A 144,179-nucleotide genomic window follows, 5' to 3' on the forward strand; every position below is an offset into this window, starting at 1 on the left:
CATTAATTTCAATGGTTCCACAAAAAAAAAAAAAAAAAAAAAAAAAAAAAAGGAACACATACAGAATGTACTCCATATGTCTGCCGTATCCAATCCGTTTTTGCTGATCTATTGAAAATGTAATGCCCAGACCAATTTTTTCAATGTAATTACTGTATATGCCATACAGAAAAACGGAACGGAACCAGAAACACTACTGAAAAGAAAAACGATCTGGAAAAAATGTCCCGCAAACACTGAAAAAGACATACGGTGGTGTAAACGAGCCCTAACAGAAAGGAACAGAAGTTGACGTCCTTTGGCCACATCCCACACTGAGGATCGCTTCATTTCGAACAATGCCCCGCGGAACTGGATGATGAATGCCACACAACTCCAGGGACATTTAAGGGAGGTGGGAGGCACCCAAGTGTCACATCAGACCATTCAAAACCGTTTACATCCGAGTAGCCTGCGCGCTAGGCAACCTGCTAGGGTACTTGACCACACCACCAGGCACAGGCGTCATAGTCTTGCATGGGCCAAGGAGCATCTATCCCAGACGAGGAACCAGTGGGCCTCAGTGTTGTTCACTGATTATTGTCGATTCATGCTGAGCAGAAATGATGGGCGCTAACAATTTTGGAGACGTCAAGGAGAGAGCTATGCATCAGCCACTGTTGTCACAGGACGATCTTTTGGTGGTGGTGTTACAGTGTGAGCATGTGTGTCTAGTCAGTACAGAACTGCCCTACACTTTGTGAATGGTCCAGTGACAAGCCCATACTACTTGAACATCATCATTATTCCAGTCATTGTGCCTCTGCATGAACAACACAGGCCTAATTTAATATTTATGGATGACAATGCACCAGATCATCGAGGTCGCATCATTAAGGAATGGCTGCTGGAGACTGGGGTACCTCAAATGGAATGGCCTGCACTTTCTCCAGACCTGAATCCCATTGAAAACCTATGGGATCAGCTGAGTCGCTGTGTAGAGGCTTTTAACTCTGTACCCCAGAACCTCAATAACCTGAGAGCCGCCCTTCAAGAAGAGTGGGATGCCATGCCTCAGCAGACAATAAGTTGACTTGTGAACAGCATGAGATGTCGTTGTCAAGCTGTAATTTATGCTCAAGGCCACACGACAAGTTATTGAGATATTGACATTTTGAGGGGGTATACTCACCACTGTTGTTGGCTTTTCTTTCCATAAATTGTTTGAGAAGAGGAAATCCCCATTGCATGCTTCTACTTAAATGCACTATTTTCATGATATAATATCACTGTAGCGTGAACTTTTTACGTCTTCCATTAATTGCAGGGAGGTCCACACAGTGGGGCCACGTTTCAGCCATCTGAAAGTAGCTTTAGGCCTCCTTCATACTTGCATATGTAAATAAAACATTTGCATAAGCATTTCTAAGCCACAGCCAGGAATAAGTCTGATAAAGAAGAGGTTTAGATCTTTCCATTATGGTTTTTCTCTATCTGTTGCACTCCTAGTTTTGGCTTACAAATACAGGCCAAAATAGGCAAGTGTGACTGAGCCGTAAACTGAATGTCTACTCTCCAACACCTTTTGTTTTTTAATATAAAGAGCACCAATATTCTGCGTCAATAACTTCCTCAATATAGAATACAGAAGTACTCTTTATTTCCATTATTTTTCTATAAAGATTTTAATAAATTTAGTTATCTTGTATCAACAATATCACTGCATTACATATATACACTACGGAGGCGAGAGCTGCTGTAGGTGCGGATACAGATCCTCCAAGCTCCAGATTATTAAAAATACTATGAATAGTACTTATTAGGCAACGTTTCCACACAACCCCTCTGGAGGCACCTGTGTGCCCTTCTACATCCATACAACCACTGAGGAGGTAGTGTTGGCTCAGACTAGCTGCTCCGGCATCACTTGTCCAGCTGTCTCTTTAACACGCTGATGAATGCATCTTTAGGCACTTCCACGTTGCCAATTTTCCTCATTTTTTTCTTGCCTTCAGCTTGTCTTTTCAGTAGTTTCATCTTCCTTGTGATATCACCACCATACTGTAAAACCATGACCAATACAAGTCAGTTGGAATTTCAACATTGTGTTCTAAGTACTATGGCAAAGGGCTATGTTCACATACAGTACATCAGGAAATGCTCCCAACACATGGGTTAAAACCGAGGCTGTGACCGATGCCTACCAGTGGTATCCATCACCCATAGGCTATAATGGATATGTCATGAGCTTTTCAACATCATTTCATTATACCCCATGGGTGACACATGCCACACATCCGGCACCCACAGGTTATACAGGTATCCGTTTAATGGATACGTCATGAAATACCATTGAAAAGCTTGTGATGTATAGGTTTAACTGATGTGACAAAGGTGCCATACAGTGGCATCCGTCACCTATTGGCTACCATGTTAAAAATATATATATATTTTACTGTACTTTGCTGGATGGAATAAAGTAGTCTTCTAGGCTATTCCATACCCATTTTTTGTAGTATATCGACGTATACTGGCTAGATGGAGGCCAATAGGACACTCTTTTGGCCTCCATCTGGCAATAGACTCCTATCGATCTGTTTGGAGCGTACATTTGTAGGTTTCCCAACAAACACGCTGAAATGAAACATTTTGTTAACGGGTCCTGAAAAGTGAATGAGCATCAGTTACAAGGAGGGAAAGTTCTTCATAGGTAGTTAAGCTGTGATGTAATGGAACTGAATGGGGTTGCAGTGTGACTCCCAAATTGTGAAAAAACAAAAAACAACCCCACTGTGATGGATTTTTTTTATTCTGGAGTTGCAGTAACTTGTCTGTTGCATTGCGACCCCATACAGTTTCATTATATTTTAAGGCTGCACATCTACACAGCCAACTGTGGCCTCACAATGCTTTTATGTATCTCCAGCCTAAGATCCTCGGTAAGATTTTATCCCCTGCCCTTGTGCTCCTAATGTTAGGGTTACTATTATTTTAGGTTTGCTCTAAGATCGTGGACTAAAGTATACTGATACAATCATGTCATTTCTTGCCCTTGCTTTTAAAACATAAGGGGTTCACACAAGACTGTACTTTTCGTCAGTGTGCTATTCATTATTTTTTTTTTCACCGACAACACACCGACTCGGGGCTCATGCACACGAGCGTAAGCGCTCAGTATCCGTATTGCGCACCGTAAACGGCTGGTCCACAATATATATATGGGACCGTCCGTGGTGCAGATGCAGACCCACTAACTTGAATGGGTGAGCATCCGCCAGGTACGACCGATGACAGGGGATGTCCTATCTTTTTGCAGTGTGGACGCACAGATCGGAAGTCCACAGAAGCACTACAAAAATAAGAACATGTCCTATTTTTTGCGGTGTGGACCGTCTGTTGCACATTGTGGACCGCACCCGCAAAGGATAGGACAGTCTGCTGCACAGGCACGGGGCATACCCATCCCATAATTGCAGATCAGAATAGCCCCTTCAATTGAGGGACGTGAGGAAAAAAATAAAAAAGGAATGCAAACAGAACAGAACAGTTTTTCATGGATCTGTTTTTTCTCGACCTAAACTTGAATGCGACTGTGGCCATGAGGCATAAAGGACTTGTCTTACTTCAGAAAATAGCATTTATCACGTAGAGAAAGTTAATACCAGCCACTTAGTAATGTATTGTGAAGGAAAAATGAATCCAGCCAGCAAAGGAAGCAATATGGACAATCACAATACATTAGTAACTGCCTGGTATTAACTTTCTCTACGTGATAAATGCTATTTTCTGAAGTAAGACAACCCCTTTAAGAGTGAAAAAACTACTAAAACTGAAAGATTACGCATTGAAAGAAAATGGTGTTTGATTTAGCCTATAGCAACCAATTCTGTCGAGGATGTGCCCATCACAGTTATCTTGGGCCGTGGTTTCAAACCTAATGAAATGTGCATGATCACAAAACATGCAACATGTTTACAGCCATACTGTGTAATTACTCCCTCTACTCCTCCTGTCTGCATACGTTAGTCATATAGCATCGCTTCCTGTCTGTGTCTACAGAGAGGAGTCCAGCCATGGTCACAGATAATCAGCGCCTGGAAGAGGACAGGGAGCCTCCACCGATGGAGCAGGTATGGCTGTTCGTGCTGGGCTAAGCTGGCAGGATATGTGCATAAACCAAGAACTGGAATGTGGAGAGATAAACAGGTGGTAACGTAGATGGAGCCAAGGGTTTACATAGGTTGGTAAAGGTAAGTTACTGTGGCAGGATGCAGTCTTAAAGGGATGCTCCCAGAGTTAAAGGGGTTGGCCACTTTCTTGTTATCGTGGACCAATGTGTATGCAAGATTATAAGACACTAATATAGTATTTGTTGAACTTATGTGCCATGTTCTATAGGACCCCTTGTTTACAAAGTCTTTTGTGCTGTCTGGTCAGAGGTCCTGTACAGAAGATGGCCGCTGATGGAGGATCATGTAACCAGGAAAATCACTTCCATGTGATATGTCCTCCACTCAAATACACTGCACCTGCCATGTGCACTTGTTCTATTGGGAGTTTTGTGCAGGTGCAGGGTGTCTGAGTGCAGGAGACATCACATGGAGGTGATTTGCTTGGTCACATGACCCTCCATCAGCAGCCATCTTATGGACAGGACCGGTGTGTGGACAGCACAAGAGCCTATGTAAACAAGGGAGCATACCTGATAAAATATAGAAAATGGTGCAGAATTTATTTATTTTTCTACACTTTACATACAGTACCCAATACCTTTTTGGCCGCACGAAGCAAGCACCAAATAGAAGGCTGCTTCATTGAAGCACAATAAAGAACAGGATGATGCTTTACATAAAATAAGGAATGTTATCTGAATAATTGTAACGTATAGTCTACCATTATAATCAGGGAATCAAAGGATTCTGCTCGACACTGTAACAAATCAAACCGTAATGCACTTTCTTTAACCATTTGAAACAAAAAAAAAACTCAATAAAACTCTTGAAACACAAAAGGTGCTAAATCTAAAAGTTTGTAGAGAAACTGACAAGTTAATGTATTCTACAATCCTGCCACACAAGGTTTTAATATTTTATGACTGCTTCTTCCTCAGACTGCTCTGTAAATTGGAGTGAAGACAGTCATCTTTGCATGGGTGTAAAAAAAATTAAAAAATAAAACATATACTTTATATGTATATTTAATATCAAAGCAGGAAAACACTGTATAAAAGAAAACTAAAAAAATACGTACACATTTTGCCAAGACATTCTTCCTGTAGGCTTTAATTCTGAAAAATAGGAGGCACAATATAAAAGCACACAGAAACTCGTACAGAGCAGCCCGAAGATTTAGGTTATGACCTGGAAAAATCAGCCCCAGAGTTGCAGTCTTGTGTGAAGATTTTTAATATTCAGCCGTATCTGAAAATAAGCTATGGGCACTGCAATAGGCAAGTACTTGCTCCCATCTCCTGTTCTCACCATTGCAGGACTAGGGGGCAGAAATGTTCTATTTTCGTCAGTTTTCTAGTGTGATTTGCACCTATTCTTTGTCTAAGGGTACTTTAGCCATTACTAATGACTTTTGCCATTTTGTCTTCTTGTTTCGCAATGCTTGACACACTTCTATTTTGACAAGTAATGTGGATATGGCTCCGATGGCAGAATAGTTTTCTAGCAAATTTATCATCCGAAACACTTTACAAATATGGCGCAAATTTTTGCTCAATGACACTACACCACAGAGGGGGTGAAAAATGTCACACAGGAATGAAGTAAGAGAAGCTCCACAACATAACAGGCAAGTAATGCAGGGAACCATTTTGAACTCCAGACTTCATTAAAGAAAACTGACATAGTACAGAAGGAGGAAGAGGAGGAAGTCTTGGCCTGATGGTGCCTATAATTAATGCTCGACACCCTTTGCATGGTATAAACAAACAGCAGCTGAGGAGAATCCAACCTCCAGTATTACGATCCTGAGGAGAGACATGTGCTGGAGCCAGACTGCAATCATATGGAGGGCCTGCAACATAAGGAGGCAATAAAAAGAAACCCCATGCACACAAATCTGTGCAAATTTGAGGTTGTGACCCATCTTTACAGTATTTATGTATTGCTGCTTGTAACCATGGCCTAGATGTGCGCAGAGGCCATTTGCTAGAGCTCTGCTATTCTGGCGTTTATGACCTCAGGAGTGCAGGGTGGACAGTAGCGCATGTCCCACTGGATGAGCCCCAATGCCTTTGCTTAACAAGCGATTATCATCACATTATGGCATAAAACTGATGATGCCCCCTGGGATAGTAGAACCCCACCTCAAATATCAGAAGTGGATCACATGAAAACAAGCCAATCCATAGGATGCGTCTTATCAGAGCACCCCTTTCTGGCGTATTGGTAGAACTCACAATTTTATTAGTAGTTGCATGCGGCAGATCGGTCCTGCAGCGCCACAGTCGCAGTTCTAAAAGGTGTCCCCGTTGAATACTACACTGTAGTCAACGGTGAAACCTGCTGCAAAACCAAAACCGTGGCATAAGGTGACCAATAGGGCAAGTTGTGGATCTGAAAAACTGCCACATGAACCAGGCAATTTTTTCAACTGCATTGCATGAATGGGAGGTCACAAGATCCTATTCACTACGTAACATTTGGGTGCTGCTTCTACTTCATTAAACATTTTTGTAATGAGAATGGCATACGGGCTTCCTTTTATTCACTATACTGCACACGTCATCTCGATCACTGTGTGTCCGTAATACTTACGTTTCTCGTGCTATTATCTTGCTACCGATGGAGGCTTGTACTGCGATCTCAAACAGCTGTCTTGGTATGGCGTCTCGTAACCGCTCACATATTGCTTTACCCACTGCATATGCCTTTTCCCTAAATTAAAGCATGGGCTCGTTAATCACTGGAAACACATCATTTCTTCTTAATTGGAGTTTGTCCGCTCCTGCACTTCATCCTCCAAGTTCTAATGAAGAACAATTCCTCCACGATCGACAGTAAATGAAGGCCCTTGAACAGTTCTCTTCCACCAAGCTTTTAGAAATTCTTCTTAGTTGCTTCCAATCAGTACAGACCCCTATCATTCCCCTACAGACACAGCTTTCCCAGACTCTGCTTGGCTGCACAATGATGTGGACATAGAGGAAGCACATAAATTGGCAGATTTACCTTTCAGGAGTATAGGAAAGCCTTTTTTCAACCAATGTATTGACAGAAAACAGCCCCCAGATAAAGTGGTTGTTGACCCACAGCCAGTGCCATAACTAGAACTGACTGGGCCCCACCGAAATTTTTTGAATGGCCCCTCTTTCCCTCCCCCCAGTAACCCCCTCCTCCTGCAGCTAGTCAAGATAGCTCTCTCAGACCAGGCCAGGCAGCTGCTCCGTCTGTATCCTACACGTACAGTATATGCGTGTAGGGGGCCCTGACAAAATCTTCCAGTCCTCCTGAGTTTGGGCCCTGTAGCAGCTGCTTCCACTATAGCTATGCCCCTGCCCACAGCTATTCTTTGCGACCCTCCCATACACATGCACATGCAGGCCTCGGCTCGCTCTAGTGGGTTTGTGTTCTCAATGAGGAGAGGGGAATAAGCCTGTATCAGACACCTCTAATAGTGGCTCATTTCCCTTGAGAACAAAGGAATCCGCCATGATGAAATCCAATGTGCACTACTCTTCTTTCCCCTGATATCTACCGTAGGGGGGGGGAGGGCGAGTCAGGACACCCTCATACACATCAGATGGTTAGCCCGTCCTGCTGAAGTCAGTGGGTTTGTCCAACGTTCGTCTAATGTGCATTGCTCCATCAGGATCCTTTAATCTCTCTGTTCTGGAGGTTGCGAAAAATTCATGAATTACATGAATTTTTGTGATCTTCCATTTTGGTTTAGATTATGCATTAACTTATGCCATCGGGTTTCGTGCAGCACAACACTTACTTATGCGCAATAGTCACCAATTCTTCCACTGGACGACCGTTCAATAAAATATCCAGTTTCACCAGATCAGCTGGCTGGTACCCCGCATCTTCATAGTCAAAGCTATGTAGTAACAATTCAATAAATTTATAATTAATTTCATAAATGTTCTTCTACAAATCAAATAATACAGTATACGAGCTGTAATGGTCAAGGTAGAGACAAGGTTCTAAAGAAACACCAAAGGATGGTGGAAAGAAAACTGATCCAAAAAGGTCAGATCAGAGTTAGGCTCCCTTCACACCTGCGTTGAGGTGTCCGCTCGTGAGCTCCGTTTGAAGGGGCTCACGAGCGGCCCTGAACGCAGCCGTCTGGCCCTAATGCATTCTCAGTGGAGGCGGATCCACTGAGAATGCATCCGTCTGCCAGCGCTCAGCCTCCGCTCCGCTCAGTGAGCGGACACCTGAACGCTGCAAGCAGCGTTCGGGTGTCCGCCTGGCCGTGCGGAGGCGAGCGGATCCGTTCCGACTTATAATGGAAGTCAATGGGGACGGATCCGCTTGAAGATGACACCATATGGCTCAATCTTCAAGCGGATCCGTCACCCATTGACTTTCAATGTAAAGTCTGAACGGATCCGCTCAGGCTACTTTCACACTTAGAAAATTTTTCTAAGTTATAATGCAGACGGATCCATTCTGAACGGATCAGCTCGAACGCTAGTGTGAAAGTAGCCTTAGAAAGAGATTTAAATAAAAGTTTACAACCATAGAGCAGACGTTTAGATGGGACATGCAGTAAGTCATGAAAATAAGTTCCCCTCTCCCTTTCAGATGCTTTCCCTGAAAAAAAAAAATGTGTTGAAATGTTAAAGGGAACCCATCAGAAAGCTAGAGCGCCATAATCTCGCGATGCGCGAGCTAGCGCATGCAGAGTTCGTTCCCTGAGGCGGATGCCAGCACAGGGAAGGGACACTATGCATGCGCTAGCTCGCTCGATTCTGAGGATGCAGGGCGGTGCTGGACTCCTTCACGCTGGACTCCTCTCAGGGACAGGACTCATCTCAGGTTAATTTGCATATGTATCAAATCGGGTTTTTTTACACAATAAAAGCACACAGAGCTATGGGGACTGGGTATTGCGGATGTGCTAGCGGCGATCTAGCAACCCATGTCCTCAGCTCTATACACAAAATCCTGGTGACAGGTTCCCTTTAAGTTCTACTGGAGCCCAGCCAGCATGTGAAAAGTCTGTGTAGGCCTTACCTTGCATATCCAGAAGATAACGATTTTAAATGATCATAAAAATCCACCACAACTTCATTCAAAGGAAACAAATACTTCATCATGATCCTGTGTTCATCTATGTAGAGAAAGCTCTTCTGCTCTGCTCGTCGGGTCTGTGGAAACAAACATTTTGGGTGATTGTACTGCGTCTCACTAAAACATTTTTTCAGGGTTTGGCCCCTTTTCATGTGGGCACCCTGGCTCCTTTCAGCAATCTTCTGGTCCCTCACTGCAATCAATGGCTGGTCTTATTGGTGATTTGTCCCCTAGAGGCACACTTCACCACTGAGGCCAATTATTGGTTGCAGCGTTGCATGTGATCCTGTCCGTACCCCGCTCATAACTAAACAAGCTAGTGATCGGAAGATCGTCAGGGAGCACGATTCTTCCCTTAGGCACCAGATGCTGGTGGGGCTTACTTAAAGAGGGACCAAATCCTGGAATCCCTTTAAGATTCTGTTCACAATAGCATCATTACTTCTGTTCATGGCTTTCCGTTCCAAGATAGATGAGAGGGACCGGTTTTCAAATGAATTGACTGGGAGAACAGCGCCGCAGACTACACTATTCTTGGTGTCAAAAAGGACAGGTGTGCCTGGTTACCATTCGGCTGGAGTTTTCATTCCTGGAAGCTGGATAAAAATGCAACTTCCAACGATTACAGCGAGATCTAAAAATATCCAGCACGCTCATCTCTTGAAGTGAACTTCTTTATTGGACTTCAGGCATATGAAAGAAATTATTTTCTAATGCACTCTTAGTCATGGGAGGCTACCCACGGTTAGTCATGCTATGACTAAGGGCTTGTTCACACGACCGCATGGCTTTTTCAGTATTTTGCGGGCAGTTTTTAACTGATCCGTTTTTCCGGTTTTTGTTTCAGTAGCGTTTTCGGTTCCATTCCGTTTTTCCGTATGGCATATACAGTAATTACATAGAAAAAATTGGGCTTGGCATAACATTTTCAATAGATGGTTCCGCAAAAATGGAACTGATACGGAAGACATACGGAGTACATTCCGTATGTGTTCAGTTTTTTTTACGGACCCATTGACTTGAATGGAGCCATGGAACGTGATTTGTGGGCAATAATAGGACATGTTCTATCTTTGAACGGAACAGAAAAACGGAAACTGAATACATACGGAGTGCATTCAGTTTTTTTTGCAGAACCATTGAAATTAATGGTTCCGTATACGGAACTCTAAAAATGTTTGTGTGAACGAGCCCTAAGTGTGCAGCAACTTGAAACAGGATGAGAGTGCTTGATGTTTGAAGTTCTAATGTGGCTCCAGAGGTCTTGTGGATGCACATGATGTTGGCATCTTGGGCATTAGACAGAGGGAGGAAGCTATCCTTGCCGTCTGATTGGAGCTCTCACGTGGAAATTGTGGGGTTCTGATCAGTTACTATGGCAGCTTACCCTTGTGAAGGCTCCCACTCCTGCCATCGTATACAAAAATCCCATAGACTGCAATAGTATTTTACTGCACTCTACCGTACAAGTGTCCCTAAGGGGACCAGAAATTGCATTTAAAAATAAAGTTTTAAAAGGGATTCTGTCACCTCCCCTAAGCCAAAAAACGATTTTAAAGCAGCCATGAAGCACAGCTTACCTGGATTAGGCTGTGCTCTTTTATCTTGCAATCCGTCCAGCAGTTACTGCAAAAAACGACTTTTATTCATATGTAAATGTGTCCTGAAGGTGCCCAGAGGGGCGTTTTGTTCTTCTTAGAGAGCCCAGTACCGCCCCTCTTACAGTGCCCAGCCCGCCTTCCTTGCACTGTCTAACCGCCCCCAGCCTGCCACAGCCTCTCCTCCCTCTCCCTCACGCCGAACGAACTTTCGCACAGGCGCAGTACCCACTGAGGGCTGCGCCTGTGCGATCAGCAGGAGACTGAGGGCAGGAGCTTCATCCTCGTCACTGGGCATGCGCCGAGCCCAGTGACGTCCGATGCTCGCTCTCCCCTGCTGACTGAGGGAAGAGCGAGCATCGGACGTCACTGGGCTCGGCGCATGCCCAGTGACGAGGATGAAGCTCCTGCCCTCAGTCTCCTGCTGATCGCACAGGCGCAGCCCTCAGTGGGTACTGCGCCTGTGCGAAAGTTCGTTCGGCGTGAGGGAGGGGGAGGAGAGGGAGGAGAGGCTGTGGCAGGCTGGGGGCGGTTAGACAGAGCAAGGAAGGCGGGCTGGGCACTGTAAGAGGGGCGGTACTGGGCTCACTAGGAAGAAAAAAACGCCCCTCTGGGCACCTTCAGGACACATTTGCATATGAATAAAAGTCGTTTTTTGCAGTAACTGCTGGACGGATTGCAAGATAAAAGAGCACAGCCTAATCCAGGTAAGCTGTGCTTCATGGCTGCTTTAAAATCGTTTTTTGGCTTAGGGGAGGTGACAGAATCCCTTTAACCCCTTAAGGACACAGGGCGTACAGGTACGCCCTTGTGCCCTGGTACTTAAGGACACAGGGCGTACATGTACGCCCTGTGCATTTTCGATCACTGCCGTGCGGCTGGCAGTGATCGGAACCCGGCGCCTGCTCAAATCATTGAGCAGGCACCTAGGCTAAATGAGCGGGGGGGTCCCGTGACCCCCCCATGTCGGTGATCGCGGCAAACCGCAGGTCAATTCAGACCTGCGGTTTGCTGCGATTTCTGCAGTTTCTGATCCCCGCGGTCCCTGACCGCGGGGATCAGAAACTTTAGGATTAAAAATGGTTTCCTGTATCCCTCCCCCCTGCACCCCTGAGTTGTTCGAGCACGGTGGGAGGTGCAGGGGGAGGGTTGCGGGCGGTGCGGGAGGTGCGGTAGGCAGGATCGCGATCCCCCGCCCGCCTCCCATTGCGTAATCGTTGGCGTCTAGTGGGTATACCAGGGTGCCAGCACATTGCTGGCACCCTGGTATAAACGGCTGACATCGGTGATGCGATGTCAGCCGTTTAACCCTTTCCATACAGCGGTCCGTACGGACCGCTGTATGGAAAAGGTTAACAGTAAGAGGGAGCTCCCTCCCTCTCCGATCGGGGGGCTGCTGTGCCTTTGCAGTCCCCCGAATGGAGAGGGAGAGAGCTTCCAGGCAGCCCCCCAAGCCCCGTCCTTACCCTTCCCCGTCTGCGCAGTTCTGGCCACTACTGAGCAGACGGGGAAGGTTCCCATGGCAACAGGACGCCTTCTCAGGCGTCCTGCTGTCCATGGTTCTTAACAGATCTGTGCTGAAAGCATAGATCTGTTCAGACAAAGTGTAAGTAAAATACAGTACAATATATATTGTACTGTACTGTATTATGCAGACATCAGACCCACTGGATCTTCAAGAACCAAGTGGGTCTGGGTCAAAAAAAAAGTGAAAAAAGTGAAAAATAAAGTAAAAATCAAAAAACACATTTATCACTGATTAAAAATGAAAAAAATAAAATTCCCTACACATGTTTGGTATCGCCGCGTCCGTAACGACCTGATCTATAAAACGGTAATGTTACTTTACCCGAACGGTGAACGCCATAAAAATAAAAAATTAAAAACTATGATGAAATTGGAATTTTGCCCACCTTACTTCCCAAAAAAGGTAATAAAAGTGATCAAAAAAGTCGCATCTACGCCAAAATTGTAACAATCAAACCGTTATCTCATCCCGCAAAAATCATACCCTACCCATGATAATCGCCCAAAAACTGAAAAAGTTATGGCTCTTAGACTATGGAAACACTAAAACATGATTTCTTTTGTTTCAAAAATGAAATCATTGTGTAAAACTTACCTAAATAAAAAAAATAAAAAGTATACATATTAGGTATCGCCGCGTCCGTATTGACCGGCTCTATAAAAATATCACATGACCTAACCCCTCAGATGACCATCGTAAAAAAATAAAAACGGTGTAAAAAAAGCCATTTTTTGTCATCTTCCGTCACAAAAAGTGTAATAGCAAGCAATCAAAAAGTCATGTGCACCCCAAAATAGTGCCAATCAAACCGTCATCTCATCCCACAAAAAAATATAAGACCCTACATAAGATAATCGCCCAAAAATTTAAAAAAACTATGGCTCTTAGACTATGGAGACACTAAAACATTTTTTTTGTTTTAAAAATGAAATTATTGTGTAAAACGTACATAAATAAAAAAAATCGTATACATATTGGGTATCACCGCGTCCGTGACAACCTGCTCTATAAAATTACCACATGATCTAACCTGTCAGATGAATGGTGTAAATAACAAAAAAAAAAAAAACGGTGCCAAAAAAGCAATTTCTTGTTACCTTGCTGCACAAAAAGTGTAATATAGAGCAACCAAAAATTATATGTACCCTAAACTTGTACCAACAAAACTGCCACCCTATCCCGTAGTTTCTAAAATGGGGTCACTTTTTTGGAGTTTCTACTCTAGGGGTGCATCAGGGGGTTTCAAATGGGACATGGTGTCAAAAAAACCAGTCCAGCAAAATCTGCCTTCCAAAAACCGTATGGCATTCCTTTCCTTCTGCGCCCTGCCGTGTGACCGTACAGCGGTTTATGACCACATATGGGGTGTTTCTGTAAACTACAGAATTAGGGCCATGAATAATGAGTTTTGTTTGGCTGTTAACCCTTGCTTTGTAACTGGAAAAAAAATATTAAAATGGAAAATCTGCCAAAAAAGTGAAATTTTGAAATTGTATCTCTATTTTCCATTAAATCTTGTGCAACACCTAAAGGGTTAACAAAGTTTGTAAAATCAGTTTTGTATACCTTGAGGGGTGGAGTTTCTTAGATGGGGTCACTTTTTTGGAGTTTCTACTCTAGGGGTGCATCAGGGGGCTTCAAATGGGACATGGTGTCAAAAAAACTGTCCAGCAAAACATGCCTTCCAAAAACCAAACGGCGCACCTTTCACTCTACGCCCCGCTGTGTGGCCGTACAGTAGTTTACGGCCACATATGGCATGTTTCTGTAAACGGCAGAGTCAGGGCAATAAAGATACAGTCTTGTTTGGCTGTTAACCCTTGCTTTGTTAGTGAAAAAAATGGGTTAAAATGGAAAATTAGGCAAAAAAATGAAATTCTCAAATTTCATCCCCATTTGCCAATAACTCTTGTGCAACACCTAAAAGGTTAACAAAGTTTGTAAAATCAGTTTTGAATACCTTGAGGGGTGTAGTTTATAGAATGGGGTCATTTTTGGGTGGTTTCTATTATGTAAGCCTCGCAAAGTGACTTCAGAGCTGTAGTGGTCCCTAAAAATTGGGTTTTTGTAAATTTCTGAAAAATTTCAAGATTTGCTTCTAAACTTCTAAGCCTTGTAACATCCCCAAAATAATTCAAACATGAAGTAGACATATGGGTAATGTAAAGTCATCACAATTTTTAAGGGTATTACTATGTATTACAGAAGTAGAGAAACTGAAACTTTGAAATTTGCTAATTTTTCCCAATTTTTGGTAAATTTGACATTTATTTATGCAAAAAAAAAAATTTTTTTTAACTATTTTTTACCAGTGTCATGAAGTACAATATGTGACGAAAAAACAATCTCAGAATGGCCTGGATAAGTCAAAGCGTTTTAAAGTTATCACTTAAAGTGACACTGGTCAGATTTTCAAAAAATGGCCTGGTCCTAAGGTGTAAAAAGACTGTGTCCCTAAGGGGTTAAAGAAAAAAAAACAAAAAAAATTAAATATTAACAATTCAAATCACCCTATTTCACAAATGGATACAGTATATAAAGAATAAAAAAAATAAACATAAGTATTGCAATGTCTGAAAATGTTAATTAAAAATAAAACTAGTTCTAATGTGCTTACTGCAACTTAATGGAAAAAACTAAATATAAAATGGCCAATTGCATTTTTTTTGTCACCTTGCCCCTCCAAAAACAAAATCAAATAAAAAGTTATCAAAAAGTCTTATGTACCCCAAAATGTTAATCAATAAAACCTACAACTCTCCCTGCAAAAAACAAGCCCTAACAGCTTTGTAGTTGGAAATATAAAGAAAAGTTATGGTTGTCAGAATATGGCGACATAAAATTATTTTCTAAAAAGCAGATCAGCAGATTTGTACCTATGACACTGGCTGACCTGTTACATGTGCACTTGGCAGCTGAAGACATCTGTGTTGGTCCCATGTTGATATGTGTCTGCATTGCTGATGGAAATGAGCCTCTAGGAGCAACGGGAACGTTGCTGTTACATCTAGATAAGGGATGGCCACCTTGCGGCTCTCCAGCTGTTGCAAAACTACAACTCCCAGCATGCCCAGACTGCTTACAGCTACCAGCCTACAGCAGGGCATAATGGAAATTGTAGTTTCACAACAGGTGGAGAGCCGCAGATTGGCCAGCCCTGATCTGGAGGCCCTGATCTCTCTTTAACTGCCACTCCCTCTCCACTTTGATTGGCAGGGCCAGGCAGTGCAAGCGTGATGACGCCTGCCTGACCCTGTCAATCAAAGTGCAGAGGGAGCGGCAGTGGCAGAGACTCTAGGTGTAACAGCAACACCCCGTCGCTCCCAGAGACTCATTTGCATATATTAAAACTCTCAGCAATGCGGGCACAAACACAGATGCCCTCAGCTGCCAAGTGCACATGTAACAGGTCAGCCAGTGTCATAGGGACAAATCTGCTGACAGATGCCCTTTAAACAGTTAGCATTTTTAAAAGTTGTAAAACAAACTATACAAATTTGTTATAACTATAATCATCTTGACCAGCAGAATAAGGTTGTCATGTCCTTTTTAGTGTACAGTGAATGGTGTCGAAATAAAACCGAAAAATTGCGGGAAAGAAAATAAACAAAAAAATGCAAAAAATTTGCCTGATTCATAGGTGGTTAATGGGTAAGTAAGGCTACTTTCACACTGGCGTTTTGGTTTCAGTTTTCGAGATCCGTTTAGGGCTCTCACAAGCGGTCCAAAACGGATCAGTTTTGCTCTTAATGCCTTCTGAATGGATAACGATCCGCTCAGAATGCATCAGTTTGACTCCGTTCCGCCTCCATTGCGCTTTGGAGGCGGACACCAAAACGCTGCTTGTCCGTCTGACTAAACTGAGCCAAACGGATCTATTCTGACACACAATGTAAGTCAATGGGGACGGATCCGTTTTCACCGACATAATATTGCACAATAGAAAACAGATCCGTCCCCCATTGACTTTCAATGGTGTTCAAGACTGATCCGTTTTGGCTATGTTAAAGGTAATACAAATGGATCCATTCTAAACGGATGCAGACAGTTTTATTATCTGAACAGAAGCGTTTGTAATTTGATCGCCGATTTCCTACCGTTTAAAGTCTTGGAGAACACATTTAATGTAGATGGAAATTCATCAGTAACAGATCATGCTATGTATTTATACAATTTTACTTTTATGATGTAATATCTCAATAGTCTGACACCATAAGATCAGTGTCAGACAGCGATTACTGACCTGGCACAGAGACATGATCTTCCCAAGATATTCATCTGGTGAAATAATTGTTCCCAATATCATAGGCTCAAGATATTCCTTTACTACGGATTTGTCAGGAAATTCTGAAGGATTTACAATGGTGATCTCCTGTTCTCCATACTCCTATGTAAATGATAGGGAAAACAGCAATAATTGTGTCAACATCTCAACCTCAAAATCATAGCACGCTACATCGGATTAGGTTTCTCCTAGAGGCACAGAAACAAAGGCCTGTGATATGGCATCCCATATGAAACTAAGCCACCCACCATAAGGCCCACCACATGGTCCCACCATATAGGCTGAAATACACAGCTCATGGGCATAAGGCCTTACTGAACCGACCACAAGCGATAATGTGAAAAAGACCACCCACACAAATTACCTTAATGAGCTTTGGAGAAGACAGCACGGCTTTGTACGGGACTGTAGGGGATGTCATTATGACAGATGCATTGTATTCCTGCTCCAGTCTCTGGTTAAACACCTCCATGTGTAAAAGCCCTAGAAAGCCCAACCTGTGCAGACATTATTATTGGTGACTTGATCACGTACAGCCAGAAAAATAACTATACTGAAACACACGGACATCATAAATAGAGATTAACATATCAGCATTATAGTGGAGACAAACATGGCTGAGCCCCATGCCGCTTGTTGAGACTTAGCCATACCACACTTCATAGATGGAACCAAAATGTCTCCGTAGTGACTACTGATAGACATGTCGGGACAGTGAGCCATGAAACCTATTGGTACTTCAGCTAGCTTAGTTGCCGAATCAGACTGTAAAACGAGGCATTAACTATAGGAAGCCAAAAACTTTTTAAAAGTATATATTTTTCAGTACTTGTTTAGTGGCATGTACTTCTGTACAGTGCACACAGTAGGACTTACTAATAATGTCTAAGTGCAAACTTATATTAGACAGCCTATAAATGCACCAGATTTATCACAGTGCCCGACCATGGATGATAAATCTGGTGCACTTTTAGCCCGTCTAGTCAACGTTTTTACCACCTAGTAGGTGGTTTACTTTATGCCAGAACTGTACACATTAAATATCAGGCGTATTTTTGTATTTTAATTTTTTCCTCCCCACGTTCCAATAGCCATAAACTTAAATTTTCCGTTCATATAGCCATAGGGTTTTTTTTTTTTTTAGGGCTAAAGTTGGATTTAAGGGCACCATTTAATTTACCATGTCTGTTATTGGAACGTGGGAAAAAATTCGTTGTGGGGTTAAATAAAAAAAATAAAATAAAAATTCTGCCAAGTTTTTTTTTTTCTTTTTAAATCAGAGAGTTAACTTTTTTTTCCGTTATGGCATTAATATTTTGATAGTTCAGACATTGTCGGACACAGCATTACTTGATAAATTTTCTGGTTTTCCTTTTTTTAAAAAAAATAAAAAAATTTTTTATTTACTTTTATAGTAATAACTTAACCACCTTTGGGGGCTAGAACCTGGGATCTTTTGATCCCTTGTCCAATTCACCCTAATAGAGATTCTCTTAGGGTGAATGGGATTTTGACGCTCTTCCTGCTGAGCTGTGCCTCATGCACAACTTAGCAGGGAGCTTACTATGGGCAGGTCTGGGAACCTTCAGAAGCATCCAAGCTGCCATGGTAACAATTGGAGCCCCAGCAGTGAAATTTCCGCATCCCTCTGCCTTACCTCACAGATGCTGTGATCAGTGTTGATCGCGGCATCTGAGGGGTTAAATTATGGGGTTCAACATAATCGCCGTTCCTCATCACTGCGGCCAGGTGTTTGCTGTATTATACAGCCAGCACCTGCTGCGTATGGAGTGGGCCACTGCAGCAGCCCACTCCATACATTACCCCAGCCACCGTGATGTTCTAGTACGTCACAGCAGCTGAAGGGGTTAATGTTGGCACATATTAAGCCACACCACTCCACTCTCCTTTCCCTCCCGTTATCGGCCTCTTTCTCAGACTGTTCTGTCTTTATGACCCTGTCAGTATCCTGCTAACTTGCTTTTACTTGGACTAAAGCGCTAGGAACCGATTCTCACACAGTGGCAGGCAGCAGCAAGATGATTGAAGATGGCTGCTCCTGCAGCAATGTTAAGAAGGTGGGTAACTGAGGAAAGCGGATGCTGACTGGCCTGGCTCTGTGTGCAGAAATCATCTAAGCCACCTGATACATCTATAATAAAATAGGGAAGTTTATTGCAAGGAGCTTTCCAAGACTTAAATACTGATGACTAGGGATGAGCAAATCAACTTCGGATGTGTTTTTTTCACAGTATAAATTAAATTTCTGAAGTTATTACTTGAAGTCTCGCGAGTCTTCGCGAAGTAATAACTTCGGCTCATCGTAGCCAATACATTCTAATACTGTACGGAGCTCCTGCTCCATACAGTATTGGAACGAAGTTTTATGCGAATCGACTTTGGATGAAATATCTGAAGTCGATTCACTCATCCCTAGTCATCAGTATTTAAAGAGAACCTGTCACCGGGATTTTGTGTATAGAGCTGAGGACATGGGTTGCTAGATGGCCGCTAGCACATCCGCAATACCCAGTCCCCATAGCTCTGTGTGCTTTTATTGTGTAAAAATAACAATTTGATACATATGCAAATTAACCTGAGATGAGTCCTGTATGTGAGATGAGTCAGACACAGGACTCATCTCAGGTTAATTTGCATATGTATCAAATCGTTTTTTTTTACACAATAAAAGCACACAGAGGTATGGGGACTGGGTATTGCGGATGTGCTAGCGGCCATCTAGCAACCCATGTCCTCAGCTCTATACCCAAAATCCAGGTGACAGGTTCCCTTTAAGTCTTGGAAAGCTCTGTGTAATAAAACTTCCCTTTTTTTTTTTTAGCAATGCTATTAAACCAGACATACTGCCTGGTAGGGTTGATCATGCTGGTTAAACCTATACCTTTCTTTTGTCTGTATGCTAAACAGTTAGGGCTGTTTCACACGAGCGGATGCCGTCTTTTGTTCCAAACAACTGGCACACGATATGCACTGAGAAATCTGCGCATTTTACAACTCAACCAAGTTGTGCCCCATACTAGACTGTCACGGTGGGGAGTGGGGGGGAACACCAAAGGTAAACGAGAATAGAAACTAGGCCTGGACACCAGGGAAAGGGAGCAGGGCACCTCCTTATGCCACCCTCATCCTAGCCCTGACTCCTATCCATATGAGCGAACCTAGATGGTAGGACGGCTCATACACCGGAACCTTGGACCCCGAGTCGCCCTGATGATCCCAGGAAATAATGTTAGGAACTAGAGACGACCTGTTCCTCCAAGATACGGATTAACAGGAGTCTCCCACCGGCCTAGAGGCAAGGAAAGGGGAAGACAATGTAAAGCAACTAGATCGGCAGGTAAGAACGCAGAACAACTAGCACTTACCTGCCACAGCAACAGGAAGGAAAACCAACACACCAGTAAATGCCTGGGCCCTCATGTGGACAGGGTGCATGGAGGCCCCAGGCAGAGCTGCTCACCGACTTGTTGTTCCCCCTCCGGGGAACCCAGGAGCCCTCTCACCAAAGGCACAAACAGGGGAAGGTCTAGCACCCATGCAGGACCGCACACACGAAAACAGACCAGACATGGAACAACTAAACATACAAACACAAACCCTGAACATAAACCATACCAGACATAGAAACGGGTAAGGTAGGAAGACATGGTAACAACAGGATGGCATTGATGTCTCACTAGGTGGCCCTCAATAATTGGGCAGATGGAATACCCCGGACAGGAAAGATTTATAGTTCTGAAGAGAAAGACAGCAAAGACAGAAAGCATAGTTCCTGCACCAACAGAGGCTGGAGGATAACTAAACTCCAGGCTACCAGCCACAGGCAATATAAGCACCTAGTAACCACACCAAGTCAGGTAGTTAACCCCACAAGCACCAGACAGGGAAGGGAAACAAACCTTAAAAAGCAGAAGTGTACACATATGAAGCATAAACTACACGTTGCCCCAGGCAACCAGCATGCACGGCAAAACGTGTCACGGCAAACACAAAGACCAAGACACCGCCGTGACAGACACTTTTCAAAGGTTTCTAGCAAGGCCCAAGGTCCTTTTTGACATAAAATCAATAATAAGTTTGACTAAACTGATAAGCGCTAAATTTATGAGGCAACTAATGCTGGAATTGGGGTGCACTGTAAGTCGTATATGACTGCGGCCTGATAATACTGTCCAAGTTGAGTGTAAAGTCCATTAACTTCCAAGTCTGCTACAAGTACACATATTAAAAAACAGTACAAAAACAGGAGGGCATCAAATATATGCACGATAAATCACCCAATGTGTGACAACTCCTGTGTATTATCACACCCTGCATTGCGCCATTTCTCCCTGCACTGAAAACTTAATGGCAAAGAGCGTGAAGTGTTGGAATTATAACTAGAAAATAAATATATAAAAAAATAAATTTTAAAAAAATGATGTAGAGAATGGCTATATTAGACGCACCTCCAGCCAGCACCCAGGGCTGCACTACTGTCCCGACTGACAGACACGCTGGAATCATTCAAGGTCAGCTTTTCCAGTGCACTCTTCAAATTGCTGTAGTCAGATTGGTCAACTGGAAACATTCCTAAAAAAATAATTTTTTTTTTTTTTTAGAAATAGTTAAATTATTTGGGCTTTTCTTATGTAAAGAAGTAACGCAGAGCATCACTCAGCCACGAGAAAAACAAACTTCAAAGAGAAAATGAGAAGAGACATTTCATGTATTATTCATCCTCATGACGTGGAGTTATCAGTCCCTTTACTTCAGCACTCCCTAAATTCCTGACAATGTGGCAGAAACCTTGTCAACGTGTCACGGGCAGTGAGTAGACTAGATTTGTCTATAATCCTTACAGCTCTCCTATATGCTCCTGTAGCATAAAGTAGGGCTATGATGCGATACACGTGGCTGCGGAATAACAAGATTTTTGTATAACTTACCAGTAAAATCTCTTTCTCGCTCTTCCTTGGGGGACACAGGAAACCTTGGGTATAGCTCAGCTCCTTAGGAGGCGTGACACGAAGTGAAAAACTGTTAAGCCCCTCCTCCAGCAGCTATACCCTCAGCCTAGAGAGAGACTACCAGTTGCGTGCCCAAGTAGTGAAAACAAAGGCAAGGACCAACCGTATAAAACTAAACAAGTCAACTACCCGACAGGGCAACCAAACCGTAACGGTAACCAAAACAATGGGTGGGTGCTGTGTCCCCCAAGGAAGAACGAGAAAGATTTTACTGGTAAGTTATACAAAAATCTTGTTTTCTCGCCCAATTCCTTGGGGGACACAGGAAACCTTGGGACGTTCAAAAGCAGTCCAAGAGGGGAGGGACTACAGCCCAAGATGAAAAAACCCACCGGAGGCATCAAGAAACCGCCACCTGCAAGACCAAGCGACCCAAAGCAGCATCCGCCGAAGTGTTCACCCTGTAGAACTTGGTGAAAGTGCGCAAAGAAGACCAGGTGGCCGCCTTACACAATTGTTCAGCCGAAGCTCGATTCCTCTGAGCCCAAGAGGCACCGACCACTCTGGTAGAATGAGCGGTAATACCAAAGGGCGTCTCCTTGCCCTTGGAGCGGGAAGCCTCAGTAATAGCCATTTGATGAAAAGGGCAATAACCACCCTGGACGCCATCAGCCCCTTGCGCGGACCATCCGGAACCACAAAGAGAGTCCGTGCGCCGAAAGGGTCCGGTGACTTCCGGATAGATCCTCAGGGCCCTAACAACAGCCAGGCGGTGAAGCTCCCGTTCCCGAGGATGAGAACCGGACGGACAAAGGGAAGGAAGGACAATGTCCTCATTGAGGTGAAAAGCGGAAACCACCTTCGGAAGGAAGTCAGGAACCAGGCGGAGAACCGCCTTATTCTGGTGGAAGACCAAAAGGGGTTCCGTGCAAGAAAGTGCCGCCAACTCAGACACTCGCCGAAGGGACGTGATGGCCACGAGGAAAAAAACCTTGCAGGACAAAAGGCAAAGAGAAACCTTCCGCAGGGGCTCGAAGGGGGAAGACTGGAGAGCCGCAAGCACAACATTAAGATCCCAAAGGAGGAATGGGAGAGCGATATGGGGGAACAGAGTGAGCGACTCCCTGGAGAAAGGTCTTGACAGGACCGAGAGGAGCCAGAAGACGCTGGAAGAGGATCAAAAGCACCGAGATCTGACCCTTTAACCTACTGAGACCCAGACCCAGGTCCAGACCAGACTGCAAGAAGGACAAGACCGTGTGAAGGGAAAAACGAAGAGGATGAACATCCAGGGCCTTCCAAAAACCCAGGTAGGCCCGCCAGGTTCGGTAATAAATCCTGGACGAAGCCGGTTTTCGCGCACAGATCATGGTACGAACTACATCTGCAGAAAACCCCCGCCGCGTTAAAACTGCGGTCTCAATAGCCATGCCGTTAAACGTTACAACCCTAAATGCTGGTGGAAGATCGGCCCTTGAGAGAGGAGGTCTTCTCCTAGGGGCAGCGGCCAAGGCGCGTCTGCCAGAAGCAGCATCAAGTCGGCGTACCAAGGCCGGCGAGGCCAATCCGGGGCTATCAGAATCGCAGGCGTGCCCTCCGCCGCGATTCTACGGAGAACCCGTGGCAGAAGAGGGAGGGGCAGGAAAACGTATAGGAGAGAGAACTCCATCCACGGAAGAACGATCGCATCGACGCCGTACGCCCTCGGGTCCTTGGACCTGGCCAGGAAGGTGGGGGAGTTTGTGATTGAATCTGGAGGAAATGAGATCCACGTCCGGGCGACCCCAACGGAGGCAAATGGACTCGAAAACGTCAGGGTGCAGAGACCACTCGCCTAGGTCGATCGTCGTCCGGCTGAGGATGTCCGCCGCCCAGTTATCCACCCCCGGATTGTAAATGGCCGACAGGGCCGGAACATGACTTTCCGCCCAGCGGAGGATTTGAGACACCTCCCGGATAGCCACTGCGCTGCGAGTGCCCCCTTGATGATTTATATACGCCACAGCCGTGGCGTTGTCCGACTGGACACGGACGGGATGGCCCTGAAGAAGGGAAGTCCAATGTCAGAGCGATAGGAGAACCGCCCTCAGTTCCAGAATGTTTTTTTGGCAGTTTGGACTCCGACGGAGACCAAGTGCCCTGGACGGACCGGGGAGGAAACCCCCCCCGCCAACCCTGCAGACTGGCATCTGTGGTAACCACTAAACCAGGTCATTGGCAGAAAGGACTTCCCCCTGAAAGGCGTGGGAGCGATACTGCGCGAAGGGGATTGCTTCGAAACAGGACACCATCTGTCCTAATACCCGCATGCTGAACCGGAAGGACGGTTGGTGTAGGAAACACTGGTGCCACCGAGCGATCGGGACGTGAAGGTAAGCGTCCTGGATGTCGGTAGAGGACAGGAACTCCCCTTTTTCCGGAGAGGCCACCACCGATCTGAGGGACTCCATCCGGAACCGCTGAAGACGGAGGAAACTGTTTAACGCTTGAGATCCAATATGGGTCGCACCGAACCTTCCTTCTTGGGAACCACAAAAAGGTTCGAATAGAACCCCCTGAATCGGTCCTCTATAGCAGGCATCCTCAAACTGCGGCCCTCCAGCTGTTGTAAAACTACAACTCCCACAATGCCCTGCTGTATGCTGATACCTGTAGGCTGTTCGGGCATGCTGGGAGTTGTAGTTTTGCAACAGTTGGAGGGCCGCAGTTTGAAGATGCCTGCTCTATAGGAACTGGAGCGATTACCCCTTTGTCCAGAAGGGTGCGAATGGCAGCGAAGAAGTCGGCTGCACCCTGGGGATCCCCGGGAACGAAAGAACCGAACTGGGGGGGGGGGGGGGGGGGGAGACGCAATCTCGAGTTTGTACCCGGAAGACACAACTTTGCGTCAGAGACGTGCGCCTGCCAGATGTCCCTGAACAGGAGGAGTCGTCCCCCCACCCGGGTGGGTGGGGGCGCACCTTCAGGCGAACCCAGCCCTCCTACGCCAGGAGGGCTGAGTCCGAAAAAAAGGCTTCTTACGCCCATCCTGGGTAGGATTAGAAGATGGACCGGAAGCGGATCGAGGGGTGGAAGCCCTGCTGGAGTACCTAAAGCGCGAGAAACCAGGACGGCCCGAGTGGCGCTCTTGGTCCTGGACTGGGGAAGATGGGTACTCTTTTCCCCCCTCCCCCCCGTGGCTTCGGATAGGATTTCATCCAGGCGGATCCCGAATAAGCGAGAGCCCGCGAAGGGAAGGCCAGTAAATGACCGTTTGGAAGTGGAATCCGCCGTCCAAACCTTCAGCCAAAGTTCTCTTCTAGCCGAAACGGCCAGGGCAGACGAACGGGCCATGAGGGCAACCGCATCAAGGGAGGCCTCACAAATGAATTTACCTGCTTGAACAATGACTTGGGCTAAAGCATGGAGGTCCTGAATGGAAACGTCTAACTCAAGCTCTTGATCCAGCTGAGACGCCCATTCCGAAACCGCTTTTCCAGCCCAGGCGGAAGCAAAGACCGGCCTGAGGGCGGAACCGGAGGCGGCAAATATGCCCTTAGTAATGGATTCCATGCGCCAATCCTCAGCGGTTTGAAGAGAGGAGCCATCCGCCACAGGAATGGCCGTGCTTTTAGACAAGAGGGCCACGGGGGGGGGGGGGGGGGGGCTTAACCTTAGGCGGCGATGCCCAAGTTGAATTGCAATCCGCCGGGAAGGGGTAACAGATATCCAACTTCTTGGGGGAGTAAAACACGCATCAGGACGAGACCAGGCCTTAGAGACTACCGACGAGAAGTCGGCAAAGGGGGGAAAAAACCACGGACGCCTGCTTGGGGCGGAAAAACGACACACCGGCCTTGTCAGAGCTAGGAGGATCATCGTGAATTTTGAAGGTATCACGAATGTTGGTAATAAGATGGCCTTACCGTCCAAGCTGGCCTCGGCTGTGGGCCGAGTCCATATCCCAATCCGAATCGACTAATTCTCCCTCTGAGGGCATATCCTGTGAGGAGGAGGGGCCTGAATGGGACCACACCCTTGGGGGTGACAGGGAAGCATCCGAAGATGATACGCGCTCCGCCCTGGACTGCTTCTAGGGTTGCCGGGCCCTGGAGGCGTCGCTGGGAGCGAGGGACTCAGACGGGTCGGCCGGGGTAGCGGACCCGGAGGGTGCAGCAGGGGGCTCATCTGGCTGCGTGGTAGGCAGTGCATCCGCAAGGCGGCCCACAACATTAGTGAGGCTGACCACGGCCTGGAAAAGGGATTTTGCCCATTCAGGAGGATCCAAGAGGCCAGGGAGTGACACAGCAAGTGGTGGACCCTGTAATGGGGCCTGGCATCCAGGGCAATGCGGGTCAGACTGCCCCTGTGGAAAGGGCACATTACAGGCGGTACAGGTATGATACCAGGGTCCAGAGGGCACTGAGGGATCGGACATGTTGGCTGGAAGGTCTGGAAAAAAAAACGTCCATGCTAGGGGCTGCTGCACTAGAAAGGGTTAACAGTCCTACCAGGTCACAGAGCTGGAGCAGACAGCAGTTGCAGGTAGCAGACACCGGTGTTCAAACGATCCATCCCAGCAAGAGCAGCAGCAGAGCTTGTCAGGCACGAATGAAAAGGAGGCGGGATAAGCGAGAGCGAGAAAGGAAGCTCCGCCCCCAGCCAATAGAGCTTGCCAGTCACGTAGGGAATGAGCGGAAAACGAAGCTCCACCCCCCGCCAGAATCGTTCGCGCACGATTCAAACATGCCTGATCCGGAGCAAAAAAAAAAAAAAACAGGGCGCCGGAGGAAGCCAGCCAGTCCGCCCCAGTAGTAAAGTGTGGGCGAACGGCAGCGGTGCCAGAATCGACCGCATTACAAGCACGTCGCCGCGACCTCAGAGCGGCAGACGCATCGCCGGCCGGAACACAAGGGCGCCACCTTACGTCTGCCTGTACATAGGAGCTTGGGATTGACACACAGGGGCCGCCTCAGTTGCGGTAAGAGCCCTCCTCCTCCGATTGTCTCCCCCGGTCCCCCATACATGTATACCCCCCCACACAGAATGGCGTCGTCTAAAGCGCCTAAGGCACACTGAAGGGGTGTGAGGATGCACAATGCAGGCAGGAACAGGAGAGGAGAGACAGCAGTGCTGATAGCCGGCACTGGCGCAGCTCGACCCCGGGAGAAACAGAGGTCCAGTTGTCTCTGTGAGAATAGAAAAAAAATATAAATAAAATAAGAAAAAACTAACACTAAAAGCAAAGACAGCCCTGCAGAGCAGAGAGTGTCTTGCCTCCTTGACACCATGCAAAAAACTGGTAGTCTCTCTCTCTAGGCTGAGGGTATAGCTGCTGGAGGAGGGGCTTAACAGTTTTTCACTTAGTGTCACGCCTCCTAAGGAGCTGAGCTATACCCAAGGTTTCCTGTGCCCCCCAAGGAATTGGGCGAGAAAATCCAGTTTCCTCTCATTTCTGTACTGATCTGATCAAAGTTTCTGAACTTGCAGCTGCTCGATTATATTTCAAGAAGCCCTGAACTGCCTCCATTTCCACATATAAAAATGTGACTAAAACATCACATCCTGCAATACCCTAGTCAGATTGCCTTCCATCTGTCCCGTCAGGGTGCGTTCACACAACCGTATTCTCAATCCGCATTTTTGGCGGCTGACACATGGACCCATTCATTTATATGGGGCCACAAAAAAATGCAGACAGATGTCATCTGCGTGCCGTCTGTGGTGCAGGGATAGACACTTTTCTTTAGCACTATACCAACTACTGGTTGGCTTACTTTGTGGCTTTGACAGCAGAATTGTGGTGCGATTTTGGAGCAAAATGGCAAATCTTAGGGAACACTGCCTTCCAGCTAAGCCAGTGGTGGGGAACCTCAGACCCGTGGGCGACATATACGGCCCACGGGATTATTTCAAGTGGGCCGTATATTTCTAGTGCAAATGCTAATGACCGCTTCCATTACGGAAGTGGTTATTAACATGCGGGAGGCACGGGAAGGTGAGAACAGCACTGCACTGGCTGTACTCACCTTCCCTGGTATTCTTCCGGACCCACTCTGTGCACCATGTCAGTTCCCAGTACAGGACGGCAGGAAGAAGACCAGGGAGGGTGAGTGAATCTGCCGAGTGGCAGCGCCGGCCGGAGCTGGGAATCTGCCGAGTGGCAGCGCCGGCCGGAGCTGGAGAGGCGGGGGGGGGGGGGTGAATCTGATAGGGGTTGATCTGAGGCTAATGGAGGGTCTGATAGGAGGGGAGATGAGAGAGAAAGAGAGAAAGAAAGAAAGAAAGAAAGAAAGAAAGAAAGAGAGAGTTAATAAGACACCTATTCAGACACTGAGGTCAATCCCCCAATCAGAACTCAGATCAGACCAGACAGGTGGGTTACTAAAGACCCTTATTTGGACGTCAGCTCAGACAAAAATTATAAATCAACTCCTGCTCCAGACGCCACCGCTCCAGCTCTTCCTGACGCGCACTGTGCCGTTTCCCTACACACATAGCGTGAGGTCAAGCTGTGCACAGTCACAGCACAGCACGCAGCCGAGGACGCGGTGAAAGAGCGAGTACAGAGCCCTGGGAGTGCTGCATTGGTCCTCCTGTACTAATGAACGCTTCCATAATAGAAGCACTCATTAGTATTCACCCCATAAGATGCACTGACCCCCCCCCTCCCTATATTAAGTGTGGGCCACTGTTTCAGGAGTGTTAATAAGTGTATACAATGGGTTTACCGGCATTGTTAGCGCTGGATGTCCACACAGTCTAAGTGCTTATAAATAATAAAAAAGCATAAAGAACAGAACAAAATAGCTGAAACCTTCAAATAAATTCAACTTACCTGCAAATACCATGGGCTTAGCAGGCTTGAAGCCAGGCAGGGGCTCTACAGGCTGCTTCAGTAAATAAAGAGTGTCTCCTATTTGTGCTTCCTGGACTTCTTTCATTCCGGCAATTAGGTAACCTACTTGTCCTGCATATCTGTGAAAACAGAAAATGTTATATTTAAACCTCAATTAGTGCAGATACTTAAAGTAAGAAGATAAATGTTTTACCATTTAGTATGTACTGGTGACTTGCATTATTCCTTTCCATGTGCATAACCTTACATTTGTCAGTGTTAAACCCCATCTGCCACTTATCTGCCCAAGCCTCCAATCTATCCAGATCCCTCTGTAGTAGTATACTGTCCTCGTCAGTGTCAATTACTTTACACAGTTTAGTGTCATCTGCAAATATTGATATTTTACTATGCAAGCCTTCTACATGATCATTAATATACTGAAGAGAATAGGACCCAATATTGACCTCTGAGGTACCCCACTAGTGACAGTGACCCAATCTGTGTACTGTTAATAACCATTTTTCCTGTCAGTGAATGGGAACCTATGCAGCTTACTTCCAGAGGCTAAAAAACCTTTCCTGATCATGTGAGGACTATGCATGGCTCATGACAGAACACAGCTCTGATAACTGTGTCCATCACACGACCAGGGCAGATTGTATTCTGTAAAGATAAACAATGGAATGACAGCAAGCAGATATTTTGAAAGTGTTGGCCACTTTCTGGTTATTGTTGACCAGTGTGTATATAAGATAATTATAATAACACTAATATAGCCTTTGTGGAAATTCTGTATCATTTTCTATATTTCATAAGGTACACAAAGTAGTTTGTGCTGTCCACACAGAGGTCTTGTCCATAAAATGGCTGCTGATGGAGGGACATGTGACCATGCAGATCACCTCCATGTGATGTCTCCTCTATTCAGACACACTGCACCTGCACTAAACGACAAACAGAACAAAAACAGATGGCAGGTGCAGTGTATCTGAATAGAGGAGACATCACATGGAGGTGATCTGCCTGGTCACATGTCCCTCCATCAGCAGCCATTTTATGGACAAGACCTCTGTGTAGACAGCACAAAAGACTTTATGTACCCTATGAAATATAGAAAATGATGCAGAATTTCCACAAAGGCTATATTAGTAAGGGCTCGTTCACACGACCATGCCGTTCTTTGCAGTCCGCAAAAAACGGATGCCACCCGTGTGCCTTCCGTAATTTGCAGAACGGAACAGGAGGCGCATTATAGAAATGCCTATTCTAGTCCACAAAACGGACAAGAATAGGACATGGCTCAAATTTTGCGGGGCCACGGAACTAAGCAACAGATGCGGACAGCACACCGAGTGCTGTCTGGATCTTTTGCGGCCCCGTTGAAGTGAATGGGTCTGCACACGAGCCGCAAATAAATGCGGCTCGGATGCGGACCAAAACCACGGTCGTGTGAATGAGTCCTAAGGGTCATATAATTATCTTATATACACATTGGTCAACAATAACCAGAAAGTGGCCAACTCCTTTAAAGGGAACATGTCACCACGAAAGTGCAATGTAATCTGCAGGCAGCATGCAAGAGGAGCCGAGTAGGTCGATATATAGTTTTGTGGGAAAAGATTCAGTAAAACTTGTAATTTATTCATTTAAATTCCTGCTCATTCTGGGCTTTGACTTCCAGGAGGCGGTCCCATCAGTGACTGACATCCTGCCCTCTATGACTGTGTATACAGAGAGCTGTCAATCACTGATAGGACCGCCTCCTGGGCTTCAGTGACTGACAGCCTTCCCTCTATGACTGTGTATACACAGATAGCTGTCAAAGTTTTACTGAATCTTTTCCCACAAAACTAAACATAAAACAGCAGAACTTTTCATTACACAATGATATTTGCTGAAAACAGAATACTCCATTAACACTGCGCTCAGTACTCTGGCAGTAATGCAGGAAATCATACGTGCAAATGTGTTCAGAGAATTTGTATTCATAGCAATGGTTGATTAGAATTTCTACTAAGATTTGGACATTAGCAGAAACATCTGCGGCATTGACAGGAGCATTACTTTGGGATTCAAGGGGTTGGAGCACCATCTTGTGGCACTAAATTAAAATTACTCAAAGTCTGTACTTCTGTAAATCTTCTACACAAGGCCTCACATAACGTGCACCTGCCATCAGACCACATATTTGTTGAAAGGGGTATTCCCATCTAGTAAAGCGATAGGAGCATACACCCCTACCCGAACCCCCCCCCCCACATACACACACGCTCTAGTCATCCCGGTTCATGGTCGGAAGCGTGATGTGCCCACTGACATGCCGTGTAGTTGGCAAGTCACGATTCGGCAGCTATGGAGACGTGCAGCAGGAATATAAACCCGGACCTGTCACAATTGAGTCCAATACGCTTCTCCCTTGTTTTGATGTGCCCACTTAAGAGGGCTTTCCAAGAGTCAGATAATGAAGACCCATCCTCAGGATAGGTCATCAATACCAGATTGGTGGAGGTCTGACTCTGGGCACCAACGCCGATCAGCTGTTTAAAAACAGGGAGTGCCACAGCCTCTTCTTAGGCCAGTGACGTCACATTCATCGGTCACGTGCCCCATGTCTAGCTCAGCCTCATTCAAGTGACTGGTGCTGAGGTGCGATACCAAGGACCCCCAATATATAACGTACAGCACTGTGTTTGGTAAGCTGTGAGGAGGGCACAGTGCTCACCAGATTGCCGCAGCCTCCTCCAACTGTTGATTGTCAGAGGTGCCGGGTGTCGGACCCCCACTGTTCTGATAATGATGATCTATACTAAATAAATATCGGAATCTCGGATATTGGGGTTGCCGGTTTCCGATACGGATTACCTATCCGGAAGATAGGTCATCAATATCAGATTGTCAGGGGTCCGACTCACAGCACCCTGCTGATCAGCTGTTTGAAGAGACTACAGCACTCAGCATTGCTGCAGCAAGCAGATGCAATTACAGCTCCGCCATCCCATTCACTTGACTGGGAAGGAGCAGTTGTGGGTACACTCCGTCTGGGAGGTGCAGCTGTAATTTCACTGCAGTGACTACGAGGAGCAGGTAAACAGTGAAGAGGAGGCATTGCTCACATGAGCGCTGTGGTCTCTTCAAACAGCTGATCGGTGGAGGTGCCGGGAGTCAGACCTCCACTGATCTGATCCTGAGGACAGGTCATCTAAATCGGAAACCAGACAGACAACCAATTAGCCATATAAAGACAACCATTAAAACTTACAATTTTTCGGCTGGCACCTCCTCAGGGGTCAGTATGCCAACCTCATGGACTTCATAGCACTTGCCAGAGTGTGCGGACACTATTTTATTGCCTTTGCACACGTCACCTCCACACAGGGCAATGCTGGCTATTACACCTCTGTAGTGATCAAACGTGGAGTCAAACAGCAGGGCTTTAAGGGGACTGCCCTTTTCCACTCTGGGCCTAAAACACCAAAATAAGACATCTTGTTAAAGGGGATCAATCCCCAGAATACACTCCTTACAAATGTAAAATACCTATCAAAGTATAACAAGTGGTCACAGTAACATCCACAAGGCCCTTCTAGGAAGAGATGGGCTAAACCTGAAGGTTAACGAGTCAATTAAAGAATGGCAAGAAAACCTTAATGGACTTTTTCCAATGGCTTTTGTCACACGATAAGGCCTCATGCACACGGCTGTGTTCCGCGGCCGAGAGCGGACCGTGGAAACCCAGCCGGGATTCCTGCTCGCAGCATGAGCGCACGGCGTCATTGGTTGTTATGACGCCATGCGCTTCATGCAGCTGCGGCTGTACAGTAATAGTATAGTGTATAACTGTACAGCAGCGGCTGCATAAAGCGCACAGCGTCATAACAACCAATGATGCCGTGCGCTCATGCTGTCAGCAGGAATCCCGGCCGGGTTTCCACGGTCCGCTCTCGGCCGCGGAACACAGCCGTGTGCATGAGGCCTAAACAGAGATAACACTGACATGAGTTATCAGAGTCCATTTTAGCTCTGCTACATCTGTAGTGATGCAGGCCTAAAGGGAATGTGTCACCTGCCAATTAAAACCAGAGACACACACATCCTTTTTTCTCATTTATTATTTTTGTGAGATTATGGTGGTGGCCATTTATAGATAAATGGGGTCATTTATCAAAGTGGTGTACAGTAGAACCTTTTTAATTGCCCATAGAAACCAAATCGGATTCCGCCTTTCATTTTTGACAGCTCCTTTGCAAAATGGAAGGTGGAGTCCGATTGGTTGCTATGGGCAACTAAGCCAGTTTGATAAATGACCCCAATACCTTACAGCAGCCACATGATCCATAGACAACAGCCCTCACTGACTTCTATGGCTCCGCAACCTGTGCGGGGAGGGAGAAGATAACCATGTGACCATCGCCAATTGTAAGCGGTGGATCCTGTGTTATCTACACAGAGCTGTTACCTGCCACTGTGATCCTGCCTGTGATGATAAAGAGAAAAGACTACTGAAAAGGGATGTCTAGGAAGTCTAGATTTAATGGCCAGTGCAAAAACTAAAATTTTATTTAAAAAAAATTATATAGACAGCGACATGGAAAATGAAAAAATTATAGCAGCAAAAATTCTAAAAAAAATGTTTAACATAAAAACTTGACTTGGGCTACTTTAACAGTAGCGTTAATATTTTCCAGTATTGAAATCCGTTATAGGGTCTCAATACCGGAAAAAAACGCTTCCGTTTTGTCCCCATTCATTGTCAATGGGGACAAAACGTAACTGAACAGAACGGAGTGTTCCAAAATGCATTCCGTTCTCATACCAGGAGAGCAAATCTTCCGTCCTGGGATGCGAAGCAAGATTCATCAGTCATGACACACAATGCAAGTCAATAGGCTCAGATCAGTTTTCTCTGACAATAGATAGTATGTTAAAGATCATACAACCGGATCCGTTCATAACGGATGCAGACGGTTGTATTATCAGTAACGGAAGCATTTTTGCTGAACCCTGCCGGATCCAGTAAAAAAGCTAGTGTGAAAGTAGCCTTAAACAACAGTTCATATTCTGATGACACATTGCCTTTTATTACGGGCAGTACGGTGGCTCAGTGGTTATCTCTGGTGCCTTGCAGCACTGGGTTTGAATCCAACCAAGGACAACATCTGCATGGAGTCTGTATGTTCTCCCCGTGTTTTCGTGGGTTTCCTCCCACACTCTAAAGACATACTGATAGGGAATTTAGATTGTGAGCTCCAATGGGGACTCAGAGTAATGATGATGTCTGTAAAGCGCTGCAGAATATGTTGGAGCTATATAAGCAAGTACTCACTGTCATTTCTATGAAATAAATGTAACTAATAAAAAGCAGATCTCATGCAGCCTCAGAAGTCCATACTCACGGCGGAAGCCTTCTGACAACTTCTTGAAGAACCTTTTCCACATTTGTTCCAAGCTTTGCTGAGATCTAATATATAAAAAAAAAAAAAAAAAAAAAAAAAAAAGAGCAGTTCGTAATAAAGCTTAGAACTAGTTACCAACAAATCAGAGAACACGAGACAAGTCAATATAAGGTTTATGTGTAAATCTTTTGGGGTATGACAGCTACTGTAAGTGGAAAACACAATTAGTTAAAATTGGAAGCAATCAAGCCCACCTTCTGAATTCACGTGGATTCTGATTGCATGTTGTCTGTCATCGATAATGTACAATACATCTGGTATAAACTGCGGTTCATGGAAAAGTTATACCTAGCATGCATGAACCCAAATAATGGCAAAAACCTGCAATGTGCCTGTGAAATGGGAACACACTGTTATATACGTCCACAGGAGAGGTAAATTGCAAAAGAAAAAAAAAAAAAAAGTTGTGGATTTGCAGCAGAATCCATGGCAAAATCCGCGTGTTTTACATGTATCCTCTGCATAAATGGACATGCTGCAGATTTAAATCTCACGCACTTTGCTGCTACTTTCAGCACCAGGACGAAAAATCTGCCCAATGTGAATTCAATAGTGCATTGGTGGCCAGTGGCAATCTAATCTTCCTATTTTAGGCACACACTGAGGCCTCATGCACACAGCTGTTGTGCAATTTGCGGTCCCCAATGCACAGGCAACATCCGTGCGGTGGCCGGGACGGATTGAGGCCCATTCAACTTGAATGAGTCCATGATCCGTCCACACTGTAAATTATAAAAAAAAAAATATAGAACATGTTCTATTTTTTGCGGTGAGAAAGCACGGACAGAAACACCACGGAAGCGCTCCGTAGTGTTTCCGTGCCTCCGTTCTGCACCTCAGCTGCGGATTGCGGACCCATTCAAGTGGGTCCACGGATGGGCAACGGCCGTGTGCACAAGCCCTAACATACATTCATGCTAGGGAAAAAGTCCTAGGAGGGCAACCAGTCAGCTCCTTATTAGGCCACTTGCACATGGGTGCAGGCTATCTTGCAGAAATTCCCCACTGTGCGTTTTTGGTGTAGATTTGAGGCAGATCTCTTTTTTTTCTAATCCCATACAATACCTTCTAATAATAGGAAAAAACTAACAGGGGCAGTAGACTAAATAAAATAACGATTTATTGATATACAGAAGATAAAATAAGACCCCTACTGACATACAACGAGTAAGACGTGTCCTCTTAGACGGTAAGGGTGAGAGGGCCAGCACAGTGACAATACAAACACAAGATACAAGAAAATTCCGCTGGGTGAATGGACAGGTGGCCAATTCTCCCACTATAAACCCCTCTTATTTTGGTCTATGACGCAGGACACTAGGCACATACTGTCATGTCCCCGTGGAAAGAAAAAAGGAAGGGGGGACGACGACACAGTGGGGTTAGTGATCCCGACGGACCTGTGATGAGTATGCCTCTCCCTCTGTTTGTTCCCTCCCTCCACCCCTCTACCAGGATGAATGTGAGTCTCTCATTGTTTATTGAAATAATGAGCCTTTCATCCTTATTATAATGTCTAATGTCCTGCAGGCCACAGGAGAGGCCATTACAGGATGTTATGGGCGTCCCGGGTCCGGAGGGTCTATCGACAGATATGCATCTGTGACCTCTGTTGCCTGGGACGACTCTGCACTATTGCTTCACAGTGCAGATGGACAATGACCCAAAGCATACTGCAAAAGCAACCAAAGAGTTTTTTAAGGGAAAGAAGTGGAATGTTATGCAATGGCCAAGTCAATCACCTGACCTGAATCCGATTGAGCTGCATTTCACTTGCTGAAGACAAAACTGATGGGAAAATGCCCCAAGAACAAGCAGGAACTGAAGACAGTTGCAGTAGAGGCCTGGCAGAGCATCACTAGGGATGAAACCCACCGTCTGGTGATGCCTATGCGTTCCAGACTTCAGGCTGTAATTGACTGCAAAGGATTTGCAACCAAGTATTAAAAAGTAAAAGTTTGATTTATGATTATTATTCTGTCCCATTACTTTTGGTCCCGTAACAAGTGGGAGGCACATATGCAAAGTGTTGTAATTCCTGCACCGCTCACCTGATTTGGATGTAAATACCCTCAAATTAAAGCTGACAGTCTGCAGGTAAAGCACATCTTGTTAGTTTCATTTCAAATCCATTGTGGTGGTGTATAGAGCCAAAAATGTTAGAATTGTGCCCATGTCCCAATATTTATGGACCTGACTGTATGCATGAAGGCTTTTACATGGCTCAATTGGTGACATGAATGCTGTATCTGAATAGAAGCAGACGAGTCATGCCTATCCAAGTTACATTTACAGGAATGAAACAGCTTGAGGTATACGGCATACACACCCTGATACAGTCGCTGGCGGGAATGTCAAACATCTTTTCAATTTGTTTCTCCACTCTCTCTGGGTCTGCATTCTTCAAGTCAATCTACGGTAAAAGCAAAAGTATCATTACAATTCATCAAAGCAACTTAACATCGAACACAACCTACCGGGAAAGATTTGTCAAACTGTTGTAAAGTAGAACTGGCCTAGTCGCCCAAAGCAACCAATCAGATTCCACCTTTCATTTTCTGTGCTGTGAAAATTAAAAGGTGGAATCTGACTGGTGGCTATATGCAACTAAGCCAGTTCTACTTTACACCAGTTTGGTAAATGACCAAAACTGCCGAGGCTCTGTATACAGAGGAATACTAGAGAGATACACAACTATGCTTTATGCAGTCTACAATATTCTATCATTAATGTCTACAAAAAAATACTGATAACTTCTTAATCCCAGTTCCAAGTGTGCGCCGGTGTCGTTTTTCGTTACTTACATACTTGAGTAAAACGTATCCGTAGTTTCACACACACTGTAAACTACATTTCCTTAAACCCGAGCTCTTAGGCTGGGTTCACACCTGAGCGTTTTACAGCGCGTTCCTACGCGCTGTAAAACGCTCAACAAGGAGAAACCAATGATTCCCTATGGGAATGGTTCACACTTGGGCGTTTTACAGCGCGTACGATCGCGCTGTAAAACGCCCGACGCTCCAAAAAGTACATGAGCGACTTTTGGGGCGTTTGTGGCCATAGGACACTGTAGTGAATCACACAAACGCGCGTCAAACGCGCGTTTACTATTACAAAAACGCGCATAAAAATGCGCGTCAAAAACGCGCGTAAAACGCGCGTTTGCGCAACGCTCAAGTGTGAACCCAGCCTTACTCACCGTGTAGCATGCACCCAGGGCCGGCGTTAGGGGAAACCCCATTGTCTAAGGGGCCATCTGCTTCAGTTCAGGGGGGGAAAAAAAAAAAAAACAACAACTGATGCGCAAGTCTATGGATCTGCAGGAGCGAGCCCGATATAGACGCAAGGCCCTCTAGGATGGGCCAGAGATTGGAGAGCCGCAAATATGCCAAATATGCTTGTAGATAGTATTCAGAGTTAGGAAGCGCATCACAGGTCACCCATGGCACCAAATATCGCAACTGACCAGCAAGGAAGTACAAATATAGGCCCGGCAAGGCCGCCCCCCCTTTGTCCCAGCTCCTCTGCAAAGACTGAATAGCCAGTTTCTGTCTATTCTTGCCCCATATGAACGTCGCCATAATTGAGTGCAATTTATCAAAAAATGTGCGGGGGAATCGAGACACAGGCATGTTCTAGCAAGTATAGGGCTTTAGGTTGGAGAATCATTTTGATTAGGTTTAGCCTTCCAATAGTGGACAACGGTAGGGTGTTCCAGGATTTAAATTTATCCGTGAAATAGGACACCAGGGAGATTGTGTTTAGTTCATGTGACATAAGTGGTTCTTTTGTGATAATAACACCCAGGTACTTGAATCTGTCTACTACTATCAAGTTACAATAAACGGATGGCCAATCTGAGGACCATAAAGGCATGATGGCCGATTTTGCCCAATTTATGCAAAGTCCAGAAAAGGAGCCGAACTGTTCAATAAGGGTTATTGCCCTTGGCAATGTAGACTCTACAGTGTCCATGTATAGAATGAGGTAATCAGCATACAAGCCTAGCCGATCCTCCCTGTTCCCCAGAGATATTCCTTTAAATGTAGTGTCCTGGCGGATCCTTAGTGCCAGGTGCTCAATAGCTACTGCAAATAAAAGGGGAGACAGAGGGCATCCCTGCCTGTGGTAGCTGCTTTCTAAGCTTTTAGCAATACCAGAATTACATCATTATCTTCACTACATGGAAAGATATCACTGATAGAAATCGGGATGCAGTTAATGCAGCTGAAAGTGAAAGTAAAAGTAAAAGCAGGTTTTACCCACGATTATCCCTGACTCGATTTCTAACAGTGATATCTCCTGTTTAGGTGTCAAACAAGGCCAGTGTCATACTTCTAGCTGCTACCAATCCAGACATATCAGCAGGTAAAGCAGCCCACCCCACCCTTCAACTTCTGCCCGAGCTCAGCACTGTTGGACTCCATTATAGTCAATGGGAATCTGGCCAAATGTGGTAGGCTGCTCTCTGGCAGAACAGCCTACCGGATCCACTGCCGCTGATGCGAAGGTATCCCAAGTGACTTTAGCATACAGCTGACACACTGCTGTAATGGCTTGGATCAGCGATAATTCCGACTCCCAACTGCTTACAACTTAGATTCTGAAGTCAATAGCAACCACTGGCACTGTCACCCTCCAATGGCAACAAGCAATGCGATTATGGGGTGCTGATAGGTTGTCATGGCAGTGGGGGGGGGGGGGGGGGGGGCTTATTGAATTCATACAGTACACTGTTTGAATAAACCGCTCAACAGGTAAGAACCAATGATTCCCTATGGGAATGGTTCTCACCTGAGCGTTTTACAGCGCGTACGATCGCGCTGTAAAACGCCCGACGCCCCAAGAAGTACAGGAGCTTCTTTGGGGCGTCTTGTCGCGCGTTCCCGTACAGAGACTTCCGGGAACACGCGACAATGGGCGTTCGCTTGTTCCGGAGCCGCGATTGTAAACACGCATACAGAGTGCTCCATCCTGTACGCTCAGGTGTGAACGCAGCGTGATGCTGTAATCACAGGACAGAAATGTATCTGCCCATGCAGTTAACATCAGCAGGGAGGAATTAAAGGGAACCTGTCATCAGGATTTTGTGTATAGAGCTGAGGACATGGGTTGCTAGATTGCCGCAACCACATCTGAAATACCCAGTCCCCATAGCTCTGTGTGTGTTTTTTTTTTTTTTTTTCACAATAAAACACGATTTGGTACATATGCAAAATTAACCCGAGATGAGTCCTGTCCCTGAGAGGAGTCCAGCTTGAAGGAGCCCAGCATCCTCAGAATCTCCTCCTTGCTCGCCGACGTCAGAAAGATAGAGCGCTGTAATCTCGCGATGCGTGAGGCAGCGCATGCGCAGTGTAGTTATAGTGTTCCTTCCCTGTGCTGGCATCAGCCTCAGGGAACGAACTCTGCATGCGCAAGCTCGCGCATCGCGAGATTACGGCGCTCTAGCTTTCTGACGTCAGGGAGAAAGGTGGAGATTCTGAGGATGCGAGGCGGTGCTGGGCTCCTTCATGCTGGACTCATCTCAGGGACAGGACACATCTCAGGTTAATTTGCATATGTACCAAATCGTTGTTTTTTTACACAATAAAAGCACACAGAGCTATGGGGACTGGGTATTGCGGATGTGCTAGCGGCCATCTATCAACCCATGTCCTCAGCTCTATACACAAAATCCCGGTGACAGGTTCCCTTTAAAGGGTGACCGTAAGCCTCCTACTGCCCAGTATGTGAATGAATGTGCAGATAGATAGATAGACTTTCAATGGGTCCGTGGAAAAATCGGAAAAGGCACCGTTTTGCAGCCGAGGCCGTGATCCGTGTATCCTGTCCGTCAAAAAAATATGACCTGTCCTATTTTTTTTGACGGACAACGGTTCACGGACCCATTCAAGTCAATAGGTCCGTGAAAGAACACGGATGCACACAAGATTGGCATCCGTGTCCGTGATCCGTAGGTTGCTTTCATACAGACGGATCCGAAGATCCGTCTGCATAAAAGCTTTTTCAGATCTAAGTTTTCACTTCGTGAAAACTCATATCCGACAGTATATTCTAACACAGAGGCGTTCCCATGGTGATGGGGACGCTTCTAGTTAGAATACACTACAAACTTTGTACAAGACTGCCCCCTGCTGCCTGGCAGCACCCGATCTCTTACAGGGGGATATGATAGCACAATTAACCCCTTCAGGTGCCGCACCTGAAGGGGTTAATTGTACTATCATATCCCCCTGTAAGAGATCAGGGCTGCCAGGCAGCAGGGGGCAGACCCCCCCTCCCCAGTTTGAATATCGTTGGTGGCACAGTGTGCGCCCCCCATCCTCCCTCTAGTGTAATAAATCGTTGGTGGCACAGAGTGCGCCCCCCCATCGGGCCACCCCCTTCCTCCCTCTATTGTTATAAATCGTTGGTGGCACAGTGTGCACCCCCCATCGCCCCCCCTCCCTCTATAGCAGTAACAACATTGGTGGCAGTGTGCGGCCTCCCATCCCCCCCCCCCCCCCCCCCCGATCATTGGTGGCAGCGGAGTTCCGATCGGAGTCCCAGTTTAATCGCTGGGGCTCCGATCGGTAACCATGGCAACCAGGAAGCTACTGCAGCCCTGGTTGCCATGGTTACTTAGCAATAGAAGATTCATACTTACCTGCTTGCTGCTGCGATGTCTGTGACCGGCCGGGAGCTCCACCTACTGGTAAGTGACAGTTCTTTAGCAATGCGCCGCACAGACCTGTCACTTACCAGTAGGTGGAGCTCCCGGCCGGACACAGACATCGCAGCAGCAAGCAGGTAACTATGAATCTTCTACTATTGCTAAGTAACCATGGCAACCAGGACTGCAGTAGCGTCCTGGTTGCCATGGTTACCGATCGGAGCCTCCGCTCGGAACTCCGCTGCCACCAATGATCGGGGGGTTAATTGTTTACTCCGCTGCCACCTCGGAACTCCGCTGCCACCTGAAGGGGTTAATTGTGCTATCATATCCCCCTGTAAGAGATCGGGTGCTGCCAGGCAGCAGGGGGCAGTCTTGTACAAAGTTTGTAGCGTATTCTAACTAGAAGCGTCCCCATCACCATGGGAACGCCTCTGTGTTAGAATATACTGTCGGATCCGAGTTTCACGATGTAGCTCATATCCGACAGTATATTCTAACATAGAGGCGTTCCCGTGGTGATGGGGACGCTTCAAGTTAAAATATACCATCAAATTGGAGAAAACTCCAATCCGATGGTATAAAAGAACTCCAGACTTTACATTGAAAGTCAATGGGGACGGATCCGTTTGAAATGGTACCATATTGTGTCAACAAACGGATCCGTCCCCATTGACTTGCATTGTAATTCAGGACGGATCCGTTTGGCTCTGCATGGCCAGGCGGACACCAAAACTACTTTTTTTCCATGTCCGTGGATCCTCCAAAAATCAAGGAAGACCCACGGACGAAAAAACGGTCACGGATCACGGATCACGGACCTACGGACCCAGTTTTTGCGGACCGTGAAAATAAACTGTCGTGTGCATGAGGCCTAAGGAGAATCCTGCTTAAAGGGTCAGAGTTTTCATAAAACTTTTGATGTCCCTGAAACATATCAAAAGTTTAGATTGGTGGGTGTGTGAGCGCCGAGACCCCCCACGATCCCTAGAACGAGGAAAGAGATGTGCTTGCGTATTATGCTCTCCCGACTCACTGCAGAGGATGACATAGAGATGGGCCCACAGTCTTTCTATTGAGCCTGTCTTCTGCCGCAAGGATAGAGAGCACTATATGTAAGCATATCCCTCTCTTTGTTGGGAGTCTCAGCGCTCAGACCCCCCCACTGACCAAAACTTTTCATGTCTCTCTGGCATATCAAAAGTTTTATGAAAACTCAGTGACCCTTTAACTTAATTATGATAAAGCCTTCATTTAATGCACCACATCTAGCTCATTGAGTTATCTATACTTGGCACAGCAGGAGCGCTGGTGTTTACTGCTTTATCTGACACAGGAGTGAAGGAGTTTTTTTTTTTTTTATGTGCTCGGATGTGTACACTCTTTACCTTGTTTATAACAGGAATAATTGAAAGCTGTGCTTCAAAGGCGAGAAAGAAGTTTGCCACAGTCTGTGCTTGAATACCCTTAAGGGGGAGGGGAAAAAAAATTTACACATACAATTATTGAAAAATCTAAATGCATTACAACATCAAACCTGGTGGACCGGTAAATGACTTGTCCTCAGGGAAATTTAAGCTACTGTCATTCAGTAATAATTTAAAAGAAACTTTAAATTTTATGTGATCATCACCCTAGAATTTAATTGAAGGGGAAAAAGCACAACTTAGGTGATCAATAGTAATAAGTCAGAGCAGCTGGATTTGTATTCTCTAGGATGTTTTGCTAGTCATCCAGCTGGCTGTCTCACTTGAATGACTTGTACAAGAAATCTCTGACATTAAATACTGGTGATTAGGTGTGATAACTCTGCCTTTAGAAGAAGTGTTAGAACAGCATTGTAAGTGACAGACAATAGATGTCGCATCTTTCACCTCTATTCAAGTTTAGTTTCTCTAATTTAACAGATCGCTTCCTTCACACCTCTTTTGAACCAGTCCTTCTCTGTGTCTAAGATGCAAACCTTGCTATTTTAAAACAAGTGTTCTTTGTCCTTAAGATGTCTGTGCAGAAAACTGGCTTTGTTGGACTGCTTGGTAACAGATGGGCAAGAATGGAAACAAATTCTAAAAGGAAACCAACACATATGATTTATTGCCAGCTGTTTGACTCTCACCATCCTCTGGATCATAAGCTAAATGTTCATCAGAACTAGGGATGAGCGAATAGACTTCGGATGAAACATCCAAAGTCGATTTGCATAAAACTTAATTCCAATACTGTACGGAGCGGGAGCTCCGTACAGTATTAGAATGTATCAGCTCAGATGAGCCGAAGTTATTACTTTGTGAAGTCTCGAGAGACTTCGGGTAATAACTTCAGAAATTAATTTGTACAATAAAAAAAAAAATATATATATATATATATATATTTCCCGAACTTGGGTTCAGTTCCAAAGTACCACTTAAAACCGAACCAGAGTTCGGGAAATGTTTTTCTACAGTACAAAATTAATTTATGAAGTTATTACGCAAAGTCTCAAGAGACTTCGAAGTAATAAATTTGGCTCATCTGAGCCAATACATTCTAATACTGTATGGAGTTCCCGCTCCGTACAGTATTGGAACAAAGTTTTATGCGAATCGACTTTGGATGTTTCATCTAAAGTCGATTTGCTCATCCCTAATCAGAACCCTACACCACCGGACAGACAAGATCTCAACCAGGAAGCCAAGACAAAGGAATTAAAACACCTGAAAAAGGCTCTTCAAAACAGAAGAGTGTTCAGACTGGGCCTTTGTTAAAACTGAGAAAAGAAGAGGAAAGAATCTTAAGATTGCTGATTAAGTTGCAAAGCAGGGCAGATAGAAGAAATTGGTTGTTCTGTATATTGCTTGGGTGTCTGAAAAAACACAGAAGAATTTTTAATAAAAATTGCATCCATGTCCGTTTTAAACTTGACAACACACTGAGGCAGCAACTGGTTCACCCAAAAGACCCAACACCAAAACACAAGAGCAATATTGTGTATGCAGTCCGGTGCCAAGAAGTGTACACTGGGGAAACAAAACAGCAGCTACACCAGCATATGGCCGGCAGCACTGAAGAGCCAACACCTCTGGTCAGGACTGTGTACCTACATCTTAAGAACAAAGAAAACTTGTTTGATGACAGCAAGGTTTGCATCTTAGACATGAGGAGGACTGGTTGGAAAGAGGTGTGAAAAAAACACTCACATTAAACTGGAGATACTAAGCTTGAACAGAGGCAGAGGATTGTGACAATTATTGTCTGCCACTTATAATGCTGTTCTAACACCTCTTCAGAGGCAATTTAATCACACCTAATAGTTTCAGCCAGAAATTTGCAATCAACATGTTACCTCCATAAGGTACTCATTATGATAAACAGATTATGCTAACTGAAAGATGAGTCACTAGTATTTAATGCCAGAAATTCCTTTACAAGTAATTCTGAATAACAGAAGAATGGCACCAAGTAGAGTAGCTATAGGACTGAACACTGACACAATATTATAGAAAAACTCACATTTCAATTGGCAAGCGGCTGCTAATAAAAATCTACAGGGTAAATTTGAAAACATGGAATGGAGACGCATGCAAAAGCAGCATGGAAAAATATAGATGGAAGAGCCTTCTGGAGTGTACTGGATCATAATAAGGGACCTATAGCCTGCCATGTGCACATATGTACTCTGTATGAATCGGGGAGAAAAGAAATCATGGCATGCTCTACTGCATACCGACTACAGAGTCATTCTCTCCTAAAAGCATTGCTTTTATTCAAGAACATTAAGCATTACAACAGGCACCATATGGGGCACAGGTCAGTGGTACTTACCTGTAGGCACTTCCTGTGCTCACACACAGGCTCCAGGTACCGGGTAGCATTTATAGATGCTAAAATTCTGCCAAAATAAAGGGGTTCTCCTTGGCTTTGACTAAATTCTAATTTTCAGGCAGCCTGTGGAAGGGATATTATTTTACCACCACTTGCCATTCAGACATCGACTATTCAGCAATCTCATTATGTAGCTGAAAAGAAAGACACATTAGGACATCCGATTGAGACATCGGCAGAAGAGTCCGAAGCCAGTCAGGTGGCCACGTGAGCACAGCCCAGAATGCAGAATCAGTGGTGCAAGTCCAGTAGTGGTTAAAGTACAAGCCCTGGAAAACCCCTTCAAGCTCATAAATCCATATTCACTAAGCTCCCTCTAGTGATGGCTGCCTGAACTTTTTATCTTGGTTTAAAAACGTCCCAAGATGACAAAAACAAAAAAGCACAATACTTTTCGGGTTACTACGTCGGGGCTTGTGAGCAACACAAATTCATCTTGCATACCTCCCTGGATTTTTCAAACCTTGAGGAAAGGTAAGAAAGAACGCATCTGTATTCGGTAACCAACTACAGGAGTGGTTTATGTGTTAGACCCATACAATATATGCACAAGTCATAAGAACTATGCTCAGGATATTTACATAATGTATATAAAACATAAGTACCTCATTTGCATCAACCACCAATAATACACCTTGACAAGCAGAAAGGGACCGTGAAACCTCGTAGCTAAAATCAACATGACCCTAAAAAAAAAATAATAAAAAAAATAAGATTGGTCAAATATGAATTGACTGATGTTAGCTGCATTTATAATCCTCAAACTTTATCATTTCTCCACTTAAGAAACCCAACACAGACAGCACTAGACAGAGCAAAGGCACAAGAATGACTGCCCAGTAGAACACAGAATACACATACTAACAGAACCGGAAACCTCAGCTCCTTTAACTTGGGTGACATGTTTATCTACTGTCAAAAGTTCTCCCAAAAGGTGCAGATATGTTTCAAGAATACTTTGCTGTGGTGCAGGAAGCCTAAAGGGTCATTGGGGAGATTAATCAAGACTGGCATTCCCATACGCCAGTCTTGCTCCCCTGTGCGCCAGCGTGAGATGCGTCCAATTTATTATTATTTATCCCAATAAATTAGTTACATCTCTGCCCCTCTGTGCGCCAGAAACTCAAATCTATGGCAACTAGAGGCTGGTGTAGCTATAACTTACTCCTGTGTCGGGCCATGCGAAGCCCCTCCCGTCCCTTCTTGCCCCACTTTAGAAAAGTGGTGAGAAGCTTAAAAAGTTGCAAATATGGAGTGTGCCATAACTTGCAACTTTTTTTTATTTTTATTACAGCCTAATTGTAGAGTAAGGGATCTTTCACACGAGCGGATGCAGTGCGTGGAATCCGCTGCGTGAAAGACAGCCAAGCCCCGTCCCGGACAGCAGAGACACGGAGTATTAACATGATTGAGAATGCTCTGTGCCTCTCTGTGACCACTTTATCTCACTGTGATTTTGTAGTAAAAAGATCAGAGGCACGGAGCATTATCAATCATGTTAATGCTCAGTGTCTCTGCTGTCCGGAGCGGGGCTTGGCACTCTTTCACGCAGCGGATTCCACGCACGGCATCCGCTCGCGTGAAAGAGCCCTAATACTTTTGATAAATCATCAGAGAGACATCTAAAGTTTTGATCGGTGGAGGTCTGAGTTCTGAAACCTCCACTGATCGATAGAATGAAGAGAGAGAAGCGCTCACATACGCTCTCTGCAGGAGAGGAAATGAGACAGACTCAATAGAAAGTCTATGGTCCCGGCTGGATTCTGTCCTCGGCAGCAAGGAGAGAGTGTGTGATATCTGAGCTTCTCTCTCCACATTCTAGTGATCGGTGGGGGTCTCAGCGCCTGGGCCCTAACAAATAAAAAAACTTTTGATATGTCTCTAGGACATAGCAAAAGTTTTATAAAACCTTAGTGACGATTTGATCCACTCTACAGTTTTCTTGCAAACCCACAAGCAAAATGGCATCTGATGCCAACTGTAGAACAACTTGGGGAAGGTTTATCAAAACTAGGGGTAAGAGGAGGGAGGGGCCCTGTTGTCAGGTCTGCAGGGCAACATTAGGAAACCTAAACCATCTCCTAGCCATGCATGTTATGGTCACTACCACTATAACTCTTTGGTAGGAACCCGCTATATCTAAACTTGAGAAACCTTCTGTATTATCCAATTCCTGTTGCTTATATGGCATCAACATTTTCTGCAGATTTATAGAGTTAGGGCTAGTTCACACTTGTTATGGATCTGCATTAATTCAAATTTTTTAAAATTGAAAAGTCATTTCCAATACTTTTATTCTCATTTCCATTTTTTATGTGCATGACGGATCCCTATGGGCAGTGTTTTTTTTTTGTTTTTGTTTTTTAGCTTATAGAAGAAGTCAGTTCTTGAATTGAATAACACACGTTCATGTTTGCACAGTTTACTTCAGTTTTCTTATCCTCCACATTCTGCAGCATTGCAACAAAAGAAACAAAACTAAACCCAAAACTGGAATGAACTCAGAAAACAATATGGAACAAAACGCATACAATAAGGGAACAAAAACAGGTAAGGCTACTTTCACATTAGCGTTTTTTGCGGTTCTGTCATGGAGCTGCAAAAATGCTTCAGTTACAATAATACAACCAAATGCATCCGTCATGAACGAATCCGGTTGTATTAGGTCTTCTGTAGCCATGACTGATCCGTTTTGAACACCATTGAAAGTCAATAGGGGACGGAACCGTCCCCTATTGTGTCAGAGAAAACGCATCCGTCCCCACTGACTTACATTGTGTGTCAGGACGGATCCGTTTGGCTCAGTCTCGTCAGACGGACACCAAAACGCTGTAGGCAGAGTTTTGGTGTCCGCCTCCAGAGCGGAATGGAGACTGAACGGAGGCAAACTGATGCATTCTGAGCGGATCCTTTTCCATTCAGAATGCATTAGAGCAAAACGGATCCGTTTGGACCGCTTGTGGGAGCCCTGAACGGATCTCACAAACAGAAAGCCAGAACGCTAGTGTAAAAGTAGCCTAAAATTGTGTTTGTTTATAAAAAAAATAAATATATGTATTTTGTACCCATGTAGGCCCCAATATTAATACTATAGTCTAGAAATGGTCACTGCTAACCAGGGCTTCACTAAAAAAAGTCTGTAATATTTGCCCTATAATGTAAGGTCAGGAGGATGTTCTAGTGTCATATCTATACCTGCATATTTTGGCATCAGCCTTTATGTCCGAGGTGTTCTTGGGGAAACTTGCAGATAAAACCGGAGCAGCTGCTCTGGTTTTCTTTACAAATCATCAACTACAAAGCAAACTCACCGGAGTGTCAATCAGGTTTAAGAGATACTTCTTCCCCTCATACGTGTAAAACAGAGAGGCGGTCTGGGCTTTCACCGTGATCCCCCGCTCTCTTTCCACTTGGAGCTTATCTAGGACTTGCTTATTGGAGGCAGCTTTTGGAATACACCCTGTGAAAAGGAGAAAGATACAGGAACAGACAAAGTCAATGAAAATGGGACATTTCACAGTATAAAGCCAGGTCTTACAGAAGCGTATTACAGGTGAGTGCCCTGGGCCGACCTCGCAGCATCCTATGGATGTATGGGAATGCCAGGGACAGCCGAATACTGCACATTGCCATCTCCAGCAGTCCCATACGTGACCAACACTGCACTTAAACATGGGAACACAGGACCCCCATTCTAGTGATTGGCAGTGGCCCCAGCGGTGTGACTCTTATCCCCCATCCTATGGATTTGTGGAAGAATCCCATTACAGTACATAAGGCAGACTATCTTCAGCCATGTATAGAGAAGGACAGACTGAGGTTCTCGCACTGTGAGGTCTATACATCATCATACCTGTAATCTCAAGAAGTCTGTCTGCGAGGGTACTTTTCCCATGGTCCACATGTGCTATTATGCTAAAATTCCTAATGTAGTCCACATCATATTCAGACATGTCAATTCTTTCCTGAAAGAAACAGAGCAAACATTAACCCCTCGGAGTGTTATTCCCATCTCATGCAGGACTTTTGTCTCTGCTTCAAAAATCTTCCTCTGAGCGGAAACCTAACGGATGCTATTATAGGTCTGTGTGGCCCGTAGGTTCCGTTCGGCTCATTTATATGCCAAATCCGTCCTTTCAGTTCTTCTGCGAAGCAGGAAAACGGAAAGGCTGAATGCAGATGTGAACTCAGCCTTAGGGTCCATTCACACGTTCGTTGTTTCTTTCCTGATCTGTTCAGTTTTTTGCGGAACAGATCTGGACCAGATCTGGACCCATTCATTTTTAATGGGTCCTGAAAAAAAAAAAAATAAGACAGCACAATGTCTGACTTTTTTTCAGGACCCATTGAAAATGAATGGGTCCAGATCTGGTCCGCAAAAAACGTAACAGATCAGGAAAGAAACAACGGACGTGTGAATGGACCCTAAGGGCTCATGCACACGACCATATGTATTTTGCGGTCCAAAAAAAAAAAAAAAAAAAAAAAAAAAAAAAGCACGACATCCATGTGATGTCCATGTTTAAACAGGTTTTTTTTGTGGATCCATTGTAACAATGCCTGTCCTTGAACACAAAACGGACAAGAATAGGACATGTTCTATTTTTTTTGCGGAACGGACATGTAAACATCTGGGCACGAAATTCACACTAATTCATTTCAGTTTTTTTTTTTCCAAGTCCCATTGAAATGAATAGTTCTGTATATATACACACCTGTAAAAAAACAAAAAACAAACAAACACATAACGGAAGAAACATATGATTGCGTGCATGAGCCCTTAGGGAAACAGCACAGCTTGCTGTTCTACGCCGTTTCATCTATATTTGTATCATCAGGCTACCAGTTTTGAATTATACAGCTGACTCTACACCAATATGCCGATCACCCTAACTAACTGATGGGGTATTGATACTATGTTGAGATGTGGGCATTTTGCCCCCTTCAAAGATGGCGCCCACGCTTTCGCAATTGTGGGTGGGAGGGATCTATTGCCGCAATGTAATTATTGTGGTACTAGTCCCAGTCTCCTCCTCCCGGTATGTGGGTAGGCCTGCTTAGCTGGGATGTCGCGTGACTAGATCACATGTCCGGGATATCGGACGTGACTTTTTGTGAGATCGCAGGATTTTGCAGCCATGTTATGAGACTCCACCCCCAATTACACATGGTTTATTGCTACTCCCCTGAAGTTACAGGTGAATGCTTGCGTTATAATTTGGAAGGAGGGGTAACCTGTACGGTATACTGTATATAGTATGGGTATAGCTCAGATTGACATGTCCCCAAGAGGAAGCGAGGCGAAACGTACGTTGGGGTTTCTAGCCCTTCTTGGCTCTCGGTCTGTATGTTTGACTCAGGAATACGAGAATTATCCAGTGTTTTATGATAGGTTTTAAACCTGATTACGTCTGCGAGTATAATACATTTTTATGATTTGACCCTTGTTGATGGTACTTCACTATTGGGGCAACCTCTTTGATGATTCACAAGAGTGGCCGATTGAGAAGGACGGCAATTGGTGTGGATATCAAATGTTTTCCTAGGTCTAAAAGTGCATTTGGCCTGAACTTAAAAAGGAATACTTCCTGAGGATTCAACGCAGCGCGGTCCGATAAACGCTTAGGCTCCATTCACATGTCTGCAATTGTGGTCCGCATCCATTCTGCAATTGTGCGGACCCATTCATTCTCCAAAAAATAATAATAGAGCGTGTCCTATTCTTGTCCACAACTGTGGACAAGAAAAGGCATTTCTATGGGGGTGCCGGCCGAGTGTATTGCGGATCCGCAATACACTACGGACGTGTGATTGGACCCTAAGACTGTATGTTTGACTCACCCAGTGCTCTTTTGTTATTACTTGTTTCATTGCGTTTGGTTTATATGCCTTGATATTGGTACTGCTGTATCCCTGCTGGGCCACATCTCTACAGGTCCTTCTAAAAAAATTTGCATATTGTGATAAAGTTCATTATTTTCTGTAATGTACTGATAAACATTAGACTTTCATATATTTTAGATTCATTACACACCAACTGGATGCTAATTTTTTTTAGATAGGAATTTGGGGTTTTCATGAGCTGTATGCCAAAATCATCAATATTAAAACAATAAAAAGGCTTGAACTACTTCAGTTGGTGTGTAATGAATCTAAAATATATGAAAGTCTAATGTTTTTTCAGTACATTACAGAAAATAATGAACTTTATCACAATATGCTAATTTTTTTTAGAAGGACCTGTTTATATTTTCATGTGATGGCAAAGTACTGTGCCTTTACTATATTTGATGATGTGGCCTCAACATGCGCTCCCTGGACTTTATGTGGCTGTCATGGCCCATAAAAGGTAGGAACTAGTGTTAGGGACCACTCATGAAGGCGACCTTGACGTGGCGAGTGGCTTATTACGCTTTGGCCAAAATGTACACCAATGCCTTATTCAACATCCAGCATAAAGGGAGGGCAGAGTGCTGGTTGCAGTGTGCGATTGCATTTTGTGTTTTTACATTTATATCTCTATTTCGCCATAGCAATCTGCACCTGCGAGGGGTAGTGCGGGCTGAATTTTCCATATTTACACTTTTAATTTCATTTGCAGACAAATTCAAGTATTATGCAATTTTGTACTTCCCGCCTTTTATGCAAATTTACATAAGAGTCATATCTTACTTGTGTGACCAGAGAAGAGTCATATTTTCAAGCTCTGACTCATCTCAGGTTAATTTGCATATGTATCAAATCGTTATTTTTTTTACACAATAAAAGCACACAGAGCTATGGGGACTGGGTATTGCGGATGTGCTAGCGGCCATCTAGCAACTCATGTCCTCAGCTCTATACACAAAATCCCGGTGACAGGTTCTCTTTAACTTTTTTTTCTAGCCGTGTGACTGGCACTTTCACTTTGTGCCGGTCATCTAATAAATATAATTACAGAGGAGAGAATGGAAGGAAATCAGGCGGCACTGCTTCCACTGATGTTGCCGTAATAATGAACCAGACCGTAGTGCGGTACAGTGTACTTCGTAGCGTGGTGCTCAGCAGAGAGAGAATGCAGGCAGAAGATCGCAATGTGAAAGGGAAACGTAACAAAGTTGCGGCACTCACCGAAGTATGAAAATCTTCTTTATTGAAACTTCCTCAAAGGGTAGCTGGAGGATCCAGGGGCGGACACAAAGTTGCAAGCGGCAACGGCCGTTTCGCGCGCGGGATCGCGCTTCCTCAGGCCTGAGGAAGCGCGATCCCATGCGCGAAACGGCCGTTGCAACTTTGTGTCCGCCCCTGGATCCTCCAGCTACCCTTTGAGGAAGTTTCAATAAAGAAGATTTTCATACTTCGGTGAGTGCCGCAACTTTGTTACGTTTCCCTTTCACATTGCGGTCATCTAATAAACCCAAAAGGTGCCAGTAGAGCACGTCAGCTCTGTACAGAAAGAATACCATATTTTTAATCAAGACCAATTTAAAAAATATTTTTTTGCTCAAAATGAGTACAATGCAATAATAAAAAAATAAAAATAAAAAATTGTCCCCAAAAGGTGTACATAAGCCTTTAACACCATATTAACAAGTTACAGAATACACAGTGCAAAAAGCCAATACTGTCACGACTACTTCCTAATTAAATGGAGACGAAACCTCAGCATCCAAACCATAAACCAGGCACCCTCAAACTGCGGCCCTCCAGCTGTTTTAAAACTACAACTCCCACAAGGCCCTGCTGTAGCCCGATACCTGTAGGCTGTTTGGGCATGCTGGGAGTTGTAGTTTTGCAACAGCTGGAGGGCCGCAGTTGGAGGGTGCCTGCCATAAACTAATATACCATAATTTCACCTTTTTTGAACTATATGGGACCACACGGGATGAATTCATAGGATGGAAAGTTTGTAATAAGCAGCGACTTCCCCAGAGGGTTCCTGCCGGCCTTCTCTGCCCGGAAAGGTGTCTATGGAGGGCGCAGACGTGGCGTTTCCACTTCCAGAGATGCAGACATTTTGCACCATGACGCGGATTAACAGAAAACATTTCTCCACGATCAGTCCCGCAGGTCGACCAGCAGCTCCTGGACAAGGCCTCAAACGCGCAGCACAGCCCAGCATATCACATTAACCCCTTTTTTACAGGAGCACTCCATTGTTCTAATACAGGGAAGAAAAAGATGTTAGGACAGCAGCGCTAATAGTTTGTATATCACATAGGGTCAGACACAGGATACACTTTATACACAAGGTGGATGGCATATAGTTGCCAATGCTGTAAACCCAGTTGGCTAGCAGAGGAAAAGAATAGCATGCCAACCGCAAAATCATGGCAGAAATCCCAGGGTCAGTCTCGGGTTTCCACCATGGATTCTGCACCAAATACATGTTGAATTTTTTCTACATGCATTTTTACCACAAGACCATGGGCATAGCTATAGTGGAAGCGGCTGCTCAGGGGCCGGACTCAGAAGTGGCCCACCCAGGAGGGGGACTAAAAGATCAGGGTCCCCTAAGGATTCATTTTAAAATAGATCTGTCATAGATCCAGTGAGGTCACATTCATCACCAGGGGCGTCGCTAGGTTAAAACATTCGGGGCCTGGGCCACGGATGTTTTGTCCCATGCCCCGAATGTCCTGCCTGTCTGCTAGATACAACTGGATTGCCGTACACAGAACGGCAATACAATTGAATCTTAGGGAAGATGTGAAGGACCTGTGGTGACATCACAGGTCATGTGATCAGCAAAACAGGCTGTGATAGGATGAACTGAATGATGTTACCATCATGTGACCAGTGCAGGATTGGACCGGAGTGAAGAGGAGAAGGAGCCTAATGGTGATGTCTGTACAGGAGAGGTAAGTGAAGGGAGAGGCAGAGCAATGCTGGGAGTTGTAGTTATTTAACTGGGATTTATTTTAGGGCTGAAGGGAGGGATGTTATTGACATGGAACTGTGTGCTTGAGGTGGCTGAGGGAGGGAGTGATGTTATTCACATGGGACTGTATGTTGAAAGTGGGTGGTGGGGGGGAATGATGTTTATGTACATGGGACTTAATGTTTAGGCCAGTGTTTCCCAACCAGTGTGCCTCCAGCTGTTGCAAAACTACAACTCCCAGCATGCCTGGACAGCCTTTGGCTGTGCAGGCATGCTGGGAGTTGTAGTTTTGCAACAGCTGGAGGCACACTGGTTGGGAAACACTGGTTTAGGCTGCGGTCACACTTGCGTTTGGTGATCCGCTTGTGAGATCCGTTTAAGGTCTCTCACAAGCAGCCCCAAATGCATCAGTTTAACCCCAATGCATTCTGAATGGATGCAGATCCATTCAGAATGCATTCGTTCGGCTCCGTACGGTCCCCCGTTCCATTTTGGAGGTGGACCCCAAAATGCTGCAAGCAGCGTTTTTGTGTCCGCATGGCCTTGCGGAGCCAAACGGATCCGTCCTGACTTACAATGTAAGTCAATAGGGACGGATCTCTTTGCATTGACACAAAATGGTGCAATTGTAAATGGATCTGTCCCCCATTGACTTTTAATGCAAGTCAGGGCGGATCCGTATTGGGACTTAGAAATTCAAATCTAACGGATGCATTCGTTTGTATTATCGGTGCGGATCCGTCCTGTACAAGTACAGGACGGATCCGCACGAACGCAAGTGTGAAAGTAGCCTTAGGAGGTGATGTTTACATGGGATTGTGCGTTGGAGGCGGCTGGGGAGGAGGTGATGTTATTTACATGGGACTGTATGGTGGAGGAAGGATTATAACTGCAGGGGGCACTGGAGATTCAGGGGACATTATAGAAACATAGAATGTGTCGGCAGATAAGAACCATTTGGCCCATCTAGTCTGCCCAATATACTGAATACTATGGATAGCCCCTGGCCCTATCTTATATGAAGGATGGCCTTATGCCTATCCCATGCATGCTTAAACTCCTTCACTGTATTTGCAGCTACCACTTCTGCAGGAAGGCTATTCCACGCATCCACTACTCTCTCAGTAAAGTAATACTTCCTGATATTACTTTATAGAATAATAAGCGGTCTTATTACTACTGGGGGCTCTATAGGAGGATCTTATAGATCCGCCTTATTTCTACTAAGCACACTATGGGGGCCTTATTACTACTGAGGGGTCTGTAGAGAGCTTTATTACCACTGGGGGAACAATAGGGGGCCTTATTTCCACTGGGGACTCTGTGAGGGTATTATTAATATGGGAGAGCTCTTCTAATAATGGGGCATTGTTGAGGAGCATTATCACGGTTGGGGCAGTGTTACTAATGAGGGCATTCTAGAAGGGAATTACTATTGGTGGGACTATGAGGAGCACTATTACTATGGGGGGCAGTAATGTTTCTTTAGGATAGTATTTGGATGTTGAGGTTTTGGCACAGCAAGCAGCAGGATAACACTGTGGGGACTCCAGTTGGGGGATAATGATAGAATGTGAGGAATCTAAGATGTCTGTCTGTCACACTCTGCAGAGACGAGGCGGCTGAGAGAAGTTGTCCAGACCGAGTGGAGAAGATGACAGAGAGGAGACGTCACCTGGAGGCCCTGGATGTGACAGGTAAGTGCTGCATAGTGTGTGGGGGGGGGGGGGGGAATATTTATTGGGGCTTGTGCCCCGGATCTTTTGAGACCCTAGCAACGCCCCTGTTCATCATGTGTCTTGGGTGCAGCTCATGCCAAGCACGGTCGCTATCCAAGGCACGGCGCTGTGCTGGTAATCTGTGAGGAGGCTGCAGTGCTCACCAGCAGATCGGCAGGGCCCCACTGATCTGACATTGATGACCTATCCTAAATCTCAGAAAACTCTTTAATAAAGACTTAATCAGAAATGCGCTGAGCAAATTGATAAAGAGGTGTTGGCGTTTTCTGGCAGTCGTGCTCCACGAGAGCAGAATTACACCACATATGAACCAGCGGAGATTTGCGCTATGGTTTACATCAGCTGCTGGTGTAAGTTATAGTGAATCTGTCAGGTCACGCCCCTTTCTGCTAAGCACCACCCACTTTTCTTAAACTGGCGTAAGCAGCATACAATGGAAAAAAGTAGTGCTGGTGACATAATAAGTCTCTTGTGTAGAGTGTATGGCGGTGTATACGGAAACATGCACACACACCTCGTACTATAACCGCAGCACATACCGCGGTACACTAATCTATGGTGTAAGTGGGGACAGTGTAGGATGGCGCTATATAAAGGTTACAGGAAATATATACTTCAGTATTATAGTAAAGAATACAAGACGTATAAAAAATAAACTATGTGATGTTTCGGTACAATTTACCAAAAAGTGGCGTTTCACATCAGCCTATACCATGGAACAGCGGCGTCTGTGTGTCATGGCTGCAAAATTGGAACAAAGGTCCCCAAAAAAATGTAAACCACACACACACCATCAAAGATGGACTTGTCGTATTTAACAAACTGCTGGGACATTTTTTGAGACTGCTGCCGACACCTGGGGGTATGACCACCCGGCGCACGCCCTGGAAATAGGTGGCATAAGGCGGAGCCTTGAATTTCTGCTGAATGCCGCAGACCCGACTGCAGGTTAGTCCCATTCCATGAGGCTGATCCTAGTTCAGGCACACGCCACGTTTTCCCCGCGGAAACCATGACAAGATGCGGTTATCAAATCTGTACGGGGGAAAAAAATAAAACCACTGCCGTACGAACAGCAGGCGGATTCCCACTGAGGAAACGAGGGAGGCAGAATACACGATATTCCTGTGGATTTCAGCATGGACCAGCGGTGGAACCTGTGTGGAAACTGCATGGCCTTGAACAGTCTTTGACTGATAAGGTAGAAAAACCTAGATTCCAAGGGACGAAAATCAGATGTGGAATCTATAGAGAACAATGAACGGTACAATGGTGGGAACAGATGTCACCTGGGAGAACGTGGCCATCGTAAAGGGGTTGTCTCACTTGCAAGTAGCATTCATCATGTAGAGAAAGTTAAAGGGGTTGTCCGGGTTCAGAGCTGAACCCGGACATACCCTTATTTTCACCCCGGCAGCCCCCCTGAGCCTAGCATCGGAGCATTTTTATGCTCCGATGCGCTCCAGTGCCCTGCGCTAAACCGCGCAGGGCACAGGCTCTTGTTTTCAATAACACACTGCCGGGCGGTAACTTCCGCCCGGCAGTGTGTTCAGCGACGTCACTGGCTCTGAGGGGCGGGCTTTAGCTCTGCCCTAGCCGTTTTACTGGCTAGGGCAGAACTAAATCCCGCCCATCAGTGCCGGTGACATCATCGGGGTTCCGGTCAACCCCATGGAGAGCCCTGGTACGTCACCGGAACTCTGAAAAATGCCTTTGCCCTGCGCAATTTAGCGCAGGGCAAAGGAGAGCATCAGAGCATGAACTGCTCCGATGCTCAAGTCACGGGGGCTGCCGGGGTGAAAATGGAGGGCTGTCCGGGTTCAGCTCTGAACCCGGACAACCCCTTTAATACAAGACACTTACTAATGAATTGCGATTGTCCATATGGCTTCCTTTGCCGGCTGGATTCATTTTTCCATCCCATTATACACTGCTAATTTCCATGGTTATGTCCAGTGCTTGCATAATGAAGGGAAAACCACCAGCCTATGCACGCTCTCAAGGTTCCAGTTGGCACCTTTGCCTATAGTGTACAAGCACGACCACCGCTGTCAGATAGCAGGATGGTCATAACCATGGAGACAAGCAACATTTAGTGAGATGGAAAAAAAATTAATCCAGCAAGCAAAGAAAGCAATATGGACAATAACATTACATTAGCAAGTACCTCGTCTACATAATAAACGTCATTTGCTGAAGTGACACAACCCCTTTAACGTCTCCTGTCACCACAGCTGATGTCACCAAAGCAGAATTCCATTGCAGTCAGTGGGATCTGGTAAGACAGGTCATGGAGAATAAGTGCAGAGGGACTGAATTGTGCAATGAAGCATGTAAATCTACAATCCTAGGTACAAAAAATAAATAAATAAAAAAAATGAAAAACTAATTTTCCCCCCTCCCTAATTCCCAGGCTGAGGCGAACACAGCGGGAGCCGTCTAAAGGCTGCGCTGCATGCACGGGGCTCCCTCTAGTGGCCGGATTCTGACACGACACCCTGCAGGTGAGAAGAGTAGATTCAGAGACATAAGCGCACACACAGGACGAGAGGCGACAAGTTAAAAAACGCAGGTCGGGAGAGTGCGATATCTGACACAGCGCAGAAGGGATGCGGTTCCTATGAGCGGCCGCACGGTGCCCCGGAAGTCACACCGTGCACGTGCCGCCGCCGCCGCCGCCGCCACCACCGGGCTCAGTCACTCACCTTCCAGCTACACCGTGTCCTACACACAGCGCGCCACGTGATAGCCGCTCTCCCGGCATGCACCGCTCCTCTGCTACTCTTAAAGCGGCAATGTCACAATGTGTGGGGTGTTTTTTTTAAAAGGGAAACGGCAGAATTTTAGCCCCTCCCCCTATTTTACCATCACTTACCGTAATGTGCAGGTATGTCCTGATGTACAGAAATACGCAGCAGAGGCGGGCTTGTCTTTAGGGTATATTTATTTAAGGAGTTATCTTCTGTGCAATTCATTGGGTATTTTTAATGAAGCATTATTGTAGCATTGTGCCACCATTTCCCAAGGTGTTAGCGCCCTCCGCTGGTTATTCCTCTCGTCCCCCTGCTCCAGGGTCGCCAACCAGAATTCTCCTTTTTTCTGGACAACTTATCCCGAAATCAAGGACACAGCCAACATTTTTTACGGACAATTTGGAAAACCGTAATGAATGTTATAGATTATAAGTAATCCGTGTCTACATCTCAATATAGTGATAAGAACTCATTACTAGAGACGAGCCAATTTCATATTTTGAAATTCGTTCACACTTTGTTTTTTGGTAAAAGGTGAATTGCGTTATGGATTCCGTTACCATGGACCATAACGCAATTCTATGACTCATTCCGTTATTCATTCCGTCATAATAGAAGTCTATGGGCTGCAAAACGGATCCGTCCCGTTTCAGGTTATGCAGGGGAGTCCTCAACTGCGTAACGGAAACGGGACGGATCCGTTTTGCAGCCCATAGACTTCTATTATGACGTCCTCTAAAGTCATTCCGTTATGCAGTCCATCAAAGAATTGCATTATGGTCCATGGTAACGGAATCCATAGCGCAATTCACCTTTTACCAACAAACGAAGCGTGACCGAATTTCATAAGCGGAAATTCGCTCATCTCTAAATGCTACCTGCATTTACTGTCAGGGTTGGCAACCCTGACCTGCTCCTGCATTCAGAGATAGACTAAGGCTAGTTTCGGACTATAACCATCCGGGCGGCTGTTCCTCTGCTGGGAGTTCATTGTAAGGGCCGTTATCTATGGGGAGCACTAATGGGGGGCATTAATTCTGGGGGGTGCTAATGGATTCATTACTATTACTGGGGGGGGGGGCACTAATGGGGGCATTATTCTTACTGGGGGCAATAATGGGTAGGATCATTCTTCCTGGGGCGCACTAATGTGGGGGATTATTCTTACTGGGGAGAACTAATGGGTGGGCAATAATAGGGCCATTACTTTTACTGGGGGGCACTAATGGGGGCATTAATTCTAGGGTGCACTAATGGGGGCATTAATATTTTTGGGGGCACTAATGGAGACAGTATTAATTCTGGGGGACGCTAATGGGGGCATTACTTTTACTGGGGCACTAATGGGGGCATTACTTTAACTGGGGCACTAATGGGGGCATTATTAATGCTGTGGCACTAATGGGGGCATTATTAATTCTAGGCGGCACTAATGGGGGCATTGGTATTATTGGGAGCCACAGTATGACAGCAACTTAGCACCCTGTGTTAAGCCATTAAGCCATGCCCCCACAACCACACCCCCTTTGGGGTGGGGCTTAACTTGGCAGGTATTTTTTGTTGGCAAAGGTGGCAATCCTACCGCCAGGGCTCCTCGACTATAATGGGACCTGGTGGGGATCTGGCCTTAGTGCCGGGATTCGCTGAAAAAAGAACACTGCTTGCGTAGTTTATGTCCAGTTGAATCCTGGCACAAAGGCCAGAACCCTGCCAGGTCCCATTATAGACAATGGGCTCCAGCGGGGAATGGCAGTAAAATTGAGGCACACAGAGGAGTGGGGCATGCCGGAAGAGCGGCTGTCACAGGCTGTGCTGGATAGATGTATAGCGAAAATTGAGGCACACAGATTAAAATTGTTGCAATTAAACATTTTTATTTTTAAGTTTTGCAGTAGTTTCATCCAAAAGCCCAATATTAATCCTTGGTACAAACAATGTATTTTGACCATTTCAGACCTTCATCAGTGGTCACATTTTTTTATCTGTTCTGACAGGGAGATTCGGACAACAGGGCCCTGCAGTCATGTACACAGTTCTTTTAGTATATTCTAACCTGAAGCGTCCCCATCACCATGGGAACGCCTCTGTGTTAGAATATACTGTCGGATCTGAGTTTCACGATCTAACTCAAATCCGATGGTATATTCTAACATAGAGGCGTTCCTATGGTGATGGGGACGCTTCAAGTTAAAATATACCATCGAATTGGAGAAAACTCCGATCCGATGGTATAAAAGGGACTCCTGACTTTACATTGAAAGTCAATGGGGACGGATCCGTTTGCAATTGCACCATATTGTGTCAACGTCAAACGGATCTGTCCCCATTGAGTTGCATTGTAATTCATCAGGACGGATCCGTTTGGCTCCGCACGGCCAGGCGGACACATGTCACGGATCACGGGCCTACAGACCCCGTTTTTGCGGACCTTAAAAAAAAAACGGTCGTGAGCATGAGGCCTCAGTGAGAGGAAATGTCTGTTCTGATGAAAACCTTCTCCATCTGTGAGAAATGTATGATAGATTGTCTAGTGATAGATGCCATTATTGCAGGGTGTAAAGAAGCACTCGGGTTTTACGAGATCAGGTATGGCCAGGAGGACAGTGTAACTTGGAGACCTTACTGATGTTTGAGTGTTTGGTGCAGCTAATTCGGTGCAGAGGTGTCACCCCTTGCCCTGTGAATGTGCGGAGATCTGTCAGACTGGCTGCACATGTCTGACTCTTCTCTTTGTTTTGGTTTAGGTTTGAGCTGGATCCACCTTCCCTCAGGTGTACTGGGTTGATTGTTAGCAAGGCTATAATTCCTTCTTCTCCCAGTGGCTCTGGATGTGTTGTGGATCGTCTGCTCCAGCTCAGCTCAAGATAAGTCCTCTCTGTTTCTTCCCTTGGTGTCTTTTATCTAGGCTTCTAGGGAGACGCTTGCTTCCTCCTGTTTGAAAAAGCAGGTTGCCTCTTCCCCTTTTCCTACTGCTCAGGGTTTTCCCAGGGTATATAAACTTAGGCACGAGGGTATGTGCATATCCACCATAAGGGTATGCACATGGGCACAGCAGTATAGGGAAAGCCTTAGGGATCGCTAGTAGATGACCCTTTTCTCCCTAGCTTTTGGGCCTAGTCAATTGTTCTGTTTGTTTTCCCTGTGTTTGGTTATTTCCCTGCTTACCTACCTACTATGAAAAGAGGGGATTAGATTAGTGAGTGATTATCTTTACAAACTTTTTATGGGAAAAAAAAGGCCCCCACATGTGACAATCAGAAAAAAGTTATGCTGTAACTGATGGGGGGGGGGGGGGGGGGCGGACTGATTACATGCACAGAAGTCCATGTTAGGTTTCACCCACATCTGTGTTGGAGGATCCGTCAGGATTCACCATTGCATATTCTGTCAAAAATACAGGACAGAATAGAGCAGCATGCTGCATTTTCAGGTCTGGTAAAATTCTGGGTTTTCCCGAATGCAGCGCTTACATGCCCGGAAATGACCAACTAAAGTATTGTTAAGTATGCTACTGTGTGGGGGCATAAAGGGGCATTCTACTGTGTGGGGGCACTAAACGGCCATGACTACTGTGAAGGGGACATTAGAATGGGACATTATGTAGTGTGGCATTACCTAATAGGGCATTCTTACTGTTGGGCACTAAAGCATAACTACTGTGTGGGGGCAGTAAAGGGTCAGCACTGCTGTAAGGGTGCAAATCGGTCCATAGTCCTTTTTACTAGGGGTTGGTTAAACATAGATGTTCACTTAAAAAAACATTTTAGTAAGGAGAACGTAAATAACTAAATGAACTAGGTGTCCACTACTCGTCCATATCTTAGGATTAGAGTACCCAGTCACTAAATTGAGTTTAGCCTCATAATAGATAGTTTGGGGCTCATATACTCATATACACAGGGCGGCACTATCCAGTCCAGACACAAGAGGTAAATACCACTCCTGTTCGAGAGTGGACCAGCGCTCTCCCCTAACACACAATTGTGATGGTCACAATGGTGACCTGTTATCGGGTCGACGTATACAACCTTGGACCACCTCATGCAGTCCCAAGGGGGCGTGCTTCCCAACCAGGAGGGACGTCCTTCCTTAATATCAGACCATTCAAACCTGTCCTGTCAGGTAATAGGTGTCTCCGTCTCCGGATATACCTCTATAAACCTGACACCCAGGTCATCTCATGCAATTCAACCCCCTCCACTGTAGACACATAAACCATATGGCTTCTCAATAGAGGCTGTATATCTCAACTCCCATACATGGAGCAAACAATGGAAACCATATGCTATGATCTAATGAGTTATAAATAGACCCAAGATTTGCCCCCCCCCCCCATGGGATAAATACAAAAATAAATCCAAAGTGTTGTTTAGCAAAATTGCCTATCATACGATTGTCTATGTTCAGTCTCCTCAGTCCGCATCCCCAGGTCACACCTGCATACGCAGTCATCTATAAAGAGAAGACAGAGAATTTGTGTAAATGTGAGAAAAAATAAAAAGTTACAAAATTATTATAAATAATCTCAGCCTATCAGGTTGGGTACAATCTTAATTTCTAAAAACAAATCCAATACTTAGATAGAGTATAGTATAAGTTAAACAAGCGAGGAGAGGACTGGACTCCACATAGTCAGTAGAGTGAGCCAATCTTAAACTCCCTGTTGAGGCCTTTGGGTTCGAGCGTTTGTAGCTCGTAGATCCACCTCAACTCCATCCTTTTTAGGAGTTTTTCCCTATCACCCCCTCTTCTTTGGGGTGGAACTCCATCTATAACTCGGAAGCGTAGTTGCGAAATATTGTGTTTATATTTGAGGAAGTGTTCTGGAACGGGTAACTCGGTCCTAGGATTATCGGCATCCCTTACACCCAGTAGTAGTTTGCTTATATCATACCGGTGTTGATTTACTCTCTGAATTCTTGGGTTGTTTCTCCCACATAAGAAGTCCACATGGGCACTGGAGCACGTAAATCACATACTCGGATCTACATGTGTAGTAATTCCCAATCTGGTAAGTTTTCCCTGTCCTGGGATGTGAAAAGGAACTTCCCTTTAGGATCCCATTACAGTTACAACAACCCAGGCAGGGAAAACAACCCTTTCTCTGTATTAGGGGTGGATTGAGCTGTTTGGTGTCCGCATTAACTAGCTTATCCCCTACATTACGTGGTCTTCTGTATGACATGAGGGGAATGGTACGAAATGCCTCAATGTCAGGGAATGACTCTGTGAGAATGTGCCAATTGTTCTTGAGGACATGTGATATCTGTTTGCTGAATATTGTATGCGTTGACACAAAGGGAACCCTCTTGTTCTCCTCTTGTTGTTCCTTGCTCTCCAAGAGGTCCTCCCTTTTAAATTGATTGACCCTCTGTTTATGCCTCTGTACCATAGGCCTCGGGTAACCTCTCTCATAGAACTTGTTGCACATCTCACTGAGCCTCACCTCCAATTTATCATTGTCTGTTACTATTCTTTTTACCCTGAGTAGCTGGCTGTAAGGCAGTGACTCTTTCATAAATCCTGGGTGGTCACTCTGGAATAGCAACATGTTGTTTCTGTCTGTAGGTTTTACAAACAAGTCAGTCTGAAGTCTACCATCTACACAGTATACTGTCGTGTCCAGGAACTGTATACTAGTTTGGGAGTATACGGCCGTAAACTGTAGTTCTGTATGGACTGAGTTTATGTACCCCTGGAACTCGAGTAAACCCTCAAGGGATCAAGTCCAGACAAAAAATATGTCATCTATATACCTCATCCAGCCATTCACCGAAGTAAAGTGGCTGGATGGGTATACAGAAAAACTCCTCAATTCTGTTCATATAAATATTTGCGTAAGTTGGGGCCACATTGGATTGCGGTCCCCCGCTGTTGTACATAGTAGGTATCCTCGAAGAGGAAATAGTTGCACGTGAGGACGATCTCCAGCAAGGAGAGAACAAACCTAGCAATCTCCGGCTTGATCTCCCCCTTAGAAAGGGTCCATTCAACCGAGTCTAATCCTTTGATGTGGCCGATACTCGTATAGAGACCGACCACATCAAAGGAAACAAGGTACTGTCCTTCCTCTTGCAGAGTTTGCAATTTCTTGAGGAAGTCAGTTGTGTCTTTTACATACGACCTACCAGTCATAGCGTAGTGTCTGAGGTATCTGTCAAGAAAAAAAGCTGCTGGGGAGAAAACTGAGCCTATCCCAGAGACTATAGGGCCGCCCGGGTGGGTCAAGCAAGTTTTTGTGAATTTTGGGCAATATATACAGTAGTGGTGTTACCGGTTTGTCCACCAATAAATATTCATGTAGCTTCTCATCAATTATATCCGATGCAAACGCATCGTCTATTAATAGTTTGAATCTCCTTTTAATGGCAAATTTGGGGTCAGCATCCAGTGCTCGATATACCGCACTATCCCCCAATTGTCGCTGTATCTCCGCTATATATTTATTGGTGTCCATAATTACCGTAGCTCCTCCTTTATCAGCTTTTTTTATTGTGATCTCTTTTCTACTGCCCAGCTCTCTCAGTGCTCTTTTTTCTCCCTGACTCAAATTGTTGTTGTTACCATGTCTGTTACTATTGATTTTAATTTTTTCTATACCTTTTTTGACTAGGTCAATGTACAGGGAGTGCAGAATTATTAGGCAAGTTGTATTTTTGAGGATTAATTTTATTATTGAACAACAACCATGTTCTCAATGAACCCAAAAAACTCATTAATATCAAAGCTGAATATTTTTGGAAGTAGTTTTTAGTTTGTTTTTAGTTTTAGCTATTTTAGGGGGATATCTGTGTGTGCAGGTGACTATTACTGTGCATAATTATTAGGCAACTTAACAAAAAACAAATATATACCCATTTCAATTATTTATTTTTACCAGTGAAGCCAATATAACATCTCAACATTCACAAATATACATTTCTGACATTCAAAAACAAAACAAAAACAAATCAGTGACCAATATAGCCACCTTTCTTTGCAAGGACACTCAAAAGCCTGCCATCCATGGATTCTGTCAGTGTTTTGATCTGTTCACCATCAACATTGCGTGCAGCAGCAACCACAGCCTCCCAGACACTGTTCAGAGAGGTGTACTGTTTTCCCTCCTTGTAAATCTCACATTTGATGATGGACCACAGGTTCTCAATGGGATTCAGATCAGGTGAACAAGGAGGCCATGTCATTAGATTTTCTTCTTTTATACCCTTTCTTGCCAGCCACGCTGTGGAGTACTTGGACGCGTGTGATGGAGCATTGTCCTGCATGAAAATCATGTTTTTCTTGAAGGATGCAGACTTCTTCCTGTACCACTTGAAGAAGGTGTCTTCCAGAAACTGGCAGTAGGACTGGGAGTTGAGCTTGACTCCATCCTCAACCCGAAAAGGCCCCACAAGCTCATCTTTGATGATACCAGTCCAAACCAGTACTCCACCTCCACCTTGCTGGCGTCTGAGTCGGACTGGAGCTCTCTGCCCTTTACCAATCCAGCCATCTGGCCCATCAAGACTCACTCTCATTTCATCAGTCCATAAAACCTTAGAAAAATCAGTCTTGAGATATTTCTTGGCCCAGTCTTGACGTTTCAGCTTGTGTGTCTTGTTCAGTGGTGGTCGTCTTTCAGCCTTTCTTACCTTGGCCATGTCTCTGAGTATTGCACACCTTGTGCTTTTGGGCACTCCAGTGATGTTGCAGCTCTGAAATATGGCCAAACTGGTGGCAAGTGGCATCTTGGCAGCTGCACGCTTGACTTTTCTCAGTTCATGGGCAGTTATTTTGCGCCTTGGTTTTTCCACACGCTTCTTGCGACCCTGTTGACTATTTTGAATGAAACGCTTGATTGTTCGATGATCACGCTTCAGAAGCTTTGCAATTTTAAGAGTGCTGCATCCCTCTGCAAGATATCTCACTATTTTTGACTTTTCTGAGCCTGTCAAGTCCTTCTTTTGACCCATTTTGCCAAAGGAAAGGAAGTTGCCTAATAATTATGCACACCTGATATAGGGTCTTGATGTCATTAGACCACACCCCTTCTCATTACAGAGATGCACATCACCTAATATGCTTAATTGGTAGTAGGCTTTCGAGCCTATACAGCTTGGAGTAAGACAACATGCATAAAGAGGATGATGTGGTCAAAATACTCATTTGCCTAATAATTCTGCACGTAGTGTATGTATTCACTGCATCTTTCATGACAGGTGGTTGAAAATCACTATGCAGATATAAACCCGTTTCCTTGAGACACAACATATCGGTATTAGCAATATCCTGTTTACCTGTCATGCTGGTCGTTTTCGGGGAATCTTTAAAGAAAACCTGTAATTTAATGCGCCTATAAAACTTTTGCAGATCTATCTCATAATTAAACCAATCTACATCTGAATATGGGCAAAAAGACAACCCCTTTTCCAACAGTGAAATTTCATCATTAGACAAAGCAGCAGATGATATATTTACCACTACTTACTATGGGTAGAAAATATTTAAAAATAAATATATATAATAATACAGAAACCTTCATCATAGGCTTCGTTCAGAAGAGAACTATACACAGTGTTACCATGGCAGCCCCTGTAGGGGCGTTACACAGTGACAGGAGGCCCGACGCTGGATCCTGTCACTACGGAGGTTGGGCGCGCATGCGCGCTCTGCTCTAGTGGTGACATGGATGGAAGGCGCCTGGTCTCCATGGCACCAGCTGAGCGTCCTGCGGCTGACGTCATGGAGGAGACACGCATTCGACATGGAGGAACGCCGAGGGAAGTGATGCGATCGGCCGCACATGCCGTTGGAGTCTACCTCAGCGGCGATATCCCCTAGTTCACACTGCGCATCACAGTAAGTGGATAGAGTCGTATATATCCATATGATTATGTATAATCATTATGTATGATTATGTATACACAGTTTAGGATGTTTGAGACAGACACATCAAGTTAACCCTGTTGTAGGATGAACATGGGAAGAGGGAGGTACTTACACGTTTTTTTATAAATTGTTGATTAACATAATTAATTGAGTCATGTGACCGGCTTAGTAGAGTATATGTATCCGGTTTTTAGTTCACATTGTTAAATTGCTTGAGAAAGATCACACAGATCGAAACGTCGCATTTGTTTTGGTGAATAAAAGTTTGTAAAGACCAAGGCTGGAGAGTGCTGCAGTTTTTGTTACAATTGCATCTGGATTTGGGATTTTTACCACCACAGTTATTGTAGTGCTGCTACATTTTTCTTTTTCACTGCTGTAAGGGGGCACTGAGGGCATTCTACTGTATGGGGGGCATTAAGAGGGCATAACTACTGTATGCAGCCACTAAGGGGGAATAACTACTGTGTGGGGTCACTAGAGGAGCATAGCTACTGTGTGCAAGCACTAGGCGTATACCTACTATGTGGATGCACTAGGGTAGTATAACTACTGCGTGGGGGCACTAGGGAGCATAACTACTGGGTGGGTGTACTAGGGAAGCATTGATACTGTGTGGGGCACTGGAGGAGCATAGCTACTGTTTGGGGGCACTGGGAGAGCACAACTAGTATGTGCAGGTTTTAAGGGAGTATAACTACTGTGTGGCGGCACTAAGGGGGTGTCATGCCCTGCTCAGGTTATGTGCGGAGGTCTGCCAGGTTAGCAGCACGTGTGTAGCCTTTTGTTTTGGAGTTGAGCTGTATCCGCCTCCCTTCAGGTTCACTAGGTGAGGTCGTTGGTATAAGTTTAAATTATGCCCACTCCCAGTGTCCTGTGCGGGTTATAGCTTCTGTCTTGCTCAGAGGAAGGAAGGAATGATTTGCTGTTCCTGCTCAGTAACAAGATAAGCTGGTTTTGTTTTTCTTGTTGTTTTCTGTCTAGGCTGTTAGAGAGACGCCTGCCCCCTCCAGGTCCTGAGGGAGCAGGCTGCCTCTTTCCCCCTTTCACCATCTTAGGGATTTTAGGGAATCTTCAGCCTAGGCATGGGGACACGTTTATTCCCACCATTAGGGTCTGAACGTGGGCATAGAAGTCTAGGGAGAGCTGGTAGGGATTTGTCAGGAGGTGACCTTTATCCCCAGCTTCTTGCCTAGACACTTGTTTGGTGGTCTTCTGTGTATCTTGTATCGATGTCCAGCGTGACAGGGGGAATAACTACTGTAGGATGGCAGGGGGAATAACTACTGTAGGATGGCACTAAGGGGGCATAACTACTGTGTGACGGCACTAAGGGGGTATAACTACTGTGTAGTGGGACTAAGGGGTAATAACTACTGTGTAGGGACACTAGGGAAGCATAACTACTGTGTTAGTGCACTAGTGGAGCATAACGACTGTTGTGGCACTAAAGGAGTATCACTTCTGTGTGGGGGCACTAAGGGAATGTTCCACTGTGAAGGCACTAAAGGGGAACAACTGCTATGTGGGAGCACAAAGTGGCCATAATTACTGTGTGGGGGCGCAAAGGAGACTGAGCTGGATTGGGTGTGTATGGGTAGGCAATGGGTGGAGTTAGATGTGTGGCTTTAAAACATTACTGCTGAAGCATGCCACCCCTGTTGTCCCTCCTTGGGCTTTTCAAAAATTTGCAGGTATGACATAGTAATCTCAAAGAGAAGCAGGTGACACGCCCACACACCCTGCTTTATTTATCGCTACTTCTAAATTCATAGAAGCGTATAGCTATATCTCTCTAGACAGTGCACCCATTTCATTGCATCCTTGGAGATGCAGGTGCTAGATGAGCTGCTACCCACCCACAGAAAGAAAACTACAACAAAAAAGCACTCCGCTCCACCAAATCAATGTAAAATGTATATAATATATTTTTATTAAATAGACAAAGGTTAAACTACATTTATATGGTTTCATAATCCAAAACCACTGGAGAGTGCATACAATGTGGTCACATCACCAGTATAATGTAAAGAAAGCAAGTGTTAAAAACACAAGCCAAAATAATGTACAATGCATGAGAGATTATACCGACCAAAATGATCACCTCCACAGAACACCCCAACACGTGTTTCATGTCCGCTTTCTCAGGGGAGACAAAGACATCTGGGAATTGTTCAATGTAATAAAGAAAGCCATGGCCAATGGGAAAAGAGTTGTCACATGTGATACCAAGTAAAACCACTCGAGCAGCACAGCTGAGTGTGGACCTGCAGCGTGCGTGACGAACATCCGCCACGTAATCCGCAGGAAAATAAAATGTAGTCAAACCAACAATTTAAACAATAAATAACATAGTAAGGCCTCATGCACACAACCGTTTTTCGGGTCCGCATCCGAGCCGCAGTTTTGTGTGTGAACCTATTCACTTTAATGGGGCTCGGGTGTGAACCCATTCACCTGACATAGGGTCACTTTTATTTTTTTCAGTCCATCCCTGCATCTGACTGTTAGGATCCATTCACACGTCCGCAATTCTATTCCGCATTTAGCAGAATGGAATTGCGGACCCATTCATTTCTATAGGGCCGGAAATGCGGATCTGCACTTCCGGGTGCGCAATTCCGTTCCCAAAAAAAATAGAACATGTCCTATTCTTGTCTGCAATTGTGGACAAGATGAGGCATTTTCTATTATAGTGCCGGCGATGTGCGGTCCGCAAAATCCGGGAACGCACATTGCCGGTGTCCATGTTTTGTGGATCCGCAAAAGACATACGGATGTGTGAATGGACCCTTAGTGAATCACATGAACAATTTTCTAATGTACATAGCTGTCATTAGTTTATTTTGTAGATTGTTTTAACTCCAGTTATTTAGCAACCACTTGATATCCATCATTTGTGTATCTGCAGGTCCAGAAGTGGTCACAGAAAGTTGTATCTCTTATAACAATATATTAAAGGTCTAGGCCACTCCCATTCATCATGTGAACATAGTAATGTGCGCCCATCTGTATAGTTCCAGCACCGGCTTCTGGCACCAGAGCTACACCCGAACAACTGATTGGGCCCCCACCAGTCAGCTAGTGATGGCCTATGCTTACTCTTTCTATGTTTATAAGTCAAGTGGGTGGTCCTCTATACACTCAGTCATACAGGGAGGCGGTTAGTCACTGATAGGACCACCCACTTGACTCCTAAGCATAGAAAGAGGCGGGACTTAGATGAATAAATGACTCTTTTCCCGCACAACTAATATATCAATCTGTTCTACTGGATCAATACAACAGGTGTGTACACGGGTGTACTTCCTCCAAATATTACTCAACACAATAAATAAAGTACCAATATACCCATAAATATATCAAAATGTATTATATTCTCATTAAAAAACATACATACATACAATAACGTGGAAACAAATAAAGTGCCTACAAGCGATTGCTCACATCTATCCTTAGACACCATAATACGATATCATAAATAGGCTACCATCAAAAATACATAGTAAATATAATATCTAAGAGTTATATATGGGTGAATCAAATCACAGTTTACTACCATAAATTATCTCATAGTATAGGAAAATCTCCACATACCATGGATGTAACAACATGTAGTGTGATTAATACAAACCCTATATCACTGACGTATGTCTATGTCCTCTCAGACTTTCTGTGTAGCCATATAGGACTACAGAGAGCACAGGAGTCGCCCTATTCAGTGCATCATAACCTTTGTCTATACTGATTAATTATTTAGTCCACACAAACAGGGACCGCTCTCACCAGTATACTAATACATCCAAAAAGTATCCTAAGAATATAGCTGCACAATCATATCCACTCTTACCTAGTCACTCTGGTATATGTGATGGCTCTCAATCGCTAGCAGGCATGCCCCTCTACGCGCGTTTCGTGTTAGCTTCTCCAGGAGGAGTGGCTACACTATTTCCATGGAGGTCTTTTTAATTGTCCTAACAGCCAATAATCTATTTCCCTAGCTTCCATGTGATCAAACTGTTATGCCCAAATATAATTAAGACCCAGGAAACACATCAAAATACGAGATTTGTGACAGAATATAATAATCAATGGTGGCAAATTAAAGAAATTCTGCAGAAACATTGGAATGTCTTACAAACTGATCTGGCTTTGAAAAAATGTATACCTGAGAAACCTTTGGTGACAGCCAAGAGAGCAAAACATTTTAAAGACATTAGTACACAGTCATTACGTCCAGAGAATAGAAGGAAGAGAAGAGGGCCGGCTAAAGGGGTCCTTCCCATGCGGGACATGTAAAGCCTGTAAAAATATGGTAAGATCAAAGGATTGAATCATGATAAAAGCTATCTAATTAGAGAATATATCTCATGTTCTTCAAAAGGGGTAATCTACCATGCGCAGTGCCCATGTAATAAAATCTATATTGGCCTAACGACTAGAGAGTTGAGAAAGCGAGTCAGAGAACATATACGGGATATAGAAACGAGTAAGGAAGAAGAAGAGTTGAGTAATTTGAAAACTATACCCCGACATTTTACATTATTCCATCAAAGTATTGGGGATTTATTAAAATTCACAGGCATAGACCAAATACATATGAGCAGTCTGAGAGGACATAGACATACGTCAGTGATATAGGGTTTGTATTAATCGCACTACATGTTGTTACATCCATGGTATGTGGAGATAATTTATGGTGGTAAACTGTGACTTGATTCACCCATATATAACGCTTAGATATTATATTTACTATGTATTTTTGATGGTAGCCTATTTATGATATCGTATTACGGTGTCTAAGGATAGATGTGAGCAATCGCTTGTAGGCACTTTATTTGTTTCCATGTTATTTAATGTATGTATGTTTTTTAATGAGAATATAATACATTTTGATATATTTATGGGTATATTGGTACTTTATTTATTGTGTTGAGTAATATATCAATCTGCTCAGCTCGTCCAGCTCTATAACATGCTACCTGTAGATCATATGTCATGTTCAGTTTGACATATCCCTTTTAAGGATGTTTTATTAAAAACTCAGCTTCAGTTTTTGGTGCTTTTACCCTCTATACAGAAAAAACTTGTCCCTGTAAAATGGCTGCAGCTGAAATTAACGATAGACAGTTTGATGGTTTGAATCAATAGTTTCTGTCTTAGAACAAGCCCGGTGGGATGCGGTTCATGGTCTGACTAACACCTTTCTTCCTAAATATTGCTGTTATTTAAAAAATAGAGTAAAACGTCAGTGATTTCCCCAGTTGGGTGCCGGAGCTATTTTTCTCAGTTACTGTTCTGCTATGTCCCCTGGGTGAAGCAATTCACTAGAAATTATTTTCAGCAGTTTGACCAATTCCGTGAAAAGCTCAACAGACCATCGTAAAACAGAGCAGATATTATTGTAGAAGTAAATCACAGTAATTTCATGGGCAAAAGCAAATGGCGTTTCCAGAAAGAAGGAAGAATATTGTTCATATGCCAAGGCATGGGTGCACCATAAGAGAAGATGCACAGGATTCTGAAACCGTTCCATAGGATTAGGAAATCACAATATATAGTTTTTTTATAATGAGTGGCAGATTAAAGAGGTTTCCAGGGTTTTTAAATTAATATCTGACTTAGAGATGAGCAAATCAATTTGTATGAATTGATTCATCTCATCGACAAGAGTTCTTCACCTGTGAGGAGCTGTCACCGCTGCTTAAAAGGCTTCCCCCTGATGCTTCATTGATATCTCACGCCTGTGCTGCTTCCGATTCTGGAGTAGTGACTGGCCGTGTCAATTATGCGGTAAGGGGGAGCTTCTTCAGGAGTGCGGACAGACACTCACAGGTAAAGATCTCTTGTTGATGAGACAAATCGAATCATCTAATCAATTTGCTCATATTAGTACGGAGGTATCTGCAAATTGTTTGGTTTATAATGGTACTGTTATGTTTTTCTATGTCTTACACTGTTATACCAGCAGATGGTGTATGGGTGGCACCGGGAATGGAGCTAACCACTCCACCCCCCCCCCCCTCCCTTGATAGAAGTGGGCTGGTCCTTCTTTCTGTTATGGGGAAGAGCCAAAGGCATTGCTAGGGTCTGAAGACATCTGGGGCACGAGCCCACATGAAGCCACGCCCCCACCCCATGAAGCCACGCCCTCATAGTCATCGGGTGCCTTCACAGTAGTTATTAACCCCTTTCAGCAGTCACCCATTCAGTGAATGGGGGACTGCTGAAAGGGGTTAAAAACTACAGTGAAGGGCCTATCCGTCTGGGCCACCCCACAGATCTTCTTAACCTATGGTCAGCCTAATTTAAAATGAAGCAAACCCCCCAACTATAAACTAATCACAGAAGTTGGAACCCATCAACCCCCCCCTTGTACTTGTTCCGCTACTTGCAGGCTGCGCAGGCATGAGTTCAGAACTTCGGACCGAAGTGACTGAAGTTTTGAACTCATGCCCGTGTAACCTGCAAATGATCTGTGGGATTTCCTAGATGGCTAGGAATAGCCTAATAAATAAAAAAATCCCACCAGCATAGGCGTGCGCAGCCTATTGCATTAGGGTGTGCACCCTATAGCACAAACACACACAAGCCGCGCGTGTATGTATGTATATATTATATACACATACACACACACACACATGAATACATATATATATATATACATATATACACAAATACACTCTGCATACATACATACAGACCCGCACTGTCAATATAATGAAGGAAGAAAAAATCATTTATAAACGTACCCGTATTTTTTGCCCTATAAGACGCTCCGGCCCATAAGACGCACCTAGGTCTTTTTTTCATTACACCCGAGGTCAGACCATCAATCAGAACCCCAATGTTAATCAGACCTTGGCTGACAGCCCCAATAAGAACCCCAATGTTAATAAGACCCCAGTAAGACCTCGGATCAGACCCCCAATGTGAATGACCCCCAATCAGACCTCAGATAAGAGCCCCAGTGCCTCATATCAGCCCCCAGTGCCCCTCTTCAGCTCCCCAGTGCCTTATATCAGCCCCCAGTTGTCATGGCGCGGTCTAGGAGGCGCGCACGCATCATCAGCGTGTCCAGCGTCGCCTGCGCTCCTGATAATACTATGCACGCCTCCCACGCGTCTTTGCGCATTCATGAGAATGGTTTTAGGGCTGAGCGCCGAGCTGATCACTCGGTGCTCGGCTGTGTAGTCTGTGTGGAGTCATGTGATGCTGGCCACGTCACATGACCCCTCTGTCTCCCTATTTAAACAGGCAGCCTGCTGGCCACAGATTGCCTGTTATTTAGGTTCCACCTGCGACTTTGTCTTTCCTGGCGTACTTACCTCCTGCTAAATTCCTGAGGATCCTCTGCCTGCTCCTTGTGTACTTTGCTGCTCTCCTGGTATTCTGACCCTGGCTTCCTCCTGACGATCCTCTGCTGACTCCTTTGGTACTTCACGGCTCTCCTGTTATTTATGACCCCAGCTTCTCCTGACTATTCTCTGCTTGCTCCATTTGTACTTCGTAGCTCTCCTTGTATAGACTCGGTCCGTTCACGTTCTGTTTGTCTGTCTGTCCTCCCTGCACTTATTCCAAGCTAGGGATTGCCGTCCAGTTGTCCCCTGTCATTAGGACTTGCGAGGCAAGTAGCAAGGGCCAGGGGTGAGGGTGGAGCGCAGTCGTCACTTCCCTCCCCCCTGTGTGTGTGTACGCGACCGTTACAGAATAACAGGCCTACTGAAACCACTGTACCATGAATCCTCTAGTGACCCTGACTGTGTCAAACCTGACGCAGATGGTGCAGGAGATAGGGGAGAAGATTCATTCCCTAGAAATAGGACAAGACGCCGCTGCTCCTCAGGCCTCTGGTCCGAACTTGAGCCCTCATATGGAGCCACCGATCAAGCTTCCAGAACTCTTCTCTGCAAATCGGAGGAAGTTTCACTCCTTTAAGGAGAGCTGTAAATTGTATTTTAGTTTACGCCCCTTGTCTTCCGGGTTGGAAAGCCAATGGGTGGGCATTGTTATTTCCCGCTTACAGAGGGATCCCCAGAAGTGGGCCTTTTCTTTACCCCCTGATACTAGTTGTTTAACCACAGTAGAAGTTTTTTTTCAGGCTCTGGGTACCCTGTATGATGAACCAGACAGGGCCCTGGTAGCCGAAACCGCGCTGAAAGCATTGTTTCAAGGCAACCTCTCTGCTGAGGAGTACTGCACCCAATTTAGAAGGTGGTGTGTTCCCTCAGGGTGGAATGAGCCAGCTCTTAAGTGTCAATTCAGGTCAGGCCTATCTGATAATCTAAAAGACCTACTAGTGAGTTGTCAGCTCCCAGAGACTGTTGAGGAGACTATGACCCTAGCAGTCCGACTCGACCGACGTGTGAGAGAAAGACGACAGGAACGACAGTTCTCTTCTCAGGTGCTGGTCCAGTCTGAGGTTTCTACCAGGAGTGGTGTTGAGGTCTCCTCAGAAGAATGCAAATTGGCATGACCAGAGGGGAATAGTGCCACAGACATGTGATCTGTTTCTACTGCGGAGATCCTGACCATTGGATCAATCAGTGTCCAAAGAGGATCCTTTCTAAAAAGGCTTCCAAGACAAGACCACCAAGGGACCAGATACTCCCTGTTATTACTAAGAGTAAGCTTTTAGTTCCTATAACCATTTATCTGGGTTCTAATAAGTGGTCGGGTCAGGCCTTTATAGATTTGGGCTCAGCGGCCAGCTTTATTGACCATGGGTATGCTACTAGACAGGGTATTCCAATTTTTGTTTTACCTACGCCCATCCATATCATGGCCATCGACTCCACTCTCCTGGTAGCGGGTACTGTGAGGTCATGTACCTGTGAGATTTCATTAGCTGTGGGAGTGTGCCACTTAGAGAAATGTTCCCTGTTAGTCCTGGAGAACTTTCCTGTCGAGGTGGTATTGGGGATGCCGTGGCTCCAATTACACAATCCTACGATTGATTGGACTAGAGGGGAACTGGTGAGTTGGGGATCTGAGTGCGGCTCGTGTTTGTCTAGAATACGGCTTGGGTTCTCTGTGGAGTCTGAGGTATTACCCGCAGTCATAAAGGAGTATGCTGATGTGTTCTCGTCATTGTCCCCGGAGGCTCTTCCTCCCCATAGACCTTATGATTGCACCATAGTCCTGGAGAAGGGGGCAAGATTTCCTAAGGGGCGTATTTACAATCTTTCCAAACCTAAACGTGAGGCGATGGAAGATTACATTAAGGAGAGTCTCATTAAGGGGCACATTAGACCCTCGGTTTCTCTTATGGGGGCGGTGTTTTTCTTTGTTAAGAAGGATGGTGGTCTTAGACCCTGTATAGATTACCGGAAATTAAATAAGATCACTATCCGGAATACTTACTCCCTCCAATTGATTCCAGATTTATTTAACCAGGTATTAGGGGCGGCCTGGTTTTCTAAGATTGATTTAAGAGGAGCATACAATTTAATCCGAATCAAGGAGGGGGACAAGTGGAAGACAGCGTTCACTTTGAATATCTCGTTATGCCTTTTGGACTCAGCAATGCCCCGGCTGTGTTCCAAAATTTCATGAACGATATTCTTAGGGAGGTTTTGGGAAAATTTGTTATTGTATATCTCAACGACATTTTGATATTATTTATACTGATTTTAAGAGTCATGTGTTTCATGTTCGACAGGTGTTGGAGTTGTTGAGAGAGAACCAATTATCTGCTAAACAGGAAAAATGTGTTTTTGCGGTGCAGGAGATTATATTTCTCTGACATGTTCTGACTCCCCACGCCATAAAGATGGATCCTAGCAAGGTTTTAGCGATTAAGGGATGGGTAAGACCATCATCCTTAACCTCTTCCGGACACAGGGCGTACAGGTACGCCATTATGTCCTGGTATTAAGGACACAGGGCGTACCTGTACGCCCTGTGACCTCCGCGTGTAGGCGATCGCAGCAAACCGCAGGTCAATTCAGACCTGTGGTTTTCTGCGTTTCCGGGTTATTCGGGTCTCTGAGGACCCGATAACCCGGAACAGGATGGTGATCGGTGGTGTGTTTTTACCCCACCAATCACCATCCTTAGATCCTGAGTGGTGATGGTGACATCACCTCTCAGGATCGCCTCTGATTGGTAGGTGGGCGGGCCGGCGGGAGATTCAAATCATAGCTGCCCTCCTCTCCTCCTCCTTTTGTGTCCAGAGCCCGAGGAGAGAGGAGCGCTGCCTGCACGTGTGGAGCATCACCCCATCTGTGCCCCAGCACCCATCCTTTCCCCCAGGACCCGATCTGTGCCCCTGCACCCCCCATCTGATCAGCAGGTAATTAGGGAAAGTATAGGGAAAGGTTGGGCTAGGCAGGGATAATAAAGGGAAAGTTAGTGTGAAAAAAAAAGTTTTATTGAATCACCCTAAGTAGGGTTTCTGGGGTCCACAGCACAGCTGTGTGACCCTGACCCTCCAGGGGTGCTGTCGCTTGGCCTCCTGCCCTCTCCCCCCTACAACTTTTTGGGGGCGCAGGCTTTTTAAAAATGAATATTTATTTTTGTGTGCATACGCTGACTGTGGCCGGTACTCTTAGCGTCCGGCCACTGTTAGCACATCGCACACCCCACCGCTGATCAACTTCGGACGGTTGATCAGCGGTTTTGAATTATTCTTTTTTCACATTTTTCCCCTTTTTTAGTTAGTCTTTTTTTTCCCTGTTAGTTTTAGGGATAAGTTCGTGAACACCCGTGCCCCCACACACATGCACACACACACGCAGACACACACTCCCCTATGGCCCACCGGATGTTCTCAGCCGAGGAGGCATATGCCCAGCTAGCCTCTGTCCGAGAGTCCTAGTGAGGACGAGGATGACCCCACTTTCCTGTTGTCATCCGCGTCCTCCTCATCTAACGATGATGATGAGCCCCCAAGGCGGCGGAGATGCCGCCAGGCGGAGCAAGGGGACCGCCATGCTAGGGACCCTGTGGCCCACCCTAGTACGAGCAGCTCTGGGGCTCGTACTAGTTTTCCGGCCCACCAGTTAAATCCACCGGAGCCCCCTGCCGGTAAATTTGTCTGGTGTACCCCAGAGCGATTTGAGCCCGTGATTCCTGAGTTTGTTGGCCAATCAGGAATCCAGATTTCCACAGTGGGCTTCACTGAATGTGACTTTTTTAGTCTTTTTTTCAGTGACCAACTGGTAAATCTAATGGTGGAGCAAACAAACCTGTACGCCCAACAGTTTGTTGCTCAACACCCAGGCTCCTTTTTGGCTAGGTCCGGTGGCTGGACCCCGGTCAGTGCAGCCGAGATAAGGACATTTTGGGGCCTCGTGCTGCACATGGGCCTAGTCAAGAAACCTAGTGTCAGGCATTACTGGAGTGGGGACGTCCTCTACCAGACCCCACTTTACAGTACGGCCATGACACGTACCCGGTTTGAGGCCACCCGGAAATGCCTGCATTATTCAGATAATGCAGCATGTCCCCCCCCCCAAGGTGAACCTGCCTATGACCGCCTGTACAAAATCAGGCCGTTAATCGATCACTTGTACAGGCCCCGTGTACCTGGAAGGGAGGTCGCGGTTGATGAGTCTCTCATTGCGTTCAAGGGGAGACTCATTTTCCGCCAGTATGTTCCCTCAAAGCGGACAAGGTATGGCGTGAAGCTGTACAAACTTTGTGAGAGTACCTCAGGGTACACTTACAAGTTTTGTGTGTACGAGGGGCGAGAATCCCAAATTCAACTCCCAGAATGTCCCCCCACTCTGGGTGTTAGCGGGAAACTTGTGTGGGACATTTTGCACCCACTGCTAGATAAAGGTTATCACCTGTAGGTGGATAACTTTTATACTAGTATCCCCTTGTTCCAGTCCCTCGCCGCCAGATCCACGTCCGCTTGTGGGACCGTGTGGAAAAATCAACGCGGCCTCCCTGCCCACCCCCTCCAGGTACCTATCCCCAGGGGTGAGACCCATGCCCTTACCAGTGAAAACCTGTTGCTGGTCAGATATAAGGACCAGAGTGATGTCCTTGTACTGTCCACAATTCATGGTAACGGCATCACCCCTGTCCCTGTGCGAGGTACCGCGGCAACAGTCCTCAAGCCCTATTGTATCGTCGACTACAATCGGTATATGGGAGGAGTTGATCTCTCTGATCTAGTCCTCAAGCCATATAACGCCATGCGCAAAACCCGGGCACGGTACAAAAAAGTTGCGGTCTACTTGGTACAGGTTGCCTTGTACAACTCTTTTGTGCTGTCCCGGAGCGCTGGCAACACAGGGACATTCCTTCAGTTCTATGAGGCAGTCCTCAAGGCCCTGATCTTTTCGGACCAGGAAAGAGCAGGCCGGAGTACCTCGGGAACTGGAGGCGCCCGGATTGTCCCTGGCCAACACTTTCCAGGTGTGGTCCCCCATACTGGAAAGAAGAGACGAACCCCAATAAAGTGCAGAGTGTGTCGCAGGAGGGGGATACAGAAGGACACCACCACTCAGTGCGACACGTGCCCCGATCATCCGGGCCTCTGCATTGACGGTTGCTTCAGGGAGTACCACACTTCCATGGAGTACTAAATTTATATCCCAATTTAGCCACTGACAATCGGATAAAAAAACTGGTTCTCAGACTTGAGACACCCCAAAAAATTGTAAAAACTAAAATAATAAAAAAAAGAATACAAATTAGGTATCGCCGCGTCGGCAAAAATCTCCTCTATAAAAATACCCCATGACCTAACCCCCCAGATTAACATGGTCCAAAAGAAAATATGTCACCTTACATAACAAAAATTTTAATAGCAAGCGATCAAAAAGTCATATAGCCCCCAAAATAGTGCCAATAAAACCGTTATCTCATCCTGCAAAAAATGAGCCCCTACATAAGATAATCGGCTAAAAAATAAAATAAAAATCACTCTTAGACTTTAGAGATACAAAAAAACATTTTTGGATCAAAAAGGATAATATAGTCTAAAACCTAAATAATTGTAAAAAAGTAGACTTATTAGGTATCGCCACGTCCGTAAGAATCTCCTCTATAAAAATACCCCATGACCTAACACCCCAGATTAATAGTGTCAAAAAAAACGGTGCCAAAACAGCTATTTTTGGCACTTTTCCATTTCAATCAGTTTTTTTCCGGAAACAAAGCAAGGGTTAACAACCAAACAAAAGCTAATATTTATTACCCTGATACTGCAGTTTACAGAAACGCCACATTTGTGGTCGTAAACTGCTGTATCACTAAAAGGCAGGGTGCAAAAGGAAAGGGCCGACATGGTTTCTGGAAGGCTGATTTTGATGTCCTTTTTAAAGCCCCCCTGATGCACCCCTAGAGTAGAAACTCCCTAAAAGTGACCCCATCTAAGAAACTACTCCCCTTAAGGTATTTAAAACTGATTTTACAAACTTTATTAACCCTTTAGGTGTTCCTCAACAGTTAATGGCAAATGGAGATGAAATTTCAGAATTTCAATTTTTGGTATCCTTACCTCACAAAAATCATATGTACCCTAAAAATAGTCCCAACAAAACCCCCACCTTATCGCATAGTTTCCAAAATGGGGTCACTTTTAGGGAGTTTCTACTCCAGGGGTGCATCAGGGGGGATGAAACAGGACACAGTGTAAATAAACCGGTCCCAAAAATTAGCCCTCCAAAAACCACACGGCGCTCCTTTCCCTCTACGCCCCGCCGTGTGGCCGTACAGTAGTGTATGGGGTGTTTCTGTAAACGGCAGAGTCAGGTCAATAAAGATACAGTCTTGTTTGGCTGTTAACCCTTGCTTTGTTAGTGGAAAAAATGGGTTAAAATTTTAAATTTGGCAAAAAAATGAAATTCCCAAATTTCATCCCCATTTGCCAATAACTCTTGTGCAACACCTAAAGGGTTAACAAAGTTTGTAAAATCAGTTTTGAATACCTTGAGGGGTGTAGTTTCTTAGATGGTGTCACTTTTATGGAGTTTCTACACTAGGGGTGCATCAGTGGGGTATCAAATGGGACATGGTGTAAATAAACCATTTCAGCTAAATCTGCCTTCCAAAAACCATATGGCGCACCTTTCCCTCTATGCCATACTGTGTGCCCGTACAGTAGTTTACGGCCACATATGGGGTGTTTCTGCAAACTACAGAATCGGGGCAATAAATATTGAGGTTTTTTTTGCTGTTAACCCTTGCTTTGTTACTGGAAAAAATAGATTCAAATGGAAAATTTGCCAAAAAATCTAAATTCAGAAATTTTATCTCCATTTGCCATTAACTCTTGTGGAACACCTAAAGGGTTAATGACGTCTGTAAAATCAGTTTTGAATAGATTGAGGGGTGTAGTTTCTAGAATAGGTGGTTTCTATTATATAAGCCTCACAAAGTGACTTCAGACCTGAACTGGTCCTTAAAAATTGGGTTTTTGAAAATTTCTGAAAAATTTCAAGATTTGCTTCCAAACTTCTAAGCCTTGTAACATCCCCAAAATATAAAACATCATTCCCAAAATGATTCAAACATGAAGTAGACATATGGGGAATGCAAAGTAATAACTTTTTGTAGGTATTACTATGTATTATAGAAGTAGAGAAATTGAAACTTGGAAATTAGCAATTTTTTAAAAATTTTTGGTAAATTTTGTATTTTTTTTATAAATAAAAATGATTTTTTTTTTTACTTCATTTTACCAGTGTCATGAAGTACAATATGTGACGAAGAAACAATCTCAGAATGGCCTGGATAAGTCAAAGTGTTTTAAAGTTATCACCACTTAAAGTGACACTGGTCAGATTAGCAAAAAATGGCCTGGTCCTTAAGGTGAAATAAGGCTGTGTCCTTAAGGAGTTAAAGGCCTTACAACGTTTCCTTGTTTTCGCTAACTACTACCGTAAGTTCATAAAGAATTTCTCGGTAATCTCTAGACCACTAACCGACCTCACTAAGAAAGAGGCGGATCTGGAAAATTGGTCTACGGAGGCCTTAGTTTCATTTGAAACCCTAAAGGAGGCTTTCAGTAGTGCTCCCGTTCTAACCCAGCCAGATCAGGAAAATACTTTTATTGTGGAGGTGGATGCTTCTGAGGACGGGGCAGGAGCATTCCTCTCGCAAGGTCCTGCTACCCTCACTAACCTGAGACCTTGTGCCTTTTTTTACAGAAAGTTTTCCCCCTCTGAGAGAAATTATGACATAGGAAATCGGGAGTTACTGGACATTAAGTGGGCATTTAAAGAATGGAGACATTTTCTTAAGGGGGCAAAACATTGTGTTACTGTTGTTACCGATCATAATAACCTAATGTTTCTCGAGTTGGCTAAAAGGTTAAATCCCCGTCAGGCTAGATGGGTATTGTTTTTTACTCGCTTTAATTTTTCCATCACTTTCAGACCAGGAAGTAGAAACGTGAAGGCCGACGCACTTTCTTGGAGTTTCTGTGCGTACCAGCCTACAGAGACTCCACCTGAAACCATTTTACCAGCTAAGGTCTTCCTAGCAGCCTTGTCTAAGGACATCATGACTCTCATCAAGGCTGAAAAACACCTAGCTCCATCGTCCCTTCCTACAGATAAGTTGTTTGTTCCCATACCGCTTTGTCTACAACTGCTGGGTGAGTGTCATGACTCTGTTTTTTGTAGACATCCGGACATTGAGTGCACTAAAGAGCTGGTTTCCAGATCATTCTGGTGGCCTACTTTAACTAGAGACGTCAAGTCTTATGTGTTGGCCTGCGAGATTTGTGCGAGGTCTAAGACCCCTAGGACTCGCCCGGCTGGGGACCTACGACCCTTACCCATTCCCAGTAGACCCTGGTCTCATATCTCGATGGATTTTATCACTGATCTGCCACCTGCGAAGGGTAAGACTGTGGTTTGGGTAGTGGTTGATAGATTCAGCAAGATGGCTCACTTTATTCCCCTGCCTAAACTCCCGAGTGCGAAGACCCTAGCATCTTTGTGGAACAAATTGTACGTTTACATGGCATTCCAGATAATATTGTATCTGACAGGGGTGTGCAGTTTGTGTCCAAGTTTTGGAGGGCCTTCTGTCTGAGATGCCAGATTTCTCTGTCCTTTTCATCTGCTTATCACCCTGAAAGTAATGGACAGACTGAGCGCCTCAATCAGTCAGTGGAATAATTTCTCAGGGCATATGTTGCAGATGATCAACAGTTGTGGGTGAAATACCTTCCGTTAGCCGAGTTTGCTCTGAATAACCGTGTTAATTCCTCTGCTGGGGTCTCTCCTTTTCTTTTGTAACTATGGCTTTCATCCTCATTTTCTTTCTGATTATCTGTCTCCTCGTGTAATCCCAAGGCGGATGAGATCTCCTCAAAACTGTGCACAGTATGGGCTCGGGTTCAATCGAACCTGGAAAAAGCTCAAAATACTCAGAGTCCAGGCCAATAGGAGACATTCCACGGGGATGAACTTTCAGGTGGGGGATAAGGTGTGGTTGTCCTCTAAAAATCTTTCACTCAAAGTTGCTTTAGAAAAGTTTGCTCCTCGCTTTATAGGGCCATACGAAATCATAGAGGTGATCAATCCTGTATTATTTAGGTTAGAATTGCCCGACTCGTTCCACATTCACGATGTATTTCACAAGTCCCTACTAAAAAAATACAACAAACCTGTTGTACCGTCACAAGCCGCGCCTCTGCCTGTTTTGGTTAAGGATTCTGTGGAGTATGCGGTATCTAAAATTGTGGATGTCAGAAGAGTGCGTAATTCCTTGCACTGGAAGGGCTATGGACCCAAGGAAAGGTCTTGGGTACCAGCTAGGGAGGTTCATGCCCCTAGACTGGTTAAGAAATTTCATGAGGATCATCCCGAGAAGCTGTCACCTGAGTCCTTGGGTCCGGTGGCCCCGCGTAAAAGGGGGGGTACTGTCACGGCGCGGTCTAGGAGGCGGGCATGTCCGGAGCGCACACGCATCATCAGCGCATCCGGCGTCGCCCGCGCTACTGATAATACTATGCACGCCCCCCACGCGTCTATGCGCATTCATGAGAATGGTTTTAGGGCTGAGCGCCGAGCTGATCACTCGGCGCTCGGCTGTGTAATCTGTGTGGAGTCATGTGATGCTGGCCACGTCACATGACCCCTCTGGCTCCCTATTTAAACAGGCAGTCTGCTGGCCACAGATTGACTGTTATTTAGGTTCCACCTGCGACTTTGTCTTTCCTGGCGTACTTACCTCCTGCTGACTTCCTGACGATCCTCTACCTGCTCCTTGTGTACTTTGCTGCTCTCCTGGTATTCTGACCCCAGCTTCCTCCTGACGATCCTCTGCTGACTCCTTTGGTACTTCACGTCTCTCCTGGTATTTATGACCCTGGCTTCTCCTGACTATTCTGTGCTTGCTCCATTTGTACTTCGTAGCTCTCCTTGTATAGACTCGGTCCGTTCACGTTCTGTTTGTCTGTCTGTCCTCCCTGCACTTATTCCAAGCTAGGGATTGCCGTCCAGTTGTCCCCTGTCATTAGGACTCGCGAGGCAAGTAGGCAGGGCCAGGGGTGAGGGTGGAGCGCAGTGGTCACTTCCCTCCCCCCTGTGTGTGTGTACGCGACCGTTACACCAGTGCCCCTCTTCATCCCCCCAGCAGCCTCTCTCCAGCCCCCACTGCCTCTCTTTAGCCCCCCAATGCCTCTCTTTAGCCCCCCCAGTGCCTCTCTGCAGCCCCCCAGTGTCCCTCTTCAGCCCCCCAAGTGCCTCAGTTCAGCCCCCCAGTGCCCCATATGAGCCCCCAGTGCCTCTCTTCAGCCCCCAGCAGCCTCTCTCCAGCTAGTAGTCAGACAGAATCTAAGAATTATTGATGTGAATGTTGTGCATGTGCCCTTAACCTTCTTTCTCTCCACAGTATTGGGAAGGGGGGAGCCAGCTTGATCTGCGTCTTTGGGAACTTTTGCTGTAGGGTATCTGCAAATCGTTTTATGTGTTTTTATGTCATACATTGTTATACCAGCAGATGGCATGCGGGTGGCACTAGGAATGGAGCTAACAACTCCATTTCTCCCTTTCATGATAAGAGTGGGCTGGTCTTACTTTCTGTGAAAGGGGGAGCTAGCTAGGCTAGTGAGGAGACGGGGAACATGTCCATCAGCTCCAGCTCTATAGGGCATTAGGACCAGAAATCCAGCTCAACTGTGAGGAACACTGCTCCAGAGAGATGGGAAGTTCTAAGGGCTGCAGAAACCATCTAAGCTACAGCATACAAGTCAGCAGAGTGACCAGCTACCGTGGCATTGCAGACTCTGCTGAAAGGTGAGGGGAAACCCATCACCATAGTTCAGGAAAAGCAAACCCAAAAGCATGCATAGGTGCCAATCTAACTAGCCGCCATAACTCATCATCTGGGAAAGAGACCTCACATCTTGTACAGAAGACAGCTGAATGTACTATAACTCATCCTTTGCATTTAGTAACAAAAAATGGGGGCATCCTAAAACATTTAATGTGAAAATGGCCCTATGTACCATAATGTGCCTAAACCTCAATCAATTGCCTTGAAAGGTTGCACAACCTAAGTTCCCAGCTTCCCAAACCTATCCTGAAAGTTTAATGGATTTTGGCTACCCACAGAGTGTCATTAAGCTTGTTTTTTTGGGAGCTTAATGTGGCTTAACGTACAAAAAACAACTCAGATGTTAACCTATTTCCCCCAAACTTCCCATCCTACTAGACTCTCTCTATGCCAACATATTATGAAGATTTACGGTCATTTGAGAAAACATACCAAAAGTTTTCCACATTAAACTATTTTATTCCTTTTTGAAAACATTTAGCTTAATGTAAAAAGAGCTTAATGTACCATGATGTGTCTAAGGCTACTTTCACACTTGCGGCAGAGTGATCCGGCAAGCAGTTCCGTATGCCAACTGATGGCATTTGTAAGACTGATCAGGATCCTAAACAGTCTTAAAAATGCCTGATCAGTCAGAAAAATGCATTGAAATGCCGGATGCATCTTTCCGGTTTCATCCGGCAAAATGGATCCGGCATTTATTTTTTTCACCTTTTTTTCGGTCTGCGCATGCGCAGACTGGAAGGACGGTTCCGGCATTAATACATTCCTTAAGAACAAAATGCCGGCATTCAGGCAAGTCTTCAGTTTTTTTGGCCAGAGATAAAACCGTAGCATGCTGCGGTTTTATCTTTTGCCTAATCAGTCAAAATGACTGAACGGAAGACATCCTGATGCATCCTGAATGGATTGATCAGTTCTTTTCCGGCATTGAGCCCTTTTGACAGAACTCAGTGCCGGAAAAGAAAAACGCTAGTGTGAAAGTACCCTTAACCTCAATCAATTGCCTTGAAACTGCACAACCTAAGATCTCAGCTTCCCAAACCTATCATGGAAGTTTCATGGATTTAGGTTACCCACAAGGCAAATGAGTGACATTAAGCTTGTTTTTGGGGGAACTTAATGTGGCTTAACGGACAAAAAACAACTCAGATGTATAGGAGCACAGGCTGACACTGGGTATTAGAGCAACAGCTGAATATTGATAGGCATGAGATCTTCAGCAGGAGAAACATCAGACTTTCTCCTTAGGTCTATTTCAGTACCATGTACCTTCGGCAGACATCCAGGTTCTCTGGTCCTCCTCCTCAATCAGCATGTGAGGCCTCCTGTAGGCTTCAGTCCTAGTCAAACTTTTCCTACACTTGAGCATTCCCACCCTCAGACCAAACCTGGAGAGAGACTGAACTAGAAAAAATGGTAACCACATACATTTTTAACCAGCCTCGGTAGCAGGGTGCACATGGGAATGCTTACAACAATAGAAAACACAAAAAATCCCCAGCACACCTGCCAGCTGGCCTGCAACAAAACAAATTATCCTGTCTAACAGTATACATTAAAAGCTGAGGTTTAAGTTGCACAAACCTTTGGCCAAAAATATGTAGAAGCCACACTGCCACCGGCAAGGCACCTCTGTAAAGTGTGGTCCTAGCTCTAGTTATATGAGTCTCCAAATGGGAGCATATTGATTCAGTTGATAAATTAAATGCAGACGTACCTGGAGGTAGCCTACTCCTCCTCACAAGGTGCAGGGACTCATTGAAGGCCCAGCAACCACAGATGCACGCTGGGATCCCCAATGCGTCGCCACATCCAAGATAGACTAAGAGCCGGAGGTATGGCTGATCCTGCGGCTAGCTTTGTGAATAATCCTTTACATTTCTAATAGCCGCTGCACAAAAGGTAGTAGGGGCTATGCGAGCCTAACATCACTCAATAAGAGAACTTAGGTTGTGCAAATTTTGAAGGCAATTAATTGAGGTTTATGTACATTATGGTACATTAAGATCTTTTTACATTAAGCTGTTCACATAAAATGTTTTAGGATAGGAACAAAATAGTTTAATGTGAATAACTTTTGGTATGTTTTCTCAAATGACCCAAAATCTTCAGAATATGTTGGCATAGAGAGTCGTGTAGTATAGGAACACAAAACTGCAAAGAATAAAAATAAAAAATATATAAAGATAGAAATGCAAACAGAAAAAAAGAGATAAAATGTTAAAATAAAATATATATAAATAGTTCACCACTGCGTTATACATCTTCTATCGGCGTCGCAGACCTCCATGTGAAGTGGGTTCCATTCACATCAAACAACAGTTATTTCAAGAAAGGGGTCGCGCTGCCTCACATAGGCCATGGCTTCTGAGTGATGATGAGGATATGGCAGTTCCTTTTAATGCAGAAAACCTGAGTTCCAACAGAAGATAGTTCTTGCCCCAGAACGACCCTTCTGTGGATATTAGAGGTTGGAGCACATAGTGAAGGTCCACCAATTTTCCATATAGCAACAGGTTTTATTATACTCACAAAAGTAAAAGCTCAACAGGCATTTCTGCAAATATAAAATCATTCACAGAACTGCCCGACCCAGGTTTCGCTGGGATAGCTGCATCTGGAGCGGATGTTACACCCACACTTGGGCGTTCTTTTTTTTATGGTTTTGAAGTGATGGATGTGCCTAGGGCTAGATAGAGATGGCACACAATAGGGTAGTATGTTCACACTGGGGAAACCAAAAAACCACATGTAAATGCTCACCTTGTCTGGTTACGCTAGTATAGGCGTAACACTATTGAGGGCTTATCAAGCAAGAACCGGTTCCTGGGTGTGCTGCCGCAGGCTGCTGGGTCCCTCAGAAGAGATGTCCAGTCCCTCCGGAGGATCGCTTGAGGAGAACAAAAGGAATCCTGGTTCGGCGCTTCAACCCTACTTCAGCCGGTCTCTTTCACTAGACACCCGGCTCTCTGAACCCTCAGAGAGCCGGGTGTCTAGTGAAAGAGACCGGCTGAAGTGGGGTTGAAGCGCCGAACCAGGATTCCTTTTGTTCTCCTTCTTTTTATATGGGTCAGGGATGACAGAAGACATACTCCTCCCACCTCCTTCAGTACAAAACACCCATATCATGATACTTTATAAACATTTTAAAAGCATTTAAGAAACATTTTTCATTCTAAAAACATTCTGTCTCATATAATGAATGTCCGCAATAAATACTAATAAAACTTCACCTGTATTATAACCATATTCTATCACATATAATAAATCACCGCTATCAAGTTCTTTTACCTAAGGTATTTCTTCACAATAAGGCAACCATTCTAATAAGGAGGAGCATACACATCGCTTCGTAACTTAAAAACTTACAAACACTAAACACCGCTATTTCTCTGCTGGTATCGCTCAGCCCGATTTATTAGTATTTATTGCGGACATTCATTATATGCGACAGAATGTTTTTAGAATGAAAAATGTTTCTTAAACGCTTTTAAAGTGTTTTTAAATTATCATGATATGGATGTTTTGTACTGAAGGAGGTGGGAGAAGTATGTCTTTTGTCATCCCTGACCCATATAAATAGAATGCCCAGGTGTGGGTGTAACATCCGCTCCAGATGAAGCTACCCTAGCGAAACCTGGGTCGGGCGGTTCTGTGAACACAGACAAATTTATGTTTGCTGAAATGCCTATTGATCTTATACTTTTGTGAGTATAATAAAACCTGTTGATATATGCAAAATTGGTGGACCTTCACTATGTGCTCCAACCTCTAATATCCACAGAAGGGTCGTTCTGGGGCAATAACTATCTTCTGTTGGAACTCAGGTGTTCGCCTGCATTGAAAAGAACTGCCATATCCCCACCATCACTCAGAAGCCACAGCCTATGTGAGGCAGCGCGACCCCTTTGTTGAAATAATTGTAGTATAGGAAGTTTGGGGGAAATTGGTTAGCATCTAAATCGTTTTTTGTACATTAAGCCACATTAAGCTCCTCAAAAAACAAGCTTAATGTCACTCATTTGCCTTGTGGGTAACCATGAAACTTCCAGGATAGGTTTGGGAAGCTGAAATCTTAAGTTGTGCAGAGTTTTAAGGCAATTGATTGAGGTTTAGGCACATTAAGCTACATTAAGCCATTTTCACATTAAATGTTTTAGGATGTCCCCGAAAAATGTTTGATGTACTTCAACATCTGCCTGATCCTTTCACACCACCTTTTCACTCCACTGAACCCCAGTGAGCAACAGCCTGAGGGGGTACACCATGACACAACATCGCATCAGGCCCAATACCATTCCCATCCTCTGCACTGGATTTTCAGAGGCTCGTTGCACATATATGTATCTGCTAGTAATGCCTGTCGTAAGAAAACTTGAGTTTTCATTAAAGGGTTAAAGAGCACCTCTTGACAGAACATGCTTTGGGGAGAATGATGCAATGTGTCTGCTTCACCTGCTCCTGTCCCTTATCATTTGTCACAGTGAATGCTCTCTGATCTGCAAATAAAATATTCACAACAAGAATATACTGTACAGTACACAGTGCTGCAGAATAAAAAAAAATAACCAGGAGCCATTGGCTCCTAAACTGAAGAATTTAGAAGCCAAATTAAAATTTTAGTCACCAAATTGAAAATGCATATAAATATAATAAAAAAAGACTTGGAGAAGATGAGACACAGACCACAGCAGTGAGCCAGCACTACATATAGGAGAATACAGCACCACATACCTCTTACATCCAGTGACATCTCTGGTCATGTAAATTCTCTCTTTCCTCTTCTCCTCCATCTGACCCATACCGCCATGATAAATTATTTCAGCCGCATCTCGTCTCTACAGAGTTTGTTACACAGACACGTTAGACTTTAGTCTAATACATTTTTTCATCCTGGTGTCCTGACAGTGTCATCCTGGTGCCTCTCACAATACGGTGCCCACTGTGCTCCCTAATGCCCCAGGTACTATACTGCTGAAAAAATACACATCCATGACACCCTAATCCCTAGGCAATACGTAAGAAGACATGGGCCCTGTATGCTACTGGAATAACAAAATACAGTACATATCAACATGTATTATGTCTTAAAAGGGATTGATTTATTAGTATGTTTTGCTATCATATAATTGCTGACCATATAATTACAGCTAAGGCTACTTTCACATTAGCGTTTTTTGCAGATCCGTCATTGATCTGCAAAAAACGCTTCCGTTACAATAGTACAACCGCATGCATCAGTCATGAACGTATCCGGTTGTATTATGTCTTCTATAGCCATGACGTATCCGTCATGAACAGCACTGAAAGTCAATAGGGGACAGATCCGTTTTCTATTGTGTCAGAGAAAACGGATCCTTCCCCGTTGACTTACATTGTGTGTCAGGATGGATCTGTCTTGCTCCGCACCACACCGCGGACAGAAAAACGCTGCTTGCAGCGTTATTCTGTCCGCGATGGGAGCCCAACCAAACGGAACGGAATGCATTTTGGAGCATTCCGTTTTGTTCAGTTTAGTTTCGTCCCCATTGACAATGAATTGGGACAAGCGGATCTCAATAGCAGAATTGAAAACGCTAATGTGAAAGTAGCCTTAGTTACTAGTTCACCATTATACTTTGTTTAAGTGTCAATCTTGGATACCCCTCCGTTTGTAGAGCAAATGTAATAACTGATCTAATGGGATTATTATCGAGATTTGCTGTCAGTTCGATGTAAGTGATCCATCATTTCCTCTGTACTACAATGGATATGTATGTTGTGTTTTATACTTTCTATTGTTAAAAGAAAACAATAAAAAACTATTGAATCAGAAAAAATTGTGTCCCTCAGTAGAAATAATGTCCCTATAGTGTCTACAGCAATTATAAATGCCCTCTAGAGTCCCCCCAGTAATAACACCCTATATTGTGCTCCAGGTAATAATGCCTGTATAGTGTCCCCAAAAATAATGTCCCCTAATATGTCCCTGTAATAGAAATGCCCCTACAGTGCCTCCCCAATTGCAACATCCCCCACATTGCAGTATTTTCCCTCCACATTGCCCCCAAATAGTAATTTCCCCCCACATTGACCCTACATAGTAATTTTCTCCCACACTGCCCCCACATAGTAATTTCACCACACACAGCCCCCACATAGTAACTTTACCCTCACTGCCCCACAAAGTAATTTTCCCACACAGTAACTTTTCCCACACTGCCCCCACAGTAGTAATATGCTCCACAGTAGTAATGTCCCCCTACACTGTCCTCTAGTACCCCCTTCCGGCAAGTAATGTCTTCCAGTGTCCCCCTTATGGCCAGTTATGTATCCCCAATGCCCCCCTTCCGGCCAGTAATGCACCCCTTCTGGGCAGTAATGTCCCCCAGTGCCACCTTTATGGCCAGTGATGCCCCCAGTGGCACCCTTACGGCAAGTAATGTCCCCCAGTGCCCCCCCTACGGCAAGTAATGTCCCCCAGTGCCCCCCTTACAGCAAGTAATGTCCCCCAGTGCCCCCCTTCCAGCAAGTAATGTCCCCCCAGTGCCCTCCTTCTTGCCAGTAATGTCCCTCCAGTGCCCTCCTTCCTGACAGTAATGTCCCCTCAGTGCCCGTATATCACCTTCTTTAGGACCAAGATATTTTGGGGCTTCAGGACCACACAGAATTTTTTTTTTTTTTATAAAAAGGTTTTATTTTTGCATCAAAGCTGCTGTCTAGAAAAGTTGTACTTTTTGTATGCATCATTTTGAAGTATGAATAAACTAGTACTAAATCTTTATAAATTCAATTTTGGGGGACAACTACAAAAATTTATTTATTTTGGTCATGTAATGGGAATTTAAGTGGTTTTTCAGTTTGCATCAACATCCTATAACATAATAATTTATGAAGGTAGCTGTAATTTTGCAATGTTTATTTTACCTTTATTGCTCCTATCTCCCATTCTGGGCTGTGGTCACATGATCATGTCCATGCAGCTCTTTCCTATTTCCTGTGATATTATGTCCATACTGGGGCAGTGATAGGGGAGTGTTTATGTAACTGGTGGGAGGAGCTATAAACTAGCTGGGCATTGTTAGGGGCAGTGATAGTGGAGTGTCTATGTAACTAGCTGGTGGGAGGAGCTATAAACTATCTGGGTGTTGTTAGGGGCAGTGATAGGGGAGTGTCTATGTAACTAGATGGTGGGAGGAGCTATAAACTATCTGGGTGTTAGGGGCAGTGATAGGGGAGTGTCTATGTAACTAGATGGTGGGAGGAGCTATAAACTAGCTGGGTGTTAGGGGCAGTGATAGGGGAGTGTCTATGTAACTAGCTGGTGGGAGGAGCTATAAACTATCTGGGTGTTAGGGGCAGTGATAGGGGAGTGTCTATGTAACTAGATGGTGGGAGGAGCTATAAACTAGCTGGGTGTTAGGGGCAGTGATAGGGGAGTGTCTATGTAACTAGATGGTGGGAGGAGCTATAAACTATCTGGGTGTTAGGGGCAGTGATAGGGGAGTGTCTATGTAACTAGATGGTGGGAGGAGCTATAAACTAGCTGGGTCTTGTTGGGGCAGTTCTGAAGCTGGAAAGGAGAAGTGCATCATGGGTTTGGTTGGATACAGCAACAGAAAATGCTACATACAGGATTGAAAGAAATTTGTTTACATGGTGAAAATGGGTCAGGAGTGTCCAAATTGACAAATCAAATGGGGAAGATGTACAAGAGGTAAGCAAGTACATGAGCAGATCAGTTAAAACCATAGTAATCACGGAATAACCCTTTAAGGCTTCATGCACATGGCTGTGTCCACCTTTCAGTCCGTAAACCACAGATCCACAAAATACAGATACTGTATGTCTTCATTCCGCATTTTTCTCACTCCTATAAATAGAAAATACTATTCTGGTCTGCAATACAGACCAGAATAGGACATGTTCTATAATATGTGGAAAGGCCACATGGATCCACAAAAAATCCAGATGTGTTCGTGGCCCCATAGAAATGAATGTGCTGGTGTGCTATTCGTACAAAATATGATCAGCACACAGATGAACAATACATTTGTGTACATGAGGCCTAACACTTTCTTTTTTCAACATACTAGCCTATCTGTATGATAGTAGTGTAAAATAAAGTGTTGATACCTGCACTCTGTTAAGAAAGTGTGGTGCTAGTGGTAGGTGGATGTTCAAAATATCATATTGCTAGTACCATGGCATTCGTCAGTTTATATTAAGCAGAGTTTTATTGATGCATACAGTCACAATAAATCCGGGCATACGTAAATATGTGATTGCCAGAAATACTCATTCAGCACAATGAGTCTAAAGCAAAGAGGCAAGTAGAGTTGTGGATGTCCCAGTTATGGAGATATGAATGGCAGCATGTATTTGTAACAGGACGCCAGCGTGACTGGATGACATCACCAGTATGTGTCCTAGAGTACTAGGCTCCTGTGTAGAGTCCTGCAAAAAAACTCCCTTATACACTACCACAGTCCGGTTTAATAGGTTGTGGGGATTCGCTCTGGTAGGCAGGTTAGTGGACGCAGTATAGAGGCAACCGCAAAGTCTTTAACTTAAACAGTTTGGTATTTATTCACACAGAAGGCAAAACAAAATGACAGATCGCAGTCTTGGTGTTCGTTCACACCATGGAAAATCCACAGAGCAAAAGCATTCACCATGTTAGCAGTTTTTCATCAGAGACTCCACAGCTTCACTGTGAGGTGGAGGATAATCCACCCCACCTGACCGTGCTGACTGCTTTTTATAAGCCTCCCAAGACCCGGCCTGGAACGTTGGGAGTAGCCACCCACCCAGCAATTTGGCTACTCCCAGTAAGAGCCGTCCCGGATCAGCTTTACAGCCATACTAACCAGCTGAAGTGTCAGACTGCAATAATGACATTTTAGGGGAAAAAACGGCTCTTACCTCACCGAGGCCAGGAACCTCGGTGACACATACCACCCATCAATGACGACCCCTTGTTCCTTCCTACAGTATGTATGTATGTATGCTCCACAATCACTCAAAAACGCAACCATCGATTTCAACAAAACTTGGCATACACATCACTTGCTACCTGGAAAGAAATCTTGTGGGGGTGTCAGCTCTCTAGGACGTACCGTTCCTGAGATATTCCCAAAATATGACCTGCATAAGCCAATACAAGCCTGCAAGTCTTTCTCTTCATATCCCAACTGCCATACACACGGTCACATGTCCCTTATCAGCCAATAGAAGCTTGCAGGCCCTTAGTCTCCACATACACACAGCTTTACTCCAGGTTTCCATAACAACCCAGCCATTTTTCTTCACTGCTATAGGTCAGCTTTAGGCTAGAGCTGCACAACATATAGGGCACAACTACACTGCTACATGCATCCATCATGGATGGATTCTTTGTGATTTTCGTGTCGCAGCATGTCACAGTGCAACACCATAGCCTATTATAAAAATTGTTGCGCGACATTAGTACGACAAAATGGCGCGCGACACATGTCATAATGTAGCCCTAGCCTTAAAGGGACAGTGGAGTTCATTTTTAAGGGGGCAGGAGCCACTATTGAAGGGGAAGCTGCTTTGGAGGTCACTGGTAAAGGGGCGGGCACTGTGGAGGTCACTGTTAAAGGGGTGTTCACTGTGGAGGTCACTGTTAAAGGTGCAATCACTGTGGAGGTCACTGTTAACGGGACAGGCCGCTGTGGAGGTCACTGTTAAGGGGGCAGGCACTGTGGAGGCAAATGTTAAAGGGGTGGGAACTGTGGAGGTCACTTTTAAAGGAGCGGGCACTGTGGAGATCACTGTTAAAGGGGCAGGCACTGTGGAGGTCACTGTTAAAGAGGCGGGGTACTGTGGGGGGGTCAGTGTTAAGGAGTGAGGGGCTGTGGAGTTCACTGTTAAAGGTGCGGGGTGCTGTAGAGGTCACTGTTATGGGGGATACTGTCAATATCTTTTAACGACACACACATACATTAAGTGAAATAGATTAAATATACCCGTGCAAAGCCAGTTCCTTCTGCTAGTATAATAATAATACTACAGTCGTGGCCAAAAGTTTTGAGAATTACATAAATATTGAAAATTGGAAAAGTTGCTGCTTAAGTTTTTATAATAGCAATTTGCATATACTCCAGAATGTTATCAAGAGTGATCAGATGAATTGCATAGTCCTTCTTTGCCATGAAAATTATCTTAATCCCAAAAAAACCTTTCCACTGCATTTCATTGCTGTCATTTAAGGACCTGCTGAGATCATTTCAGTAATCGTCTTGTTAACTCAGGTGGGAATGTTGACGAGCACAAGGCTGGAGATCATTATGTCAGGCTGATTGTGTTAAAATGGCAGACTTGACCTGTTAAAAGGAGGATGATGCTTGAAATCATTGTTCTTCCATTGTTAACCATGGTGACCTGCAAAGAAACGCGTGTAGCCATCATTGCGTTGCATAAAAATGGCTTCACAGGCAAGGATATTGTGGCTACTAAGATTGCACCTCAATCAAGAATTGATAGGATCATAAAGAACTTCAAGGAAAGAGGTTCAATTCTTGTCAAGAAGGCTTCAGGGCGTCCAAGAAAGTCCAGCAAGCGCCAGGATTGTCTCCTAAAGAGGATTCAGCTGCGGGATCGGAGTGCCACAAGTGCAGAGCTTGCTCAAGAATGGCAGCAGGCAGGTGTGAGCGCATCAGCACGCACAGTGAGGCGAAGACTTTTGGAAGATGGCCTGGTGTCAAGAAGGGCAGCAAAGAAGCCACTTCTCTCAAAAAAAAAACATCAGGGACAGATTGATCTTCTGCAGAAAATATGGTGAATGGACTGCTGAGGACTGGGGCAAAGTCATATTCTCCGATGAAGCCTCTTTCCGATTGTTTGGGGTATCAGGAAAAAGGCTTGTCCGGAGAAGAAAAGGTGAGCGCTACCATCAGTCCTGTGTCATGCCAACAGTAAAGCATCCTGAGACCATTCATGTGTGGGGTTGCCTCTCATCCAAGGGAGTGGGCTCACTCACAATTTTGCCCAAAAACACAGCCATGAATAAAGAATGGTACCAAAACACCCTCCAACAGCAACTTCTTCCAACAATCCAACAACAGTTTGGTGAAGAACAATGCATTTTCCAGCACGACGGAGCACCGTGCCATAAGGCAAAAGTGATAACTAAGTGGCTCGGGGACCAAAATGTTGACATTTTGGGTCCATGGCCTGGTAACTCCCCAGATCTTAATCCCATTGAGAACTTGTGGTCAATTCTCAAGAGGCGGGTCGACAAACAAAAACCCACTAATTCTGATAAACTCCAAGAAGTGATTATGAAAGAATGGGTTGCTATCAGTCAGGAATTGGCCCAGAAGTTGATTGAGAGCATGCCCAGTCGAATTGCAGAGGTCCTGAAAAAGAAGGGCCAACACTGCAAATACTGACTCTTTGCATAAATGTCATGTAATTGTCGATAAAAGCCTTTGAAACGTATGAAGTGCGTGTAATTATATTTCACTACATCACAGAAACAACTGAAACAAAGATCTAAAAGCAGTTTAGCAGCAAACTTTGTGAAAACTATTATTTGTGTCATTCTCAAAACTTTTGGCCACGACTGTACACTGCAAAGTAGAGCATAATGTCCATATGATTGCAGATATATGCCACTAGATGTCACTGTTGGTTTACTTTAAATTAAAATGTGTTATAAGCTCCACATAAATAGTAAATCCAGGCGAGTTTGTAGTGTTTTAGGGCATTAAAACCTAATACAAAAAAATAATGTAATGAATATCACATATACTTGTGGCCTTAAGCAAAGGTCATGTTCACTTTCACCATTTACTCTCTTTAAAGTATCCTGCAAAGCTTTAAATGTTCTGATTTATAAAACCTATTATGTTGTGTGTTGTAAATGTATACTGCAATCAGTGACCTAAGGAAAATCTTATAACACTATCACTTATTTTAAGGGTAGCTATCATTGTAATTTGTTTTGGGCTTATATATGAAGTTTACATGAATATATGAAATGTTATAATATATTTTATTACCCTCCAGCAGCCAGTAGTTGCATTTTTACTGCTTACAGGCTCTCTGTAAATGTTCTAAAACCTCAGTCACCAAAAATATGTAAAATATAAAAAAAGGGACAGGAAAAGGGTATAAAGCTGCAGCTTCTTATTCAGCATTTCATGTCATGGAAGGGGTAAGAAATGTGATTGACATAAGCCCTGGCATCACCCCAGGAAGAGCCAACCCACACAGCAAATAGAAAGAGGTTGCCCATTTTCAGAAATCTGTAGGATGGAAGAATACCTAAAATAAAGAGATCAAAATTTCTGGTTGTACCACATCATATAGAAATTTACGGTGGCCTAAGCCCTGGCTGTGTTCTTTTTGGTACACTTTAAATATTTTGAGATCTTTGTGCAGGGAGCCCTCAGGAGCAGGTCAGTGTCTCTGATGAGATGTTGGTGCAGTCAATAAGTGATGTGAAGGAACCAGGTTGAGATTATAGAACAAAGAATGTCTTCAAAATATAACTTATGGCAGCATATCCAGCAGCAAAGTGCAATTTTCTGCTTCCAGATAACAAGGTATGGTGGCTGGCAATGTGGTAGATAGTGATGGGCAGCATAGGCAATTTAGTGATATTTTTCAAATGTTTCGCATAATATTCACAATAAATTCACAAATTCTAGAATTCGTGATCTCCAGTCATTATTTTCGCGATTGCGCAAATCGGCACTAATGATGCGCATATTTTTTGTGCAATACATGCAACTTCACATTTTATCAGGTCTGAGTAGATATTACTGATTGGTGCACTAAGTATTGTTGTGACATCACAGCACTATGTCTGTAGGATTTATGTATGGACATCAGAACCTATCAGCTGCACTATATCACTATCTAACCTACACTGACTATCTACCACTAACTATCTGTATTATATATATATATATATATATATATGAGCTGGGGAGTTTCTTATATAGTAAGGGGTAGGCAACTTTCCTATTGGTTGCTAGGGATGTTGCTAAGCTCTGACAAAGACATTGCAGCCTTCTCATTGGCCCACAAGCAAGAAGGGAGGTTACTGATAAAAATAATAATCTAGAATATTCACGATTACGAATATATAGCACTATATTCTACATCTTCGCAAATTCTCGAAGTGCCGATATTCGCGATTAGAAATTTGTCATTAGAATATTCGTGATCAACACTAGTGGTAGAAGATGCCACTCAGAAGTTTGCTAGCTGACAATATCTCACCTGATTTCCTTCCCTACTGCTGTACTCTGGCACCTGTGGCTATAGGTATCCATTGTATGATGCAGGGCTCTAGGTATCCTTACCTAAACTGCAGTGGTGGTGCCTTGACGTGTTTCCCCTCATCTTGCAACAGAGTCTTTTTTAGCTTGATTGTTTGATCACTCTGTTGACACAAATATGACATAGTTTACAGATCTTCTGTAGCCTGGGACCCTGCAGGCTCTCTGGGATAGTGTTACTCCTAGATGAGCTGTCTCTGGAGTCCTCATGGCCTGGAGGAGCGGGAGCTGGAATGCAGGCTCCCTCACTCCTCACTGTCTACTTTATCGCTACTAACTAGCTCTGCCCCTCCCTTGGCAGGAAGCAGGCATGGGATTCAGCCAGTTCCCTCAGGTTCTCTAGATCCGGTTGTTAAAATTACAGCGGCAGCAGGAGATGAACGCTTCCATTCCATAGTTTTGCTCCTTAGGCTTTTTAAAAGTTGGGTGGTATGTGTGTAGTGTATATATGGTGTATTTATGTATGTGTACCATATATACATTATAGTGTATTTATGTGTGTTGCATATACACTCACCTAAAGAATTATTAGAAACACCATACTAATACGGTGTTGGACCCCCTTTTGCCTTCAGAACTGCCCTAATTCTACGTGGCATTGATTCAACAAGGTGCTGATAGCATTCTTTAGAAATGTTGGCCCATATTGATAGGATAGCATCTTGCAGTTGATGGAGATTTGAGGGATGCCCATCCAGGGCACGAAGCTCCTGTTCCACCACATCCCAAAGATGCTCTATTGGGTTGAGATCTGGTGACTGTGGGGGCCATTTTAGTACAGTGAACTCATTGTCATGTTCAAGAAACCAATTTGAAATGATTCGAGCTTTGTGACATGGTGCATTATCCTGCTGGAAGTAGCCATCAGAGGATGGGTACATGGTGGTCATGAAGGGATGGACATGGTCAGAAACAATGCTCAGGTAGCCCGTGGCATTTAAACGATGGCCAATTGCCACAAAGGGGCCTAAAGTGTGCCCAGAAAACATCCCCCACACCATTACACCACCAGCCTGCACAGTGGTAACAAGGCATGATGGATACATGTTCTCATTCTGTTTATGCCAAATTCGGACTCTACCATTTGAATGTCTCAACAGAAATCGAGACTCATCAGACCAGGCAACATTTTTCCAGTCTTCAATAGTCCAATTTTGGTGAGCTCGTGCAAATTGTAACCTCTTTTTCCTATTTGTAGTGGAGATGATGTCATGGTCTTACCTCCTTGCTGTTCCCTTCGTTTGACATGTGCTGGCGGCCATCTTGGTTTCTGGGTTTTCTTGTAGCCTCCCACCCTGCGGCTCCTCCTTCCCACTGGGAGGAGCTGGATGCCTAGCTCATATATATAGGAGGTCTGTGGCTTCAGTTCCTTGCTTGGTCCTCCTGTGTTCACATGCTTCCAAGACTGCTGCTGCTTCTGGTTCCTGATCCTGGCCTCGTCTGACTACCCCGTTGGTTCCTGATTCCGGCTTCGTCTGACTACCCCGTTGGTTCCTGATTCCGGCTTCGTCTGACTACCCCGTTGGTTCCTGATCCTGGCTTCGTCTGACTACCCTTCTGGTTCCTGACCTCTGTCTCCGCAAGACCCTGCTTCGGTTTAGCCATCCGTTTGGACTTTGCTTACGGCTTGCTCTTCAATAAAACCTTCTTATTTTCCACTTATCTCTTGTTGTACGTCTGGTTCATGGTTCCATGACATTAGGACCAAGCCATGAATTCTGACGGTACAGGGCCACCCTCGCTACCTACGCTGGTTGCCAGACTTGATCAGCAGGATCACCTGTTGGGTCGGTTCGCTGTGGCGTTGCAAACCCTGCTTGAACGCACGGCTCATTTAGCTTCCGTTGCCGATGGGTCGGTTGTCGCTCCTGGGCCCGCTCCTACTGCCGCTCCGGTTGTTGCGCCAGAGTCTACCCTGACACCTGTTGCTGCGCCTGTGGTGTTTCAGGGTATGACCGGTTCTGCCCCCCTTCCACAGCGCTTTGGGGGAGAGCCAACTCAGTGCCGAGGTTTCCTTAACCAGGTGGGCATTTACTTCGAGTTGCTGCCACATGCCTTTCCTACTGAGAGATCAAAGGTGGGCTTCTTGATCTCGCTGCTCTCGGACAAGGCCTTGGCCTGGGCCAGCCCTTTATGGGAGAACAACAATCCGGTGGTTGCCGAGTTTTCCGGTTTTGTTGCTTCTCTTCGGAAGGTATTCGATGTGCCGGCTCGTGCTGCCTCTGCTGCGAAGCTCCTTATGTCCATCAGACAGGGTTCACGATCCGTAGCTGAATACGCCATTGAGTTTCGTACCCTGGCAGCAGAGGTGGGCTGGAATAATGAGGCTCTGGTCGCTGCTTTCTCCCATGGTCTCTCGGATGCCTTGAAGGATGAGGTTGCAGCTAAGGACCTACCAGTGGAGCTCGAGTCTCTTATTTCTTTCCTGATTTTGATTGACACCAGACTCAGGGAGAGACCTTCCTTTAAGGAGAGCCTGCGGAGGCCTTCTAACAGATTGGCGCCTACGTTTGCTGTCCCACCCGTGCCTCCCTCTCCTCCCACGCCTCCTGGGGATGACTTGTCTGGGGGTGAACCCATGCAGCTGGGGTTTGCTCGCCTGTCCGAGGGGGAGAGGGTACTCCGGAGACGCGAGGGCCGATGCATGTACTGTGGTCTCGGTGGGCATTTTCGGTTGGCATGCCCGAACCGTCCGGGAAACGCTCGCACCTGAGATCCTGTCGGGGGCAGATCTTGGGTGGAGTCTCCTCGTCCCCGGTTTCCCGTGTTGACAAACCACTGATTACTGTTGTCCTCTCCTGGGTCGGGGGCTCGGTGACGACCCAGGCGTTGGTGGACTCTGGTGCTGGTGGTTTGTTCATTGATAGTGTGTTCGCTGCCGCCAATTCCATTCCTCTGCAGCCTCGAGGTTCCCCACTGGCTCTTGAGGCGATAGACGGCAGACCCCTTCTGCCACCACACGTGACTCATGAGACCCTTCCAGTGGGGATGGCCATTGGTGCCGTTCACAGAGAGTCGGTCTGTCTCCAGGTTATTTCGTCTCCACACTACTCGGTGGTCTTGGGGTACCCCTGGCTCCAGAAGCATAATCCGACTTTCGATTGGAAATCGGCCAAGATCCTCTCGTGGTCACCGCAGTGTGGGGCTAGTTGCATCCATGGGCCTGTCAAGTTGCTGAGTACTTCCTCGGACTCTCTGTTGCCTCCTGAATACGAGGAGTACCGGGATGTATTCGATAAGGTGCGTGCGGTTGCCCTACCTCCGCACCGCCCATACGATTGTGCCATAGAGTTACAATCTGGTGCCGTTCCTCCTCGTGGCAAAGTCTATCCACTGTCGGTAGCGGAGAATGAGGCCATGGAGGAGTACGTGAGGGAGGCGCTTTCACGCGGACACATTCGCAAATCCTCGTCCCCGGCAGGGGCTGGATTTTTCTTTGTGAAAAAGAAGGGCGGTGAATTGAGGCCTTGCATCGATTACAGGGGTCTCAATCGCATCACGATAAAGAACGCTTACCCGATACCCTTGATTTCCGAGCTGTTCGATCGCCTCAAAGGGGCCACGGTCTTTACCAAACTCGACCTGAGGGCGGCATATAACCTGGTAAGGATCAAGGCGGGCGATGAGTGGAAGACCGCGTTTAACACCAGGACCGGTCATTATGAATCCTTGGTTATGCCCTTTGGGTTGTGCAATGCGCCCGCAGTCTTCCAGGAATTCATCAACGATGTTTTCCGTGACCTGTTGCAGCAGTGTGTGGTGGTCTATTTGGATGACATCTTGGTATATTCTGAATCCATGGAGGCCCACGTTCTGGATGTCAGACGAGTGTTGCAACGGTTACGAGAGAACAAGCTGTTCGGTAAGCTTGAGAAATGCGAATTTCACCGTTCCCAGGTAACCTTCTTAGGTTACATAATTTCCGCTGAGGGGTTCTCCATGGATCCTGAGAAGGTTTCGGCTGTCTTACAGTGGCCCCAGCCCAGTGGTCTTCGTGCCCTGCAGCGCTTTTTGGGCTTCGCCAATTATTATCGGAAGTTCATCAGGGACTTTTCCATGCTAGCCAAGCCTCTCACGGATCTGACCAGGAAGGGCAGCAATCCCCAGGTCTGGCCGCCCGAGGCCATCCGAGCTTTTGAGGCTCTAAAGTCCGCCTTTGTGTCGGCTCCGATTCTGTCGCATCCCAACCCTGGGTTGCCGTTTGTCCTTGAGGTGGACGCGTCTGAGACGGGAGTAGGCGCCCTCCTGTCTCAGCGTAGAACACCGGAGGGTCCTCTGCTTCCTTGTGGGTTTTACTCCCGGAAACTGTCTTCCGCGGAGTGCAACTATCAGATTGGTGACAGGGAGTTATTGGCCATCGTGCAGGCCCTTAAAGAATGGAGGCACTTGCTCGAGGGCTCGGTGGTTCCGGTTCTCATCCTGACGGACCACAAGAATCTGACCTACCTCTCTGAGGCCAAGAGATTGACACCACGTCAGGCCAGATGGGCTCTGTTCTTGTCACGTTTTAATTACGTGGTCTCCTACCTACCCGGTTCCAAGAACATCAGAGCGGATGCCTTATCACGGCAGTACTCCGAGCTGTCCGGGGAGGAGTCGATTCCGACTTCGGTCATACCTCCGAATCAGATCCTGGCCGCCATTCGCACCAGCCTGACCTCTCCCCTGGGTGAGCAGATTTTGGCGGCTCAATCTGGTGCTCCCTCTGGGAGACCCAACGGCAGGTGTTTTGTGCCTGAGGAGTTGCGCACTCGGTTGTTGCGAACCTACCATAACTCCAAGGCCGCGGGGCATCCTGGAAAGAATCAGCTGTCCTGGGCTGTTTCACGTCTGTTCTGGTGGCCTTCCCTACGTTCCGACATCGCCGCATATGTAGCGGCATGCTCCGTTTGTGCCCAGAGTAAGTCCCCTCGGCACCTTCCGTTGGGCCTTTTGCAACCCATAGCCACCGGGGAGCGTCCATGGTCACACCTGGGGATGGATTTCATTGTGGACCTCCCTGCATCCCGAGGCCATACGGTCATTCTCATGATAGTGGATCGGTTTTCCAAAATGTGCCACTGTGTTCCTCTCAAGAAGTTACCCTCTGCACAAGAGTTGGCCTCGATTTTTGCCAGGGAGGTCTTCCGGTTGCACGGTTTGCCCAAGGAGATTGTGTCGGATCGGGGGAGTCAGTTTGTGTCCAGGTTCTGGCGCGCCTTTTGCTCCCAGTTGGGGATTCATCTCTCTTTCTCCTCGGCCTACCACCCTCAGTCCAATGGGGCCGCAGAACGATCCAATCAGGCCTTGGAGCAATTCCTTCGTTGCTATGTCTCCGATCACCAAGACAATTGGGTTGACCTCCTGCCTTGGGCTGAGTTTGCCAGGAACACGGCGGTGAACTCTTCCTCTGGGACGTCTCCCTTCATGGCCAATTATGGGTTCCAACCTGCCGTGTTACCGGAGGTATTCTCTCCCCAGGATATTCCGGCTGTGGAGGATCACCTTTCCGTCCTACGTGCTTCTTGGGTACAGATCCAGAGGTCCCTTGAGGTCTCTGCGCAGCGCCAGAAACTCCAGGCTGATCGCAGACGAGCGCCCGCTCCTTCCTACCAGGTCGGAGACCGCGTATGGTTGTCCACCCGCAACCTCAACCTTCGAGTGCCCACTCCCAAGCTGGCGCCTCGCTTTGTTGGTCCCTTCCGAGTGCTTCGCAGGGTAAACCCGGTAGCCTATGCCCTTGTGCTTCCTCCTGGCATGCGGATCTCCAACGTGTTTCATGTCTCCCTGTTGAAGCCACTGGTGTGTAATCGTTTCACTTCCTCGATTCCTCGGCCTCGTCCGGTCCAAGTGGGCAATCGTGAGGAGTATGAGGTGAGCAATATCCTGGACTCACGCCTGGTCCGCGGCCGGGTGCAGTTTTTGGTCCATTGGCGTGGTTATGGTACAGAGGAGCGTTCCTGGGTTCCCTCCGCAGATGTCCATGCTCCTGTCTTGCTCCGAGCCTTCCACGCACGCTTCCCTCAGAAACCGTTCCTTACTCTGCGGAGGAGGGGCCCTTGAGGGGGAGGTACTGTCATGGTCTTACCTCCTTGCTGTTCCCTTCGTTTGACATGTGCTGGCGGCCATCTTGGTTTCTGGGTTTTCTTGTAGCCTCCCACCCTGCGGCTCCTCCTTCCCACTGGGAGGAGCTGGATGCCTAGCTCATATATATAGGAGGTCTGTGGCTTCAGTTCCTTGCTTGGTCCTCCTGTGTTCACATGCTTCCAAGACTGCTGCTGCTTCTGGTTCCTTCGGTTTAGCCATCCGTTTGGACTTTGCTTACGGCTTGCTCTTCAATAAAACCTTCTTATTTTCCACTTATCTCTTGTTGTACGTCTGGTTCATGGTTCCATGACAGATGAGTGGTACCCGGTGGGGTCTTCTGCTGTTGTAGCCCACCTTTCTTTCCTATTCTGACATTAAGTTTGTAGTTCAGGAGATTGTCTTGACCAGGACCACAACTCTACATGCATTGAAGCAACTGCCATGTGATTGGTTGACTAGATAATCGCATTAATGAGAAATAGAACAGGTGTTTCTAATAATTCTTTAGGTGAGTGTATATGGTGTATACACTCACCTAAAGAATTATTAGGAACACCATACTAATACGGTGTTGGACCCCCTTTTGCCTTCAGAACTGCCTTAATTCTATGTTGCATTGATTCAACAAGGTGCAGATAGCATTCTTTAGAAATGTTGGCCCATATTGATAGGATAGCATCTTGCAGTTGATGGAGATTTGAGGGATGCACATCCAGGGCACGAAGCTCCCGTTCCACCACATCCTAAAGATGCTCTATTGGGTTGAGATCTGGTGACTGTGGGGGCCATTTTAGTGCAGTGAACTCACTGTCATGTTCAAGAAACCAATTTGAAATGATTCGAGATTTGTGACATGGTGCATTATCCTGCTGGAAGTAGCCATCAGAGGATGGGTACATGGTGGTCATGAAGAGATGGACATGGTCAGAAACAATGCTCAGTTATACCCGTGTCATTTAAACGATGGCCAATTGGTACTAAGGGGCCTAAAGTGTGCCCAGAAAACATCCTCCACACCATTACACCACCACCCTGCACAGTGGTAATAAAGGCATGATGGATACATGTTCTCATTCTGTTTATGCCAAATTCGGACTCTACCATTTGAATGTCTCAACAGAAATTGAGACTCATCAGACCAGGCAACATTTTTCCAGTCTTCAACAGTCCAATTTTAGTGAGCTCGTGCAAATTGTAGCCTCTTTTTCCTATTTGTAGTGGAGATGAGTGGTACCCGGTGGGGTCTTCTGCTGTTGTAGCCCATCCGCCTCAAGGTTGTGCGTGTTGTGGCTTCACAAATGCTTTGCTGCATACCTCGTTTGTAACGAGTGGTTATTTTAGTCAACGTTGTTCTTCTATCAGCTTGAATCAGTCGGCCCATTCTCCTCTGACCTCTAGCATCAACAAGGCATTTTCGCCCACAGGACTGCCGCATACTGGATGCTTTTCCCTTTTCACACCATTCTTTGTAAACCCTAGAAATGGTTGTGCATGAAAATCCCAGTAACTGAGCAGATTGTGAAATACTCAGACCGGCCCATCTGGCACCAACAACCATGCCACGCTCAAAATTGCTTAAATCACCTTTCTTTCCCATTCTGACATTCAGTTTGGAATTCAGGAGATTGTCTTGACCAGGACCACAACCCTACATGTATTGAAGCAACTGCCATGTGATTGGTTGACTAGATAATTGCATTAATGAGAAATATAACCAGTGTTCCTAATAATTCTTTAGGTGAGTGTATATATGTAAACATGTGTCGTGATGCTGAGTGCCCACCGTTGAGTAGGGAACCTGTAAAAATTGGAATCCCACCCCTGGCTGGAAGTCAGACCAGTCCACTCCCACCAAGAGGGGAGGAATGGGATGGTAAGCCCCATTCCTGTTGCCAAACACTGGCAACTGTACCCCATCTGCTGGTTAACAAAGTGTATAGCATGACATGACATTACATTGCATTACAAACCATTCACAAGAGTAGTATCCCCAGGTCTGGGGTGCTACATTTGTATCTTCAAAGACTTGGATTACTATGCTACAGAATGCAGTCTTTATGAAGAAGCTGGTTCAACAATGATCGTCTTCATAGCAACTATATTGTGAGCACTGTATATCCACTGTTTGGGTGCTGCAACACCTTCAGGTTTTTTTCATATAGGTTTTTAGGGAAAAAATAATGAGTGGATTAAAAAAGAATAGCACCTTTCACTAATACTAAATAATTATGATCCACTCTTGATTTTAAAAATATGCCAGGGGTACAATAGTGAGCTGAGTGATTTTAAAGGTGTATTTGTACAGAGTGGTCATATAGGCTTTAGGTTGTGGCATAAGAAAGAATACTCCAGCCCTGTATAAATGTACCCTTACTATGGAATGATTAAGTGCCATACAGAGAATTAGACTAAATATCACAATGATGATGATATTGGTGCCAGGTGTTTTCACTCTGGACTAAAGGACCTGGTGTTTTATTTCCCCTTCACACCTTTCTTCTGACTCTTGTACAAGTTCCCCACTGCCTTGTTTAAAATAAAAATAAAAAATACAGCTCTTTTTTAAAAAATATGATATATATGCAGTGTGGTACAGGTACAGCAAAAAGAATGGATCTGACACAGAAGGTTTGCAGCAACGGGTTAACTTGTACAGTGGTTGCTTCCTACTGCCTTGCTGCTGGTTCTGTTCCACCAGTGTCTATATTTCATAACCTCTCTGATACAGGGTCAGTATGCAGCTGGCAAATCTCAGAACTTCCTTAAAGTTTGCATTTGTCACCGAGGTTCATTTTGCAGCTCCAGCCAACCGGTAATACTTTATTTGTACCTTAAGCAGAACCCTTGGCACACACATACATTGAGATCCAGCTCAACATTTTAGCCAGTCCAACTACTATTAAGGTGGAAGGATTGCTTATCTATAAACTTTATTAATGCCACCCAGCCTGGGGAACATGGTGTCCTTATGCCACTGCACTAAAACCAGCATGGCTCATCACCAGTGAGGCCCTCAGAATTACAAAAGTTGGCATGAGGTTCCTGGACAGTTTGGCTATTACACGCAACAAACCTGCTTCCTGCCCGAAGAAGGATAGTATACCATTCAAAATCACATCTTAGATTTAAATAAAGGATATAACTAAAGTGCATTGAACCTCAGGAGTCCAGTCTCCACTTGACTAGTGCTCCCACACGGGTCTGGCTGAACTGCCATATCACTCCTCACCAATCATGGCGTCTAGGACTCTACTTCCCCAGCACAATACTGGAAAGGGCCAACATTGTTAGGGCATGGAGAGAACCACCAAGGGTGTCATAAATACAGTGCTGACACACAGACACAACTTATCCATGGCAATAAAAGTTAGAATATCATCAGCAATATTGTTACATAACAGTTCCAACTCCACCAGGAATGGTCGCTCCACTCCATGTGAAGAAGGGCGTCCTACACAGGTTCTCGGAATGCAGTAGAAAACGAAAATGGTGGCTAGAATGGATAAGGAAGATGATAGAAAATGAAGTAGCCATGCATTACAACAGTGGTATATAGAAGAGCATCTCAGAACATACTGCATAGCAGATCTGCTGCAGAAGATCACACCAGATTATGCTAAGAACAGAAAATTGCAACTACAGCGACTACATACCTCCATTAACAGTTATCTGGTCTAGGGAATGTAATTTCTACTGCTCCATGCATTTGGTAGGGTGATAATTTGAAGTTGTATAGTGCCCTCTTAACACACATCATGGAAATGCTAGCGATTACCTGGGTATTATCACTGATTTCGGGGCAATATTACATGGCCTATCTTTTCTATCTTCTCATGGACTCTTTTATATGGATGATGCGCGGCCTTAAAGAGCACATGTTCTCTCAAGCTAGTTTCCAAAATATGACAATGAGTTACATATTCCGCATTTTGTATACACATGTACCCCATGAGTTTCATGTACTCTCATTTACTAGATTCCAATCCAATGGAGCACCTATGAAATGTCGTGGAATTGAAGATTTGTGGTAAAAAGGTGCAGGCAGCAAATGTACAGTAACGGCAGGATGTTGGATTTACTATAGGCTTCCAACAATTGTTGAAACCCTGATATGGTGAATACAACTGTTCTGATGATGCAAGGTGGCAGCTATCCCTAGAGAGGCCTATGTTATACATATCATATACGTGTGTACACTAATGCAACTGCCGTGTTCTGATGCAAAATGCTGTAATAAAATACAAGTAAACTCATATGTACATCTGTATCTGTTTATATAGGCTGTAACTCATGACCATCTGTACTAAGCAACCCATTCACACATGACAGGATGTTATATTACCTACACGACTTTCTTTAAATGGCTCAGACACCAAAGAGAACCTTCCCATTACTTAAATGTCGGTCCCTGTCACATGTCCTCTTAGGGTGTACGTTTATCATAGAGTGTGATTCTCATGGTTTAACCCCTTTAAGGTATAAGTGAACAATTCCTTAATATACTTTAATTCCATAAACAGTATAGTTTCAGGTGAACATGTGAGAATAAGAGAAAACTTATAAGCTCAGAGCTGATTAATCATATTGGCCATTCCCGAAATATAACATTTTCAGTAATTCAAGGGAAAACCCAGGAAAGAACAGATTTTCCCATTATAATTATTCATCAGGAAATCTTGCTTTTAGCCGTGCTGTTTGCTATACAGTGGCATGAGTACTAATGGTGGATGTTGTATAAAAAACCGCATGGCCTACTGCTGACAAACAATACAACTTGAAGCTCCTGGAACCCGATGCACAATTTTTCCCAGGGCTGAAAACCTATCATGTTCCATTTGTAATACTGGTGACTTCTTATGTGTCAGAAGCACTTTTGGGCCTTTTTAAGTACCATAGCCTGGGTGTAACTGCAACATGCTCCTTCCACCATCTTAGTTTGCTGGCAGTGTAAGAATAAAAATCCTTCTCCTCCATGTAAATGACCTGAGCAGAATGATTGAAATGAGGATGGATTTCCGCAACCACTCCCATTTGTACCAAGGTAACAAGCATGAGTAGTTACTATTGATCCAAGAATCAGACAGACCTCCCAGAGTGGCCGACCCATGGTGGAGATCATACCTGGTCCCCACTGCTGGGTTCAATGTCTAACGCCCCCTTGCTGGGTCTTCCTTTCCCTGCCACGCTGATATTAACATCTATTGACATGAGGGGGGGGGGGGGGGCACGTGACCGCTGCAGCCAATCACAGGCTGCAGTGGTGACCAGCATGCATTGCGTCATGTGACCAGCTGCCTTCCTTCTGTTGTTCAAAGAAAGTGAATAGGACAGCTCCTGGGCATGTGCAGTAGCCACCCTATTCTTCTGTTCTCCGCCTAAGAGTATGGGCCCTGGGCTATCACAGTAGTGCTCCATGGCTGGCGGTACTATAAGTGAACTGTGTTTAAAAAGGTCACTGCGTCCATCGGACCAGCCTGCGGCAGGCACATCTGGGGTGCACACACAATGCTGCTTGCTGGTTGAGTTATGGAGGGGCTTAGTACTACCCACTCAGCCAGAGAAGCCAGGGATCAAGGTGCGGAGCAGCACACTCCAAAGAAGAGAAAATGTGGGTAAGTAACTATATAGTCATGGAATATATTTATTTTTTGGGGAAAATTAAAGAAGGGAATGTCCCTTTAAGTTTTGCTTTGGTGCAACATGGATTCTTAACTTGAAGATCCTGAGCCCCAGTGCAAAATCTTTAACAGAAGCTCCACTCTTACTATGCGATTTCTATAATACTGGAGGCAGAGGGGTCTTTGAGCCCCCTCAGACTCCTGAGCAGGTAAGAAAATCCCAGAAAATGCCCTGTAAGCCTAGAAAATGTCCTATACAAACAACCATAACATTGTGTAATAGAGACATAGCTGCGGCATTAGCGACTATTACAGTAGTTACTACTAGGGATGAGCGAACTCGAACTGTATAGTTCGGGTTCGTACCGAATTTTGGGGTGTCCGTGACACGGACCCGAACCCGGACATTTTCGTAAAAGTCCGGGTTCGGGTTCGGTGTTCGTCGCTTTCTTCGCGCTTTTGTGACGCTTTCTTGGCGCTTTTTGAAAGGCTGCAAAGCAGCCAATCAACAAGCGTCATACTACTTGCCCCAAGAGGCCATCACAGCCATGCCTACTATTGGCATGGCTGTGATTGGCCAGAGCACCATGTGACCCAGCCTCTATTTAAGCTGGAGTCACATAGCGCCGCCCGTCACTCTGCTCTGATTAGCGTAGGGAGAGGTTGCGGCTGCGACAGTAGGGCGAGATTAGGCAGATTAACTCCTCCAAAGGACTTGATTAACTGATCGATCTGCAGCTGTGGATCATTGAGCTGCTGATCCTCAATTGCTCACTGTTTTTAGGCTGCCCAGACCGTTTGTCAGTCACATTTTTCTGGGGTGATCGGCGGCCATTTTGTGTCTTGTGGTGCGCCAGCACAAGCTGCGACCAAGTGCATTTAACCCTCAATGGTGTGGTTGTTTTTTGGCTAAAGCCTACATCAGGGTGAAGCTGTCACACCAAGTGCATTTAACCAGCAATAGTCTGTTCATTTTTTGGCCATATACAAAATCAGGGGCAAGCTGCGCCTGTCACCAAGTGCATTTAACCCTCAATGGTGTGGTTGTTTTTTGGCTAAAGCCTACATCAGGGTGAAGCTGTCACACCAAGTGCATTTAACCAGCAATAGTCTGTTCATTTTTTGGCCATATACTAAATCAGGGGCAAGCTGCGCCTGTCACCAAGTGCATTTAACCCTCAATGGTGTGGTTGTTTTTTGGCTAAAGCCTACATCAGGGTGAAGCTGTCACACCAAGTGCATTTAACCAGCAATAGTCTGTTTATTTTTTGGCCATATCCCAGTCTAATTCTGTCACTAAATCCATACCGGTCACCCAGCGCCTAAATACTAGGCCTCAAATTTATATCCCGCTAAATCTGTCCTTAGTGCTGTAGCTGGGCGAGTTATTTAGTGTCCGTTCAAGCACATTTCTTGTTCTGGGTTGAAATACAATTCCCAATTTAGCAATTTCATAATTTAGTGGTTTCTGCTATATCAGAGCTATTTGAAATCTATCCCTAAAAGGGTATATAATATTCAAGGTGCACATTGGGTCATTCAGAATAACTTCACACACACCCGCTACTGTGTATTTCCAAGTCTAATTCTGGCACTAAACCCATACCTGTCACCCAGCGCCTAAATACTAGGCCTCAAATTTATATCCCGCTAAATCTGTCCTTAGTGCTGTAGCTGGGCGAGTTATTTAGTGTCCGTTCAAGCACATTTCTTGTTCTGGGTTGAAATACAATTCCCAATTTAGCAATTTCATAATTTAGTGGTTTCTGCTATATCAGAGCTATTTGAAATCTATCCCTAAAAGGGTATATTATATTTAAGGTGCACATTGGGTCATTCAGAATAACTTCACACACACCCGCTACTGTGTATTTCCAAGTCTAATTCTGGCACTAAACCCATACCTGTCACCCAGCGCCTAAATACTAGGCCTCAAAATTATATCCCGCTAAATCTGTCCCTAGTGCTGTAGCTGGGCGAGTTATTTAGTGTCCGTTCAAGCACATTTCTTGTTCTGGGTTGAAATACAATTCCCAATTTAGCAATTTCATAATTTAGTGGTTTCTGCTATATCAGAGCTATTTGAAATCTATCCCTAAAAGGGTATATAATATTCAAGGTGCACATTGGGTCATTCAGAATAACTTCACACACACCCGCTACTGTGTATTTCCAAGTCTAATTCTGGCACTAAACCCATACCTGTCACCCAGCGCCTAAATACTAGGCCTCAAATTTATATCCAGCTAAATCTGTCCCTAGTGCTGTAGCTGGGCGAGTTATTTAGTGTCCGTTCAAGCACATTTCTTGTTCTGGGTTGAAATACAATTCCCAATTTAGCAATTTCATAATTTAGTGGTTTCTGCTATATCAGAGCTATTTGAAATCTATCCCTAAAAGGGTATATAATATTCAAGGTGCACATTGGGTCATTCAGAATAACTTCACACACACCCGCTACTGTGTATTTCCAAGTCTAATTCTGGCACTAAACCCATACCTGTCACCCAGCGCCTAAATACTAGGCCTCAAATTTATATCCCGCTAAATCTGTCCTTAGTGCTGTAGCTGGGCGAGTTATTTAGTGTCCGTTCAAGCACATTTCTTGTTCTGGGTTGAAATACAATTCCCAATTTAGCAATTTCATAATTTAGTGGTTTCTGCTATATCAGAGCTATTTGAAATCTATCCCTAAAAGGGTATATAATATTCAAGGTGCACATTGGGTCATTCAGAATAACTTCACACACACCCGCTACTGTGTATTTCCAAGTCTAATTCTGGCACTAAACCCATACCTGTCACCCAGCGCCTAAATACTAGGCCTCAAATTTATATCCCGCTAAATCTGTCCCTAGTGCTGTAGCTGGGCGAGTTATTTAGTGTCCGTTCAAGCACATTTCTTGTTCTGGGTTGAAATACAATTCCCAATTTAGCAATTTCATAATTTTGTGGTTTCTGCTATATCAGAGCTATTTGAAATCTATCCCTAAAAGGGTATATAATATTCAAGGTGCACATTGGGTCATTCAGAATAACTTCACACACACCCGCTACTGTGTATTTCCAAGTCTAATTCTGGCACTAAACCCATACCTGTCACCCAGCGCCTAAATACTAGGCCTCAAATTTATATCCAGCTAAATCTGTCCCTAGTGCTGTAGCTGGGCGAGTTATTTAGTGTCCGTTCAAGCACATTTCTTGTTCTGGGTTGAAATACAATTCCCAATTTAGCAATTTCATAATTTAGTGGTTTCTGCTATATCAGAGCTATTTGAAATCTATCCCTAAAAGGGTATATAATATTCAAGGTGCACATTGGGTCATTCAGAATAACTTCACACACACCCGCTACTGTGTATTTCCAAGTCTAATTCTGGCACTAAACCCATACCTGTCACCCAGCGCCTAAATACTAGGCCTCAAATTTATATCCCGCTAAATCTGTCCTTAGTGCTGTAGCTGGGCGAGTTATTTAGTGTCCGTTCAAGCACATTTCTTGTTCTGGGTTGAAATACAATTCCCAATTTAGCAATTTCATAATTTAGTGGTTTCTGCTATATCAGAGCTATTTGAAATCTATCCCTAAAAGGGTATATAATATTCAAGGTGCACATTGGGTCATTCAGAATAACTTCACACACACCCGCTACTGTGTATTTCCAAGTCTAATTCTGGCACTAAACCCATACCTGTCACCCAGCGCCTAAATACTAGGCCTCAAATTTATATCCCGCTAAATCTGTCCCTAGTGCTGTAGCTGGGCGAGTTATTTAGTGTCCGTTCAAGCACATTTCTTGTTCTGGGTTGAAATACAATTCCCAATTTAGCAATTTCATAATTTAGTGGTTTCTGCTATATCAGAGCTATTTGAAATCTATCCCTAAAAGGGTATATAATATTCAAGGTGCACATAGGGTCATTCAGAATAACTTCACACACCCGCTACTGTGCATTTCCAAATCTAATTCTGTCACTAAACCCATACCTGTCACCCAGCGCCTAAATACTAGGCCTCAAATTTATATCCCGCTAAATCTCTCGTTACCGCTGTCCTGTTGTGGCTGGGAAAGTTATTTAGTGTCCGTCAAAGCACATTTTTTGTTCTGGGTTGAAATACAATTCCCAATTTAGCAATTTCATAATTTAGTCGTTTCTGCTATATCAGAGCTATTTGAAATCTATCCCTAAAAGGGTAGATCATATTGAAGGTGCACATAGGGTCATTCAGAATAACTTCACACACACGCTTCTGTGCATTTCCAAGTCTAATTCTGTCACTAAATCCATACCGGTCACCCAGCGCCTAAATACTAGGCCTCAAATTTATATCCCGCTGAATTTGAATACAATACATTGGGCCAAATAATATATTTGTTGTTGTGGTGAACCATAACAATGAGAAAAACATCTAGTAAGGGACGCGGACGTGGACATGGTCGTGGTGGTGTTAGTGGACCCTCTGGTGCTGGGAGAGGACGTGGCCGTTCTGCCACATCCACACGTCCTAGTGTACCAACTACCTCAGGTCCCAGTAGCCGCCAGAATTTACAGCGATATATGGTGGGGCCCAATGCCGTTCTAAGGATGGTAAGGCCTGAGCAGGTACAGGCATTAGTCAATTGGGTGGCCGACAGTGGATCCAGCACGTTCACATTATCTCCCACCCAGTCTTCTGCAGAAAGCGCACAGATGGCGCCTGAAAACCAACCCCATCAGTCTGTCACATCACCCCCATGCATACCAGGGAAACTGTCTTAGCCTCAAGTTATGCAGCAGTCTCTTATGCTGTTTGAAGACTCCGCTGGCAGGGTTTCCCAAGGGCATCCACCAAGCCCTTCCCCAGCGGTGAAAGACATAGAATGCACTGACGCACAACCACTTATGTTTCCTGATGATGAGGACATGGGAATACCACCTCAGCATGTCTCTGATGATGACGAAACACAGGTGCCAACTGCTGCGTCTTTCTGCAGTGTGCAGACTGAACAGGAGGTCAGGGATCAAGACTGGGTGGAAGACGATGCAGGGGACGATGAGGTCCTAGACCCCACATGGAATGAAGGTCGTGCCACTGACTTTCACAGTTCGGAGGAAGAGGCAGTGGTGAGACCGAGCCAACAGCGTAGCAAAAGAGGGAGCAGTGGGCAAAAGCAGAACACCCGCCGCCAAGAGACTCCGCCTGCTACTGACCGCCGCCATCTGGGACCGAGCACCCCAAAGGCAGCTTCAAGGAGTTCCCTGGCATGGCACTTCTTCAAACAATGTGCTGACGACAAGACCCGAGTGGTTTGCACGCTGTGCCATCAGAGCCTGAAGCGAGGCATTAACGTTCTGAACCTGAGCACAACCTGCATGACCAGGCACCTGCATGCAAAGCATGAACTGCAGTGGAGTAAACACCTTAAAACCAAGGAAGTCACTCAGGCTCCCCCTGCTACCTCTTCTGCTGCTGCCGCCTCGGCCTATTCTGCTGCTGCCGCCTCGGCCTCTTCCTCCGCCTCTGGAGGAACGTTGGCACCTGCCGCCCAGCAAACAGGGGATGTACCACCAACACCACCACCACCACCTCCGTCACCAAGCGTCTCAACCATGTCACACGCCAGCGTTCAGCTCTCCATCTCACAAACATTTGATAGAAAGCGTAAATTCCCACCTAGCCACCCTCGATCCCTGGCCCTGAATGCCAGCATTTCTAAACTACTGGCCTATGAAATGCTGTCATTTAGGCTGGTGGACACAGACAGCTTCAAACAGCTCATGTCGCTTGCTGTCCCACAGTATGTTGTTCCCAGCCGGCACTACTTCTCCAAGAGAGCCGTGCCTTCCCTGCACAACCAAGTATCCGATAAAATCAAGTGTGCACTGCGCAACGCCATCTGTGGCAAGGTCCACCTAACCACAGATACGTGGACCAGTAAGCACGGCCAGGGACGCTATATCTCCCTAACTGCACACTGGGTAAATGTAGTGGCAGCTGGGCCCCAGGCGGAGAGCTGTTTGGCGCACGTCCTTCCGCCGCCAAGGATCGCAGGGCAACATTCTTTGCCTCCTGTTGCCACCTCCTCCTTCTCGGCTTCCTCCTCCTCTTCTTCCACCTGCTCATCCAGTCAGCCACACACCTTCACCACCAACTTCAGCACAGCCCGGGGTAAACGTCAGCAGGCCATTCTGAAACTCATATGTTTGGGGGACAGGCCCCACACCGCACAGGAGTTGTGGCGGGGTATAGAACAACAGACCGACGAGTGGTTGCTGCCGGTGAGCCTCAAGCCCGGCCTGGTGGTGTGTGATAATGGGCGAAATCTCGTTGCAGCTCTGGGACTAGCCAATTTGACGCACATCCCTTGCTTGGCGCATGTGCTGAATTTGGTGGTGCAGAAGTTCATTCACAACTACCCCGACATGTCAGAGCTGCTGCATAAAGTGCGGGCCGTCTGTTCGCGCTTCCGGCGTTCACATCCTGCTGCTGCTCGCCTGTCTGCGCTACAGCGTAACTTCGGCCTTCCCGCTCACCGCCTCATATGCGACGTGCCCACCAGGTGGAACTCCACCTTGCACATGCTGGACAGACTGTGCGAGCAGCAGCAGGCCATAGTGGAGTTTCAGCTGCAGCACGCACGGGTCAGTCGCACTACAGAACAGCACCACTTCACCACCAATGACTGGGCCTCCATGCGAGACCTGTGTGCCCTGTTGCGCTGTTTCGAGTACTCCACCAACATGGCCAGTGGCGATGACACCGTTATCAGCGTTACAATACCACTTCTATGTCTCCTTGAGAAAACACTTAGGGCGATGATGGAAGAGGAGGTGGCCCAGGAGGAGGAGGAGGAGGAGGAGGAAGAGGGGTCATTTTTAGCACTTTCAGGCCAGTCTCTTCGAAGTGACTCAGAGGGAGGTTTTTGGCAACAGCAGAGGCCAGGTACAAATGTGGCCAGCCAGGGCCCACTACTGGAGGACGAGGAGGACGAGGATGAGGAGGAGGTGGAGGAGGATGAGGATGAAGCATGGTCACAGCGGGGTGGCACCCAACGCAGCTCGGGTCCATCACTGGTGCGTGGCTGGGGGGAAAGGCAGGACGATGACGATACGCCTCCCACAGAGGACAGCTTGTCCTTACCCCTGGGCAGCCTGGCACACATGAGCGACTACATGCTGCAGTGCCTGCGCAACGACAGCAGAGTTGCCCACATTTTAACCTGTGCGGACTACTGGGTTGCCACCCTGCTGGATCCACGCTACAAAGACAATGTGCCCACCTTACTTCCTGCACTGGAGCGTGATAGGAAGATGCGCGAGTACAAGCGCACGTTGGTAGACGCGCTACTGAGAGCATTCCCAAATGTCACAGGGGAACAAGTGGAAGCCCAAGGCCAAGGCAGAGGAGGAGCAAGAGGTCGCCAAGGCAGCTGTGTCACGGCCAGCTCCTCTGAGGGCAGGGTTAGCATGGCAGAGATGTGGAAAACTTTTGTCAACACGCCACAGCTAACTGCACCACCACCTGATACGCAACGTGTTAGCAGGAGGCAACATTTCACTAACATGGTGGAACAGTACGTGTGCACACCCCTCCACGTACTGACTGATGGTTCGGCCCCATTCAACTTCTGGGTCTCTAAATTGTCCACGTGGCCAGAGCTAGCCTTTTATGCCTTGGAGGTGCTGGCCTGCCCGGCAGCCAGCGTTTTGTCTGAACGTGTATTCAGCACGGCAGGGGGCGTCATTACAGACAAACGCAGCCGCCTGTCTACAGCCAATGTGGACAAGCTGACGTTCATAAAAATGAACCAGGCATGGATCCCACAGGACCTGTCCGTCCCTTGTCCAGATTAGACATTAACTACCTCCCCATAACCATATATTATTGGACTCCAGGGCACTTCCTCATTCAATCCTATTTTTATTTTCATTTTACCATTATATTGCGAGGCTACCCAAAGTTGAATGAACCTCTCCTCTGCCTGTGTGCTAGGCCTAAATATATGCCAATGGACTGTTGCAGTGGTGGCTGACGTGAAGCCTCATTCTCTGCTATGACATGCAGACTGATTCTCTGCTGACATGAAGACAGATTCTCTGTTACGGGACCTCCCTCCTCTGCCTGGGTGCTGGGCCTAAATATATGCCAATGGACTGTTGCAGTGGTGGCTGACATGAAGCCTGATTCTCTGCTATGACATGCAGACTAATTCTCTGCTGACATGAAGCCAGATTGTCTGTTACGGGACCTCTCTCCTCTGCCTGGGTGCTGGGCCTAAATTTATGACAATGGACTGTTGCAGTGGTGGCTGACGTGAAGCCTGATTCTCTGCTATGACATGCAGACTGATTCTCTGCTGACATGAAGCCAGATTGTCTGTTACGGGACCTCTCTGCTCTGCCTGTGTGCTAGGCCTAAATATATGCCAATGGACTGTTGCAGTGGTGGCTGACGTGAAGCCTCATTCTCTGCTATGACATGCAGACTGATTCTCTGCTGACATGAAGCCAGATTGTCTGTTACGGGACCTCTCTGCTCTGCCTGTGTGCTAGGCCTAAATATATGCCAATGGACTGTTGCAGTGGTGGCTGACGTGAAGCCTGATTCTCTGCTATGACATGCAGACTGATTCTCTGCTGACATGAAGCCAGATTGTCTGTTACGGGACCTCTCTGCTCTGCCTGTGTGCTAGGCCTAAATATATGCCAATGGACTGTTGCAGTGGTGGGTGACGTGAAGCCTCATTCTCTGCTATGACATGCAGACTGATTCTCTGCTGACATGAAGCCAGATTCTCTGTTACTGGACCTCTCTCCTCTGCCTGTGTGTGTGCTGGGCCTAAATATATGCCAATGGACTGTTGCAGTGGTGGCTGACGTGAAGCCTCATTCTCTGCTATGACATGCAGACTAATTCTCTGCTGACATGAAGACAGATTCTCTGTTACGGGACCTCCCTCCTCTGCCTGGGTGCTGGGCCTAAATATATGCCAATGGACTGTTGCAGTGGTGGCTGACGTGAAGCCTCATTCTCTGCTATGACATGCAGACTAATTCTCTGCTGACATGAAGACAGATTCTCTGTTACGGGACCTCCCTCCTCTGCCTGGGTGCTGGGCCTAAATATATGCCAATGGACTGTTGCAGTGGTGGCTGACGTGAAGCCTCATTCTCTGCTATGACATGCAGACTGATTCTCTGCTGACATGAAGACAGATTCTCTGTTACGGGACCTCTCTCCTCTGCCTGTGTGTGTGCTGGGCCTAAATATATGCCAATGGACTGTTGCAGTGGTGGCTGACGTGAAGCCTCATTCTCTGCTATGACATGCAGACTGATTCTCTGCTGACATGAAGCCAGATTCTCTGTTACGGGACCTCTCTCCTCTGCCTGTGTGTGTGCTGGGCCTAAATATATGCCAATGGACTGTTGCAGTGGTGGCTGACGTGAAGCCTCATTCTCTGCTATGACATGCAGACTGATTCTCTGCTGACATGAAGCCAGATTCTCTGTTACGGGACCTCTCTCCTCTGCCTGTGTGTGTGCTGGGCCTAAATATATGCCAATGGACTGTTGCAGTGGTGGCTGACGTGAAGCCTCATTCTCTGCTATGACATGCAGACTAATTCTCTGCTGACATGAAGACAGATTCTCTGTTACGGGACCTCTCTCCTCTGCCTGTGTGTGTGCTGGGCCTAAATATATGCCAATGGACTGTTGCAGTGGTGGCTGACGTGAAGCCTCATTCTCTGCTATGACATGCAGACTGATTCTCTGCTGACATGAAGCCAGATTCTCTGTTACGGGACCTCTCTCCTCTGCCTGTGTGTGTGCTGGGCCTAAATATATGCCAATGGACTGTTGCAGTGGTGGCTGACGTGAAGCCTCATTCTCTGCTATGACATGCAGACTGATTCTCTGCTGACATGAAGCCAGATTCTCTGTTACGGGACCTCTCTCCTCTGCCTGTGTGTGTGCTGGGCCTAAATATATGCCAATGGACTGTTGCAGTGGTGGCTGACGTGAAGCCTCATTCTCTGCTATGACATGCAGACTAATTCTCTGCTGACATGAAGACAGATTCTCTGTTACGGGACCTCCCTCCTCTGCCTGGGTGCTGGGCCTAAATATATGCCAATGGACTGTTGCAGTGGTGGCTGACGTGAAGCCTCATTCTCTGCTATGACATGCAGACTAATTCTCTGCTGACATGAAGACAGATTCTCTGTTACGGGACCTCTCTCCTCTGCCTGGGTGCCGGGGCCTAAATATCTGAGAATGGACTGTTCCAGTGGTGGGTGACGGGAAGCCAGATTCTCTGCTATGGAACCTCTCTCCAATTGATTTTGGTTAATTTTTATTTATTTAATTTTTATTTTAATTCATTTCCCTATCCACATTTGTTTGCAGGGGATTTACCTACATGTTGCTGCCTTTTGCAGCCCTCTAGCTCTTTCCTGGGCTGTTTTACAGCCTTTTTAGTGCCGAAAAGTTCGGGTCCCCATTGACTTCAATGGGGTTCGGGTTCGGGACGAAGTTCGGATCGGGTTCGGATCCCGAACCCGAACATTTCCGGGATGTTCGGCCGAACTTCTCGAACCCGAACATCCAGGTGTTCGCTCAACTCTAGTTACTACGGCAACACATCAGGTCTCTGCATGCAGAATTATTTATAATGTTCACATTACTACGAGTGGCTATACATAATCCTATCTCAAGAGAAAAGAAAGTCCTACGTTATATTACACTTCAGTGTCCTCAAAAACTCATCTTCAAAGAGACACTCCACGTCACTTGTTTGCTACGGGGATCCTTCTACAATATTAGTCTTAAAATAACTGAAATTAAAGAGGATTTGCTCTAAAAATAATTACAAATAAATCACCAATAAATATAAGTTGTTGAGTGATTCTCATTCTCTTTCAGCTGTACTGTACTCACTATTACTTGGCCTCTCCCTCACCAGACTTTCCTCTCTCCCAGCTATCCTTAATGCAGCATCCAGGCTCGCCTATCTGTATAACCACTTCTTCGATGCCTCCGCCCTGTGCCAGTCATTGCACTGGTTGCCCATACAGTATAGAATCCAATTTAAGCTGCTCGTTGTGACCAACAAAGCTCTCCACAGTGCTGCACCCCCTACATCTCCTCCCTCATCTCTGTCTACCATCCTACCCGTGCTCTCCGTTCTGCCAATGACTTACCACTAACATCCACCATAATCCAAACCTCTCACTCCCGGCTCCAAGACTTCTCTTCAGCTGCACCAGTTCTCTGGAATGCCCTACCCAAAGAAATGAAGTACTCACCACAATATACACAGTTTTAGACGCTCTCTGAAAACACATATTTTTAGGGTGGCCTATCACATCCCCTGATCTAACTCCTTTCGATATATAGCCCATTTATCATTTCCTGAACCTGATCCTCCACCAAGCTCTCCATGTACCCACAAGCACTTCATATATCAGCTGGTGACTGGCTCATGCATCTACTCCCCTATTTTCCCAAGATGGCTGGACCATTGTACAAAACAAGCACTTTTGTGTCACCCCTATCTCCTCATAGATTATAAGCTCTTCAGAGCAGGGTCCTCATTCCTCTTGTTGTAATTATTTGTCTGTTGCTATGTTATTTATAACTGTTTGTACATGAACTCCTGAACTGTACAGTGCTGCAGAATATGTTGGTGCTATATAAATAAAGATTATTATTATTAACTGAAAATTAAAGTTATTTATAATGGACGTCCTAGCCGGGATGCATGAGGATCGAACACAGTACCCATGGCCATTTGGTCGATCAAAGTACTGTAGCTTAGAAGACAGACTAGTTGGCAGTTGTAATGGCATGAACCATGTACTATTTACCTGGTTATACTTGTTCATCACTGTCTACCTTTGTATAAAATGACTCCAACGTTATTTGTGTTGCATTATGACACCAGTTTTCCTCTATTATGTCCCTGCTAATTTTTTTGCGCATATTTAACTTAGGGGCTATTTACACAATTGTATTTTTTGTCCATGTGCTATCCATATTCACATTGAACCCATTGAAGTAAGTGGTGCTATTTACAGCCTAGTTATTGCCCCAGACCAAGAAACTCAAAACGGGTCCTATCTTTGCCCAGGAACATGGACCTAGAGACCATTGGAGACAACTATAAATAGCAACTATTTTGATTCTTATCATAAGAACCGCCTCAGATTTATCAATATATTTATAACAGTTGGCATAGAGTATGATATTCAGACTGAACACCATACAGTATTTATGAAGCCCTTATGCCACTGTTTCCAACACAAAAATTGGGCAAAGGCTTCATTTGCCATGTGTGACTGACTTCATTTATAGCCAACACTTTTATAAGGGTACTTTCACACTAGCGTTTTTCTTTTTCAGTATTGTGTTCCGTCCTAGGGGCTGAATACCGGAAAAAACCTGATCAGTTTTATCCTAATGCATTCTGAATGGAGAGCAATCCGTTCAGTATGCATTAGGATGTCTTCAGTTCAGTCACTGTACAGTTTTTGGACCAAAATAATACCGCAGCATGCTGTTTTTCTGGATGACAACCAGAGGGACGGATCCGGTATTGCAATACATTTGTGAGACTGATCCGGATCCGTCTACAAAAAGTATCCGTTTGCATACAGATTGCCGAATCCGGCAGGCAGTTCCAGCGACGGAAGTGCCTGCCGAAATCCAGCAACGCTAGTGGGAAAGTACCCTGAAAAGTGTCAGAAAGCAATAGCACATCCAATCTGGTAGGTTTTAAAATAGGTTGACCCCTACTACTAGCAGCATTAGAAAGAGACTGGGGCACTGCTCAGTTGGTGCTCTAATACTGTAACATTTTCCCCCATGTGTCTTAAGACTGATTGTCTTAGGGCTCTTTCACACCTGCGTTATTGTCTTCCGGCATAGAGTTCCGTCGTCGGGGCTCTATGCCGGAAGAATCCTGATCAGGATTATCCTAATGCATTCTGAATGGAATGAAATCCGTTCAGGATGCATCAGGATGTCTTCAGTTCCGGAACGTAAAGTTTTTTGGCCGGAGAAAATACCGCAGCCTGCTGCGCTTTTTGCTCCGGCCAAAAAAACTGAAGACTTGCCGCAAGGCCGGATCCGGAATTAATGCCCATTGAAAGGCATTGATCCGGATCCGGCCTTAAGCTAAACGTTGTTTCGGCGCATTGCCGGATCTGACGTTTAGCTTTTTTAGAGTGGTTACGCTAAAGTCCTGGCAGCCATGGTAAAGTGTAGCGGGGAGCGGGGGAGCAGCATACTTACCATCCGTGCGGCTCCCGGGGCGCTCCAGAGTGACGTCAGGGCGCCCCAAGCGCATGGATCACGTGATCGCATGGCACGTCATCCATGCGCATGGGGCGCTCTGACGTCATTCTGGAGCGCCCCGGGAGCCGCACGGACTGTAAGTATACCGCTCCCCCGCTCCCCGCTCCTACTATGGCAACCAGGACTTTAATAGCGTCCTGGGTGCCATAGTAACACTGAAAGCATTTTGAAGACGGATCCGTCTTCAAATGCTTTCAGTACACTTGCGTTTTTCCGGATCCGGCGTGTAATTCCGGCAAGTGGAGTACACGCCGGATCCGGACAACGCAAGTGTGAAAGAGGCCTTATTTTGAAGACAACATTGAATATATACATGTTACTCACCACTCCCACTAACTGCAATGAGTCTCTGCCGGCTCTTGATGATGTTTAGTGTTGATCGAGCACCAATGTGCTTTGGTGCTCGGGTGCTATGGCCGAACACATTGGTATGCTCGAGTATAATGGAAGTCAATAGGAGAACCCAAGAATTAAACCAGGCACCCCCTGCTCTGAAGAGGGGAGGGTGCCTGGTTCATGGGGAGGATGTCTGGATGCATCTTCGACTTGCAGGTCGCTGCTGGGAATGATGTTGTCCGAGTAGTACGCCACTTTTACAGACTGACAATAATATGCACAAAACCAAAGATAAAATCGATTTTAGAGGAGAAATTGATAGGAAACATTCTTTTCTGTATATTTACTTGTATATAAAGTGCAAGAGGGCCTCATTTACATTGTGGTATAATTGTTCATATGGTGGGACTCCTACACTCATAAAGCCTATGGACTACGTGAAAGGGCTGCCATAAATTACAAGGAACCGGCACTCCAATACACCCTTTGTTACACATAAAGAAGGACATCATGCACAGCCTTGAAAAATTCAGATTGATGGCCTGCTGATCTGACCATCTAAAACATTATGGGCAAGGGCCTGCTGCCGCTTTGGTGACTATGCATAACCTGGGGGCGATCGCACGTCCCCGTGATGGCGACGATTCATTTGGATGTCTGTCTTATCAACTATCAATGTTATTTTCAGCGCAAACAATGGTGACCATGGGTAACAGGGGAATCATTGTTCGATTCCAAAGAAGGAGCCTGAGAAACAGCTACGGTTACCACATTACCTATTAGGTACAATTAGGTGAGGGCCTGCAGGTGAGCTGACCCTGTAAAAGATTTTAGGTGAGGGCCTGCAGGTGAGCTGACCCTGTAAAAGATTTTAGGTGCGAGCCTGCTGGTGAGCTGACCCTGTAAATAATTTTAGGCGCGGGCCTGCTGGGGACATCCTAAAACATTTAATGTGAAAATGGCTTAATGTTGCTTAATGCACCATAATGTGCCTAATCCTTAATCAATTGCCTTAAAATTTTGCATAACCTATGATCTCAGCTTCCCAAACCTATTCTGGAAGTTTCATGGATTTTGGCTATCCACAAGGCAAATGAGTGACACTAAGCTTGTTTTTTGGGGAGCTTAACGTAGCTTAACATACAAAAACAACCGATTTTAACCAATTTCCCCCAAACTTCCCATCCTACTAGATTCTCTCTATGCCAACATATTCTGAAGATTTGGGGTCATTTGAGAAAACATACCAAAAGTTATTCACATTAACCTATTTTATTCCTCGTAGAAAACATTTAGCTTAATGTAAAAAGAGCTTAAAGGGGTTATCCGACTTAAATAAATGTATTCTAATTTCTCTTATTGTAGTCCAGTGAAAGTTTCTTCAAATCACTTTCATAACCTATCTTTCCCTGTTTGGCCAGTTCACTTATGGGTCATGTGACCCCCGACGTCAACAAGCCGGCTCTGGCACTGACGTCTCGTTTACAGGCTTCTCCCTGCTTGAGGGAGTGGCCAGGCTGTGTAAACGAGACGTCAGAGCCTCTGGTGCCCGCCCCTCTCCAGCTCTTCTCACACTGCCTCGGCTCTGGTATGCGATCGCTCAAAGCGCAGTACATACCAGAGCCGAGGCGATCTCTTCCCCGGCAGCAGGGTATGTTATCGCTCCTGCACACACTGGGGCTAGAGGTGCCAGTTTGTAAACGTTCCCCTCTGCATCTGGGGATCGTTATTACAGCCCTGCCCCCCCCCCCACTAGTACACATTAAACAGTAACCACCCCCTGTGAAAAATAAATAAATAATTGGCCATCATTTTATTTGATTCAGCTATATAAAATCCATATCTGCCACCAATATATGTATTTATCTTAGTGTTGACCACGAATATTCAAATTGCGAATTTTAATCGCGAATATCGGCACTTTGAGAATTCGCGAATATTTAAAATATCGCAAAATATATTCGTAATTGCGAATATTCAATTTTTGGGAAAATACCAGTTCATGCGAAATTTATGCGAATTTTCGCAATCAAGAAAATAATGCCTGGAGATCATGAATTCGCGAATTCTCGAATATATGGCGAATATTCAAGAAATATTGCGAATTCGAATATTGCCCCTGCCACTCATCACTAAGTAAGCAATATCCATATTCAATATATATTTGAATAATATAGATATTGCTTAGATACAGATAATGCTAATGGTACTTTCACACTAGCGTAAGTGTATTTTCACACTAGCGGCAGGACGTATCCGACAGGCTGTTCACCCTGTCGGATCCGCCCTGCCGCTATTTGGCCGTGCCGCTGGACTGCCGCTCCGTCCCCATTGACTATAATAGGGACGGGGCGGAGCTCCGGCGCAGCACGGCGAGAGGTTGCAGGACTAAGTCTACTTTCACACTTGCAGCATAGTGATCCGACGAGCAGTTCAGACAACGGAACTGCCTGCCGGATCCGGCATTGGAAAACAGCTGAAGGATGGATCCGTCCTTCCGGTCTGCGCATGAGCAGACCATGAAAACTGTGAAAAAGAATGCCAGAGGGATCTGTCCATCCGCATGACAAGCGGATAGACGGATCCGTTCTTGCAATGCATTTTTTTTTTTGCAAAGTGCAGAGCAGGATGAGGGGAAGGTCAGGTTGTTCACGCCCAGAAATATTCATGAGGCAGAGCTCAGGCTTTGTTGTTATACGCCCCCTCAGCATGTAAACAAAGCAATAACACAACCATGAAAAGGTGTAAATATGGGTTTTAACTTGATTTTTTTTTTTTTATTAACTCGGATAACCCCTTTAATGTACCATAATGTGCCTAAACCTCAGTTAATTGCCTTGAAACTTTGCACAACCTATGATCTCAGCTTCCCAAATCTATCCTGGAAGTTTCATGGATTTTGGTTACCCACAAGGCAAATGAGTGACATTAAGCTTGTTTTTTGGGGAGCTTAATGTGGCTTAACGTACAAAAAACAACTTAGATGTTAACCGATTTCCCCAAAACTTCCTATACTACAAGACTCTCTCTATGCCAACATATTCTGAAGATTTTGGGTCATTTGAGAAAACATACCAAAAGTTATTCACATTAAACTATTTTATTCCCATCCTAAAACATTTAATGTGAACAGCTTAATGTAAAAAGAGCTTAATGTACCATAATGTACATAAATGTCAATTACTTGCCTTCAAAATTTGCACAGTCTAAGTTCTCTTATTGAGTGACGTTAGGCTCGCATAGCTCCTACTACGTTTTGTGCAGCGGCTATTAGAAATGTAAAGGATTATTCATAAAGCTAGCCGCAGGATCAGCCATAGCTCCGGCTCAGGTCTTAGCCTATCTTGGATGTGATGACGCATTGGGGATCCCAGCATGCATCTGTGGTTGCTGGGCCTCCAATGAGTCCCTGCACCTTGTGAGGAGGAGTAGGCTACCTCCAGGTACGTCTGCATTTAATTTATCAACTGAATAAATATGTTCCCATTTAGAGACTCATATAACTAGAGCTAGGACCACACTTTACAGAGGTGCCTTGACTGTGGCAGTGTGGCTTCTACATATTTTTGGCCAAAGGTTTTTGCAACTAAAACCTCAGCTTTTAATGTATATTGTTAGACAGGGTAATTTGTTTTGTTGCAGGCCAGCTGGCAGGTGTGCTGGGGATTTTTTGTGTTTTCTATTGTTGTAAGCCTTCCCATGTGCATCCTGCTACTGATTATAAATGTATGCGGTTACCATCTTTTTCCAGGTCTTAGTTCAGTCTCTCTCCAGGTTTGGTCTGAGGGTGAGAATGCTCAAGTGTAGGAAAAGTTTGACTAGGACTGAAGCCTACAGGAGGCCTCACATGCTGATTGAGGAGGAGGACCAGAGAACCTGGATGTCTGCCGAAGGTACATGGTACTGAAATAGACCTAAGGAGAAAGTCTGGTGTTTCTCCTACTGAAGATCTCATGCCTATCAATATTCAGCTGTTGCTCTAATACCCAGTGTCAGCCTGTGCTCCTATACATCTGAGTTGTTTTTTGTATGTTAAGCCACATTAAGCTCCCCAAAAAACAAGCTTAATGTCACTTATTTGCCTTGTGGGTAACCAAAATCCATGAAACTTCCATGATAGGTTTGGGAAGCTGAGATCTTAGGCTGTGCAAAGTTTCAAGGCAATTGGTTGAGGTTTAGGCACATTATGGTACATTAAGCTCTTTTTACATTAAGCTAAATGTTGTCAAAAAGGAATAAAATAGTTTAATGTGAATAACTTTTGGTATGTTTCCTCAAATGGTCTGGTGTTTCTCCTACTGAAGATCTCATGCCTATCAATATTCAGCTGTTGCTCTAATACCCAGTGTCAGCCTGTGCTCCTATACATCTGAGTTGTTTTTTGTATGTTAAGCCACATTAAGCTCCCTAAAAAACAAGCTTAATGTCACTCATTTGCTTTGTGGGTAGCCAAAATGCATGAAACTTCCAGGATAAGTTTGGGAAGCTGGGAACTTAGGTTGTGCAAAGTTCAAGGCAATTGATTGAGGTTTAGGCACATTATGGTACATTAAGCTACATTATGCCTTTTTTTTATATTAAATGTTTTAGGATGTCCCGGCCTGCTGGTGAGCTGACCCTCTAAAAGGTTGTAGGTGAGGGTATGCAGGTGAGCTGACCCTCTAAAACATTATATATGAGGGCCTTCAGGTGAGCTGACCCTGTAAAAGATTTGAGATGCGGGCATGCAGGTGAGCTGACCTTCTAAAACATTATATGCGAGGGCCTTCAGGTGAGCTGACCCTGTAAAAAATAATATGCGAGGGCCTGCTGGTGAGCGGACCCTGTAAAACATTATATGAAAAGGGCATATATGCGAGGGCATTACATGCGACGAATAAACATGTGTTGATAAGATGGAAGAGGAGAAGGAGGATGAGAAAAGGACGATTTAACCATATACCTTTGTTGGTGGGGGAAAGAGTGCATGGGAATACAGTGTATTCAGTACATTAATAAACAACACATTTAAAGGTATTTTATGTTCATCAGCTTTCCTCTGGTGGAGTTGAGAAGTCATGGTCAATCCAGGCCTTGTTCATTTTTATAAGAGTCAACCTGTTAGCATTTTCAATTGCCAGGCGGGTAAGCTTATCTGTTATAATGCCACCAGCAGCACTAAACACCCGCTCAGACAAAACGCTGGTGGCAGGGCAGGCCAGCACCTCCAAGGCGTAGAGCGCAAGTTCGTGCCACGTGTCCAGCTTGGACACCTTGTAGCTGTAAGGCACTGAGGGATCATTAGGAAGCTGACACCGTCTGCTATGTACTGCTTCACCATCTTCCAAAATGTTTCCCTCCTTGTCACACTAGGCGCGAATCAGGGTGAGGGTGCTGGCGGGGTGTCATGAAACTGTCCCAGGCTCTGGAGAGTGTTGCCCTGCCTCTGTTGGAACTGCTGTGTGTTCCCCTTGTCTCCCCTCCTCGGTTGGCCAAGGAACTACGGACTCTGCCGGCAGCGTTGTCAGCTGGAAATTTTTGAGCAATTTTTCAACAAGGATCTTCTGGTATTGCACCTTCTTGCTCGTCCTCTCCCCCAGAGGTATGAGAGATGAGAAGTTCTCTTTGTAGCGGGGGGAGAGAAGGGTGAACAACCAGTAATCCGTGTTGTCTAAAATGCGTATAACGCTGGTCACGGGAAAGGCAGCCTAACATGAATTCAGCCATGTGTGCCAGAGTACCAACAGGCAAGACATGGCTGTCATCATCAGGAGGATCACTCTCAATCTCCTCATCCTCTTCCTCCTCTTCTGCCCACCCGCGCTGAACAGATGAAATTAAGCTTCCATGGGTACTACCCTCTGTAGTGAAGGCAACAGTCTCCTGCTCCTCCTCCTCCTTTTCATCGTCCAATTCGCGCTGAGAAGACGAACTGAGGGTGGTCTGGCTATTACACTGTGTAATGTCTTCCCCCATTTCCACCTCTTCTACATGCAAAGCGTTGGCCTTAATTGTGAGCAGCGAGCATTTGAGTAGACACAGAAGTGGGATGATTACGCTGAAAATAGTGTTATCGCCGCTCACCATCTGTGTTGATTCCTCAAAGTTTCTTAAAACCGCACAGGGGTCAGACATCCATCCCCACTCCTCGCTTGTGAAAAGCGGATGCTGACTGGAAAGGCGACGACCATGTTGCAGCTGGTATTCTACTACTGCTCTCTGCTGCTCACAAAGCCTGCCCAACATGTGGAACGTGGAGTTCCAGTGCGTGCTCACGTGGCACAACAGCCGGTGAGCTGGCAATTTCAAGCGCTGCTGCAGCGTTGACAGACCGGCTGAAGCTCTTGATGACTTGCATAAATGTGCACACATGCGGTGCACCTCACCAGTAGCTCAGGCAAATTTGGGTACGGTTTTGAGAAACCGCCAAAACAGAAGGTTGAACACGTGTGCTAGGCATGGGATGTGTCTGAGTTTGCTGAGCTCCAAGGCCGCCACCAAGTTACCGCCATTATCTGACAAAACCATGCCTAGTTGTAGGTTGAGTGGCTAGAGTCACAGCTCAGTCTGGTCTCTTATCCCCTGCCAAAGCTCTGTGGCGGTGTGCTGTTTGTCCCCTAAGCACATCAGCTTCAGCTTGGCCTGTTGCCACTTCCCCACTGCAGTGCTACACTGCTTCCAGCTACTTACTGATATCTGACTGGTGCTGCACGCGGATAATTCAGAGGTGGAAGTGGAAAAGGTGGAGGAGGAGAAGTGGGGGTTGGAGCCACTAACGAAGGTACTGGCGGAAACCCTGATTGACGTAGGGCCCGCAATTCTTGGCGTCAGTAGCACCTGTGCCATCCCAGGGTACGACTCGCTCCCGGCCTCCACAACATTCATCCATTGTGCCATCAGGGAAATGTAGCATCCCTGGCTGAATGCACTTGTCCATGTGTCCGTGGTTAAGTGGACCTTCCTAGTACCTGGGTTGGTCAGGGCACGTGTGATGTAATGGAAAACATGTTGGTGTAAGGCGTGCAAGGCACACCTTGAAAAATAGTAGCGACTTGGCGGCTGGGGACTGCGTAACGCGGGACGGCCGCCGACATGAGGCTGCGGAATGCCTCAGTGTCCACAAGCCTAAATGGCAACATTTCCAGGGCTAGTAATTTGGAAAGCCGCACATTTAGTGCTATGGCTTGTAGGTGGGTGGCTGGGTATTTTCACTTGAGTTCAAAGGCCTGGGGTAAGGAAATTTGGACGCTGCGCTGGGACACGGAAGTGGATGTGGTCGCTGATGCTGCTTGTGAAGGTCCAGGTGCAGGGCGGGAGGCATCCGGGCCTGCGCCTTCGACAGGGGATTGACCAGCATGTAACATAGAGAAAGATGAGGCAGTGGCGTGACCCATGGACACAGATTGTGGACCCAGGCGTTCGTCCCACTTATTACGGTGCTTGGATGCCATGTGGCGGATCATGCTGGTGGTGTTGAGCTTGCTAGTATTCACACCCCGGCTCATTTTCGTATGGCACAGGTTGCAAACTACAATTTTTTTGTCGTCCGCACTTTTTTTAAAAAAGTACCATACTGCGGAACATCTACCCCTTGGCAAGGGAGATTCCTGCAAGGGGATGCTCCGTGGAACAGTTGCAGGCCTGTTTGGTATGGCCTGCCTTCTCCCTTTTGGCACCCACTGCCTCTTCCAGCCTGTTGCGGTGCTGCAGATCCCTTCGCCTCTGTACTGCTGTCCTCGCTCGGCTTTCCACCTTCCCAGGTTGGGTCAGTGATCTCATCGTCCACCACCTCCTCACTTTGATCGTCCTCCTGATTTGTTGACCTAAACTCAACCTCAGTGATTGACAACTGTGTCTCATCCTCTTCCTCAACCTCTTGACACAGTAATTGCGGTTGACTCATTGGTAACTGTGTCTCATCATCATCCACCTCATTAAACACTAATTGCCGTTCCCCATCGTCATGTTCTTGTGACTGTGGATGCTCAAGAGGTCGGGAATCAGGGCACAAGATCTCATGTCCCTCTTCAAACGTGCTTAGCGAGAGGGCCAAATCAAGTAACGGCGATGAAAAGAGGTCCTCGGAATATCTGAATGTGGGATCACTTGTTTGGCCAGACTGTACATGGGGGGAGGAAGAAGGATCAGGGTGAGGATTGTGTTGACCAGACTCCTGGCTACTGAGACTGGACTTGGTGGAAGACAGGGTGGTGCTTAACTGACTGGAAGCATTATCTGCTGCAATCCAACCGACCACCTGCTCGCACTGGCCTGACTTCCCGAGCGTTGTCCTGCGCCGCCCTGCAAACTGGGACATGAAGCTAGGTATCGTGGATGATTGTTTTTCTTGTTCTCTGGGAGCAGGCACAGTTTCTCTGCGCCTAGGGCCACAGCCTCTGCGTGCACCATCAGCATCACTTCCCCGTCCCTTAGTGCTCACCTTCTTCATTTTAAATGTGATATATGCTTGAAAGTATGTCACACGTACAGTAGCGTAAGGATTTGGAAGTGTATGCGCAAAAAAATTTACAAAGTTATTTGTGATGAGGAAACGTTATACAGGACAGGTACCACAGGTAATGTCACTGTTCGCAGTGTTTACGGAAAAAGTACACTGGATGTCACTGATAATTTAGGGATGCACACACTTTAAACAGATGTGGCGCGGATAATTTAACTGTCCGCAGCGGACGCCATCTACGGAAAAAGTACACTGGATGTCACTGATATTTTAGGGATGCGCACACTTTAAACAGGAGATGTGGCACGAATAATTTAACTGTGCGCAGCGGTCTATTACACGGTATTTACCGCAGGATGCGCTAAAAATATATATTGCTGCTGTCACACACAATAGTCCTTAAAAGGACTATTGGGTCTCTGAAAAGTAAATCTACCTATTACATTCCTTACACTGTCTTTTCCTTCCTATGCACAGCTCTCCCTAACACTGAGCAATTTAGCGCAGGTTGCGCTACAAACATATTTTTCTGCTGTCACACACAATAGTCCTTACAAGGACTTTTGGGTCTCTGAAACGTTTTTGTGCAAAAATAATATTCAATTACACTCTCTGTCCCTTCCTATGCTCAGCTCTCCCTGACTACGAATGAGCAGAACATGCGCCATCGGGTGCTGTATAGCACCCGATGATGCGTTCCGGCCAGCCAATCACTGTAATGCCAGTAGCTAAGATGGCTACTGACATTACACTGAGTGTAGTAGTTACCTGCATGTTTATTGGCTGTGTAGCAGCCAAGAAACATGCAGGGAGGAGACTCGAGCATGGCGCTCGAGCACATGCAGTACTCGGCCGAGTACCGCCATGTGCCGAGCATCGAGATGCTTGAGCCGAACAGGTGTTTGGCCGAGCATGCTCGATCAACACTAATGATGTTGCATCTGATTGATGGCATCCGGATGTTTATGATGCTTCTGCAGTGTCTTCTGCCGTGGCTTTGCCGGATAGGGCTTTTCCTCATAGTAGCATCAAGTTGCCAAGTCAGTCAGTGCATGATGTGACATCAGGCCCTAGTAGTTTATCTAAAGGGACCTCTACCTGCTACATAACACTTGTTGATTAAGTTTATGTTTCCCTGGCTCCTGGTGTGTATATTGCTTTCTTTGTTTGACCTAAACCTTGTTTCTGATTTTGTTCCTGTCTTGCCCTTTTGCATTGTTTGCCTGGTACCTGTTGTTATACTCCTGTTTCTATCTCCTGACTACATTTTTGGTTTATCATCTGGCTTGATGACTGATTGACAACCCTCCCCTCTGTACCAAGGCATGCCACAGCTCTGACGGTAGAGGTTAAGGGCTCACAATTTTTTTTTCTGTTTCCGTGCCATTTTTTTTCTCCCCATATGCGGATCCATTACCCTTCTATGGGTCCGCATAAAAAACGGAATATACTTTGTGTGCATTCTGTTTCTGTATGGCTGTTCCACAAAAGGATAGAACATGTCCTATTATTGTTTGTATTATAAACAAAGATAAGACTGTTTTATTATGGGCCAGACATTCCGTTCCGCAAAATGTGGACCGCAAAACAGGCAACAGTCGAGTGCGTAAGCCCTAACAGTGAAGACCAGGAGAAAACTTTGATTCATTGCCCTAGTCTAGTCTGCATCAGATAGATTGCGGCTTAGAGATCCACATTCTTACGTGACCATAACAGTATCAATGTATTTGTATCCTTCGTAATAAGGAAAGTAAAATGCAATCAGTTCCAATGAGTTATGGCGGCCAGAGAAGCTGAGTACATGAGCAATACATAATAATTACCCATAGCAAGGGAATATAAATAATAGGAGATTAAAGTATTTATCATAGATCTGTGGCATCAGAATGTAAGAAACAGAAATATACAGCAATTTAAACTTAATTTCTTTTGCCTTTTAATTATCAGTAATTGAGCTAAACGTATTTACATCTAATGATGTGTGGTATCTTATCTGTTTTCACATTATTTATTCTGCTTTGGTACATTGATTTCTTATAATGTTTTTGAATATAATATGCCCACATCACATATTTTTCACATTCTAAAAATATATTTTATAATACTTTTCAATGTTTGTAAATGTCTGTGTGAATAAAATAGAGATTTACACTTGTTACAGTTATTAACCAAAATAAATTGAATACTTCAAAGGGTTTCCCAGGGAAATAATGTTATGGGCTAAAAGTGAAAAGAATCATTAAAGGTGTTGTCCCATGAAAAATATTCTAGTGTTCAAATCAGCACCTGGATATGAATACTTTTGCAATTGCATGTAATTAAACATTTTGTATAGCCAAAGTGCAGTGCAGGTGTACCTCACACCAAAAATTTGAATATGTCACCCACTGAACTAACAGACAGATTCGCTATATTAATTTCAATGTCACATATGCAGTGCATATAGATCACACCACAAATGGGTATATGTCACCCATTGAACTAACAGACGGATTAACTATTATATTTTTGTGTCAAGGGTTCAAAAATGGTGCATTGCACCCACAAAAAATCACTATAGGTCACCCACAGAATTAACAGCCAGATTAATTATTATATTTCTGTGTTAGGGGTGCAAAGCTGGTGTATTGCACCCACAAAAATTCATTATAGGTCACCCACAAAACAAATAGCCAGATTCCTAACACTCTCCCTCACTTCAGATGCCGGCTTCCTGTCCCTGCACTACTCAGAGCTGATGGGCGGTGCTACATGTGATCCAGCTTGTATAGAGGTTGGGTCACATGATGCACCGGCCAATTATAGCCATGCCATTACTAGGCATGGCTGTGATGGCTTCTAAGTGCCCACAGCTTAAAAGCTTGTTGATTGTCTGCCCTGCAGCCTTACAAAAGCTTTATTAAATGCCCAAACACCGAACTTGAACCCAAACTTTTCCGGCAAAGTTCGGGTTCGGGTCCCGGTACCTGAACTCGTATAGTTTGGTACGGACCCAAACTTTACAGTTCGGGTTCGCTCTACACTAATTATAACAAGAACTAAAAGCTTAAAATGTATGCCTGAAGCTGTTAGTAACGTCCATGCACATTACATGCAGGGGGTTTGTGTTTTTTTTTTTATAGTAATGAGAGTTTTTATTGCTGTTAACAACCTTTTTGGGGTTATTTTAAATGTTCCGTATTTTTCACTTTATAAGACACACTTTTCCCCCCCTATTATGGAAGCGCACATTAGTAATCATTAGATATGGGGAGTGGGAAGTGAAGCGCTGTGAGCCTTGCCAGTACTCACCCTGCCTTGTCTTCTTCCCTGGGGCCAAAAACTTTGATACATGAATATATACTTTGAGGAACATCTAGACCATTCTCACTGTGGAATTCATGTTCAGATAGGAAAAACAATAAAGCCTCAGAATCTGCAGGTGCGGCGTATCTTCTAACTTTCTAAATGTATAATATATTGTTACAATAACAGTAGTTTTTGAACAGTACAGTAATCTTCTCATGGACTTACTTTGGCCTACATGAAACTTCATACAAAACAGTGAATATAAATCAACATTGCTCTTAAAGGCAATGAATACTCATTATAACTAAAATAAGTAAATATAACTGTTTAAACTTATGAAAAAGCACAACAAAATCCCCCTTCATTACAATGTAATCCAATAGAGAAGTTGGGTTATATTGGAATGTCACAAAGGGCTTTTCATTCAGAGTCTTCAGAGACATTAGTTCTTGTTTAAACTGTTCGTGACTCTCATGAAGAACTATTGAATGAGCCAATAACTTTGAGTCTAAGTCGGCGGTAACGACAGTATCCTCTGCAACGGAATATAAGTCCGATAAATGTTTTTTTTCTGATCCTCTATCTCTGCATGAATACTCATTAGGTTCCTTTTCAGTGAACCGATCTCAAGTTCCAATGTCTTAAAGAAATGGAATTAACAGCTGATACACCGGTGGCAATGACAGTGCATACTACGGCAAAGATTATGGCGACTGTAATTGCAGAAATGAACCGCTTTGGTCGTCGACTGTTCTCTGGTCATGGTTTTCCTTGTCTGTTCCAGGATCTGTGTAACTCTTTCTTGGGAATAGCCGATGTGCATTTGATACCAAATCTTTATCTCCGGAGACGAAATCTCAGAAATGTTGAACTGTCTCTCGACGAAGACACGTGGGTCCAAACTGACGTAGATCTTTTGGGATAGAATCCTCTTATTCGTCAAGATGAATCCCGTGGTATCCTGTAGCATGATCCCAGATGAAGGGCCTGGTACAGCAATCGGCTCGGCCTGGAACTCCTTCCCCAAGATCAGGACGATGTAGAAAACGGCAACAGCCCTCTGTGCCATTTTGCGCCTGTAATACATTGTATGACAAATATAAGTACATACACCTTCCACTTTTTATCACTCCTGCAAGAAAAGAGATAATACTACCATACATCTTTGATTTGGCATAGTTTCTTTTCTTGGACAGAGCAAGTTCTCGATACAAAAGTGAGTCAAGAGATAATTAGTTACAGAGGAAAATACATGAGGATAGGTTAGTTCATTTGTATGTTCATACTATACCAATCCTGGGTTTCCGTCTTTAGCTGGAACCTTGTTATCTCTTTACTCTTCATCATCCGGCAATCCTTCCATTTGGCGAAGTTGTGACCTAGGATGACAAACACGTAATTGATTAATGTGCACCCATTTCTCTATAAATTCATCCCCCTTAGGAATTTTGATCTTGTAGACCACAGGTGACAATTTGTCAGTGACGACATAGGGTCCCTTCCAGGAAGGCAGGAATTTCCTTTCCTTCACCTGATCCCGGGCGAAGTTATAGAGATAAACCTGATCGGAAATTTGGTACTCCTTTTGAGTAGTCTTCAGATCATAGTAGGTTTTGGCGCTTACTGCTGCTTTCTCCAGATTCTTCTGGGCAAATGCAAAAGCATGCTGAAGGTGCTTGTGTGGATTCTCCATGTATTGGTGAGCTGCAAAGTGTCTCCGCCGACACTTATCAAAGAGCCATCAAACGACTTCAGTTTTGGCTTCTTTGTTGTCACCCCCGATACCTGTTGGAAATAACTATATGACAATATAGTGGCTTGTGATCCTGTGTCAAGTAAACCCCTGATTGGTCCGATAAGTTCATCTTGGAGATAGGAATCAAGAAAATATCGGCCTTCTATCTGAAACAAATCACATAAAAAATTAGGGTGATCACTTATTTGACATTTGTTAAGGATTTGACCTTTCTGCAGAGTCGCGACCTCTGATGAATTCTTGGAATTCCTGTTGCTCGCGGTGGCAGCAGCAGCCCCCACCTTCGGAGAACACTGGATCACATCACAGCTTACAGACGGCGGCTCGCAGGTGGACGCTGAGATGATAGGATCACTCACTGGAGAAGACACATTAGTGCAGGAATCATCATGATTAGACTGTAATATAGATAACGTGTTAGACATCTCCTCCTTGGCCTCAATTTTAGGGACAAGAACACTGCAAGGCAAAGTAGGATTAGAAATCACATTAGATTCTTTTACAACTATTTCAGTAGCCTTGCACCGGCCTGGGCTCTGACCCTGCCCCGCCTGCATTATGGGGCTGAGCTGGGTCCTGCAGTTGCCCCTAAAAAAGACTCAGGCTGTTTTCCAGTTGACACCTGGGACATTTTACTAACGATCTCCTGTAATTTGGCCACTTGATCTGCCAACTGATCCAAACGATTGTTTGGTTTGCGCACAGTTTGGACCCCTGGTGTGCCCTTATTAGAAGTGGGTGACCGACCTCTAGGTGAGGTAGGGGATTCAGGCCTATTTTCCTTCTGTTGTCTGGGCCTGTTGTTCCAGCGCCTGTATCCCCCTTGGGGACCCCTATTGTAATATTGGGGACGGTAGTTAAACCTGCCAGCACTGGAGTTATCCCCCTCTGGCCCATTGGGGCTCTGAGGTCTTGGTTGCTTGGGTCCTAACTGTTGTCGCTGGGTTTGTTGGACAGGTCCTGTAGACTGAGGGTGCTTACGTGGCTGCGTTTCAAATTTGAAGCTAGGGTTTACCTTAGCTTCTGCTATGCTTTGTTCTGGGGACTTTTTATATCTCCTCTCACCTGTAGCATGGCATTCACTGATGTTATACAGTGAGGTGGCAGCCGTCACCAACCTGTCCAAGGGAGCTTTGAGATCAAGATCTCTAGCCAAGCTAAGTTTTATTTGCATGGGCATTGCATCATAAAACAGCTGTTTGAACTCCTCAGACTCCCAGTTTGGGGATCTATATGCCAACCCATAGGCATTTTTAAGGATGGGGAGGAATTCCCGGGGACTCTGATTGGGTCTACATGTGAGTTTATAGATATCACGTTTTGCAGCAGTCACAGTACGGTAAGGTCCAAATTCTAATTTGACCTCATGCAAAACATCCTGCCAATCCTGAATTCCTCTCTCACTAAATGAAATAAAGTAGTGGCGATATTTACCATCAAATGCCCATGGAAGGAACCTGATCCTGTCCGCATCAGAATACAATTTTAAAGAATCCATGGTGGACTGGTACAGTTCTAAGTGATTGGCAATTTCAGGAGAACCCTTTTTAGAGAATTTGGGCACAGTGACATTTAAAAACTTAATAATACTCGAGGAGTTCTGATCCTCTTCTGAACACTGAGTATTTTTCTTCCTAGAGACCACCTCAGCATATGTTGGTCGTCTGAAACTCTCATCCCCCTGATGGGCAATCTTATGCCTGCGTGGTAGGGAATGGATCACACGCTTTGCCACATCACTGTCACAATCACTCACGCTCCGCTCACTTCCATCAGACCCACTTGGCACAGGTGACTTAACCCTAACATTCCTCTCTAGAAGAGGATGTGGAGGTGCACTTCTGCGGCCTTTTGCGTCGCTAGCGCCTAGTAAGGCGGTTACAGCTTGACACGCCTGACTGAAATGGGTTAAGACCTCCTGTGTAATCATGCCATCACCCTCAGGGGGCTTAAGGTCTCGGATGGATTGCACTTTAAGAGCATGTGATGATGACATATCTACGTTTTGGGGTGTGAGAATTGGAGGGTCTGGAGATCCCTCATGATCAGACAGATCACCTTGAACATCAGCTACAGTTTGGCTTAGTTCATTTGTTTGCTGCAGACTGCTATAACGGATGTGCAGCTCCTCTGCCTCACTTTTTAATTTGTGATAGGCAGCATGGCGGTGATCGAGCTCACATTTTAAGTCCTCGATCGATGCATTTGCAGATTCTAATCTTTCTTCCATATGGGATATATATGCTTTCATTTTCGTTATATGCACATGTCTACTCTCTGAGAAAATGCTGACCTCTAATAATGCATACAAAATTGATGGCAACATCTTTAAGAGGTGTCGGTTTTTACCGGCAGTATTTTTAAGCACATCAAGATAAGTTAGTTGTCTCCTGACTGTGCCAAGTGGTGTCCATACATCCACACATTCTCTCTTGGCTTCTGCCTGCAACTCACTTATCCATGCAGCCACATCATGATCCAAATCTAAATGTGAATTTACATATTCAACAACGTTATGGATTAACTGCTCCGGGCTGGATGGACAATCTCCTGTTGCAACATCACAACCGGCTTCACTACCGGCTGCACTCATTTTCTTACAATAAAGTTCTACACAGATCTATGAATAATCTGGTTAGCCAAGAAACGTATGGAACGGTTTACTATTTGCACAAATAATCAAAGAATTAACTCGATCTCGCTACCGGGGCCTCCATTTTATGTCGGGTATATAAAGCAAATGCTTTATATAAATATAAAAAAAAATTATCGGGTCAAAAGAAAAATTATGCAAACTATATTGACCCGTTAGATGGACATAAACATCTCAAAGAGTTCAATCAAGAACCTGATTATTTTGTGCAATCAGTAAAACAGGGTACAAGCGTCTATGCAAAAATATAAATGGTTTATTATACAATAGGTTAAAATACAAACGAAAATGAATCAACATCAATTTTAATAATATACAATGATATGCAGTACCCAGAATTCACCACTATATGATACCACCAAAACACTACTCAACCAACACAAGAATATTATGCAATACAGCTTTAAATTTTGTGAGAAATATACAATCAATGGATTATGCGGAAAACTCAATCAAGAAGATGACAGATACAAGCCCTTGCTCCGCCCAAAAATGATGACCAATCTTTCAGATAATGGTAGTATTGCAACAAAACGTATAAATTATTGGCTTGATATAAAACTAGGGAATTCAAAGATTCCCAACAAAGAGTTTCTCCAATATTATCCCCTTTTTTCAGTTATATGCATCTTAACTGAAATCAGAGAAAATACTGATGCAGCAACTAACATAACACGTCCGCAAATGAGCGGGTATCAGGCTAAGTATCAAGCCAATTAATTTAGATCAATACTACATAAAACAAAATATACATTACCCAAGGGTCAAGTGATGTGCAGAGTCTTGGGGCAGCCAGCTCTCAAGAGTTTTTCCCGATAATCCAAATGATTTTCCAGAGATCTATAATCCAAATGTTTGTTTCTCTTTTTTTTTCCTTTTCTCCTTTTTCTCTTTTTTGGTAACTGGTTTCTTAACCCAAAACTTATCAGATGAACACGCCCTCCGAGTTTGGAACTTTCCAATCATTGTTGGAGGGGTGTGTGCATTGATAAGGAGCATGGCGTCATAATACTACCCAGAATGCAATTTTGCTACTGATGTAGTATTAACCGCTTATATCTAGATGGCACTGTTGTATAAGCAATATGCATCATACCATTAAGGGTTAACTCATACATGCCTAATATTTTCACTTCTTCACACCTCTGACATCTGGGGCCTTGTCTCAGGGCTGAGGGACAAACTTTGATACATGAATATATACTTTGAGGAACATCTAGACCATTCTCACACTGTGGAATTCATGTTCAGATAGGAAAAACAATAAAGCCTCAGAATCTGCAGGTGCGGCGTATCTTCTAACTTTCTAAATGTATAATATATTGTTACAATAACAGTAGTTTTTGAACAGTACAGTAATATTCTCATGGACTTACTTTGGCCTACATGAAACTTCATACAAAACAGTTAATATAAATCAACATTGCTCTTAAAGGCAATGAATACTCATTATAACTAAAATAAGTAAATATAACTGTTTAAACTTATGAAAAAGCACAACAGCACCCAGGCAGAGGAGGGAGGTCCCGTAACAGAGAATCTGTCTTCATGTCAGCAGAGAATCAGTCTGCATGTCATAGCAGAGAATCAGGCTTCACGTCAGCCACCACTGCAACAGTCCATTGTCATATATTTAGGCCCAGCACACAGGCAGAGGAGAGAGGTCCCGTAACAGAGAATCTGGCTTCATGTCAGCAGAGAATCAGTCTGCATATCATAGCAGAGAATCAGGCTTCACGTCAGCCACCACTGCAACAGTCCATTGGCATATATTTAGGCCCAGCACACACACAGGCAGAGGAGAGAGATCCCGTAACAGAGAATCTGGCTTCATGTCAGCAGAGAATCAGTCTGCATGTCATAGTAGAGAATCAGGCTTCACGTCAGCCACCACTGCAACAGTCCATTGGCATATATTTAGGCCCAGCACACACACAGGCAGAGGAGAGAGGTCCCGTAACTGAGAATCTGTCTTCATGTCAGCAGAGAATCAGTCTGCATGTCATAGCAGAGAATCAGGCTTCAAGTCAGCCACCAGTGCAACAGTCCATTGGCATATATTTAGGCCCAGCACCCAGGCAGAGGAGGGAGGTCCCGTAACAGAGAATCTGTCTTCATGTCAGCAGAGAATCAGTCTGCATGTCATAGCAGAGAATCAGGCTTCACGTCAGCCACCACTGCAACAGTCCATTGGCATATATTTAGGCCCAGCACACACACAGGCAGAGGAGAGAGATCCCGTAACAGAGAATCTGGCTTCATGTCAGCAGAGAATCAGTCTGCATGTCATAGTAGAGAATCAGGCTTCACGTCAGCCACCACTGCAACAGTCCATTGGCATATATTTAGGCCCAGCACCCAGGCAGAGGAGGGAGGTCCCGTAACAGAGAATCTGGCTTCATGTCAGCAGAGAATCAGTCTGCATATCATAGTAGAGAATCGGGCTTCACGTCAGCCACCACTGCAACAGTCCATTGTCAGATATTTAGGCCCAGCACACAGGCAGAGGAGGGAGGTCCCGTAACAGAGAATCTAGCTTCATGTCAGCAGAGAATCAGTCTGCATGTCATAGTAGAGAATCAGGCTTCACATCAGCCACCACTGCAACAGTCCATTGTCATATATTTAGGCCCAGCACCCAGGCAGAGGAGGGAGGTCCCGTAACAGACAATCTGGCTTCATGTCAGCAGAGAATTAGTTTGCATGTCATAGCAGAGAATGAGGCTTCACGTCAGCCACCACTGCAACAGTCCATTGGCATATATTTAGGCCCAGCACACAGGCAGAGGAGAGAGGTCCCGTAACAGAGAATCTGGCTTCATGTCAGCAGAGAATCAGTCTGCATATCATAGCAGAGAATCAGGCTTCACGTCAGCCACCACTGCAACAGTCCATTGGCATATATTTAGGCCCAGCACACACACAGGCAGAGGAGAGAGATCCCGTAACAGAGAATCTGGCTTCATGTCAGCAGAGAATCAGTCTGCATGTCATAGTAGAGAATCAGGCTTCACGTCAGCCACCACTGCAACAGTCCATTTGGCATATATTTAGGCCCAGCACACACACAGGCAGAGGAGAGAGGTCCCGTAACTGAGAATCTGTCTTCATGTCAGCAGAGAATCAGTCTGCATGTCATAGCAGAGAATCAGGCTTCACGTCAGCCACCACTGCAACAGTCCATTGGCATATATTTAGGCCCAGCACCCAGGCAGAGGAGGGAGGTCCCGTAACAGAGAATCTGTCTTCATGTCAGCAGAGAATCAGTCTGCATGTCATAGCAGAGAATCAAGCTTCACGTCAGCCACCACTGCAACAGTCCATTGGCATATATTTAGGCCCAGCACACACACAGGCAGAGGAGAGAGATCCCGTAACAGACAATCTGTCTTCATGTCAGCAGAGAATCAGTCTGCATGTCATAGTAGAGAATCAGGCTTCACGTCAGCCACCACTGCAACAGTCCATTGGCATATATTTAGGCCCAGCACCCAGGCAGAGGAGGGAGGTCCCGTAACAGAGAATCTGGCTTCATGTCAGCAGAGAATCAGTCTGCATATCATAGTAGAGAATCGGGCTTCACGTCAGCCACCACTGCAACAGTCCATTGTCAGATATTTAGGCCCAGCACCCAGGCAGAGGAGGGAGGTCCCGTAACAGAGAATCTGGCTTCATGTCAGCAGAGAATCAGTCTGCATGTCATAGCAGAGAATCAGGCTTCACGTCAGCCACCACTGCAACAGTCCATTGGCATATATTTAGGCCCAGCACACAGGCAGAGGAGAGAGGTCCCGTAACAGAGAATCTGGCTTCATGTCAGCAGAGAATCAGTCTGCATGTCATAGCAGAGAATCAGGCTTCACGTCACCCAACATTGGAACAGTCCATTGGCATATATTTAGGCCCCGGCACCCAGACAGAGGAGAGGTTCATTCAACTTTGGGTAGCCTCGCAATATAATGGTAAAATGAAAATAAAAATAGGATTGAATGAGGAAGTGCCCTGGAGTCCAATAATATATGGTTAAGGGGAGGTAGTTAATGTCTAATCTGGACAAGGGACGGACAGATCCTGTGGGATCCATGCCTGGTTCATTTTTATGAACGTCAGCTTGTCCACATTGGCTGTAGACAGGCGGCTGCGTTTGTCTGTAATGACGCCCCCTGCCGTGCTGAATACACGTTCAGACAAAACGCTGGCCGCCGGGCAGGCCAGCACCTCCAAGGCATAAAAGGCTAGCTCTGGCCACATGGACAATTTAGAGACCCAGAAGTTGAATGGGGCCGAACCATCAGTCAGTACGTGGAGGGGTGTGCACTTGTACTGTTCCACCATGTTAGTGAAATGTTGCCTCCTGCTAACACGTTGCGTATCAGGTGGTGGTGCAGTTAGCTGTGGCGTGTTGACAAAAGTTTTCCACATCTCTGCCATGCTAACCCTGCCCTCAAAGGAGCTGGCATTGACACAGCTGCCTTGGCGACCTCTTGCTCCTCCTCTGCCTTGGCCTTGGGCTT

The 144,179-nt window shown here is 45.3% G+C and overlaps 1 protein-coding gene across 2 annotated transcripts; it reads right to left on the reverse strand.

Annotated features, from left to right (window-relative positions):
- Window positions 1-1,617: 1,617 nt before the first annotated feature.
- Window positions 1,618-57,765, reverse strand: GUF1 (GTP binding elongation factor GUF1). Of its 2 annotated transcripts, XM_044298812.1 has the most exons (18): window positions 57,705-57,765; window positions 52,236-52,540; window positions 48,254-48,365; window positions 47,712-47,860; window positions 45,006-45,086; window positions 41,928-42,005; window positions 36,214-36,297; window positions 33,825-33,889; window positions 31,691-31,894; window positions 28,429-28,568; window positions 21,111-21,234; window positions 17,006-17,138; window positions 16,600-16,743; window positions 9,174-9,307; window positions 7,930-8,031; window positions 6,747-6,866; window positions 5,230-5,266; window positions 1,618-2,040 (listed from the first exon to the last, which is right to left on the reverse strand). In XM_044298812.1, exons 2-18 carry the CDS (start codon window positions 52,425-52,427, stop codon window positions 1,903-1,905), a joined length of 2,037 nt encoding a protein of 678 aa, XP_044154747.1. In that variant the 5' UTR covers window positions 52,428-52,540; window positions 57,705-57,765; the 3' UTR covers window positions 1,618-1,902. The 2 variants fall into 2 exon arrangements, with proteins under 2 accessions (XP_044154747.1, XP_044154756.1); XM_044298821.1 differs by lacking the exon at window positions 57,705-57,765 and having other exon boundaries at window positions 48,254-48,367; window positions 52,237-52,367.
- Between the last annotated feature and the right edge of the window lie 86,414 nt (window positions 57,766-144,179).

This window comes from Bufo gargarizans, chromosome 1, assembly GCF_014858855.1.
Source record: "Bufo gargarizans isolate SCDJY-AF-19 chromosome 1, ASM1485885v1, whole genome shotgun sequence".
NCBI classification, from domain to species: domain Eukaryota; kingdom Metazoa; phylum Chordata; class Amphibia; order Anura; family Bufonidae; genus Bufo; species Bufo gargarizans.

Excerpts from the sequence above, each read along its gene's own strand:
- GUF1 (XM_044298812.1), bottom strand. The coding sequence starts at position 52,427 with ATGTTTTCTGTTAATCCGCGTCATGGTGCAAAATGTCTGCATCTCTGG. Across the intron at positions 42,006-45,005 it reads TGGTGGTTGATGCAAATGAG|GGTATTCAAGCACAGACTGT; the intron begins GTACTTATGTTT and ends CTCCCCCTTAAG. Across the intron at positions 6,867-7,929 it reads TTGGTGACTATTGCGCATAA|GGAAAAGGCATATGCAGTGG; the intron begins GTAAGTGTTGTG and ends GCTTTAATTTAG.